Consider the following 144,179-nt stretch of genomic DNA (forward strand, 5'->3'; position numbering starts at 1 on the left):
TGCCTTGGGCAGTGGGTGGATGTTACATCATAATGGAGAATCTTTTTTTTTTTACTTTTCAGTACTTTTACAAAGGTTTGGTGAGACATTCTGGCAGGAAAACATTGATCATTTTACAATCAAGGGACATATGGTAAAAGTGCATTTAAAGAGCTGTAGTTCGGGGTGCAATGCATTTTGGCAGATCCAGTAAAGAGGATAACTGGAACATTTATCACATGACCAAAGTCATACACAAACCACAGTTAATGCTTCTGTCCATAGTACCTGGTCTGACATGTTGAATTTATGAGGAATTTGCAAGGACGATTTAGCAGTAACCTCTGTTACAGCAGTACTATTTTCAGACGGAAGCTGAAAATGAAATACATTTTATATGTTTTTTAATAATTGCAGTGACACTGCATTATTTATATACTGTGTTATAGAATTATGAAAAGAATGTTACACTGTGTTCGTGTGTAATAAAACACTTATTTCCAAGGGATAATGAGATAATCCTGAGGCATGGTGAGATAATTCTAATTGCTTACCAACAATTTGAGCCCCTGGCTTTAATCTACACTGTTAAACATCAGTAGTCACACCATGCCACAGATCCACCTCATTTTGTTTGGTCATTTCCTGTGTGGTATGCTGTTCCTGTGTTGTATGATGCTGTATGTGGTATTTTTGTGATAGCACCGTCCTTGGTCTGTGAGAAACAACATTTTGTTCAGCCAGATACATGTCGATAAAATGACAGTAAACTGACTTGTAGTAGAATGGCCAGTCTTAAAAATATCATATATAAAGGGATACTGTTTTGATTGTAAGAGGCAGAATTTGTTTTGGAGCAGTTGGTAATATGCAGTACAAAGGCTAAAAGCTTATGTTTGTTCCAATGTTGTGTCTGTGAATCTCAAATACTGCCAGACTTTGATAAGTAGAAAGATAATATCTTTTCCTGTTTTTTTATTAAGTTTAACCCTGGACTACAGAATTAATTTCAGTAGAAATCTTAATTTCGACAATTTAAATGTAAACTAGGCAATCAATATCTGGTTGGTCATGTAATGATGAACTATTAGTGTAGCAGTGAATTCAGCCTAGGAATCAATATGGTAAAAAGTATTTATTTAACACTATGTGCTTAAATTGCAGCACATATATACACTACATTTTGGCAGGGAAAGTATGCAGAAAGACAGGCATTACAATTAAACACTGATCTCCAAAGCAAAAAGCAGCAAAATAAAAAATATATATACACAGAATCCTAATAGTCATATACTGAGCAATTCAAAATACACAGTATGAAAAAAGAAAAAAAAGAATAGTGGTTCATAAAACTCAAGAGGGAATTAATAAATAAATATGAAGTATTTTAAGATGGGTGACTGGCATATACAGGTAATTAACACATGAAGGAATACACTGTATCTGCCATACCTTATGAGGTAAATCAAACCATGATTCACAGTTAAGACATTTTCCTACTGATTTCAAGTTACATGCATTATGGCAAATTTGAGAGTTCACAGTTGATTCAGCATCAATCATATTAACATAATTTAAAAAATGTCTAAAAGTGCAAACACTTTCAAAACAGTGAATTGAACAACAATTAGGTGTATTATCGTCAATCATGTAAGTAAGGTTAAACACCAATAATGTCCTCGCTTTGGCACACACCAATGGGATTAGAGTGCAACCAGCACACTTTATCTATGGGAAGCTGGGAGATTGCAGCATTGAGGACTCCCCTCTGTGGTCCAACTCATTTTGTAGCCTGGTGAGATTGGACAGCTCTTCAAGCTCCTGGAATTGTCTGTCAGTTTTGTGACTCACCAAGGAGCGATAGAAATGAACTGCAAAGACAATGAAGACCAAACCAAAAGGAACCATGATAGAGGTGGAGGTGATGGCAGCAGCCACGCCAGATGACATGGCAGTACTATTGCCAGCCTTGGGCTTAATAGGCAGGAATTTGACCCAGCAGAGCAACACCACTTCAGCCAGGAAAAGCAGGGTACCAATAACAGTAGAAAAGGCCCAGGCCAGTTCAATATGGCGATGCATTCGCTCGTGTGGAGATTCCTTCACAGAATTGAGGTTGTGCACATTGCTGACAGCCTCAATATTGGGCAAAATGCAGGTACTGACCATAAGAGCAAATAGGTGAACAGCCACAAGCACAGTGGTACAAGCACTGAATGCAATGAGGAGACCAGGTGGGTATGGATAGCTGGTGTCCAGCTGTACTTCCACCATTGCCACCTGGGAAAAGCAAAGACGAAAACAACATTATATTCAGTAACGTAACTTACATGAATCGAAAACTATAGCCTACATCAGAGGTCTTCAACAGAGGTTCGGAACCCCTAGGGGGTCCTCAGAGTTACTACAAGGGGTCCACCAAATCTTGGTGTGATTTTTACATTAACCACTTCAACCAAACATCCCTATTCTGAGGAGAACTTTGGCCATTAAAGCAGATCTACAAGCACACAACACCTCACGTCTTTACTTACTATTGACGGTTTAAGTGCTTAAATGTCTGAAAATCCACATTAACGTGAATCCAACATACACTGATGACAGTGCTGTCAAAAACAAGTGTATGAAGCTGCCTATGAAATCTATGGGGAAAACAATATTTTATACAATATATAATGGGGGTCCCTGCTTTATATCTCTCTCAGCCAAAGGGTCCTTGGCCTGAAAAACGTTGGAACATGGTAATCGTGTCATATGCCCCCCTGATCCAATCTGTAGCCAGGCTGAGGAAGCAAACGGCTGAGAGAACGGCATACGTTACCATGGCAAACCCAGAAAGTAGAGCAGATGTCCGACTAGAAGCCTTCAGCTTGGCTCGACTCAAGTAGAGCTTCCTCCAGGAGAGAGCCTGCAATGAATGCTCGTTCAGACTCATTGCGCTGGTATCGTTCAAACAGGACTGCTGGTCTTATTCCCTTCTTATTCTGTCTCGGCACTCGGCAAAGAAAACAGGTGTTCACATGTCAGTCGTTCAACAAAAATGTTTTTTTCCTTTATCGCAAGCTGCAGTTATTCAGACGCATACAAGTTATTCCTCATCGCCAGACTCGAGCGTGCGGCGTGCCTCCTGCTTGTCTGCACCTTAAAAGCTTGATACATCGTCGTACGACGACGTCGAGTGCAGAACATAGCCGATCTACAAGCTCACAAGCCCGTCGCTGCACGAAGCGTTGTGAGGCTTGTGAGCAGCGTTGCCAGGTCTTGCGAGATAAACAAGCATCCAGGTCTATGAAAACAAGCCAAAAAGAAGCGACAAGCCTATGACAAATTAATTTTGGGGGTCCTTGACATGAAAATGTTTGAGAACCACTGGTTTAAACAACATTACCCAGCAAGCCCAAAATAATCAACTACACTTAAAATAAGCCCAAACGCAACCCGCAATTAACTACCGATATTTTCAAGCAAAATGACAGAAAAACAAGCCCAAAATCGCTTAAAATGAGCGAACATGGCAACCCTGCTTGTGAGCTTGTAGATCGGCGAGCACGTATTACCCACAAGCCTGTGCGGCTTAGACGAGAACATCCGCTGGAATAATTGTTGATTTCACGTACAAAGTGGTAACTGGTAACACTTGCTTAATACTTGTGTAGTAAAACCACAATCACTCCACAGCTGGAGTCCTTTAACTTTATTCTTTCATATCCTACGTTATGGTCAAAGTCACATAATTGTTTTTATTACTATATTATAACGATCAGAATGAATGAACAACAAATTAACAAATTAAAGATTTTATTAATACCGACACATTCACAGCTCAAATGATCTTTATCATTAAATGTTGAAATCATTAAATAATAAAATTACATATTATTTATGTATGATGCAATTATATATTTTTTAATCAATGCTATGCGCGACATTGTCCCTGAAAAATAAAATAAATTAAGATTTTTTATTTCTTTTAATTACTGAAAATATATGTTTTTATTGACAAAATATCAATTTTACAATCACAAGAACAGGACAAATGCAGTTACAATACTGGAAAAATAAAAAATAAAGAAAACATAAAAGTGAAACCATGATGACATGCACATGTGACGTTGTCCACCAACAATGTTTTGGTTCTTGTTGGCGGTGATGACGTAATACAACACAAACATGGTTCCCCTTGTTTTGAACCAGAAAGCTACAACAGCTAAGTGATTATTCCTCTAAAAAACTATAAAATATCATGTTTTCCCCCGGAAAGTGATCTGTGGCGATCTGGATGCAGTAGTGTGTCGGTACAATGGCGCACAGCACCGCGGATCCGTGCTCTGCCGAGTCTGGACGCAAACTGGTATGATTGTAAAGCTTTCATATTATGGACGTTGGATGCAAAAGCTAGATTAGAAAAACGAGACAGGTAGCCCTGCTAATTAGTTAGCAACGCTATAACGTTAATAATATATCCATGGTTGGTTGATTGATTGATTGAATACTTTATTAGACAGAAATGCAAACAGCACGATATACACTTGCATGGTCTAAAAGGATTTACACCAAAAAGTCCTATAGTGGACTTGTTTCCATTGAGGTCCTATGTATTCAATTAATCGACATATTACATTAAAAAACAACACCAACAATGTATATCATCATCACATTATCATGTTGTATTTGTCAGGCCGGAGTTCCACTCAGATGTGATGTAAAAATGTTTTGCTTTATTGTTATGCTCAGACTTTGCATGCATAGTTATAGTTGTATTATGACCGTTTGTGCGTTATCGATACATAGGCTATGGATCCAAGTCGATGTGTATACACTGAACTCCTGACACATGTGTGAATGTTTATGTCACGTTTAAAGAACATATCATTTTAGCCTTGGATCAAGACTATCATATATGTATTTTAGTCGAGTCTGACTTTTACTTTCGTATCTACGATAGTCTTGGCGACCACCCTCCAGTGCGTCCTGCACTTTCACCAATAAAGCCCGTACTAATCCGTACATGTATAAAATATATATATAAAGGCACTTATTCGGTTCCCCCAAATATTAACTCACCCTTCGGCGTCTTTGTGTTATGTATTAGTCCGTATATTTTCAATAGATATGTGTTTTAATCCCGTTGGTGGCCGAACGCGATTTCCCCCCTCGTTTACTTCCTGTTTACATTGAGTAATTCCGGTTTTCACCGAATGCGCCCCGTCACTACCGCCCATTGAGGAAACCAGGGAACTTCCGACAGAATCCGACACAGACGGGATTAAAACACTCATCTATTAAAAAATATGGACTAATACAGTGAACAAAGACTCCGAAGGGCGAGATAACATTTGGGGCAACCGGGCAAGCACCATATATATATTCGGAGAATAGTACGGAGAAGTACGGGCTTTAGTGGTGAAAGTGCAGAACGCACTGGGGGGTGCAGGCCAAGACTATCGTAGATACGAAAGTAAAAGTCAGACTCGATAAAATACATGTATGACTATGATAGTCTTGATCCAAAGCTATGTGAATGTTATGTCACGTTTAAAGAACATATCATTTGTTTATTGCCCCTAACTTAACGTAAACACCAATGTTACAGCTAAACTAGAGTAGCTACCCTGTACCTAGGTATTTAGAGCCTAATTTGACCCCTCTACACCTATCATACGCTTTTTCATTAAGCGCAGATCTACAATTAAGCTCACGACATCAGCATCGTCTCTTGTCGACACAGTGGATTATAAATCATGCTTTAGTCATGATGATAATCTTAAAAGTCATGATGGTAGTAGGTACTATACTCCCCTGCCAGGCTGCCACACGTGTTCCTACGGTGTTGTTGTCATGTGTTGTTGCTGTTCATGGACGTCTTCTCGTTTTCACTGGTAGCGCTCCATCTGTCGGAAAATGTACGACGAAAATGAAGACATGTCAGACGTGGAGGAAACGATTGCAAACGTGCGAGGATTCAGCGTGGAGGAGAAACTCGCCAGTGATAGTTACAACGCAAACTTCGTTCACGTGATGGAGGGTAAAGGTAATGTAGGCCTACATCTGATATTTTCAGTGTTGGAAAAAGTACTCCATTTTTTTTTTTACTTAAGTAAAATTATCAATTAAAAATGTACATGAGTAAAAGTACAAAGTATTGGTATCAAAATGTACTTAAGTCTTAAAGTACCAAAAGTAAAAGTACTCATTATGCAGAATGGCCCGTTTCACAAGTTATGATATGTCTAAAATGTGTACAAAAAATATTTAGAAAATCGCCAAAGTTTAAATAGGACTGCAGTGGTTAATCTATGTTTTGTAATAATAATCAAAATTATACAAAAAAATATACTACAAAGGAACTAAACTACATTTTTCAAATAATTGTAGTGGAGTAAAAGTACAATATTTGGCTCCGACATGTAATGGAGTAGAATTAAAAGTACTGGAAATTGGAAATACTCCAATAAAGTACAGTACTTGAGTACATGTACTTAGTATACTTTCCACCAGTGGATATTTTTTCATTTGATTTACTGCTTCATATGACCTGGCCAATTCACAATCATTCACTTTTGCTTACAGAATTCACTTATGAATATGTTCAGAGAGAAGCTCTCAGGATACCACTGGTTTTTATACAGAAAGATGGACTAGGGATCAGGTAAGAGAAGACATGACATTACAATTCTCCAGTATGATGATGATGCTTGTGAACACATATTTCTGTGATTACTTACTACAACCCGTTTTAGAGTTACTAGAATATTGTGTGTGCATGTGCGTGCGTCTGTGTTTGTCTAACTTTTTTCAATTTCTCTAGAATGCCTGATCCAGAATTCACTGTTAGTGAAATTAAAGGCCTAGTTGGTAAGTTAATTTTGTTGCAATGGTTCTTATAGTCTATATTTTTCTCGTTGATTTTTAACTATGACATAAAATGACCATATAATTCTCAAATATAATTATTTTATAAAATATATACCATTGGAGGGATATAACAGGCTGAATAAGATTGTATATTTGCTAGCTCCATCTAGTGACGATACTGGTGAAGGACATCTGACAGGGCATATCTACTCTCATGAATATAATAAAACTGTTCATGAATAGTAGTCTTTGCAGTCTCTGTATAATGTTTTCGCAAATAAGATGTTTAAATACGTTTACAAACAGTGCTTATAATTCTATGAATTTAGAAGCCCAATCCTAATTTGTCATGCTTCTTTTTTCAAGGCAGTCGTCGTACTGTTGACGTTATGGACGTGAGCACTCAGAAAGGTTCTGAAATGAGCATGGCTCAGTTTGTTCGCTATTATGAGACTCCTGAGGAAGAGCGGGACAAACTTTTCAATGTCATCAGCTTAGAGTTCAGCCACACCAAGCTGGAGAACCTCATCAAACGTCCCACTGTGGTAAGATGACACCCCTGCACAGCAAAACATGGAGTGTTGGATACAAGAACGCTCCCCCTTAAAACACGTTCGCCCCGCAGTAAAACTATGCCTAAACCTAACCTTATTTCTTCCTTATTCCTAAACGTAACCTCAGTAAAACTATTCCTAAACCTAACCTTATTCCTAAACGTAACCTCAGTAAAACTATACCTAAACCTAATCTTATTCCTAAACTTAACCTCAGTAAAACTATGCCTAACCCTAAACTTATTCCTAACCTTAACCACAGTAAAACAAATACAAGAATACAAGAACCGCTGGGGGCGAGCGGTCCGTGAAAGAAATTGGGGTGACTGTTTTTTTGGGACGAGCGCTCCGGTTACCATTAATTTAGCTCAGAGTGAAAGACTTTTTTTTTACTCTCCAGATTTTGCTGAGTGCTTATGAAAAAGGCACAATAGATGAATGGACTCTGTAGAGCAGATGTATTTATAGTGCAACTCAGGGTTCGATTTGCCTGGGGGGTTGGGGGGATCCATGCCTATGCTTTTGATATCCCACCTCTGATCAATCATTTTGATTTCAGGTGGGGATATGTTTTATCCCTGCTTCTGGTCACACTGAATTAAATGCATGCATTTCCTTTTGGGAAATGTAGACGGATATATTTCATATTTATGTTTGATAATATCACAATTGAACAATTTATTTTTTTAAAAGTTAACCGCATTATCCCTGCCATCCATAATGTGCGCAAATATTTTCATAAAAAAATAAAATAAAATAAAAAGAATAGCAAAACTAGCCTATCTACAACCTTTATCTGTTGTACAACAAAGTATAAATGGCATGAGTGGTTAAGAAAATTGTTTTTACAAATCTATCCCTGGTCCCTGTGTCCCACAAGGTTTATGGTGCAGTTTTCCATGTGCTTTCTCACAGGTAGATCTAGTGGATTGGGTGGACAACATGTGGCCACCTGATCTGAAAGAAAGCCAAACAGACTCTACCAATGCCATCTCAGAAATGAAGTACCCAAAAGTGCAGAGGTATGTCCCTTTTGGAAGAATTTCCATTTATTCCTGTGTGCACATTCCAGTCATGTCCAAGAATGCTCTCTTTGGACATTGATGACGATTTTTTTTCATTGAATTGTAAGGAAATTAATTTGGTCAAATACAAGACTGTGAAAAAGTAAATACACACCACGAAAACTTTGTTAACACAGTTTCCGGTAGCTGTATGGCAATCTGGGAACCCATTCGGCGGTGCCTCTGGGGGCACCACCTCCTTTTTTGTGTAGAAACAGGAACTCGGTTTGGCTCCTCCCCTTTCTTAGTCCACTTTCTCTCGGGGGCTTCTGTGTTTTTTCCTATTAACAACAACACTACATGTTTAAGGCAGTAGTGCTGACAGATTCGAGAGATTAGCTGCATGGAAACCTAATCCTCGATTCAACACAATTGGCTTTTAAGGCAACCTTTCAACTCTACAATGAGCTAAAACATACAAGAAACTCCCTGATATAATGGATGAAAAAGAAAGCCCAAGTAATGTTAATCTTGTACTGAACGATGTAGAGATTGATACAAGGATACAAGACATTTCGACAACATCTACAGTTCTGTCTGCCAAAGGAAGCAACACCAGCGATTGAACCTTGGGAACGTACTTCTTTCTCCACTCTGTTTCTCTTTATTTTTGCTGAATAAATTATTGCAAAATATGCTTTTCCTCGTCATTTGTTTAATTAGATAATCTTAAACAGCTGATAGTGCTGGAGTAACATTTAGGATTCCATAAATGTTGTAAATGTTGTAATGGGGTGTACTTTTTCACAGCACTGTAAACAGGCCACTAGGTAAACACTGCTTAATTCTTTTTTTAGCGGTGCCAACCGCTCTACACTTGGCTTTGACACCGTGTCTGTGTGTCTGTGTGTCTGTCTGTGTGTCCGTATGAGCCTGGGATGAGCACGGCAAAGAAGCAACACATACAAACACACGCACACACACACACACACACACGGACTTGGAGATTGCCTATGCCATCTCTCCTCTCATTGGCCACACGTGCCACCGGTTATCAAAGAGGGGTCCAGGGACCCCCAGGGACGTCCGCCCGTATGAGCACGGGATGAGCACGGGATTTTAAACAGCTATAACTCCAGTTTGCAGCATGCCACCAAGTCCAAATTTGGTATGTGGACTTAGACCACCAATACGGGACCAGCATGAATTGCTCAAGCCCCGCCCCCTCTGTCTTCCCATTGGCTGGCCATAACTCCATAACTCAAGTTCGCAGCATGCTACGGAGTACAAATTTTGTACATGGACTAAAACCACCAATAGGGACGAACTGTAATTACTTAAGCCCCACCCCCTCTGTCTGCCCATTGGCTGGCCTTTAAACAGCCATCATTCCAGTTTGCAGCATGCTACCAAGTACAAATTTGGTAAGTGGACTCAGACCACCAATAGGGACGAACTGAAATGAGTTACGCCCCGCCCCAAAGGCACCGCTTCCTTCACACAGGGTGTGATTTTTTAGTACAATTATGAATCTACTTCCTGATGAAGGAATTCTCTATCATCTTAATGCAGTGGTTCCCAAAGGTGCCATGAGACCAGGTCCAGGTGTGCATTTGAATTTTGTGTTACCCACACATTATTATTATTGCAATACATAGGCCTACTATATACATACTACTATGTATTATATTTTTAGCGGCGCTAGCCGCTCTATACCTTTAGGTATAGAGCGGATATTAGCCCTCTATACCTGGCTTTTGCGTCAACGTTCTGATTGGTCAGGCTCGCCAACGTTCTGATTGGTCAGGCTCGCCAAGGTTCTGATTGGTCAGGTCCGTCAACGTTCTGATTGGTCAGGCTCGCCAAGGTTCTGATTGGTCAGGTCCGTCAACGTTCTGATTGGTCAGGTCCGTCAACGTTCTGATTGGTCACTATTCATGACATCACTATGTTACTATTCATGACATCACTATGATGTCATGAATATAGAATTAGATGTCTATATAAACAGAAATATTTAATAATTTCATTTTATTATTCATTTGGCTAAAGTCCCCTTCTAGGTAAGTTATTTAAAGTTAGATACTCAATTTAACTTTATCTTGGGAATCTTGGGATCTGTCCAAGATTCTTCCCAATATGACGAATAGAAAGAGAAAGATACAAGATTTATACACACGCACACAGAAAGTAAATTTTTTAGGTACCCACTCTATCAGCTATGACAGATCAGTTTTTGCCACTTACCTTGGAATGCATTTGGTGATTCGCTTCCAATGGCACTATTTAGTGCCACTGGAAGCCTTGAAATAAATGTACAGAGATTTAAAATTGTTTCTCTAGTAGAAACACATATCTATGACAAAATATATCAAAGGCGCCGCTACCTTCACACAGGTGTGATTTTTATATAATAAAAATAACATTTTCAAATATAGTGAAAATAGCTGATCTACAAGCTCATATGTTGTGTTGTGGTGACACATGAGCTATAGATCAGCTATTTTCAGTATGAAAAGACTTTGACTGACCCATTGGTGTGTGCCTTAACACAAAAAGTTTAAAAAACACTGCCTTATTGCACAGCACACATCCACTTCCTTTGATGCTGGGCAGAAGGGTTCTCCAGATTAGAAGGATTGTTTTATAACAGCTGTTGCTTGACTGCATGAACACCTTGGAGCTAAATCACCAGACAGCATTCAGAAGTAATTAGAAATCTGGAACCAATTGCAGAAGTTTTACTCTGTCTGCAGACAGTTTTCACCATTACTTCAGTCAATGTAATTTTCTGTACTTCCTGCTGTTAACTTTGTCCTCAGGTCTATCAGTATGAGGAAGCAGACCTTACATCTGATGTTAGACCAATATAGGCTTCCCATGTGTCCTGGTAAACCTGACATTTTTTAATGCAGTTTCCAGTCATGGAAAAGTCATGAAATATAAAATAATTATTCCAAATGCCCTAAGGTTATCGTAAGGTGGCAGGAGGTTTTGTACATAATATATACAAATATACATAAAATGTATGAGAATTTCTATGGTCACATATAAAGTGAGTGACAGGTCAGTATACCGATATAGTAAAATGAGTGAATGTAAGACTGACATAGCCATCTAGTGGCCACATTCAATAACCACATGAACCTCAAGCTCAAAACGCATTGTAGATCTTGTAAATCTGTTATTTTCGGCTAAGAGATTTCGAGTAGAGGGGAAAAAGGGAGCCGACCAAGTATAGAGCTCTGGGGGATCCTGGTCAACTAAGTAGTTTTAAATGGATAAGGTTATGGATAGTAATAGATGAAAAAGTGCAGAACATATAAGTAATGCTATCAGTGATAATGGCAATGATCTCATTCTGTCTCCTCCACTTCTGCCCTAGAGTTGGTGACTATAGCTCTGTTTCTATAAATACAGTTGTTCCTCTCTTTCTTCCCCGAGTTACTGAACAATTTATATCCAATGGATACCTAATCATTCCTCAATTAATCCCCCTGAGGAGAGATAACCTGAAAAATGTATAAATGTATGGCTGCATGCATGTTTTGCTGTATCTGTAATGTCAGAGAAGTGCAGTTTTATTGGTAACATTTATAATCACAAGAGGCTGCATTCATGCCATCAGCATGATGTATGTTGTTTTATTGTTTCATTTTGTTTCTTTCTCTGTAGGTACTGTTTGATGAGCGTGAAGGGCTGCTTCACAGACTTCCACATTGATTTTGGGGGGACTTCAGTGTGGTATCACGTGTTCAAGGGGCAAAAGGTAAGTATCTCTTGTTATGTTACGGGTATTATGAGCCACAGAGCTTCATTTTGTTAGGAATTAAGAGTATTTAACTACTTGAACCCTAGCATCCATATTCTGGGGGGACGTCTACTAGATTACAACACGTCACCACAGTTGTATGCTTGTAGATCTGCTATTTTCAAAGCAAAGCGATTTGGTGTTGAAGGGGAAAAAAATGAACCAAGTACAGAGCTGACTGGTTAAATTGGATGAATGAAACTTATCGCCATAGATGGGGTTCGTCATCAATTAGTATGATTGCTCTACCTTCTTTTAAGCCTGATAGATAAAAGGCTGCACTAACACTTGGTATAAAAGAGCCTCTTCCCTGTTTGTCTTTGTGCTGGCTGCAGTGTCAGCAAAACTCAGCTTTACTGCTGCTGTGGTGTGTGCTTGTACACCATAGAGGGATCACATTATACAGACCTGCAGAGGTCAATCAAGAGATAGAAGAGAAGAGAGAATGAGAAACATCAACTGATAGGACACAGGGTCTGACTGTATTTCTAATAACTTTGAGTGTTTTTAGCAGTCAAAATGGATGTATAATTTACGTTCAGCCTGAAATGCTTCATGATATCTAAAGGAAAATCCCTACCTCTCTCCCCAGGTGTTTTGGTTGGTGCCTCCAACCCCTCATAACCTTGCCCTATATGAAGACTGGGTTCTGTCTGGCAAGCAGAGTGACATCTTCCTGGGAGACCGAGCTGATGGGTGTCAGAGAGTGGAACTTAAACAGGGCTACACCTTTTTCATCCCCTCAGGTGAAATTGCATGATTGTTTCAGCATTGATCGGGGTTAATTGGGTAACTTCTGTCAATTATGCAAACAGTAATACAAACTAGCCACGTGAACTGGCTTGTCTAAAATATGTGTGTTTGATAATGCAGTGCTTTGAATGCATTTTGTGCTGTTGTTTTCATGTGTATAAGGGTGGATCCATGCTGTCTACACCCCTGAGGACACGCTGGTCTTTGGAGGCAACATTTTGCACAGCTTTAACATTCCCATGCAGCTTACTATCTATGAGATAGAGAACAGGACTAAGGTAGGAGTCAATCTATATTTCCTTGACATCCAGCTCTCGAATGATCTAGGGCTGGACAATATATCGATATTATATTGATAAAATGATATGAAACTAGCGTCTGGGATTTTGGATTGTTGAATCACTTAAAGGACAACTTCACCCTTAATCTATGCTCATATAATTGGGGGGGGGGGGGGGATTATATGGGGGGATGGAGCAGAGGCGATGATTGACAGGCAAAATCCCTCAACAGCGACACCCGCAGGCAAATAGTTTTTTTTTTCATTGCAGCTGAAAAGGCTTCAAAACACAGAGGGGAAAAAAACTGTTAATTTAAAACCTTTTAATACACGTTCGAAGGACCATGATAAAGACTTTTAATGTTTTGTAAGCCAGTCATGAAACCTTTAAGTAGTCAGATGGGTGGGCCGCGATCAACTTGGATGTTTTCAAGTGGGCCCTGATCCAGTATAAGGTTGGAAACCACTGCTTTATTGTGATAAAGAGCTGATGGTAGGTGTAAGCTTTGCTTACGGAGTGACACCAACTGTTTAACTTTCTCCATGAAAGGAGGGCTCTGGTGAATGTTCTATTTTTCTGTCAAGACAGAAAATGCATCTTCAAAACACAAGATCATCACCCTGAAAGTGTTGATCTATGTGGAATAATCTCAGTGAGATAATTATAGGCCCAGACCGTGTTTCTGTGAGATATATAGTAATTGCATGAGGCTGTAGCTGCCTGTTGAGATGCAAATGTGTTCTCTGAAAATAGTCTGCAAATCATTGTTTTGTGTGTAGGGCTGAAACTATCTTAGCAATTATTCTATAGATTACTTTTTCGATTAATTCAATAATCAAGAAGCTCATGAAAATATTATTTATTTGTTTATCAATTAATCAACGCTGTCAGGGGAAATAAATCAAGCTCTCGGTCTTGACTGAATGTTAAGCTTTATATATATATATATTTAAAAAAAAGACAACACACGAAAAGAAAAGACTATACACTAATGCATTCGGGATTATGCTGATGCACACTGCATAAGAGCAAGACGGAAAGTCAAGAGTACAATAGACACAGCTCGTCTTTAAGCTCATTAGCATCCACCCGCTCCCCAAAAGAGTCTGTTGATGCCTAGCAGAGAATGCTTTAGAATAGATGATTTAATAAGCGCTCTGCAACACATGTTCAAAAGCAAGAGCATTCCATTCTTTAGATAAGGAGTTTCGACTCCCAACACTTCACGCTGCCAGATGAGGGTATATTGACCTCTGTATTTTTCTAAACCTAACAATGCAAAGTTTGCGAGTTCTGACTAACCACTATTCTACATTTTATCGTATTACGGTGTCACGCAGAAATACAGAAAATAGCTGATCTACAAGATCTTGAAGATGTACTATTTTGTCTATTTTTGCTACTGTGTAAAGAATATATATATTTTTATATAAATCGATTAAATCTATTAGTTTGATTAACTATTGCACCCCTATTTGTGTGTATTCCATGTGAGTGTATTCCATAAATACACATACTATCCTGATTCAGCCTGATTCCAGCCTCATAAGGCATGAAACTGCAGTTCAAGACTACTCAAAGTTTTATGACTATACAGTAGCTGTTGATGCTTCTCATTTGCTCAGATTGTGACAAATCTGATCTCTGCTTTCAGGTTCATTCCAAGTTCCGTTACCCATTCTACAATGAGATTAGTTGGTATGTCCTGGAAAAATATGTGCACTGCCTGACCAAACGGTCCTACCTTTCTCAGGAGTTTCGCAGTGAGACCATGCTAATGGGTGAGTGGAAATAAAGCTCCTTCACCACATGGAATCCATAACAGTGCTGGATAAAATATATCCAGAAAAGGCAGTGGCTAGCCATTCACACATTGGCCTCCGTTATGGAGAATCTCCATATCTGTATATGGATGTAGTACGCGTGTGATACTCATGCAAAAGGTGTCTGAAGCACCAGAAATTAGGCAACAAGGCTTGCGACCAACTCACGAAAATTATAGGCATTACATTTAGTTTGACTCCCTTCCACAAATAAATATTGTGAAAATAGCAAAACTACAAGCTCACAACACCTTGCAATTGCTAGGTGTCGTGAGCTTGTAGATCGGCTATTTTCAGTGTTTGCCTCTTTCTTACGTAATATTTGACAATTTGGCCAATTTGGTATTAAAAAGGTCTTAAAACTAACTTTAGAAAGATGCAGATACCCTGTATACACTTACAGTATACTGTATGTTGGTTTGTTTACTGTTGCACATTAAGCTAATCATGTGGGGACCTGTAGAAAATACCCCACCAACAACTATTCAATGGTGACCGCATCCCTTCTCCTTTCCTTCAGATTTTGAGGCAAAGACAAGTACAGAGAGCCCCTTCTCTGACTCACGGAGCCAGGACCTGGATGAGGACTCATGTGACATGCAGGCCAGGGATGAGCAAGATGAAAAAACATACAAAGTCCCTGAGGGCACTCCCTGCTCCCCTGATAACCCAAAGACCAAAAACGGTGACTCGTGTAGTCCACAACATCTCAAAGCGGTTTCATCCAATGACTCAGAAGACACTTGTATCCCGACTTCTAACCACCCTCTGGATGTACCCAGAAACCCATCAGACTCCCTGGAGTCAGAGTCACACAGTAAATGGACTCACTTGACAGAGTTTGAGCTGAAGGGTCTCAAGGCCCTAGTTGAGAAGCTGGAGGCACTCCCTGAAAATAAGAAGTGTGTCCCAGAGGGCATAGAGGATGCACAAGCCCTCCTGGAGGATATGAAGGTAATGCCTGGTTTTATACATGGTTGTGTAATGTGTGTAGTGATGCTCACTGACAATAGCCGATCTGCAAGACCACAATGTGGTGCAAAGCGTTGTGATAAACCAGGCTTAGAATGCACTCCTAGATCACTCAAAACATGTACGTTTTTGTACCAAACAGAGCTGAAACTGTTGCTCCTCATGCGCCGTCTCGTGTCTAACTCACCAGGTGGTCTTAAAAGAACATGCAGACGATGACCCCAAATTGGCGATCAGTGGAGTGCCTGTGGTCTGCCGGCCGAAGAAGATCATAAAGGTGAGTAAATATAAGTTCTAGTATGAGAACTTAATGGAATTATCTGTTTATTAATCTAATTGAGTGGTGTAGGAGTGTGGTGGACCACCTAGTTGACCAGTGGGTCTACCCTATTTTAAGGACTGTTGTTGTTATCTCATGACACCTGCTGCTACTTCTGTTCATGACATGTCACTGTTTATGTGTGTGGTTACAAGCATTTGTGTGATGTTTCAGGCTAGATTTGTCAGTGGATTGTGTTGGGTTATAACTTATTTTTTGATCGAAATCTGATCCAGTGTTTTTGGAGGGCATAGGACTGATATTGATACGTAGACCTGAGAATAGGGTATAGAAAGCAGCTGTTTCTGAAGAAACAATATTAATATTATTACTGAGCTACTGGGCTGAAATCAGTGATCATCATTTTTGGTTGTAGCACAGACACAAATTCCACAAAAGACAATGTTATCTGGTTGCTTTGATTCATTTGGTAACTTCCATGCACCATGTCAGTTGTAAATATTTCCATCCTATATCCAGACCATTTATTGTATCACGATAATGGTTGCGAAAGCCCTTTTAGCTGGTCTTTAAAGACGTGTATAACAACATAGGATGTATGTTATGTCTGTGTATTGTGTGTATATACAGTATCTATTCAATTGAACATTTTCTGTAGATAGTACTCAAGCTTAGAAATATTTACTAATCATCAGCGAAACACAAAAGAAATCCCATTATGTTTAGTATTGGACTGTCCCTACCCCTTGCAAACTGAAAAGTTCTGTTTGGCCAGAAGCACTTGGACGTAGTATGGAAGACAGTCGATGTCATTTGATTAACTAAACAATTATTGTGTTTATAAGCTAACATTTCATATCACACACCATATGTGCTCCTGTTACTATTAAAGAAAGAAAGAAAAATACACCAGAGGCCTAATGGGAGTGACTGGCAGGAGTGATGAAGGGGGTGCAAAGGGTCCTTTTTTATGCATGGTTATAGAGATCTGAGAGATGGGTCTGAGTATTGTGGTTGCCTTGAGTTACACAGATTTTTTTCTTGCTTTTCTCTGTGAAGAAGTTGTACCACGATGCAATGTTGGGACGGCCATAGCTAGTGGCATTTGGTAATCAGAAAGCCACCGGTTTGTCTCCCGGCCCTGGTCTGTGTTGAATTGTCCCTGAGCAAGACTTAACCCCTAACTGCTTTCCCCCAGAGCGCTCATCTGAGCAGCCGTTAGCTGGTAGAAGCTGATAACGGAATTCACGGCCTGGAATCATAATCTTTGGCATGGGGCTTTTTAGGAATGGGAATGAGGGTTGTCTCCTTCCATGGCCCTGGCCACGAAGCTGCTGTTCAGGAACAGCTGGAATAGCTGTGCCACCACACCGCCCAGCTGAGCCGCACACTCTTTCAGCACACTCAGCTGTATCTTGGAGAGGATGGAGAGGACCTTACACTCCTCCATCCTGACTAGTGCCGGGGCAGAGCTGCTGTTGGTCAGTGTCCAGTCCTCCAGGGTGTCAGTCCTTTTAAAACAGGCGTAGTAGAAGGTGTTTATCGACTGCTCTGCAAAGGAGGCAGGATCTGGGCACTGTATCTGGGCTGGTTTCTGAGCTCTGCACGTCCATAGTGTTGAAGTTTACCAAGCCTGTTTTTTTTTTCGTGCGTCAGTTACTTTTTCAGTTAATTAACATGTTTTTGTCTTCCTGTATAAACTGTTTTGTCGTTGTAGTTGAGCCAGTGTTTAAGCTCTCTGGTGACCAATAGCTTGTTGTTGGGATAAAGTCTGATCCGTCTAGTTGGAATGACATTGTAACCCTCACTACTTTGGAAGAACATCTCCCAGTCAGTGATCTGACAATACCCCCTCAGCGTGTCCATAGAGTCATTATTCCAAAATTGAATGGCTTTTGAAAGGATCTTCACATTTTGTTTGTATTTCGGCAGCAGTAGAATTACATTATGGTCTGAGAAACCATGGGGATGGCTGGGTCTGGAGACACAATGTGCTTGGTGTGTGTGTGCTGTCTCAGATCCACTGTCTGGAACCATACTTTGAGGTCAGTCTATGTCAAACTCCATATTTAGGCATACCAACGTCATCAATATGAGATTCTCTAGTATGGAGGACATCGTTAATATGACATCAGAGGTTCTGTACTACGGAGGCATTCATAGCTACAGATAGCACAGGGAAGCCACACTGTTATTAGACTCTGTTCTTTTAGTGGACTGTTTTGATTTAAAAAAAAACGTTGGCTTGCCATACAAATACAAATAAAAATAATAATTTAGTGTGCTCACTATTCTTTTTTTAGTGGGCTCACTGTTTTAGTTTTTTTAGTTCTTAGTTTTAAGCGGGCTATGTTATGTTTTCTTTTCCTGTTGGTAGACATGGCTGTGAGTTCCCACCTGATGTTGTGTGGGAGTCCTGAGCGCTTTAGACCATACTGAATGACTGCTAGCTTGCATAATGCCTTCAGACAAGGACATAAGTCCAAGATGTTCAAGTGAATGATCTGATCGTAATCCATTCTGTATGTACCAAAGAGAATGCTACGATCTCCTACCATGCAACAACAGTATATCATAAGGATCGGGCCTTTCCCCTTGGCCTCAACCTGCTTCCATGAGAAGGTCCCTGGATTGAACTTCCACAACAGATGATTTTGTATGCTGTTTGTGTACCACCTGGATATACCACGATATATGTACAGCTCTCCATTGTAGGCAAAGGCTGAATGACCCCAGTAGCCTCCTGGAAAACGCGGTGCAGAAGTCGTGCTCAGCCAGCTGTTGGTCTCTGTGTCAAACACTCTGATGTTGTTGTAGAATGTGCGATGGTCCTGTTTTCCCCCAAATACAAGCATCTTTGTCCCGATGATGGTGGCAGAGTGAAACGATGAAGCAAGTGCCAGAGTGCCTCTGGTGTTAATTGAAGACCAGACCATTGTGGCGGTGTCCAACTTGTAGATGTCATTAGTGCAAGTCTGCCTGCTTCCTCCGTAGATATACACAACCTTCCCCAATACACAGGCTGAGTGGTAGAACCTCCCCCGTGGCACACTGCCAGAAACCTTGGGCTTGAACCATCTGTGGGTGTCGACGTCAAATGCATAAAGCACGTTGCTGTACTCCCTTGTGTACGTAAACCCACCCCAGATGTAGATGATGTTTTTTATCAGCACAGCTGTGTGGCCCACGCGTTGGGGAACCGCAAGGGGACGCCCCCTTCCAGCTGTCACTATGGGCAACTTCAGCCATTGCAAAGACACTGTATTGAAGAGGTGCACATCAATCTGGCCTTGCACATCAGTCATCGGAACATTGAAATCATTCAACATGGACAGTCCTCCTCCTAATGAGTACACCTTGTCACCCACTGCCACAGCAACATAACCGGCTGTCTTTGGCACTCCCTTCTTATGAACTGTCCAGGACATCATCTCTGTCTTGCTCTGTATCTATATGTTTCTATCGCTCTTTTACGTGTCTGCCTCTCGTCTATGTGTGACTCTCTAGGTGTGTCTCTCTGGGCTCACTGTCTCTCTCCCTCAACATCTAAGTCATCTTCAGCAATTGCAATACCTTATGTAGTCTGGTTTGACATCATACAACATAAACTGTTGCCATGTAGGCGTTATTTTCTGCACATATTTCTCTCACAGTTTCTCACAGTTACTAAGACAACACACGTTTTTTGTTGTGTCGGTCATGAATGACTCGTTCGAACTTAAAAGTTCAGTGCTAATTTTTGATTGGCTAAAGAGGCGGTTCCACCATTCCTCTTTTCTCAATGGACTAAACCCGATCTGCTTTATTTCCTTATTAGACTCTTATCTTCGGTCTTAACACAATCACTGCCAGGTATTAATTAATTAATTAATTCATCCAAAACTGCCAGTGTTTTTTGACGATCCACGGAGCGCCATGTAAGCCACGTTGATCGTCCATTCTGTAATCGGCCGTTAATATGGCTCGTTTTCACCAAAAAAAGAAGAAATCCGAGCTAGATGTGTTTTTCTACATCTCATTACATAGGAGTGGACGGAAGTGAATCTTTTTGATCAGTCATAGGTTGCGGAAGAGCTCCCTCTAGCGTAATTTCTAAAAAAAAAACGTAGATGGCAGTCAACGGTTGGATTTGAAATGACGTAGATCTACGTCAATGGCAGTGAATGTGTTGAAATGAGACAATTACATTCAAACATCCTTATTGTCTGTTCTCTCATATTGAATGAGCCACCCTTAACAACCAATTGAAACGCAGCCAATTTCAAGTACAGTGCAGTTTTAAGCAGCCTTTTACGAAGGCTTGCTGAAAATATTATTATAAAAGGTAGCCTTTGCATCTGGTCCACTACGATTGGGTCTACACCCGTTAGCGTTACATTATTTCAAAGTTATTTTTAAGGGTTCTTTCCCCCATATGCTGGGAACACTATGCCTCAGGCTCTGCGTTTGGTGGACCCTGTTACCAGGTGTCCTGACTGTCCTCTGTGCATGATGTCTGTGTACACTTAATGTAGTGACTGAGGGATGACTATTTTGTGACCTTTCATGATGATGCCTTCCTCAATCGTGAACTCATCTCGGAAAGGAAAGAAGGGACTAATGACTGGTGGAACCCTGTGCTGTTTGGTGCATCATCCATGTTTGATGATGGAGGAGAATGCCTGCAGCAGTTAATCCTCTCCTGTGTGTCTCCTTCGTTCCTCTAGGCGGGTGGATGAGATGCGGCTGACTGATATCACCTCAAAGTCATTCATCTCACTCACATGCTGAAAGAGTGAATGCCCTGGGGCAGTTTGATTGGCTATAATCCAAGGGTTTGAACAGTAATCTTGGGCAGTGGTTCTCAAACGTTTTAATTTCAAGGACCCCCCCCCCATAACTCTGAGAGTGTACAAAGGGTACATTTGGAACCCCTTCAAGGGTCCACCGACCCCTGAGGGTCCCTGGACCCCACTTTGGGAACCAATGACCGTGGGGATTCGTGCCTGAATTTTCAGACTTTCTTGCTGGGTTTGGGAGTTAACTCTCCAAGTTCACTGGCAAGCCTCTCTTGTCTTTCCTCCAGATTTCTCAGCAGAAGCCTGCGGTCAAACAATAACAATGTCCTGTAGATAAACTTGATAGGTCTGTTTGGTCTTTTGCCTTTCCTGTGCCACCTTATTTGCAAGCTCCCTTTTTGCTTTGTTTTCTTCTTGGCTTCTATCTTCTGTTGTTGCTGCTCAATGATTTGTAGTTTCCACCTTTTACTGATCTCGTATATTTTTGATGAGGGATCCAACTTGGCATTTTTGTCCATGTGCATACAGTACCATTGGAGGGTAAATAGATTCTGAAAGGGTTTTGGAAAGACTCAATGATTCGGCTGGCTTTCTGTTGAGCCACAGTGAGGGAAGCTTGGTCTTTATTTGTCTCTGACTCCCCAAACAGTGTGATTTTGGCTTGTGCAATGAGACTAACTGTTTCTTTCATGCTGACCTCCATTCCTTGCTCTTCATCTGCAAATAGCATTCCTTCCTTGGTAGGCAGTTCATGGTGGCGTTTGCCAGACGATTCATCATCTGTGGTTGAATTGTTGGACATGTGACTGAGGAAACAATCCCCTGAGATACATTTCTTCACCCTTTTTGTCTAGAAAGGTGCTCACAGTAGAACACATATCGCCACCAGGGCGAGTGGGACTCCATATTCGAGCAACTCTATGATGTCATTTGTGACTTATCCTTGGCGTATGACTCCATATTTGAGTAGATTATAATTTATTCATATATATATTTTGCTGTTTTTTTTTTAGGTTTCAGCAGATCCGAGATCATCCGACCGCCATTCGCTTCAATTGTAAACTTATTAAAATGAATAAATACAGTATTTCCATAAATATGCACAATATGTGAGACAGGTTGACTGTGGTGCAGATTAGCCACGGACAAACAGGTGTGAAAACCCATCTCGACCGGCTGTCCCTGTTACCACACTTCTCTCCGCAGCCCCTGCAATGCTCTGGCGACTCACCAGGGGGGTGCTTCACACTTTTAAAACGCTTGCACTAGAGACACTAAGCCATGGGGTCACCAAAATCAGTGGGGGGGGACAACACACACCAAATGCCAGATGCCATTACTTACCACAACACCAAGCATAGTAGGACTAGTAGTAACGGCGTCTTTGAGACCCCGTTTATCGTTTTTATCTATTTATTTGACTGCCATGAGAGCAGGTACTAGTCCTGCTCTCATGGCAGTCAAATAAATCGTTTTCACAGTTTTTGATACACTTACTGTACATAATCAAGCAGCATCACAGTGTGTTTCTGATCATCCTGTAATGTTTGTTTTTTGATGGCGAGATCATTTAATGGCTTGATACTCTGATCAAAGTCTCTGAGGACTTGTCTTGACTTTCTTTTTTGGTACTTTTGTAAGTGAGGAATTCTCATTTAAACTACATGATTATGGCAAAATGTAAAATTGAATGCATCTTAAATTCAAAAGTGCAGAAAAATTTAGTTTTTCTTGTATTTAATGGATCAATGAAAATATATTTAAGAGTCACGTTACAGAAAGCATTCTATGTTAGCTTAAAATATAAACATATATTTTGTTAAAGGAATAGTTACTTAAAAAATACTTATTTTCTATCAATTACACACCCCATGAAGCATTGAATTCATGGAGATTTTTTTGTTTTTGTCGCATTCCTGAGCCAATAATTTGATGACCAGGTGTATTTCCAGTAGGAGACTCAAAGAGACTCCTTTGAGTCTCCTACCGGATACATTAGCATCTTTCCACCGGTAATCAAATTACTGGCTTAGGAATGCGACAAAAACAAAAAAAACACCATGAATTCAATGCTTCAGTGGGTGTATAATTGATAGCAAATAAGTCATTTTTTGGGTGAACTACTAGAAGTAATACAGTATAATGGAACTGTTTTATTCTGTAGCTGTCATATTCTTCAACATATGGATTTGATTTCTATTGAATTATGTGCCTCTTAAGGCCAGCTGCTGGTCTTGGGGCCTCTTTGTGTTTGCCTTTTGGAATAAGATGCCATCTGTCCCTGGCTGTACTGGTCCCCCTCTCCTACCCTGTAATACTCATGAATATAATCCCACCAGTTCTGCATTCTCTCCCCTCACCGGAGGAGGACCGACATCCCTAGCGAATTATCAGATGTATCATAATGCATAGGGGCTTCCTATTGGTCCTCTTGCTTCTCTGTACCCCTCCTCTCATAGGAGGGAGTAGTCCATATTCATGAGGAAGGCGCCTCTGCTTTCCACAGTGCTGCGTGTTTTTTCCTCTTCACATCTGCTGGTGGTATTGTGGAGCTGTGGAGTCGGAGGGAGGGCCGTAGGGTAGACATCAGCAGTAGCAGTGGTAGGAGGAGGAGGAGGAGGAGGAGGAGGAGGAGGAGGCTGCAGCCATGTCAGTTTGCTGTGTGCTGGACGCTGTATGAGAGAACCAGCCATGGCAATGTCGCTGAGCGCTGACGATGAAGACTACGACTCTGACACTGAGCAGGTTAGCACACTGAACCCCTTGCAGGCAGACACAGTCAGGCCACCAAGCGATGCTGTCAGACAGAGAGGATTGAACAGCATCTCAGAGGGCTGTGAGGGAATGGAGCCACCTGAAGATAAATGAACTGTTTGTGTTTTCCTCCATGCTAGGTTTTTTTCTTCTCCTTTATGCCCTTTGTTGCGAGGTTTATTGACATTGCTTTATGTGCCAGTGTTTATGTATGTTTGTATGTGGGTGCATGCCTGGGCAGGTAAATGCAGCAAGGAGTTGTTTAAACATCTCTGGTCCTCTGGGCAGTTATTGGTTGTTCCAGAGGAGAGAGGGGAAATGACAGACAAACAAGGAGAATGTGTGAAGATTCAAGTAGATACAGATGAGGGAAGATGAATGATTAATAGTTTTGTCTATTTGGTTGTGTTGTTGAGACAAGTGAAGCTGTTCCTCTGAAAGACTTCTGTTCAACTATTGGTTCATTAGAGAGTCGAAGTCATTGTAAAATTTAATGTAGAAATATTATTCTGTTAAAGCTTTTACGACAGCATAAGCTATTAGTGACTAATGATATAAGATAAGGTTTACACAGAAAAAACATGTTTGGTTAGCTTATGTCTTCCCACATAATGCAACTGTACTACTGTGCCACACCCCCTTAGATGAACACATTGGCTACATAAGTGTTGGGAGAGGAGTAATTAATTATTTTGATCTTTTTACAGATACTGCAATACATTTTCTTGTTCTCTCTTTTTGCTGGTCATGCAAATGCAGCAAATGGTTTAACTTAGTGCCAGTTCAATAAGTCTTAAATTCTAGAATGTGAAGCACTAACATCTGCAGTACCACTATCTCAAGAGCGTGTGCCTAACATTACACATACTGTGATTTATTTTATTTATACTGTAAAACTAGTAAATATAAAAGGTATGCATGACACTATACTATAAAACAAAGTGCAGTTTGATCTTTATTCAGTCTCTTTAGTTTGATCAGTAGGGATTTTATAGGTTGTTTTGCTTCAGTGGAATAGAAAGCAATATAAATGGATTATGTGCATGTTGCTGATAAAAGCTGTGATTTGATAACTTTGTATTTATACATCTGCACCTGGCGCAATTATCACATGCATTTGAAAGTTGTTATTTTAGAATGCCATTGCAGCTTGTGTTCAGTTTGGTATTAAAGTTGAACTCTTTTAGAATTACTGATTTCAGTGTCAACTTATCAGGTGTGTATTTTTTAGACCACACTCTGGATACTATGGATGAAAAGGTTTTTAATAGAACTTCAAAATATTTACAACTGTAGCCTAATGGCATGAAGCTTAACTACTCAGAACACTAATACATAGTGAAAACCTGTTTAGTGATAATGTAGCTGTTCCTCAACCGACAACTAATGACAGGTACATTTAATTTAGTGTAAATTAGCAAATGTTATTAGCATAAATGTATGACTGACACTTCATCCTCCAGCCATCTGAGGCTCTTTGTAAATCTCACAAATATTTCCATTTCCATTCCCCCTGCCTGGGATTTGCATGTTGAATGGGCTACTAACAGGTATAAATGTAAATGTCAAAGTGTACATAAACAATAATCAAGACCCCTGCCATCAAGCAAATAATTACAATCATAATTCTAGTGAAATCAAATTATTGCAGAAGTTAATGTGAACAGAAAACTGCTTCGCAGTTTAAAAAAAAAATGACTGACATCCAGCAATTTAGTGAGAACAATTACAGGAACATGTTTAAAATCCTGAAGGGACCATGGTCTGGATTAAACTATAGAACTTGGACAACACAGACAAATGTTAGGGCCTGTGCTTTGCACTGTTACATAAATATGAATACCACCTTTTAGAATAGGGTAGCTTTCTCCATGCATACGTACACTTTGTACATTGAAAAAACTTGTCAAAGTTTGAGACTAGTTGTACTGATGTTGTGGTGACTTATATTCATAAGTAGTGTTAACTTAATTAATCTTCAGGCTAATACTCCAGTGCTCTGTATTGGTTGTGCCTAAGTAACGTAGACATTTTAGGACATTTAAGTCAGTTACTCACACTATGAGTCCTAAAGGCTAATTTATCTATATACACACAGTATAGAATTTCACATCATCAATATGTTGTTTTTGTTGTACGACAGTCAATTCGACATATGAAGTATGAATTAGCCTGTCCATAACCATATGAACACCAGCTTACCCATTCTGGGACGAACAGAAAACAATTCTGCAAAAATAGCAGATCTACAAGCTCACAGCACGTCACAACACAACGTGTTGTGAGCTAGTAGATCGGCTGCTTTTGGCGAAGAGATTTGATGTAGAGGGGAATAAAGGTAGGGGACTCCAGTCAATGAAGTATATAGGGTTGAAGTGGTTTAAGGCTGCATTCCATAGCATCTGCTACAAGTCACATTCCTGAGCTGAACCATTTCTGATCAGTTATACTCTATTTATTACTTTGATTTACCTTCATAAAAAATTGCTGTATACAGTATAGTAGATAGATAGACATCCCTGCCAGGTTTACAAGAAATTCTTTGAGCTCACTGTAGGGTGAGCCACTTCTACCAATGTCATCATTGTGTCATCACTCATCCGCACACATTTTTCTCCCTAAAGTGATCTCTACCTCCCTCTGGCTTAAACCCTTTCGGGAAAGGCTGAAGCCCTTTACATGTCATGATTGCGACACCTTGTGAGCTTGTAGATCTATTTTGGCTATTTTCGCAAATTTTGATTTTTTTTCTTTCTTTTTTTTCCCGGCAGTCTTGTGTAGCCAGATGATCAGAGCTCTCTGCCCACTGATATGTCTTGTGACATCTACATTTGTAGGGGCTAAACTAGGTGGGAACTATTCAGACATTTTCAAAAATAACTGCACTGCAGAACCAATGCAAAGATTTTAGGATGGTCACTCATATTGAGATGGTATCAGGATTGGTTGTCAAAGGAGTGGGCTGGGCATAGGTTTTTTAGCGCTGGTTTTCTCCGCTGTTCAAGCCCATACATTGAATTTAGATATCATCCCACGTAACAGTGAGCTGAGAGCCATGATCGTCTGTGGTTAAAGCAGGTAGCTGGGCTGAATGATGTGTCACTTATACTGTAGAACCTATCATTCAGGTTCTAAGTCTGCTGATAACAAGAGGCAGTGTACTTCCCCGAACAGAGTTATCATTAACCCATCTTGCTAATGTTTATCCATAGTCCCGTTAGGGTCCATTTGGTTCCATTTGTATACTGTCAGAGTTACAGACTTGTAAGGGTCAATTTGGAACCCTGAGAGTCCCTGGACCCCACTTTGAGAACCACTGCCTTAAAAGATGAACTTGGCAGACATGGCGGATGGGAGGGGATTTAGGGGGACAATGTTGACAGCTGTCTCGAGCCCCCTTGCAAATGTCTGTATAGTCCCAGTCTTGAGGTTTGTTGCCTGTGGCATCTGCTTGAGAGGTACTTAAGACACTGAACATCATGTTGTCACACAACATGATATATAATCTCATGCAATAGGCCATAAGCTATGACAGTGATTTGTCGTTTGAGACTTGATTTTATTCTTTCATTTCTGCTTTATTTTAATAGGCCAAAGCAAGGCAAGTTTATTTGCACAGCACATTTCAACAACAAGGCAATTGAAAGTGCTTCACACAAAACATTAAGCATTGAGACATGAGGACTAAGAAACACATTATAGAAGCACTTTTAAGACAGTGTACAAGGAGACAGGAAAGGCGGGTTGGATTCAAACCAAGGTCAGCTGCAGGACTTATTTATTAGCCTTAATGTATGTGGTATGCGCTCGTACTCGGTGAGCCACTGGGACATCCTGTTGTTTGAGACATTTAGTATATGAAGGAGACCGCTGACAGATCTCATCGCTTTAGCTGCAGTGCTAGTTTTTACCTGGAATAATTTGATCATTGTACTATCTGGTCCCTTTTCGGTTGTCTTCTCACACAGAGCGAGGTCCTGTCATGAATACCAACACATGGCACCATGGTATTCTTAACCACATAACCCGTGTATACTTTGTCGTGCAATGAATAGCGCCACGACACGTTGTTAACTTGAACATTGGCAATTTATGCAATTTGTTTTTAAAACACCCCAAAATAGCGGCGCCGTCACGTCAGGGTTAAAGTGATCAATAGAGATTACACAGGCCCTGCTCCAAATAATGTCTCCCTAATACTGTCTAATACTGTCGATTGAATGTCTGATTTCCCCAGTCATTCTGCTTAATGGCTATCATTACAATGAGTTGATCTAATGTGCTCTGGAGTGTGCTTTCTCTCTTTTTTAGTTTGAGAATCTTAATACTGTTCTTATTGGTTACAAGTCTCTGTGTGTCATAGACTATTCTGGCAGGGAATGGAACGTGGCTGTTGCTATGCTGCTGATGCTAGGAAAATCTGCACTGCTGATGATACCCCACACACACACACACACACACACACACACACACACACACACACACACACACACACACACACACACACACACACACACACACACACACACACACACACACACACACACACACACACACACACACACACACACACACACACACACACACACACACACACAAAATGAGATCTTTATTTCCCAAAGCGATGCTCTCTTACAGTACATTCATTTTTGTACTGTATTTCCTCTAATCTCTGTTCTTCTCTCACTTGTGGTGTCACTGACAATATTGCGATGAAACATTCAATTGAATTCTGAAACCAGGAATCTAATTTGCTATTATAACCAGTTAAATCCTATATACTGTACTTAATTGACCAGGGTCCCCCAGGGCTCTATCCTTAGCCCACTCCGTCACCCCCCCCCCCTCTACACCACGTCCTCTGCGAAAATAGCCAATCAAGCACACAACGTGTCGCAATGAACTTGTAGATGTGCTATTTTCCCTGCATTTTTGCCCGTTATGTCTTTGCATTTGTTAAAAACACTACTGAATGTAGTAGTGATATATCACATGTGGTGCACTGGTTCTCAACGTCGGGGTCCAGGGACCACCAGGACCCCAAATGATTCCATTTGTACACTCTGAGTTAAATTAACACTGAGAATTGTACAATGGAGATTGGGTCCCAAAGTAAATAAATATACAGTAATAAGATTTGTACACTCTCAGGGTTACAGACCCCTGGTGGGCCCCGTACTAGATGTTGAGAAACAGTGCTGTAGTGTGTCTCTTTCTAGTTGGGATCTGAAAGTGAGGAGGACAGGAATGCAAGGAGGAACAGAATGTATAATACAAGGACAATGACTACGAAGATAAAAAAGCTTGTCTTCTTCATTACCCAGTACTATTAAATAGGTCACATCTTATTTCTTCTGTAATAAATCAGTCATGTGATGATGTGCCCTGTATGTCATAGCGATTCATGCTGAGTGAAAAAGATTCCGTTTCTCTTTGAGGCAGAACCTGAATGGATTGTAAAGTGGTCTGCTTGTACTGTCCTATCCTGTTTTCCTTGCTCTTCTTTCTATCTCTATTCTTCTTCCCTTTCCTGAAAACCAATTACAAATGGCGGTGCTCGTATGAAAAAGAATTTCACCCACTTGTTAACGCCTGTAAACCTGTAATGTGGCGATAAACCTGATTCTGAGGTGGACGACCACCTTCAGTGACAGTTTATTTACGGTATCGCTTAGCTCAGGCTGTTGTGCAAATATGAGTTGCTGCACATTGCCATTTTGATTGTGTGTGCACCCCTTATTGTGTGTATATGCAGGTGTGAATGTCTTGAATGTGAATGAATTGAATGTGTCAGGTTTTTTTGTGTTTGGTTGGGGTATTTTACTTTTGAGTCGTTTACTGCCACGAATAGCAAAAAGCCGGGGTTATTTGGCTTTTTGTAAAATCCTGATTGGTAATTTAGCATCGACTGGACTATTCAGTGTTAAATTAAGTCTCAGGATGTTGCTGTGTAGAAGGATGAAATAGACTAGAGTGATTGAGCACTCTCTGTCACTCTAGTCTAAATTACATTTCTCTACAGCTCATTTCAGCCAATGGCATTTTCTTATTATCTGCTGTACCAATGCTGTAGTTATTGTTTGAGGATAACAAAGGAATATGGCTAATAAATCTCAAGACAAGAAAACAGGCTTGAGTTGCTATTCAGTTATTAATGTCCGAAACAAAAATGAAGCAAAATGTCTATTTTATTCAACCTTTCTATTACTATTATTGTACTATTTCCCCCCGTCTTATTCTTATTCTATTATTCGATTTGTATGTGACAATAAACGACTTACAACAATATAGTTTGGGCTTTTGTGCCAAATTTGGACATCTTTCTCAATTTATTTTTCATTTTACGTTTCCTCATCAGATATCTATATAGGTTGTAGAAATCATTTTTGTTTGAGGATGGTTTCAAATGTGCGAAGTGCAATAATGTGATCTAGGCCTGCCACTACATCAACCTGATATGTCTTGTCTGTTAGAGAACTACTACCAATATTTATACCACAAAAACAAAAACAAAAACATTATTTTCCCACAAGATACTTGACTTGACGAGATATTCTTTCTGCTTGTATCCTTTTAGCCTCGGCCACCCAACCGGCCCAAACCTAAGATGGCAGCATCCCCTGCATCAGCTGTCAAGTTGTCAGCTAGTCGGGGAACATCTGGTGCTAGGAGAAGACGCACACGCTGCCGGAAGTGTGAGGCATGCCTGCGTACAGAATGTGGAGAGTGCCACTTCTGCAAAGACATGAAGAAGTTTGGAGGGCCCGGTCGTATGAAACAATCCTGCATCATGAGGCAGTGCATTGCTGTGAGTTCCCTGCTCAGAGTGTTCTCATGCTGCTTTAAACCATTAAGACCTGGAGCCGAGTCTACACATGCCTTCTAAATCAGTAGTTTGCACACTTTCAAGATCTTTAATTTTTTTTCCCAAAATAGCGGATGTACTGTACAAGCTCGCAGCATGGCACAAAGTGACGCACTGTAAGCTTGTACATCTGCTATTTTTGAATAGCGGACGCTCAAATCTTTTTTGAGTTAAACTTTTCTTATGGCTTTTTATTAATCATTGCATTGTTAGTTATTGACAGGCACTTGGGTGACGCAGGGGTAAAGTTCCTGCCCACCACTGTGGAGACTAGGGGTTAGAATTCTATGAGGTGCGGCATCACAACACAGCAATACCCCAGAAGCTCATAGTTTTAATTCATGTTTTGATGCACGACAAATAGACTCTAGAAAATGGAAAGTGGAAGCAGTCAATAGAAAACTATTTATCAGAATTGCTTGTTTTGTTTAGTTCTGCAGTAGCAAGTCAGGCCGGCTGGTGTGACAGCATTTAGTGGCGTAGTGGCGTAAATGGTCTTCCATATTATTACTATCGATAGCTAAAGATTTCTTTTCCCCCCCAGCCTGTGTTGCCCCACACAGCTGTGTGTTTAGTCTGTGGTGAGGCAGGGAAGGAGGATACAGTGGAAGATGAAGAGGAGAAGTTTAACCTCATGCTCATGGAGTGCTCCATCTGCAATGAGATTGTTCATCCTAACTGCCTTAAGGCAAGTTAGTCATCACACATCGTCTTAATTGCTCCATTTCAACTATTCCTGTATGGCAGTTACATCTTTTTGTACTGTCACTGTTGGTTTTCCTTCACACATTTAACCAGTCTCTTTTTTCTGTCTCGCTCAGGTGAAAGATTCAGGGGGAGTTGTAAATGATGAGCTTCCAAATTGCTGGGAATGTCCAAAGTGTAACCATGCAGGAAAAACAGGGAAAGTAAGTATCTGCGTCAATGTTATTCTATATGCTTGATTATATTCTGTATGATGCTTTACTCACACTCCAAAAATAGCAGATCTATAAGCTCACAGCGCATCGCAGTGCGTCACGTTGTGAGCTTGTAGATGGTCTATTTTTACTGCATAACGCCAGTGTGTGACACTGGCACACAAGTAAAGTTTTTATACTTTTTATACTTAGTCTCAGATATTTCATACTCCTTTGTCACTTCGACATTAAAAATATTGTTGAAACAATATAAATATGAGGATTCATGAAAAGATAGATTAAATAAATAAAGTAAATCTTAAAAGCAAAGAGCTAAAGTATAAAGTTGTTTTTCCTGTTTTCTCACCTTTTGGCCGTAAAGCAAAAAAGGGGGCCAGGGTTCAAGTATGCGTCCAATCTTCCGGGCTCGCTATTGAAAGAACCACGGTTAAACCGGGACATCAAAGAGGAGCCTGAGCTTCCCATGATGCCAACAGCGATGGGCACGGCTCTGAGTACCACATCTCTAGTGAAAAGAAAAGCAGAACGCGATGAAACCCCCAAGAGGAAAGACGAGGAACCTCCTAAGAAACGTCCCCCTATGCTGTCTCTAGATACCTTATCTCGGCCCAGGCTTGAAGACAACCCACTTAGGAAGAAGAGGAAACTATTTGATACCAATGATGAACCTGTCATTGTCAAAAAGAAGGTATGACTCTCCGTTATAATCCCAGGCAAGCATGTTATTACTTAAGCAGTTTTACTCCAAGTGGATTCGACTCCAAGCTTGTCAAATCTGCTCCCAGATTATCGTACTAATTCTAAATAAACCAGCGTAAATTTTACATTGAAATGTTAAACCATTTCAAAGAAGCTGCTTGCTCAAAAGGAAAAATTTTTGAAAGTGAAATGTGACAATTGTGTTCCCTCCCCTCACAGAAGAAGCTCTCAAAAATCGAAGATTCCATAACTACCAAATTGCTGCAGCAAATCAAGAAAGAAAACGACGACGGTGACGATGAAGAGGATCGAGAAGATCACGAAGAAGAGGACAGATTTTCACTGGAGAGGCTTCGATTAAAGGGAAAAAAGGAACCCGAGGATGAAGATGAGCAAGAAGAGGATGAAGAGGATGAAGAGGAGGAAGAATCAAAAAAGGAGAGAGGTGGGAGTCTTGAAGAGAAAGCCAAGGTTCTACTTAGTCCACTGCTGAGGACATCAGCTGCTAGAGAAAATGACCAGTGTTCCGCCAACTCTCCCAGAGCTGGCACCAGCAATGAAGCAGGTGAAGCCCAGGAGAAGACCTCTGGCCAGCTAAAGGCTCGGCAGCAGCGCCGGCGACTCCCCAACAAGGAGCTCAGCAAGGAGCTGAGCAAGGAACTTAACCAGGAGATCCAAAAGACAGAGGACTGTGTGGCCAATCAGAACCGCAGGCCATTTAAGACAGAGGACAATTGGCGACCGCTGAAGGGCGAGGAGTCTTTAGCCAGTCAGAACCGCAAATCACTAAAGACAGAGGACTCGACCACTAATCAGAGCCGGAGGAGCCTTAAACTCGAGGAGGGCCTGACCAATCAGAACAGACGGCCGCCGAAAACGGAGGACGGCCTGGCCAATCAGAACCACAGGCCGGCGAAGACCGAGACTCCGAATGAGGGGGAGGAGCCGAAGCCAAGGCTGCCACTCAACAACGGAAGCAGTGACCTGGGTGATTGGTTGCGCCACAGAGGGCGGGAGGTGAACGGGACCCCGCGTGGGTTTTCACCGCTAGGCTGGAACAGAAGCCCCCCAATAACGCCTATATGCCCCCGTCCTCCGCCCTGCCGATCGCCACCAAAGTGTATTCAGATGGAGAGGCATGTGATCCGGCCCCCTCCCATCATCCCCCCACCTGACAGGCTGCCCTTAGATGACGGTGAAACACATGTAATGCGTAGGGAAGTGTGGATGACGGTGTTCAGTCACCTAACTCTGAGGGATCTGTGTGTCTGCATGCGTGTCTGCAGGACCTGGAACAGATGGTGAGTGTTATGCTCGATTCATACAAAAATTGCAGAATTACAAGCTCACAACGCATCGCACTGTGATTTGTTGTGAGATTGTAGATTGGCTATTTTTGGCACGCAACACTTGTGCACAACTTGGACAGTATGAAATCCCACTTTAGACATTCTAAACCTAAAGCTTGATTTATGCATATGGATTTAAACGGAATGGACTGCAACCATCTTTTTTTTTTTTTCAGTCTTTTTTTCCCCGTCAACACTTTGTCACCGAAGCATAAATCTGACTTAAGGGGTCTGTCCATAAACAGCTTTATTATCTCCCCTGTTGACTTTGTTTCACTGAAGGTACTGAAGACCTATAACTGTAAACACTTTGAAGTTCCATGATTTTTTATCTTTTGAGGTGACCTCTGTAGGTTATACAGTCGCTCTAAGTAATAAACAAGTAATAAGCTCCTGTGTGACTCCCCAGGTGCTGTGACAAGCGGCTTTGGAAGCATATTGATTTGAACCGCTGCAAATCCATCACACCCCTCATGCTGAGTGGAATCATCCGGCGGCAGCCAGTAGCATTGGACCTCAGCTGGACCAATATCTCCAAGAAACAACTTAGCTGGATTATCAACAGACTGCCAGGTAAACAAAAAAAGCCTGCCAGTCAGTGTTAGCTGAAAAAAACACTTGGTTTTAACCCATTCAATCCAGGAATGCATCTCTGTCATTTTACATTTCTTTGGCTATTCAAAAATAGCAGATCTACAAGCTCATAATGAGCTTGTGGAAATTAGTGCAAATCTTTGAATATATATTTTTAAAAGCGAACATTAAAAAAAAAATGTCCCAGGGACCTCCAGAAGCAAAGATTTGAGTTACAATTGTTCGCTTTAAAAATATGTATATTCAAAGATTTGCAAAAATGTTCACGATTGTTCAAAAATAGCAGATCTACAAGCTCGTAGCTTGTATATCTGCTATTTTTTCAAGTATAAAATAATGGTTATAGCTCAAATCTAAAATGACACAGATGGATTGAATGGGTTAGAATTATGCAGGAAGAATTATATAGCAAGCGGAGTCGGGGTAGATCAAGATGTCAATGCTAAATGTTGCATTTATATAGCGCCGTTCTCCAAAGCATATTACATTCACACACACAGCGACGGCGAAGGAAAACCTGCTCATTGGGAGCATTTAGGGGTTAAGTGTCTTGCTCAAGGACACTTAAGACCGGGAAAGCATCTGTCATTTCAGATTTTAACCACTTCAACCATTATCTTTTTCTTTGGCTATTCAAAAATAGCAGATATACAAGCTCATATGAGCTTGTAGATGAAAAATCATGAACATTTGTGCAAATCTTTGAATACATATTTTTAAAGCGAACAATTGTAACTCAAATCTTTACTTCTGGGAATTCTACAAATGTCTTCTAAATCCTAACAGTGTTTTTGAAAAAACACATGTTGCTATGATCAGTGGTTCGCAAACCTTTTAATATCAAGAACCCCCAAAATGATATGTATTTGGCTGCGGACCCCCATCTCAAAATGCGTTGTCCAGGGACCCCCCAGAAGCAAAGATTTGAGTTAAAAATGTTCGCTTTAAAAATATATATATTGAAAGATTTGCACTAATTTTAAAGATTTTTCTGAGCTTGTATATCTGCTATTTTTGAATAGCCAAAGTATAAAATAATGGTTAAAGTGGTTACACAGACGCGTTCCCGGTTTTAAGTGTGTTAAGCCAGGAACCTTCAGATTCCAAGACGGCCCTCTACCACCTGAGTCACTGCCACTGTGAATGTGGTCTCGAGTATCTCCGTGGTAATGGAGCTTACTTCGTCCTCCCAACCAATCACAGTACAGTAGATGACATTTATGAAGCGTCCGCCAAGTCCTGCATTCCAAATTTTACTTCAGTAAATGTACAAAAGTATTGGCATAAAAATATACTTAATGTAGCAAAAGTACTCATTATGCAGAATGTCCATTGCAGAATCATAATATATTGATCATTAACCACTTAAACCCTATTTTTATAAAGCTATTCGAAAATAGCCGATCTACAATCTCACAACGCTTTGTGAGTTGATTGATTGAATACTTTATTAACAGTTTGCAAAAAGTACAGTGCTACAGTTATACAATAAGGCTAAAAGGATAATGCAAAAAGCCCTGGGGCTTGTTTCCGTTGTGGCTGTGAGGTTGTAGATTTGCTATTTAAAAAAAGGGAATAATTATTTGATTAATTATTAATAATCTAAATCTGCAAAGTAACTAAATCTGTCAAATAAATGTGGTGTAAAAAGTACAACATTTATTTTGAAATGTAGTGGAGTAGAAGCATAAAGTATCAATAAATGGAAATAATCAAGTAAAGTAAAAGTACCTTGAAATTGTACTGAAATACAGTAGTTGCGTAAATGTACTTAGTTACTGCACTGGAGGTCTAATTGATACTGCCTAAACAGAGAATGGATTCTAGGTGTACAATGGATGAAACTAGCTGTAGAATGACCTTGCAAAAAGACCAACCTTAATTTGTGTATTTATGTCATGGATGTTGATGGAGCAATATATAGTATGGAATGATAGTGTTTGTTGCTAAAATTGGAATTCAGCTATTGGTTGTCTTTGAAGAGCTTTTTTTTTTATTGTGAACAAGGAGTTTTAGTGAATGCTTTGGTATGTTTCCCCTACATGGATAATTGTTTCCCGAGGGACTCCAGAGTCCTTTGGAAGCTTTTCTTTGTTATTTTTTTCCCATTTCTTCTCTGGATTATTCACTGACTGTAATTACATTAGCATAGATATTATATTTGTTTATTTGTTGCCCTCAGGTTAACTAAAACTCTAGAAACAGGGAAATGAAAAATAGGGCACATCTTCTGTTGGAACCCTGAAGGGAAATTCTAAGATTCTTTTGCAGAATATTTAGCTTTCCTTGGACTTAAGTTCAGGTCATTGTAAATGTATCGTATTCATGAGCAACAACAAATACAAACACAAAGATAAATAAAAAGTATCCAATTAATGTGACGTGATATGCAATATGTTGTATGAACTTGCCATTGCTGCAGGTCTGAGGATGCTGCTGCTATCAGGGTGCTCTTGGGTGGCAGTCTCCGCTCTCTGCACTTCTAGCTGTCCTCTGCTACGCACTCTGGATGTTCAGTGGGTGGAGGGACTGAAAGATGCACAGATGAGGGATCTGCTGTCGCCCCCCACAGACAACCGGCCAGGTACCAGCCTGTGATGTGTCCTGTAGCCAAAATGAACAAGTGTGATTATTATGTCCCCAAAATAGCTCTAGGGTAGGGGTTCCTAAACCTTTACAGCGGGAACCCAAAAGATGTATCTGGTTCTCCCTAGCATCCAAACCTACAAAAATAAATTAACCATTATTTATTCAAATTTATGGAATATGTTTCTTTTTTTTTTAAATCTTAAATTCTTTAGAACAGTTTCAGAATTGAATTTTCCTTCTTTTTTTAAAAAATCCTTAAAAAGATTTAGCAAACATATTTGCTTTTAAAATATATTCTCGAGACCCATAGATATGGGTCCGCGACCCAAACATGGATCCCAAACCAGTGTTTGGAAGCAATGCTCTCTAGGGCATGTGGAGACTCTGGGTTTGATTTGCTGACCAGATATGTACCCCCCCAACCCCCCTCTTTTTTGGTACAAATCAAACAGTATGGAGAATGAGATCGACGCTAATAATGAACTGGGGAAAAGGAACAATGACAATGAAAATGTACAAACTAAATAAGAATGTATATACAAACCTAGCAAGGTAACAGTAACACAATCATCTAATGCTTAGTGTATGTTCTGAAACCAAACAGTAATCTACTTAAGAATAATAACAAACTGGCTTGCCTAGACACATGGACAAACACACACAACACAACATTAAAACACATTCCCTTCCCAAGGGAGAGGCCCCCAACCAAACACTGTTGCACACACAACTCAACACTTGGGATTTACCTCAGTTGTGCAAAAGAAACACAGCCTATAAACAGCCTCTCTTAAAAAAAGAGTAACCACTGAATACAGGTGCACCCACAACCACAACTAGCTGTGTCATTAGGACAGCGCCTTCTTCCCCAGGTTCTTAACAGCCAAGCCCTGATGAGGTGAGTGAACACTGGTGTGTGTTCTATCAGTCACTACCTGCAGCTAATAAGGTGGGGGGTTTGTTACCTGCAGAGAGACAGATGAGAACAGGCAACAGTAAAACATGCACCACTATAGCCGTAACAGTGATAAAACAAACATTTCATGATAGTTACCTCACACACATATGAGGTCATGTCTATTTGCATTACAGTCTGGCAAGAGTGGCAAGAGTCACTACTGTACCAAACTTGCAAACTTGTAAAGTATTGCTTTAACCACTTAAACTATATATGTCACACTCACAGTATGATTGGAAAACCAGTCAGATTGAAAAAGTTTTCTCCGACGGAGGCGCGCCGCCTGAAGGTGAGCGAGTCGCTGTGCCGAGCATTGCAAAGTCATCTTCAGCCGACTCAGCGTCGTCCAAGTTATGTCCCGATAGGGACAGAATCGTAAATCATCGCCCCCCAGTCTCGGTATCTCCGAGACGTCTTTTTTTTTTTGCTCAATGTTTTTTTATAAAATGTTTCAAAAAGGACAATAAAGACACAGATTAAGACAGATGTCAAAAGGAAAATAAAAACAAATAGTAAGACAAAATTACATAATACACTATCGATATAAAGTAAAGTCAAAATTAAACTTAATTACAAAAGGACACATACAAGTCAGGTTCATCACAGCACAAGACATCCTACAACATATGGGCAAGTTTACAATGCAATATCTGGAATTTAAACATTAAGAGGCATTGTCAGCTGATCATTTTGAAAGAAAAGGCAGCCACACTCTAGTAAACTTATCAATAGATCCCCTCAGTATTCCCCTCTAATTTCGTAGATGCACCTACCAAAGAAAGTGGGACAACTACTTTTCCAATTTAAGACAATCAGACACCTTGCCAGCAAGGCAGAGTAGGCTATGCTTTCCAAGTGTATCCCACGCAAGCCAAGATTCTCTGATGGCACACCGAAAAGACCATAAGCATAGGGCAAGGTTCAACTGTTAGAGCTTTGATATATGAATACCTCAAATATGGAGGACCAAAATGTTAACAGACTTGGGCAAGACCAGAACATGTGGAAAAGACTCGCAGGGGCTTGCTTACATCTGTCACAAATAGAATCAACTGCGGAAAATATCCTGGACAGCCTAACCTTAGACATATGCAGACGATGAACAATCTTTAACTGAATGAGGCCGTGCCTCGTGCAAATAGATGTCATTTCTTTTTTTGACGGGGGGTCCCCGCCCTGCAGCGGGGGTACGGGAGGTGAACTCGAAGAAAACAAGCACTCCTTTTTCAATCTGGTTGGTTTTTCAATCTGACTGTAACATCAAATATATTCTTTGTGACCGGGGTCCCCTCCTTTTTACACCAAATCGGCGAAAATAGACGATCTGATGTGCAAGCTCACTACGTGTCGTGTTGTAAGTTAACGTGCCACTTTGTGAGCTTGTAAATCTGTTTTTTTTCGTCAAATGTTCGCCTGTTTACGGCGAATGTTAAACGATTATCATTACATGCCAAGAATCAATACACTAGTGTTCATGTGGTTAAAGAAAAGGCTTGATAGAGGATTGAAATGAATAGCCTTATTTATCTCTTCTTCTTGGCCCCTCTGTCTTTGCAGGTCAGCTGGACAATAGGAGTAAACTGCGTAATGTTGTGGAGCTGCGGCTGGCCGGGCTGGACATTACAGACACCTCTCTACGTCTCATCATTCGTTACATGCCCTTACTGAGCAAGCTGGACCTAAGCTACTGCAACCATGTCACTGACCAGTCTGTGAACATCCTGACCGCTGCAGGGACCACCACCAGAGACTCCCTTACTGACATCAACCTATCAGGTACTGTAAGAGTTTCTAATTGATTTGAAAATGTTGCACTTCTTGACAATAATATTGTACTGAAATCACAGATGTTTTGACCCATATATTATATCCCTGCAGTGTGCAACAGGGTGACAGACCAGTCGTTGACCTACTTCAAGCGCTGTGGAAGTGTCTGCCACATAGACCTGCGCTACTGTAAGCAGGTGACGAAGGAGGGCTGTGAACAGTTCATTGCAGAGATGTCAGTGAGTGTGCAGTTTGAACTGATAGAAGACAAACTCCTGCAAAAGCTCAGTTAGTTGGCAGAGAAACAATGAAGACTGTACGACATACACTGGTGGTAATACATATATTGTCCACACCGGGGCAGCAGGTGACTGTATTTATATAGAGAAAGATGTTGTATTTCATATGCCACAGTAGGCCACTGAACAGGGAATTTCTCTGTTGCTGTAAAACTTAATAAGGGAACTCATGCTGCTTAGCCAGAATGTTTGTTTTTGTTTGTTTTTGTTTTCTTCCGCCAAAATTGGGAATTTTAATCCATGCGGCGGCCAAAATACCAGTCTAAATTAATAATTGCAAGCATGTTTTTATGGATGTTGTTTTTGGGGAAACTTTCCAAAAGTTTTTAAAACAAAAACGTTTTTTTCTTCCTGGACATTTATGTGTCATATTTTGTTGTTCACTGTCTTTTTTTCTTGTGTTCCAATGCAAAGTTAATGCATTTTATAATAATATTTTTGTATCAGAAAGTGTTTCATACTTTTATGTGCAGTATTGAATGCACTGATGTACTGTATAGTACTGTTCAAATTGATAATCAATCTGCATCACTGTAGAGCTTTTTACTGTTAAAAGGCACATGTGTCTGAATAATTCATGCCAATTCATTAGGATGGTAGCCTGTGTTTCTGTGTTTTTTATATTTTATTTTTAAGTGGCAGTGTTCTATTTCTATTTTTGACAAAGGTACTATACATATTCCTTTCCATCAGGCGACGTACTGTATTGCTATGTACACTTTGATTTTTGTATTATTTAGAGAACCAACTATTTGCACTGTTATACTGTATAGTATACTATATATTATATGTATATAAAAAGCTGTTTTCTCCCCACAAGGGTTTTCATGCATATTCATATTGTTATATTTTAAGTGCTGGACAGCTACATTCTATGTTATGTCTATGTTATGCCTAATCTTTGCTCTGGCGCATGACGGCGTCACAAGCCAAATTAGCAGACCTACAAGCTCACAACGCATTGTAGGTCAGCTATTTTTGCCGCACGCCGCTATCGTGCGCCGAAGTATGAATCGTACTTGTATAAATCCTATCGTACCTTAGCACTATTAGACAGTTCTGTGTGATAGCAATTGTCCCTGCTGCAAAAAAGTCTCATTTGTAGTGCAAGCAATAGGTTTTACATATGAATGTACAGTAGAAATGATCGAACAAACCACTCGCCTGGTTGCTATTCTCTGGTCTTAACATTTTTTATACTGTTCAGAATTAATTCTAGCAGGACTGACCTTTGTTTTGTTTTTTATAAAAGAGGAATTGTTTTCACATTTTAAATATTTTCTTTCTTTAATATTTGAGTTGTGGGTTCTCAAAATAAAGTAAAGTTCAGTAGATTGTATCCCCTGAAATTGGTAAAGAAAATGTTGTAAGTCTGTCATGTCCCCATGCATGTATTATTCATCTTAATGCAGGTTATGGGCTCATGCAGTTAATGTAATATACTGTACTTTCTAAAACAATTGGAAATGGCAAAAACAATATATGGCAGCTCTCTATTTTCATGCTTATAGAGTAAACATATGTTTGTTTAAACTTAGATATAAAAAATGATCACTGAAGTAACAAAGAAAATGGCCATGACAATATTTTTGGCACACTTATTGGATATACTGTAGTTACTGTCAAATGAACATCCTGCAGCTTTTAGCTGACAGGTAAATAAAATAGAACATTCTAGTTTTACTCTTCAACCATTTCTAGTGGCTTTTGAATGAATGTTTTCAGTCATTGTCGTGGTGTGTGTGTGTGTGTGTGTGTGTGTGTGTGTGTGTGTGTGTGTGTGTGTGTGTGTGTGTGTGCGTGCGTGCGTGCGTGCGTGCGTGCGTGCGTGCGTGCGTGCGTGTCTTACTTGGTTATACCCTATTTTATCATTTAAATTAATATAAATAAAGAATAAATTAGGTTTCATAAGATTTGATAACCTCACTAGAAATAGAAATGCCAAGGTCTATGGAGCTTTGGCTTGAAACTCTTTCCAATAATCTAATAGCTTTGAATTGCATGCCATTAATGGTGCCATGGTCAGAAAACTTGTCTTTGGTTATGTTTTATTTATATTTGGTTATTGGTTTGGTTTGGTATTTTTTTTGTATAAAATATGATCATGAAATTGATTACATTTTAATTCAATAAATATTTCAGAAGGTTGCTCATTATCTACATACAATACAAGGGTGCCAGTAATCTTGGTTAAATGTGTCACTTAAAAATGTATTATCTTTTAGACATACTGTAGATGAGTATGGTTCCCTACTCATGGTTAAGAATATATTTATCATATAAATAGCTCCATACCTTGATAAAATGTACACAGCGAATGTGATACACTATGTATCCCAGGAAATGGTTATTATTCACTTAAAACTCATTTTATACAAAAAATATCCGGTCTCCCTTTTCACAAGGCGTTGCATTGCGACGTGTTGTGACCTTGTAGATCTCCTATTTTCTTTTTTTTTTCTAAAAAGTTGACTGTGGCCACCAGTAACTTTGAATGGGTTTAGAAAATAGGAGACACATCTCATCACATGGGGGGAGGGGGGCCTGGGGGGGGGGGAGACCTGGGGGCCAACGTAGTGGCTCCAGCAAAAAGGTAGCAGTGGGATCCCTGATTTAATATGCAATGTAAAAATGTTTAACCACTTGAACTCCAGCATCCATATTCTGGGGGGAACATTCACCAAAATTCTAAGATCTAGAAGACGTTGTGACGTGTTGTGAGCATGTAGCTACTTTTGGGAAAGAGATTTGGTGGAAAAAGTGGTCAAAGTAGAGTTATAACTCAAGTCTGTTTCTCTCCAACAAGAGGGTTTAAGTGGTTAAGCATGGGAACATAACTGTACGTAAAATGTTCTCCATCTCAAAAAATGCAATTCAATAATGTCGGGGGACCACATATTCCTTGGCTCTTCTGAGATTTTGTACATCAAAAGTAGTATGACAACAACAAAAAAATATTGGACATTTTCAGAAATATAAAATTCTATTTCAGCAGAAGTCTCCTTTAATGGATGTATCAAGGTTATATGAAAAAAAATATGTTTTTATGACAAAATGTCACCATGTCTGCCAGGTGTGGTTTGAAATATTTTAGTACAAGTATGTGAATGAATGGTCAATAATGTAAATACTGTACAAGTAAAGCCTCTAGGAAGAATTCATGTGAACATTGAGATATTAAAACTCATTTTAAATCTGAAGTGTATATGTTGGGTTCTTTCCTGCTACAGCTAAAGCAAAGCAAAGTTTGTTGTTTACCCAGGGTGTCGGACTAAGTACGAAACTTGTTTCCAGCCGGACCCTGCATGGAAGCCTTGCTCAAGGGCTATTCAGCGATGATTCATGATCGATGTGATGAATTGGGGAATCGAACTAGGGACCTTCCGGTATCAAGGCCGCCCCTCTAACCACTAGGCCACCGCTGCTACTTACAGCATAGTGTAGTTTGTATCTGTAATTGGGTGTTTTGTTTTAGGCCAGTGGTTCTTACACATTTTCATGTCCAAAATTAATTTGTATTTCGCCACGGACCCATCTGAAAATGTTTTGTGCCAAGGACCCCCATACCATACAATGTTGTTAAATGTTTCAATGTATGGGGTTAATGTGGTCAAACTGATTTTGATGCTATATTAACCCTTCAAGGACCCCTGGGGATCCTCGGACCCCACTTTGAGAAACACTGCTCTAAAATATGTGAAATATGATTGGAATATTATGTACGTTTTTCTTTTTTTTTTCTTGCTTCAAATGTTTTTATTATAATATGGATAATTTCCCATCAGTGTCAGTTTAGTTGATAGTTGATAGTCATGTCAGATCAAACCAATATTAAAGAGGCATGAAAAGCTAGACTGTATTAAGTCAAGGCACCGTTCATTTGAGTTATGAAGGAAGAGCAGAATGTTTCTATTTACTGGTTTAGATACTGTATTTTATTTAATCTAATAAATAATCGTCTCTTCTTTACCAAAATAATAGGTTCAACATTCCAAAATATAAAGATCCAGAATGATGAGTGTTCATGAAATCATCTACAGTAACTTTGATAATAGCTGCCCACAAGTGACATCTTTGAGAAACAGCAGCATGATAACAGGCTTAAACCTTATAGTTACAATATACTTAGTTGTGTGTGTGCGGGTGTCGCACACTGACAATAACAGATCATTCAAGCTCACAACGCATGCAGCGTGACCGCTACCCGCTATTTTCCGTGCATGACACTGACACCGGCACATAACGAAGTATCCAGTAAATCAGGCTTTACACAGTGAGTATGTTACTGTGCATGATGCATCAATGTCCATGGAAGTTCTAAATATGTAGCAGACTACAACAAAAAAGTTGGGGTGGGGGGGGTCACGATGGAACTTAATTGTTGAGATGCCACATGGTCAGAGGACTCTCGCTTGAGAGATTAATCTGACCAAATTCAGGAAACTTACATTCTGAAAAATTGAAGCTCTGTACTAATAAGAATTTCAAACAAATCAAAATCAAACAAATCAGTCTTCCAAAGAAAATGGAAAAATATACATTTATCAACAACTTATCAGTAAACAACAATATAAGCTACCTATATGCAAGTCACTGAATAGTGATCAACTTTTTTTGTCTATGTTAACATACCACAGGCATAAATAGATATTTTTAGCCAGACATTTGAATGAGCTGGATCTTATGACAGGAAAACAAATGTCCCACTTGCATAAACAGGTTAATGTAAACCAGACTTGGGAATCTGCTTCCTTTCCTTGTGGAATATTAGATATTTCAAAGGTCACATCGACAACATACAGTAACAAAAGGTATGTTGATAATAAGCTTGGAACAGAGGAAATACTGTAGCACCTGATACCTACTGTATACGTTTCAACTCACTGAAAGACAAGACGCCTGGGGGAAGGAACAGAATGATATTGCATGGTGTATTTCAGTAAAATCAACAAAGGTGAGACGTTCTGTTAACCACTTCAACCCTACTTTATTCTTCAAGCCAATCTACAAGCTCACAATGCATCGCATTGCGACACGTGAGCTTGTACTGTAGATCTGCTATTTTGGAAGGATTTTGAAAAAGAATTGAAGAACATCTGTACAGCAGTAATTCTGGATCCATTTTTAATTTCAAGAACCCCCAGTTTGATATGCATTTTAGGCCATGGAGCCCAATTTGATACGATTTCTTTTCTCTAGGACCCCAATCTACAAGTAAAATCCTCAGTGTTCATTTAACTCTGAGAGTGTACAAATGGAAACAAATAAGAGTCCATTTGGCTCCATTTGTACACTCTCAGAGTTACAGACCCGTAAGGATCGATTTGGTTCATATCCTAAGACAAATATCCCTGTGGGGACAATAAGGACTATTATTAACTTTCAGTCATACAGCTTGGGACCTCCTGGAAGCCCCTCAAGGACCCCTGGGGGTCCCTGGACCCCACTTTGAGAACCAGTGTGTGCACAGTATGGTGAGCAAGGGACAGACATACTGTAAGCTTTTATCGAAGTTAAGCAAGTGCTGTTTGCGTTTGAAGCACAAGGAGATGGTAATTAATGCAACAATAATTAAATCAGGCTAATTAAAAACGATGTGGATGTTCAAATGGTTTTTAATAACAAAGAAAGAAAGAAAAATTCCTACTGTTAATTTCGGAGGAAACGAAAAGAACAGTCTGTATCAATTAAACCACACTTGCTGGTTGTGAGATATATTGGAAGCCTTACCAAATGTAATTGATTGAAGGCATTAAGTTTGGCACCTTACCGCCTCCCCTACCATATGTGTATTTGTAAGACATGATGATGATGACACAATAAAATCCTCAGAGTTCATTTAACTCTGAGAGTGTAAAATTGGTAGTTAACCACTTAAGTCCTATTTTGTCGTACGACAGTGTTGCATGGCGAAAAAAGCAGACCTACAAGATGTGGTGTGATCTTGTAGATCTCTATTTTGAAATCTTTTCCCCATATCGGCATGCCCAAAATAGGGACGTCAGGTTGAAAGTGGTTAAATTAACACTGAGGATTCTACTATGTAATCTGGTGGTGCTATTCAGATGGCTGCATGGATCGACACTAAGAGACACAAACAGACAAGACAATTAGTGACTCAGTCACAAATAGAAGTCTCTTCTTATTTTCTGATATTGCACATACTAAAGAACACTGAGAGGGAGACACAGCCTGGTGTGGTATGAATGTGTAAACCATATCAACTCTAAAACCTGGGATAACAAGGTCTCTTTAGTCATCGCCCTATGACAGCTTCTCGCCGCTGCTGCGTAGAACAACCAATCCACTTCAAGTATCCATGGGACCGCCTCCTCTCCGTTGGTTTGTAAATCATAAAACACAATCTGAAACGAATCAGTGTAAAGGAACAGAGACAGAAGAGAGAAAGGGGCGGGGCAGTGTCCCAGTGCATTTGATGACAGTCCAACAGCACTGAAGGCTTGATTATACTTCGTTGCGCACAGTGTCGCATTCCGAAACTAGCCGATCTACAAGCTCACGACACATTGCAAGCTAACTAGCCCATCTACAAGCTCACAACACATTGTGAGCTTGTAGACCGCCTGTTTTTGGTGCACGACACCGGCACGCAACTAAGTATAAATCAGGCTTGAGAAGAGAGAGAGCCCACAGGGGAGGAGTAGAGTTGGACCTAGCAGGGGGAAACAAACTGTAGTGGGCTATAGGCAACAGTCTGGTCTTCAAGGCCCAAACTGGGCACAAGGTTTGGGGGGAATGTGCATGCCTTCTGCAGCATTTAAACCTGGGGGGGACATGCACAGCCCGTTCACCCGTTCCCCAACTCTCTCTCTTTCTCCCTCTCTCTCTCTCGGCTTACACTCAGTTTATTTCTTTTTCCTTAATCCTTTTAAGACTTGAAGACGTGCACAGCCCGCACAACGTATTGCCTGCAGATGGGGCACTCGCTCATCCTCTTCCCACATTTGGTACAGGTGACCATGTGACCGCACTCTAGCAACACACAGTCAATGACAGCGTCCATGCAGATGCGGCACAGGTTCTCGTCAGAGGCCAGTTGAGCTCTCACACCATCTGTGGGCAGAGGTCAAACCTTTGCCTTCATGTCTTATTATGGGCTGCTAATTACAATAATACAATACAAGCAGAGAATACAACCTAACAAAGAATGAGTCAATAATTTAATATGAATAATGAAGGTAAGACAAATTCTGATGATCTGAAGAGAAATGTTTTGAGTGCACAAACAGTAATGGTTGATTATGGTTGTTTTTGATCAACTCAATTGATCACCTTAATAGCTCAATCTACTCACCTGGTAGATAAAGAAGAGGTGGTAGCCCACCCCTGGTTTATAGCCTACTGTACTTTTTGCTTCGTCACATGATGGTGTTACTCATTTGCTTGAAAATCAATTATTTTCAGAGCGGGCAAAGCATAAATTATGCTTTATACTAGTATGTGAAACATTCCCTCTGCATTAGTGGCATTTGCTCCCCTGGCTCAATTCCCATACAGTAGCGTAAGTTCAAGAAGCCAATGAAGTAGTAATTAATAAGTCAGTGCTGCAGCATAGCATGTCTGGTATGCCTCCAGATCAGCACTTAACATTTTAAGTAGCGTAATATCACTGTAAAGCCCTTTCAATTGACAAGGGTGTCTAGACACAAGGATTGTAAATGCAGTCCCACCTGATAAGGGACAAGCCACTACTAACATAAAATGATGGCTCATGAAGACATAAAAAGCTCTTAGGAACACCATTAATGACAGCGTGAGAGAGACAGTCCTTCCGGACAAAGAGAGCGGATGCAAACTGAGGGCGCGGAAATGTCAGTGACAATTATGTCGAAAAAGAAACAGCAGGAGAATGGTGGTCAAAATGATAATATATAGAATGATATAAAAGATAAAGGGAGTAATTTGGTTATAGCATGCTATTTCTACTACTGTAGAAAGTCCTGTTTCAGCCAAATATGATGTGCAAGTACTGTATTTCTGTGCAGATGGGAAAAGGTGGCGTATTTGTCATGAGAAAGGGGGCAGACTTTGGTTATTAAAATATCTTACCTCCAACTCCACTGTTGCAGATACGTGTAGGTGGGGGGTATGCTACCACTTCATATATGAAAAGGGGCAGTAATAAAAATAAGCTATTAGTAGTCTAAGATACAGTGCAAGGAAGATAAGCCCGAGCAAAACAATTGTGCAACTTAACATATATAACGAAAGATAAATAAATAACTCAAACTAAAACTTCTTTTCCAATTAAATTACAAAGACATAACCCTCAGCAAGGTCATGTTCTACCTGAACAATAACATAATTGCATAACTATATTTACCTGCTGTTATGCTGCTAACATTTTCCACTGGAAGAAAGAGAACAAATGACACTTTTACTTGCACTGAACGTACACAGCAGTGACCATATTCACATTCCCAAATATGAAGTAAAAGCAAAATGGACGCTATTCTGAATATGCTATATGATATGGTCAATTTAGGATCTACAGTAGCTATATATAATAAGGTGAGGAATCAAATTGTGTTGCTGACTTTAGCATAGTCTGGAAAGTACAGTATACAATAATCTTACTGGACTTCCTGTTCTGCTCATTTTCTCTGTAGAGGCGATGCACTCGCTCCAACAGCTCCCACTTCTCACAACATCCAGAGTAGTTGACAAAGTTCCTGGCTAGTATCTCTTTGAGCTGGCGGACAGAGAGGTTTTCTATAGCTTCCTCGTTGTCCAGATCCGAGAGCGAGGCCCTGATCCTCCTCTGTGTTGCTGGGCTGATCTACAATAAAACAATTAACAGCACAAACACACAGTAAACAGTACAAACAAACACTGAAAGGAATTGTACAGCTCAACAGCAAGGTTGGCTTTTTATACAGAATCTTGGTAAACGGTGTGCCATATTCTCATGAGTAATAATACTGTTCATAAACTACTAAAAATCCTATGTACTTCGTTGACTGATGTGCAGTGTCCCTCGGGGGTTTACTAAGGTCAGGTCCCTGAGTCCCTCACCTTTTTTCCCCCTATACCAAATATCTACGCTGAAAATAGCCGCTCTACAAGCTCGTTGTGAACTTACAGATCCGCTATTTTCACTGAATGTTCGCCCCCAGAATAGGCATGCTAAGTTTGGCGGTTAAGCCCTATTTTATACTACATAATACAAGGATGTCACATGGCAAAAATATCTCTGAATGCATCGCAACTCAAAGCGTTGGGAGCTTGTAGAAGATCATCTATTTTCTGTCTTTCTGAACATCTTTGAAGTTTTCCACCTATAATGACATGCCCAAAAATAGGGACGCCAGGGTTAATGTGGTTTAATGACATTAAGAGGTTAACCTTACGTCTATGATAGTTTCAGTGTGCTCCAGGTTTAAAAGGGACACAATTGGAGTATCCCCCTGCTCCTGAAACACAACAGAGAACAACACATACAGAAAATCTGTCAGTTGGACATTTCAAAGAAAGTAGCATAGATCAATAAGATTGCAGCTTAAGGCCAATGCATGCTCCTTCCGACGAACAAACTTTACAAGGTTCGGACAGGCCTTCCGAACAAATTAGGAGAGTCAGGACATCTGGGGGTGCACAAGTTCTGAGAAAAAAGTTCAGAGACGAAGTTCGGAATTCAATTTGTTGTTATATCACCCGAAGAAACGTTTTAGTCACTGCAAATGAGTTTGATTTATGATTTCAGCGAATTGGATTAATTTAAAACAGGAGCGTGCCAATGATTGATAAATTGATAAAATTAAATAAAAAGTGATAATCATTCCATTTACCAATGTGAGTGACATTAGCTAATTACAAAGCCAAATTATTTCATTCAGTGCAATACCACATCTCCACATTGACGAATCCAAGTTGTCAGTTACTCCTAATAAAACTGTACTCATTAGTAATGGTCTGGAGAGCCATTACAATATAAATCAATGGGTAATGTTCTTTCCTTTAGACCTCTTAACCTACATTCTATATCAGTGTTTCCAAAACACTGGGTCAGGATCGAGGTTGAACCCTCATTTGTTTGGGTCGCAAGTAAGTATCCCTTTTTCCGTTTCCTACATTTTGGTTTTAATTATTATTTTTAAAAGATTTCCCACAAAAAATCTAATTAAAAAATCTAAATTTCTTTAAATTAAAATGTTTGGGAGCCACTGTTCTATACAACTGGTACACCAGCTTGCAATTTGTAATATTGCTGTCGTTTTCTAGCTGTAGCCTTCAACCATCAATAAGATGATTAAAAACATGGATACAATGATTAAAGATATCCTAAATCAGCTATTATGGTGTTAAAAATTAAATAAATGTTATGCTTTGTTCCAAGGCTGCAGCTGTGTTTAAGCAGCCTTGGTTAGGCAGTCCAAATACTACATTTAATTTATATCAACCATTAACTCAACAAGTAATGATTCTTTTGGAAGGAGGAGGTTAAGGATGTGCCTGTTGGAAGGTGAATAAATGGAAATAAAGTATGGAGTAAAAAGGTTATTTGTTATAAACATATATTGTTTGCATTAACTCAGCCCTTTAGTGCACTGTAGAGAAAATGTAATACACATAATCATGAGCATATCTCCCCCCTCTATAGCTCTTTGTATCTGTCATGCAAAAAGCAATTAGCTAATGGCTGCAAGAAGCCTTTCCTGGGTGTGACATTACACTGGGGACCCTTTATGTACCCTTTATGTTTATGAGACTAAAGATTATCTCCCTCTATCTACCCCCCCCCCCCCCCCCATACATCACATTCCAGCAGACATGGAAAACTCCCAGCATGCACCTGTGTTAATAATGCATCTGTCAGCTTGTTGGAGCTAGACGACTCCCTCTGCCAGATCACGGCTACAACTACCAATCAATTACTTTTTTGATTAATTGAATAATCGAGAAGCGTGTTTTTATACCATATATATATATATATATATAGTATATATATATATAAGTAGGTAGGGCGTTCATTACCAAAAAACCTACAAAAAGTCAGAATATGGAGATAAGAGGTTTCTGCCCAACAACGATCGATCGATAGATCGATAGATCGATAGATATAGATATATACTAGAGGTGCAGGACGCTGCGCGGCCCTTCCGTCTACCCGCTGCGCGGGGCTCTCGGTGCGTGGAGGCGAAAACGAAAGCGAAGCGTAGCGTTGTATTGACGGAGGGAGCATGGTCGAGTGACCATCAGTTTGTATTGAGAGAGAGAACTGAGAGAGCATGGTCGAGTGACCATCAGTTTGTATTGAGAGAGAGAGCATGAGGACCCGTATGAACCCCGCAGAGACACAAACAGCCACGCATGCACGCCACTCTCAGTATATTAGGATATATATTTAACATTAAAAAAAAAATCTAATCGATTTTTTAAAAAACAATCTATGGGCATGGTGGCGCAGTCGGTAGCGCTGTCGCCTCACAGCTTGAAGGTCCTGGGTTCGATTTCCGCCGGGGATGCTGGGGGCATGTCTTCTCCTCCACGTCATCAGCGCCCATACCCTAGGTGGGGTTGGCGAAAGGGCCTACTCTGTGTGGAGTTTGCATGTTCTCCCCGTGTCTCTCAGGGTAGTTCATACCCTCACAAAAACATGTAGTAATCCTGGTCACTATAACGCCTCCCCCATGACAGCCGGGGCGCCTGATGGAGGGGAAGGGAACTGTTTGGAATAACGTGTTCCTTCCACGCGCTACGTCCAACCAGGGAAACTCCCCCCTGTCAGGTGACAAGAAGGTCAGTTGGCTCTCATGCATTGAAGGAGGCATGAGCTCGGCCCTGGCCTCCCTAGGCTGGTGAGGGGAGTGTAGTGCCCAGGATCACTTAGAAAATTGAAACCGGGTGAAAAATAAGGGTTACAAAATCGTGGGATAAATAAAATGATATAAAAATAAAAAAAAACAATCTATATTATAATCAATCAAATTGATTAGCTACTGTACATTAACCGTTGCGCTGCTAGTTTATGCGATTAAAGATTTTCTCCCTCTATGGTAAATGGTAAAATGGTGCATTTATATAGCGCTTTTATCCAAAGCGCTTTACATTGATTGTGCCATTCACCCATTCACACACACATTCATACACCGATGGCGGAGGAAACCATGCAAGGCACCAACCTGCTCATCGGGAGCAATTAGGGGTTCAGCGTCTTGCTCAAGGACACTTCAACACTAACTGGGGAGCGCCCCAGCCCGGGATCGAACTGGGAACCTTGCGGTCTCCAATTCACTCTACCCGGCCACTCTACCCCTGAGCCACTGCCACCCCCTTAGCCTCTGCCAGTGGTCCCCCGATTGTGAAATGGCTTAAAAAATTATAATAATAAAAACAATGAAATGCCCCAAATAGGAATGCCAACAATCGTATGATTCTTTCTTAATTGTTGTATTTGTTTATTTAACTTATTTAAAATTTCCTCTCCTTTCCAAGCCCCTGGGGGCCCACAGCCCCCACTTTATAACACACTTAAAATTTAAAATGAAGCAATGAGGGAGTGAGAGAGATGAGTGCAAGAACATAGTCTTTCATTCAGCTGTTCGGCTGCAGCAGTGATGCTGGGGGGATGGGGGGGGGGGGCAGTTTTAAACCTGTGTGAGTGTTACATAACTGAGCCTAACTGACCTAAAAATGGCAAAGGACTTAAGGCCTGCTGCTGGCTGGTCTGAGGGCTGCGCACACACAGCAAACTCAGATGTTTCCAGCTGTCACATGGACATTAGAACAACACTGTATGCTTTTGCCACGTGGACAGGGATATAAGAGTGATTTAGTTATGCATTGGGGGCCATGTGTAAAATGTTTCATGTCAGTGTTTCATACCAGGGACTTCAGCAACAAAGAAGCAACATCAACAAAAGCAACACTGTTCTGTGTCACAGAAAGGAATGAATTTACCATTGAAAGGAATTATCTTGGATAAAGGAAGGGCAGATCTTGAAATGATAAAGCATAAGAAAACAAAAGGTGGACCAAATGTAAACACGGTGATGTAACTTAAGTGTTGTGATACATCATGTGATACACATGAGGCCACTTGTTTGCTTCTTTTCACCTGACAATGAGTTGTTTCACCGGAAGGAGGAACACATGTGGAGGAACACTATTCTTCTCAGTTCAGCCTCACACTGAACCAGCCAACCTGTACGAGTTGGACGTGCAGTGACAGAGACCACCCCCCCAGCTTACCACCGTCGAACATGGCCATTTGCGTTTGTTGGAACGTACAGCCAAGCCAGAAGCATCACGGAGGATTCAAACCCCTAGACTCTGCAGTGGTGGGCAGGAATTTTACCCCTGTGCCACCCGATTTCCCCCTTTGTGTGTGTTTGAGAGAGAGAGAGAGAGAGAGAGAGAGAGAGAGAGAGAGAGAGAGAGAGAGAGAGAGAGAGAGAGAGAGAGAGAGAGATCTAATCTGCAAGGAACAATGAGATACAATTCTCTGCATTTCCTTGTGTGTGTGTGTGTGTGCACGTGCGTGGTGTGCGTGTGTGCGTGCGGCCACAGAATGTACAATAAATCAAGTGTTGAATGGTTTTATGCATTATCTGCGTGCGTGAGTGTGTGTTTGTTGTACTGTATTATGCATACAAGCAGTCAGTCATAAGCCCGATTTGTTCTTCGTCATACGCCGGTGTTCCACGCCCCAAAATAGCCGATGTACATGCTTTTAGGTCAGCTATTTTTGGAGCATGACACCATCGTACGACAAAGTATAAGTGGGACTATACCTGGCTGGTGGTCCCTGAGCTGTCACTCCGGCTGAGCACGTCTCCCTGAGAGGCGGACAGGACTGACTGTTCAGAGGTGGAACGATGGGCGGAGGGCGGGGAGGCGTGCAGTGAGTGGGGGAGGGAATGCAGACTGTCCGTATCTGCTCCTCCCTCTTCTTCTTCTTGCTCCTCCTCCACTACCACCACCACCACCCCCCCCTGCTGCTCCTCCTCCTCGACCTCCTCACGTGGCTCCTCGTCATTCCCGTCCTCTTCTTCGTCCTCGTCTTCCTCCTCCACCGGCATCGGAGTGTCCCCCGCGCCCTGATGGCAAAGCACTAGGTCCACCAGGTCCTCCTTCTCCCTGCAAGTGTCCGTGGGAATGTTGCGCAGGAGAAGGTACTGGCGCAGGTCCTTGACCCGCAGCTGCATGAGCCGAGGCCTCTGGAAGGCCGTGCCGCGGAGCAGGTGACAGGTGGTGCAGCAGCGCAGGTTCTCCTGCAGCACCGAGCACAGGGCACAGAAGCTCTTCTTACAGTCACAGCAGATGTGCTGTTGGAGGGTGGGGAGAGAGACAGACAGACAGACAGACAGACAGACATGGGGCAGAGAGAGGTGGAGGGCAGTGAGAGAACGAAAATGACATGATCATAGGCTACTCTGTTTCTTGCCACTGTGGCTACATTGTATAGTGTTGAGTATAGTGTCGATTTCTAGTGATGTGTTTTCTACTGTCAAGCGCCATAGTATTCCACACAGCTTTTGTGTAACTGACCCAATGCCCTGCAAGGATCACGTCCAAAAACAGCCAATGAATTGGACTAAATGAAGACCGTCCTAAATCATATTATCAGGGATACCGCTAGCGAGAACCGTTATCACAAATACACCCATATTCTCCATGTGACATCTTTAGCATCTCAACACTTCATTGCGGCTTCGCTGGAGTCATGTTTAATCTCACTGACACAGAACTGAGCTGAACTGTCTGTGTAAATGAACAGAATGGAAGCACAATATGGCAGGAATTATTTTCATATCACTGGCGTGCAAATGTGCTCATTATCATTACGCGCTATCGTGTGTGTGTGTGAGTGTGCGTATGCGTATGCGTGTGCGTGTGCGTGTGCGTGTGCGTGTGCGTGTGTGTGTGTGTGTGAATGTGCTCTGGTTCACTAAAAAGACAATTCCACAGCTACACATGCTTTCTTCATTCCTTTGTATTATTTCCCTAGGACCTCCTCTTTCAGTGTGATAAATTTCACACAAACGGTTGCGTCCAGGGGATTCAACCTACATGCCATTGGCATGGCAACAGGTGTGAGGAGAACGATAGAGCTACTGGACTCTGGCTACTCCCGAGCTTTCATCCCTGGCACAGCATGACTTAATGCCACATGGAGCCATAGTCTCTGCAATTAAAGCTGCAATCCATAAGATTGATGCCCTAACCGGTATTTGAACCTGGGTTTGCCACGCAAGCACCAAAGTTTTACTGCTGAACTAAGACGGAAAGCCTGATTTTTAACGTCATTTTAACGTCTACTTGGGCTTTTGTGTGCACCACAGACAAAGTTGCTTGATTCAGTATTATATAATATATTCATTTGATCAGACACGCCCCCTTCCTATATAAACCCACTTTAACTATGTTAGACTCATTTAAAAAACACGTCCCTGGTTCTGGTGACTGCTATTGTCCTTCTAATGCGTCTAAAACATTTTTGGAAAATGAGAAAAATGTAATAAAAACGATGAATTCATTAATAAAGTAAGGAACTACTATTCTCAAAGTAAGAGTAGGGAGACCACCTCCAACCACTGCAGTTGTGTTAGTTAGATTCTGTTAATATACTCTATCATTCAGACTGGTTAAAATAATGTTTTATTCACTAAAAAAGTTATAGATTGCAGCGTCTAACTGTGTCGAGTGACTCAGTTCAGAAGAAACCTTGGCCCTGCAATTAATATTTCATGCCTCCGTGCTGCAAAATCTATAATCTGTCTCAATTGTTGGCATCAAAACCACCACCACTGGCACCATCAAGACTGTTTGCAGTTATCTGTTGCTTTCTCATTTGACTAAACTCTTTTTATTTATTAATTGATTGAATACTTTATTAAAAGTACAGAGGTACGGTTATACAATAATGCTAAAAGGATAACACAGATTGTCTGTCCTGATAAAGGTCTAACGACCGAAACGTCGATCGAGAATAAAGAGCAAATTTTTTTGCAAGATCCAGACGGTGTGCGGGTCCTATTCTTTGCTTTAACCATCAGAGATCTCCTCCATAAAAGGATAACAAAAAAAATGCCCTGAGGGCTTGTTTCCATTGTGGTTCTGTGTATTCAATTCATCAACGAGGAAGGTAGTGGACGCACATCCGTGGCCCAGGTGCAAGACAAGCAAAAGTATCATAAAAAATAATAGAGTCTGCACACTGGTGATGCTGAAAAAGGCTCCGCTGTATTTTATTGTGTCGTCAACGTTTCGATCTATTCAGATCTTCATCAAGACATATACTATACAAGAGATCATCAATACTAGGAGCAGTAAAAGTATATTTACAGAAAAACAGTGGGGGGTAACTTTTTTTTGGCAAGCTAGAAGACTTGTCTAGGTCCAGTTGCAAATTGCAGACAGGTGCTCTTTTATGGAGGTTTTGACGGAGGGTAGGGAGCATAGTTATAATATATCTAGAGGCCGGACTGCCCCGCCCCCATCTATTAATTTAAATGAAGGTTACTCACTGGCGTTTGAAGCACCCGGAAGAACGCTCTACTTCTGGGTGCCCAAATACGGAAGTCATGAGCACCGAGCCGTCGCACTAGGGTTTCAAACGGTAGAAGCATGCGCAGTGGCGTTTTCAAATGCGGAAGTATTGCAATCGCAGATTTGACCACCAGGCGACGGCTGTGCTTCACTGTTCTACCGTGGCTCTGGGGGCTTGGTAGGGAGTCACACTTTTTGATGGCTGTTGGTAGGGCATTCCACATTTTGGTGGCATAATAGTAGAGTTAATTCATCCTCATGTTTGTGCCGAATCTGGGGGGAATGAGATCAGTGGAGCTCCCTCTGGTGTTTCATCATTAACATCTACACTTCTCATCATCATCATCATCATCATCACCACCACTACTGATATATATTACTGGCTGATTTATATTTGGTTGCGTGCCTAAATCTAAATTAGCTGATCTACAAGCTCACAAAGAGTCACAGCGTGAGCGTTGTGTGAGCTTGTAGATCAGCTATTGTACTGTAAGGTGTGTGCGACTAAACATAACACGCGGCTTTATACGTCTCGTCTTACCTTGCGTCTGAAGACGGAGAAGGCGAGTCCACAGGCCTTACATAACTGCCCGGCGCTTCCTGAGCTGGTGGGGGGATAGGTGGAGTACCCAGCGCTGGGGGCGAAGCGGAAGGGCCCGGCCCCTGCTCCAAACCCCGGCTGCTGCGCCCGCACCGTGCCCGTGCCCATCACCTCGTTCAGCAGCCCACAGCATGACGCCCACATGGACGATGCACCCGCCTGTGGTGAACACACACACACACACACACACACACACACACACACACACACACACACACACACACACACAGGTTTGTATTACTGAACTTGTGAGGACATCAATATTTTAGGACAGCAATTTTATGCATGCAATTTTTAATTTGGGGCATTTTTAACCGCAAGCCTAAAACCGAAAAATAGCAGATCTGCAAGCGCACAGCGCGTGTGTGCTTGTCGATCAGCAATTTTTCGGTGCACGACACTGGCGCGCAACTTAGAATAAATCAGGCATAAATATAAGCAAATGTCCCCACAAGTACAGTAGAATTTGAGAAATAGACATTGTGAGGACCGTTTTCCCGGTCCTTACAAGAAAAAAAAACACTAACCCAGGTTTTGGTTGGTGTTAGGATCAGGCATTTAGAGGTTTGTTTTAGGGGAAATAATCCTAACACTAACCCAAACTTTTTTTTAAAATTGTAAACATATCTCTAAATATATGATCTGCTTTCTTTTACCATTTTTCTTGTGAAGACCAGGAAAACGGTCTAATGTCTATTTCTCAAATTCTACTATACTTGTGGGGACATTTGGTCCTCACAACTATAGTACACAAGCACACACACACGTTTGTATTACTATACTTGTGAGGATAATGACATTTTAGGACAGTGATATTATGAATGGCGCTTTTAAAATGTTTTTAAAACCTAAAGCATAAAATAGCTGATCTGCAAGCTCACAACGTGTCATGCTGCGATGCGTTGTGAGCTTGTATCTGCTATTTTCGGGGCATGACACTGAAGCACAACTAAGTATAAATCAAGCATAACCCCCATTGTGGTGCTCACAATTTGTCAAATTCCACTGTACTTGTGGGGACACTTGGCCCTCACAAGTATAGTACACACACACACACACACACACACACACACACACACACACACACACACACACACACACACACACACACACACACACACACACACACACACACACACACACACACACACAAATTTAGCAAATGTCTAACACAGGAGTACAGAATCATCCCTTACCATAAGCTAATTAAGCTTCTCCCCTTGGCTTGATACATAATTGATGGGAAAGGTAACTCAACCCTCTCTTCGTTAAGCACTCACACAGAAATCTCAACGTTCCACAGCTTTTTAGCTGCTTCCCATGCACCCACACAGTCGTTTTTATTTAAAATGCTCTATGAAAGAGAATGTGGGATCTGAGTTCATTCAGGCATATTTTGCAGGATGAGAGAGATTAGAGAGAGAGAGAGAGAGAGAGAGAGAGAGAGAGAGAGAGAGAGAGAGAGAGAGACGCACTACATTGTGGGTGCCTTTCAGGTAAGGAATGGTTCACAGAAATTGCTATTGAAAGCTCTCGTTAACCATTAAAGGAGTAGTTCACCCAGAAAAATAACTTATTTTCTATCAATTAGACACCCCATGAAGCCTTGAATTCATGGATATATATTTTTTTTTTTGCATTTGATTTGATGACCGGCAGAGTTTCCGGTAGGACACTCAATGAAGACTCCGCCGGTCATCAAATTATTGGCTTAGGAATGCGACAAAAACAAAAAAATCATGGAGTGTGTAATTGATAGAAAACAAGTACGTTTTTGGATGAACTACTCCTTTAAACCCTATATACTTTGGAGACTTGTGTGTCTGTCCACACATGGTCTATCCTTGGCCCACTCCTTTTTTCACTCTAAACCAAATCTCTTTCCCGAAAACTGCCAATGTACAAGCTCACAACGCGGCACGTTGTAAGTTTGTAGATCTGCAATTTTCACTGAATGTTTGCCTATTATGACATCCCTATAGAAAAAGGACATGAGTTGTTAATGAACTTGTCCAAATGGGATGCAGAGTTAAGTTTCCCATGTTACACAATGGGGTCAACAACAAGCAACTCAATAACAAAACACAGGCTTTGTAATTAGTCAAATGTAAGGCATGCTTGGGTGACATTATGCACATAATTACCTATGGATAATCTATGAAGCGTGTGCAAAGACACAAGTCAAAGCAGTGAACCAGTACAATGAACGAGCACACAGCAGATCTGTTGCGTCAGTTCACTGACCACAAGACTGGACAGAGACAGGGAAGTCAAGATGGCGTGATCTGATCTGAGCTTCAGCTCCTTGGAGAATACTGATGAGAGAGGGGAGGGGGGGCAGGGAGGAGAATATGTCTTCTGTTCCAGGGTCTGGGGAATCAATAGCTGACATGAGCAAACTGTATACTCTCTGTGGTTCCCGGCACACAACAGAACACAATGGATTTCCACAAAGGCCAGACTACATCTCTTCACAAGGCAATGTTCAGCTCTGACCAGCTACACCAGTGGTTCCCAAACGGTGTGCCTGAGATTTTGTGACAATCACAACATTATTAGTGCAATATATACAACTATACAAAACGTTATGCATGATTTTTTAATTGACTATATCGGTACTTTGTGCACACTAATTTTCCAATAGAAAACAATATATATATATATATATATTCTTAAATAGGGCTTAGGATTTTTCTATTTGGCATTAGTAAATACAATTTTTGCTAACACATGTTATGGAGGCTATTTTGTACAGATATGAATATGACAGGTGTGCCTTGAGATTTTGCCCTTTGGTGTTGGTGTGACTTACTCCGGGCACAAAAGATTGAAACCCCCTGTTTCTAAACCACTGTGATCTCACCTCACCATCATCTTTTTGTTATAGAATCGAGGAAATAAGTACTAAATGTGGAACCACAATGAAAGTGAAAGGTTTAGCTCCCACATTGTTGACATGCTCACTGGAATACACACCGAGCAGATCCCTTACATCATCAGATAAAGGACTCATTAAACCTAGAATAATGCCTTCAGTCATTATGGTCCGACTCTATGGAATTCTGTTCCACTTGAATGAAGGTCTGCTATAACAGTGTCTTCTTTTAAAAGCAGACTGAAAACATATGGTATCTCTTTTCACAAGCTTTTAGTTAGATTCAAAGTGTGTGGAAATCTTATCCTTTTGTTTTATTATGTTCTCATCCTACGTAATTTATTTTTAAATGTCAGTTCATGTTTTATACAGTATGTAATAAATAACGTCCTGTCTTACATGTTTTATGTTTGCCTATTTTTGTTTTTATTTTGAAGCACATTTCATATATATATATATATATATATATATATATATATATATATATATATATATATATATACACACACACACACACACACACACACACACACACACACACACACACACACACACACACACACACACACGTATGTAAATATAAATACACATACATATATATACATGTATATAAATATATATACACATATTTTACTGTCCACAAGAATATATAGTGCATCCAGTGCTCTGCTGGTAGAGCAGGATAAGCTACTACAGCAGTGTGACCATGATGAAATCAGTTCTATTTGGCTCCATGCCAGGGGCAAAGCTTTCCTCTGTCACCTCAATTAGCACCCTATAATCCCTGACGGAATGTCAAAACATACAAGTGACAACTGCAAACAAGGTCTACATGATCCACATGATTCTCTACAGCTACTTGTATCTTATATTAAAATTGGCATATTATATTAAAATTGGCATGTGGGTGGGTGGGCATCACAAAACGTAACACTTGGGTTTGACTGGCCAACAAATGTCACGGAAAATGACACAAACTTGACATTCGGATTTGATTGGCCAAGCTTCGCAGGCTCTTATCAGCTGCACTCGATGTTCAGCCCGCAAAGCGGCCTGAACATACTGTACATTTGTATATTTGCATTTTTTCCACAGCCCAAACTATAAACCAGTGATTCTCAACTTTTTACATTTCCAGGACCCCTAGTTGTATATGCATTAGGCCACGACCTTCCTTTGATACACTCTTTTTTCTACACTTTAAAATCCTCAGTGTTCATTTTAACTTTAAGATGGTACACACTTGGCTCCATTTGTACACTCTCAGGTCCATTTGTACACTCTCAGGTCCATTTGTACACCCATTTGTACACTCTCAGGTCCATTTGTACACTCTCAGGTCCATTTGTACACTCTCAAGTGCATTTGTACACTCTCAGGGTTACAGACCCGTAAGGGTCCATTTTGTTCCTAACAATCAAACATTTAGCTGGGGACCCCCTGGAACCCCTTGAAGGAACCTTGGGGGTTCCCGGACCCCACATTGAAAACCAGTGCTTTAAACAATGGGAACAAATTACTTAAAATTACCACTTCACCTATTTTCAACATATGTTCATATAATTGGTCCTCACTAATGCTCATTATGGGCGCTCGGGTGGCGCAGTGGTAAAGTACCTGCCCACCACCACAGAGTCTAGGGGTTCGAATACACCATAGTGCATCCGGCTTTGTCGAGCATCTATACGAACACAATTGGCCCGTGTTTGGGGGAGGGAAGGGAGGGCAATATTTGTCACTGCACGTACTCCTAAATTATAAACACAACTAATGCTCATTATAAGATGGTACCATTTCTGTCTACTTGCTCTGTGTCTAAGAGGAGGGCTGTGGACAGTTCAGATTTGGTAATTTCACACAAGATGTACATTTTTCTTTTAATAAATACAGGAACCATGGCTTCTATTTCAGCATGCTAACTTTCCAGGAAGAGAAAGGCTGTAGTTTCTATTAGCTTGGAATCCCCATTGATAATGCCATAATCAATGGGGAACTGTCCTTAGCCCACCAATGAGACACAGAGTGAGTAGACGGAAATTGTGCCATCTTATAATTAGCATTAGTGATGACCAGAAGATAAGGTTGAAATGCATGAAGTGCTCCTTTAAGTAATGTATCTATCAATATATGATAATAGGGAAAGTTCACATTCTACTGCTCTGCCACCAAAATGTGGAATTCCCCAACACGTGTTACAGTGGTTTCTTTCAAAATTGGCCTGAAAAAACAGCTATCAGAAGAACAAAAGGGGAGGTAGGAATGTAATTTTGCCATCTCTTTTGTATAGTGTTTGTATTTGTTGATGACATGTATTATTGTGTTATTTTTTTGTATGCTATGTTGATGAATTGAATACATAGGACCACAATGGAAACAAGTCCCCAGGACTTTTTTGTGTCTTACTGTACCACATGCTGTTTACATTTCGGACTAATAATATTCAATCAATCAAAGAAATATGACTTTCATGAGTAACAAAGTAATATAATGCATTACTACAAATTGGGTAGTAGTTACAGTTAAGGAACACATTACTTTCTTTACTCTTTATTTGTTTTTTAAAGAATCTAACAAATGCACACCAATGACAATGCAGTTTGTCTACCATTCACTATCAAAATACAGCCTGCACTTATAAGAGTGCTGCTAAGTTGTTTCAGCATGACACTGAAATCTAGGCAGCTAAAATACAAATTTAATATCAATTATTACTATTATTGTGGCATACTTTAATACATTTGTACCTATTCTATTCCATTTAATATGGATGCAAATCAAATTACTTGGCACAGAAACATCATTACTTTTGATTGAATATACTAATAAGTAGTGTATTACATTTTGAAAGTAACTTTACCAAAACTGGTCACTAACCACGTGACAAAAGTAGAACCTCTATTGGGCTTTGTTCTCAACAAGACTACACCTCTCACTTGGCTCCCATGTTAAAACTGTTTTCAGCACTGTTCCACAAATGAGTCATGAAGTCATGGGTATTCCGTCTCCTTAGCAATGACTTTTTCAGGGTACTTTTTCTAACACTATCACACAATCAAGTATGTTATTAGCTGGCAGACTGTTCAAGACTTCCTCCCGACAGAGATTGGGAAGTAACATTTTCAGTACAACTAAATGTGATCAACCTGCCTCATTCCTCATAATCTTATTTAAAAATGCATGAACTTGTTCTTTACATAGATAGTACACTATTTAACATCGACAATATCTTATTAGATGGTCTTCTAAGAGCAGTGACGTGCAACCATACTAGTTTTGGTTACCAAACTAACTTTTACTTCAGCACAGATCATTCTATAATTCTAAAATGTGGCTGTCCTATTTCATAACGAGTGCCTGACATATACCGTGCTATTCTCCTGGCTCTGTATCACATTTCATAACAATCTCAGATTTCTTAATCCATTTTAGAATAGAAAACTGGATCATGTCAGTCCTAAGTGACTTCTCTTTAAACTGGTTCTTGTGTTACAATCGGTGCTGTGTGACAAAGCTTTATGACTGGCAATTTAAAGTAACAATAATATAGGCTTGGCAGCACAGTCCAGCAACTTATCAAAACACTGGAAAACTGAACTGAAGAATAACTAGTTACATCGGTCTGCATTGCTTCAGCCAGCATTATTTATTCTGTGTTATTAAATCATTACAGCCTGAAATTTGCATTACTTACTGTAAAAGTTAGGGGACTTTTTGCGTGGTTAGTCTAATTAAATCATTAACTTGAAACCAACGCAAAAGCAAGCATGCATTTTCGAAGCATTTTCAAAGTAGTAGTAGTTTGGTGTTTTATGTTCAGTCTATCCCTCATGGGCAGAAAAGCTTATTTTCAAATTGAACCAAATTAGTCAATACAATGTCACAGACATTACGTGGATCATATGGTTGTTGTTGCAGTAAGCATGAACTTTCATTGCGCAAAGTACTACAACACATATCTTATAAAACAGTCAGTGATTCTCAAACATTTTCATGTCAAAGACCTCCCAAATTGATGTATTTGGCTGCGCACACCCCTTTCTGAAAAGATTTTGTACCATAATTACATTTTGTGAAAGAAATGTTAATAAAAAATAGCAGATCTATAAGCTCACAACATCTCAATGTGACACTTTGAGACCTTAGATCTGTTCTTTTTGAATAACCAAAGTAGCCTATAAAGTAGGGTAAAGTGGTTAAACTGATTTTGATGCTATTGACTAATTTTGCTGGGGACCTCCTGGAACCCCCTCAAGGACCCCTGTGGGCCCCCGGGACCCCACTTTGAGAACCACTGTTCTCAAACACTGAATTTACAGCTGGAAGTTACAGCTGGTTATCATTTCAACGAGTTCACTTGTGGAAAAGCACATGTATTTTTTTTTTAATAAGTAAAATAAATCTAATCCCAACCTATAACATATAACAATGTTATTATGCTGTTTTAATATGGTGATGATTTTGTTGACAATTATAACTTGCTTATTACTACGTTTACCATATTACCACCGATCATCATATCATCATATCATCACTATCACCCATGGGCTTATTTATCTTATCTCTGACTGCAGCACAGAGAGATTAATTCAAATGACAAACTATACCTGCAGCTGTGAGTGATCTAGTCCAGTGGTTCTCAACCTGTGGTCGGGACCCCCAGGGGGGTCCCCACATGATTTGGGAGGGGGGTCCCCAGATGCAGTGAAGTGACAATTCAAGGACTTTTAAGACCTTTTTAATACCTCAACAAAAAAAAGAAAGAAAAGTAAAAAGACCATTACTGCATCAACAGTAATCAACAAACTATTCTATAAAAAATGGTCACAGGTCACACATTGGCCAAATTGTCAAATAATATAAGAGGCAAGAATTGTGTAAATAGCCAATCTACAAGCTCACAAGGCGTTGTGAGCTTGTAGATCTGCTATTTTCACAATTTTTATCAGTGGAACCGAGTCGAACAAAATGTAATGCCTCAACTCCTACATTCCAAGTGCTTGTCAGGGTGGGGGGTCCCCAGTTCAAATATGATTATTTTGGGGGTCACAGCCTGAGGTTGAGATTCCCACTGATCTAGTAGAGACATGATGATGATGTGATGATGACATTCCCTCACTGACTGACTGCAGTTCATTAATAGATAGACAGCATCACGATTAAGAAGACATTGCATCTGCGGTCCAGTGGACTTTGGTTTGGGGACGAACTGGGAAGTGCCACTGTCACTGAGTTCAGAGAATAAAGCTCATTTACAACCAGCTACAATGTGCCTGGGATGTAGCCTACAGAATATGCAGTGCAGAAAATAGAACGCTCGTCTGGTACATAACGTCTGAAAATAGCCGATCTATAAGCTATAGATGATTAGATTTATAGATATACGCGTTGTGAGCTTGAAATAGATCTGTATCAATCTGTGTAGCCTATAAATCAGTGCATACAAATCCCATCACATTGGCACGTATAACAGGAGACAACCGCAATGACATTATAGCGGTGCAAAAATGACAATACAACATCAATGAACATTCAGATGAACATGCATTGACATCGACATGATTCCATGGTAATTTCATTACAGGCAATAATAGGCTACAATGAAGAATAATAGTTTAATGGACACAACACAAAACTATAACATCGTCTCGACATTATTACATTATTAAGTTAAAAAATAGGAATATAGTATTTACCTTCATTGCAATTCCCGGGTAAGGAATTTACCGAGTAACAATTTGATCAGAGCGACCATTGCAAGGGCACAGACAGGGAGATCTCAAACCATTACCTATTCCCTCTCTCTTCAGCTCCCAGTGTATGTGGAATAAACATAACGTAATGGCCCAGTGTTGCCAGATTCTGTGAGAGAGATAAGCAACCAGGTCTACGAAGCCCAAAAGGAGCGACCACATGAGCGCTTTAAAACTATTATGTATCTGCTATTTTCTAAAGGAGAAAAAGAAAATAATGAAATATGGAATATTTTGTACGCAAAATATATGGGGCATGGGGGGTCCCTCACACAACATGTTTTAGATGGGGTCGGGATGTGTGGACATATTAATCTGGGGGTCCTGGCCGCTGGCCGGACCTTGACATGAAAATGTTTGAGAACCACTTGATTAAACAACAATAGGAAACAAGCACAAATAAGCAACTACACTTTAAAAACAAGCCCAAAAACAACGCAACTGCCAATAAAGCGACTTTACAGAAAAACAAGCCCAAAGTCGCTTATAATAACCGGACATGGCAACGCTGTAATGGATGGGAAAGAACTGACCAATGACCGACTGGGAAAGAGGGAAACGCTGTGATGCTTCGTCGCGCGTACGGTGTCGCGCGTCGAGAATAGAGGATCTCCAAGCTCGCCCGCGACGCGCTGTGAGCATAGAGTTAAAAGGCTGTGAGCTTGGAGATCCGCTGTTCTCGGGCCGTTCTCGGCGCGCAACACCATATAGTGCGACGACGGAGCATACATTTAGGGCTTTAATCACGGTTATCTTTAGAAGCCAATCATCTTTCAGATAGCCGCGTAGTGGGCGTTCCAGGCCGTCCCGTGCGTAAACACGCATGTCTGATTTAGCCTGATTTGTTATAGTAGTGTCGCTCGCCGAAAATAGCCGACCGAAATATGTCAAGTTTCATTCAACACAGTAACTAAGTGCACAGGAAAATATATAATTAAATATACTTTTCATGTTCTCTTTTGGTCACAAATTTTAAACTGCCATATTTTCCATGCTATTGCAATTAATGTGGCAGACTCAATCTTATAGCCACTGCACTGTACATAAATAGTAGCAAGTAAATTAGATGTTATTGCTGTTTCCTCAATTTGAGTCCAATGGGGCCTAAAATAGCTGGCTGTGTGTGTGTGTGTGTGTGTGTGTGTGTGTGTGTGTGTGTGTGTGTGTGTGTGTGTGTGTGTGTGTGTGTGCGTACACGCAGGAAAAAAGGAAAACCTGCAGTCTGCAGTAGGGAGATTACAGGAGCTTACAGTACTTTCATTACATCATCAATACCTACTGTAAGCCCCCAGGGGGCACTAGATTGCCACACTGTTGTGTTCATCTGCACTATGCTACCACTGGTAGGGGGGCGGGTACACTCCTGTTCCCATTAAGCAAAGCCATAGGACATGGACCATTCAGCTGCACACTGCTCCAGCATTTAGTATGTCAATAGAACCAAGCTGAGGCATACTGTGTGCACTGCATGTGTTCAAAAGGCTCTTTACGGCTTACAGCAGTGATCCTCAAACATTTTCATGGACCCCATGAAAATGTTCATTTCCCGGTTTGAAAAGATTTTGTGCCAAAGCCCCCCATAAGAGAAATTAGATGTACTGTCTATACTGAAGGTGGGGAGAGAGAAACCTAGATCTGAATAGTCATTCTTATACAGTATATTTTCTGTCGCTCTGGTGAAATTACAGTGAAACTATTTTGTGCACATCATAGGCAAACATTTTTTTAAATAGGTAAATTAGCTGATCTACAATGCATTGCAAGCTTGTAAATCGGGTATGTTAACAGTTAACATTTTGCTGGAACCCTCTCAAAGACCCCTGACCCCACTTTGAGAACCACTGGCTTGCAGTGTATGGCTGATCAGAATTGTATAAAACAATATGACACTTTATTTGTCTTAAGCCCAAGAGCTCCCCAAGTGCATACTAGTGTGTTTTATAGCAGTGGTCCTTAGTGTCCAGGGACCACCATGGGTTCTTGAGGGGATTTAAGTCCCCAGCTAAATTAGAAACTAATTAGTTATTATTATTTCACCAGCTAGAAGTTACCCCAATGAAAAATGTAATGCACTGTATGTAAATTATATAAATGACTATTCAGATATCACTATCTTCACTGTTATTTCCCCACCTGAGACAGTTTTGTACTAAATCTAATAACAAAAATCTTCTATTATCAGGGTCACTGGCACAAAATCTTTTCAAATGGGAGTCTGTGGCGTAATCTTGTTGCTCAAAATTACTCCAATCTGTTTCTTGTCACTGATCATAAATAACCTTTATGCATGAGATGTGTAAGTACTGTAGATGATAATGGTCAATGTCATTGTGGTGACATGTGACATTCTTCCTGTGTCCCTTCCAGTGCCCCTTTATGCCCATATATGGGCATAAAAGGGACAGAGGCAGACTAACAGATACAGAGATCTCCATCTCCGAAGGGCACCGCCCTGTGGAGCCACACCGTGTCCACATGTATGTTGATCCAGAGTGCATATTATCCACATTCTATTGGAGATGCACTGTGACTTAAAGAGAGCAGAGGGTGTGTGATGATGTCACTTCCCTCGGAAGGGTTTTAGTTGTGAAGCAAGTGAGTCTGTGTTTGTTTTGTAACATGAACACACAATAGTAGCCAAAGCACATAAACACAGCTAAAAGCCAAGGAAAACCTCTTTCTTGTTTTGTACCAAATCAACTTAATATAGCCTAAACAAGGGAACCAGGAGACCTGGTACTGCCAGACCCCTAGTGGTTGAAATCTGAATGGCCGGGCTTCGCATGACGTGTGTCCCTTCTATGTCCCTTCTATGACGAAAGGGGGACAGACTTTCTTGGCTGGCGCCGGGGGACAAAGTGACCATGCCCATGTATGGAGAAAACAGATACAAAGCCTCATGTAAGCCCAACCCCTTGGGTCTGGCAACAGACAGTGGTACTGTTGAGATTAGTTGACAGTGATTTCTGAAGGATTCTGTAGTTTCCCTATGACATGGCACAAATGTGAAACGTTGACGGGACTTCCAAATTACACATATCATAAGGTTGTAGACATCTTCTCATGCAGAAGAATTTGGCAATTTTATATATATATATATATATATATATATATATATATATATATATATATATATATATATATATATATATATATCAAGTTTTACAGAAAACTCTTAGGATTTAGAACAGTTATTAAATGCTATTTTTGAAAAATATCGATTCTTCTGGGGGTCCCTGGCACAAACATTTTCAGATGGGTGGTCCGTGGCCATATATATATATCAATTTGGGGGTCCTTGACACGAAAACGTTTGAGAACTACTGATTTAGAAGGCATTTGTAGAATCGGTCTCAGGTCTTAATGGGTTATGTGGTATTCTTCTGTTGTCTCCATTCTATGAAAACAGCTGATGGTGTCTGCCAACATACCTTCCACAAACTTTTTTTTTGTTCTTCTGTTCCTGCAAGGTGTGCTGCAGCTCTCTCAGGTTTTCCAAAAGCAGCTCCACCTCATCCAGACGATCGTTGCGCTTGGCATCAAAGATGTAGGCCCTAATGTTATCAATCTGCTGCAGAAGCAGCTCTTCCTTGATCACATAGATGTCTTGCAGAACCTCCTCCTTGTCCGTTCCGTCGAAGGGGTTGGTTGAGATCCAGGCCTCAGTGAAGGGGCAGCTGACATTGCTTTTCTCCTCAAAAGGGTTGTCCTTTTCCTCAAAGGGATTGTACTCTTTACCAGCCCGATGCTCCTTCTGGATGTGTTCCTTTATGCGAGTGGAGTCCTCATCAAAGGAATTGAAATTCTGTTCTTCACCTCCAGGAGGAGTCACATGTCCACCTAAGCTTCTTAGCCTCGGGGGCATCTCCTGTGCCGTGAAAGTTGGGGACGCCCTTAAATAAAGTGGTCTCTTTTCATCTTTAGGGGTTAGTTTTTCTGCTGGCTCTTCATATTCTTCCTGCTGTTCCCTGCTGTACCCTGCATGACCAAAGTCCAGAGAGTTCTCCCAGAAGATGGAGAGAGTTGGGGCCATGTGCTCCATCTCCTCCCTCTCCTGAACCTCAAAGTGCTTGATCTCATCCAGCTGCAAGCTCTCCTCCTTGTCCAGCTTCTGGAAGAGAGTAATGGCCAGGCTGGTTTGTTGCTGGTCGTACTCGTCCTGTAGCTGTTGCAAGTTATTATCTAACATGACCACCTCGTCCTTCCGATTGGCCTCCTGCGCCTGACGCAGAAATGACTGGACGTTTTCTATCTGCTGCAGCAGAGGGTCTTTAAACTCGCTCCGCGTGTGGAAGGCGTCTGAGGAGGTCATGCACAGGGCTGCAGGGGCCTGGGGAAGCTCTCTGCAGGTGTTGCCAGCACTACGGTTCTTCTCTGACTCCTGCCTCCTCTTCTCTTGTTCTCGTTTCCTCTTTTCTTTCAGATTCTCATACTTCTCCTTAGTGGGTAAAGACATCAAGCCAAACAGCTTCTCCTTGACAAACAGTGTAGCAGTATAGTGGACCATTTTCTGCAACTGGAGGGTCTTGGGATGTGGTGGTAGGTCATCATTCACTCCGAGCGTTAAGATCCTCTTACTCAGTCCATCAATTAATTCATAGTATTTCATTACTTCCATTCTCAGTCCACCAGCAGTGTCCAGATCGTATGCCGTCTCTCCAGCATTGAGAGATTCGGCCATTCGGATGTACTCCGGAGCCCTCTCGTCCACTTTGTCCATACACAACCTCAGCCTCTCATACAGTGTGACTATGTCAGGCATGTGGTCCTTCTCCAACTTCTGCTGTCTCTTCAGCAGGGTGTCCATGCAGTGCCGACAGCAGCGAATCCTCTCATCATCCTTTTCCTCCAGCATGGAGGTGACACTGCTCAGGCTGCTGATGCTACTTCTCCTAGAGCCCATGCCACCGCCGACGCCTGACGGGGGCACCTGGGATTGACCAGGGCTTCCGGGGACACACAGGGCCTCCGGTGTCCCGCTAATCATCTCATAAGCCAACGGGGAAACAAACTCCATGCACTTCCAGCACATGATGGATCCACAGAGACGGCAGTGGTGTCGTCTGCTAAGGATTCTGAACTTGTGCCCACAGTCAGGACAGAAGGGCACATCTGAGTCACTCACCCATGGCACTACAGATTTCTCCATTGCTCTGATTTTGGCAGCGTCTAAGTTGGTACGGTCAATAGATGTCAGCGTCTTCAGATTCATGATGAGCTTATTGACCTCTATGATGTTATGCTCTGCCCGAACTGCCCTGTGTTTTTTGAAGAAGTCCAAATGATTTCTGGTGGCTCCCAGTTCCTGAGGGTCCCACATGTATGGGTCCACTCCACCACAGTAGTAGCTGTGGGTATCAGGCCTGTCTTCACCGTTCCACTTCAGTAATTTATCTTTGGCTTTCTTAGCCTTCTGAACCAGATTTCTGAGCACATGGCGGTCCTCCCCTGAGTGCTCCTCTCCATAGTGGTCCTGGAGTTGGTAGAATGACTGCAGGTCTTTCAGGCACAGTGGGCAGAGGAAGCCCTCCTTTACCTCTGCATGCTCCTGCCCCTTCAAAGGGGGGTGGGTAGCCGCAGGCCATGACAAGACTGGGCTGGTGTGCAAGACTGGAGAGGAAATATCCAATATGACCATTTTGACACCTCAAAATCACCTGCTACACCATAACAGCCCTGGGGTTTATATGGGTATGACAATAAGTGGGAATTTTAAGAGAGCAGAGCGTGACATATGTGATGATGTCACTTCACTCAGGTTAGTTAACCACTTAAACCCTACAGTATATGGTACCCTCAGGGCTCTATACTAGTGTATTTTTGTCTCCGCCAGGCCAAAGGCATGGTTTGTCCGTCCGTGTGTCCGTCCAGTTCCATACATGGGCACATGGTCTGTGAATACCTACCATTGGTCAAGCTTCACGTGACATCACAATATGTAATATAAATAGGTAAGACAGAATTAACCAGGAACAGTTTTACCACCTCGCCTGGCGGAGACCTGTGCTCCGAGGAGCACATTTTCTAGTCTGTTTCTGTTATTGATTGGCTATTTTTAGCTTTTGCTAAAAATGTCCGATCGACAAGCTCATAGACGCTATAGACGCTCAACAAAGCTGGATGCACAGCGGTGGATTCAAACCACTAGAGTCTGCGGTGGTGGGCAGGTACTTTACGACTGTGCCACACAAGCGCACAATATGGTCCTTTTTAATCCACTACAATTGTTTGACAGCTTTAACTAGTTATTTTACTGATTTAGATGATTTCAAAACATTCTTTTACACTTTAGTTATATGATAATAGCCGATCCAAATGCTATTTGCGATGTGCGTTGTGGATCAATGTTGTGAGCATGTAGACCTGCTAATTTTGAAAGAGTTTGAGAAAAAACGTGAAATGGTACATTCTGCTGGAGTACTGTAAATATATTTTATGACAATACATCTACAATTGAGGTACTGCTACTTTGCTCCACTGGTGCATAGTGTGTGTGTGTGGTGTACGAATACAAGAAAGCTCTCCCCAAAACACACTCAACCTGGGTCCAAGGTTTAAAAATAAAAAACAAAAAATATGTACCGTAAACAGTTCGAGGGGGGGGGGGGGGGGGGGCTAGGCTTTGACTTTTACAGAGGCCAGTTCCGAATTGCAGCCAGAGTAGGAGAGTAGGGTTTTACACTCCTTCACGGCTTTTGGTAGGGCATTCCACATTTTTTCACTCTATTTTTCAATCAAAATAGAGTGATTAACAGTGTCAAGAGTGTGTTATGGGGCGCGCGTTCCGGTTACCTTGTGTACATGTACGTGTGCATGTGCATGTATACGTTTCCTTCTGTGCTTTGTGCTCTTTTGCTGTATGCCAGCATGCATCGGTCCATCAGCCCCCAATGACTACGGGCCAGTCGCTCTGGCGTCACAGGTCATGAAGACATGATTGAAGATATGATGAAGTAGGGCATTAAAAATTAAAAATGGAGATACAAGGTTTCTGCCCGACTGCGACGATGTGTACTTTGTTATGATGGAAGCCATCATAAGTGTGTTATTAGGTCTTATGTGGGCGCTGTGATCGGTTTGCACATGCGCAGTGTAATCTACCTCAGACACGGGTTGGCACACAAAACGGCAAGAATCCCTCAAACCAGGAGAAGTCCAGGAGAAATGACAAACCAGGAGATGTCCAGGAGAAATGGTCTCAAACCAGGAGCCTCCTGGAGAAACAAGGAGGGTTGGCAGGCGGGTATGGTGTGACACACACACACACACACACACACACACACACACACACACACACACACACACACACACACACACACACACACACACACACACACACACACACACACACACACACACACACACACACACACACACAGATGACCAGTAGTTCTGTTAAGGGTAATTTTGGTTAGAGGGTTAAAGCTCTATATATTCTGATAGTAATCATTGCTATAGTGTTGTTCAGTAACGAGCAACCCCTGTTACTGAACAAACACTATATAAAACTATAGCTTCAGCTCTTTAATAAACAGAAAATACATGTTCAGTTAAGAAACTTTAGAGGTTAGTTGTTTAGTTAGGGAGGGGGGCTAGCTTCAACCAGTCTATGGCTTCAACAGCCCAGGGTTGGCCTAGTTCCCTCTACTTTATTTTCAGTTTGGCTGGCATCTCCAGGCCATTTTGGTTCTTTGATTTATACATCCATATCCTACTACAAAATGAGGAAACCTCTTCCATTCTGTCTGTCCTCATCAATTTCTGTTTTTTTCTGGCTCAGTGGTGCAAACTTGTAATGGACTTGATTTAATGTAAACGACCACACCCAGCAAAGCTGAGCATACATAGCCTATATAGACTTGGTGCACCAAAATGTAGCCTATGTGCGTGATTTTCAAGATGCACTTATTATTACCAGTGTCCCGGCGTTGACAATCAATGCATTTGGCGCCATCGTGTGGTGGTCAACCCTCCAGGTGCTCCTCCTCTTCTCCTGTGGTGAACTGCCCTGCCACCTGGGATGGGATACATCCTTCTTGACCTTGAAACAAATAGTTTCAGTCATTTGTTTAAAGCTAATAATAATAATAATGTACAATATAATTGTTCTGTAGTGTTAGTCTAATTGAGGGTACACCGCCCCAGCCCCCAGGTGGTTCAGTATCGTTCATTCACTGTTGACTTTACTGATGACTTGCAAGTTTGTTACTTACTGTACATGTGTGGGTGTGGTCTTCTAGAACACTATACACATAACAAATAACATAAATGTAAGGCTATGAATGCTAAGAATTGTGTATAACCCAACATTACATGACAAATCACAAAGTATCATAAACATGCAAATAGCCTACATAGCTACTAAACAAATATCAAACATAGGCCTACTACCTGTAGCACCTGCCTAAATAACATGCAACAAAAAAAACAGCCTGCTTCAAAAACACTCGTATAAAACCTAAATGTCTCAGTTCAGATTAAAAAACAAAACAATAAAACAAAAAGACGCACACTTGGTGAGGTCTGTACAGAAGAACATATTAATAGGCCTACAGCAGGTGTAACGAGCTGTTATTAAGCTGACTGTTAGCCTTGGACCAAGAAAGACTATGGTAGTCCTGTGGACTGCACCTCCAATTGTCACGGAACATCCGCGCGGAAAGCCCGTACTTCTCCGTACATGTTTTTTTTTTTTAAACATAAAGTTCTAATCCTGTAGCCCCAGATGTTAACTCAACATTAGGAACCCGTGTGCACTGAATTAGCCCGTATTTTCAATAGATAGGTGTCTTAAAGCCGTCTGTGTCGGATTCTGTCGGAAATTCCTGTATTCCTTAAGGAGCGGTTGTGACCGGGCGCATCCGGTGAAAGCCGGTATTACACTCAATGTAAACAGGAAGTAAAGGGGGGGGGGGAATGGCGTTCAGGCACAGACGGAATTAAAACACATACCTATTGAAAAATATGGACTAATACATTGCACAAAGATTCCGAATGCCGAGTTAACATCATGGCTACCAGATATGCACCTTATATTTTGCATTTGAACATACGGACTTTACGGGCGGATGTCCAGTGACAATTGGAGGCTGAAGCCCAGTACGATCATAGATATGAAAATGTCAAACTCGATAAAATATACTGATAATACTTGATCCACTGTCTAAAACACAGCTGAGCTGATTGGCCTCACTCAACTGACAATCTAGTTATTTGAAACTGTGATAATCAACTGGCTTCACAATAATATTTAATAACTCACTCAGGATTACGTTGGTCCTGGGCTGATTTCCACAACATTAAAGTGTCCTGCAGGCACCAGCCAGTGGTAATGAATGAAAAGCATCTGATTTCTGGTTTTGTATGGGAGATGCTAAACAACAGCCCTGCGCATCCACAACACGCCACTAGATGGAGTATTCTATCTAACAAATAAAAAGACAGCTGCAACTCTAGACATTTTTTTTAAAATATCTTGTTTATTTATTATTAAATGGTTAAACAATATTTTTTAGTTTACTGACATTTCAAAACACCATAAAAATATATAAAAATTAAATAGGACAGAATCGTGATCTCTTCATATGCTTTCTACTGCAGATCATTTCAGTATGTTGTGAACTAAAATTCATGGAAAGCCTTCTCAAGGAGGTATCTTTACCTTTTACTGCCCTTGTAATTTTTTTGTCTCGTGCATCATTCCTGAACTGAAATGCTGCAGTGTGCTATTGCCTGTCCACACACGCAAGCATGATCAGAACTTATCTTTGATTGATACCTTTATAATAGGCTATCCTAATGTGAATTTGCTTTGATGAAAACCATTTAAAGCCAAAATAACATTTGTATTTTGTTATGTATCCATTTGTACTCTCCACTTGTACACTCTCAGATTTAAATCAACACTTTTTTCTTTTTTTTCTTTTTTACTGTGCACACCAACCTTTGTTTTATTACCGCAGAGATCCCATGATGAGCAACAACTAGCCTGCGAGTTTCAGCTTGGATTCATGTTCATAAGCTTTGCAGGGCATGTGCTCATTATATTTGGAGTCTAATGTAGAAAGATGAAACATCCTGACTGGATTGTGGGGTGTTGAAAACTACTGTATTGAACACTGTAGGCCTAGGCCTTACATACCCCTTGATCATTCTCACCACAGCTGTCTGCAGAGACATGCTGAGGAATTCTTCATTTGTGCAGCACAGAACTGTTAAATGGCTTGGATGTGTATCAGTGTCAGCTGCAAATTGGCACAGGATTTTCAATAGGAATTGAAGATGGATGACTCCAAACGCTCCCACTGTGAACATATAGCAAATGCCTCGCTCGCAGAGCAGCTCCTATAGTCAGCAGGATAGTGATATTACTCTACTTCTGGCAGGTCCAAACAGGGGCACTATTCAGTCACACACACAACACAAACCGCAGATAATCCATGAGATGGAGTCAGGGGTCATCAATATGTACGTACACGGACAAATGTGTCCGTGGCAAGACTTGGCCTCGTGGCAAATTTTAGATTTAGCTTTTACAAACCATTATAATATTCTTATTTTGATCATAAGACCCAATTACTGAATGTCAGTCTCCAGATTTTCTTCAGAATATGCATGACACTGATTTACTATGACACTATGTATGGCACATTAGGAGTCCACTAGGACAGTGGTTCTCAAACGTTTTATTTTCAAGGACCGCCATAACTCTGAGAGTGTAGAAATGGAACCAAATGAACCCTCTCAGAGTTACAGGTCTGTAATTGTAATTTAGGGCTAGTTCTGTATATATTATGTCTTGTATTATATATTATATTCTCATTTTGTACATCCATGGCAAAAATGTAATTTTTACAAAAATGTCCACCACAAACCAACATGGCAATGACCCCTGGATGGAGTCTACTGAAAAAGTATACAGTATGCGGACGTCCTTTCAGTGTTTACAAACTGAGTAGCTATTCAAACTTTATATATGTTTACACTTTACAAAATATGTGCTTTGTGAAGTCATTCTTATGAGCTGACATTTAAAGTTTTCAATTAAAATAATGATGTGCGATTGGGATTCCACACAACCACAATAAAAAGGAAGACAATTTTTTTTGAACACATTTATTTTGTAAAGCTAGAGCACTCGAACATTTCTGTTTCAGTTCCAAAGAGAGCTGTAATTCCTACTAAAGTAAAAGAAAAGAAAAGAAAAGAAAGTGTATCTGGTAGTTTTGTGGTCATGGTGATTTGAATGAAGGTTGATCTGTCTGGTTGAGTCTAACCACTTGAACCCTAGCATCTATTCAGGGGGAACATTCACAGAAAATAGCAAATCTACAAGCTTGATTTTCACCAAACTGATTTGGTGTACAGGTGGAAAAAGAGTGGACCAAGTACAGAGCACACCCGGTCAACTATTAGTTTACTAGGTATGGAGGGTTAAAGTGGTTGATTATGGCAAAAACATGATTTAGATTTTCGTAAACTGAACCGACACCAATGCTTGCATGTACAGGGACTGAATTGTATCTAAAGTGCACCAGTCCATTTACAAGACCAAAGGGTACAGTAGTAGTATGTGCACATCACACTATCACACTTTCATGCACACAATCATACACTCATGGTCATGCTCTTACTCTCACACACACAACACTTTGATTCAAATATGCACATTTTAGCATATATACAATATTCTGGAAATGTGTATACTACATAATTTGTTCATATGGGTATTCATATCCATTACAATATCCTGTACATATGAATACACAGATTATCCTGTTTATTATCATAGAAATTAAGCTTAGCACAGACTGCAAATGACTGTACATGGTGTTTACGTAGCCCACTATCCTGACTAATATAGGGATGTTGTGGGCCATTGTAAACATTGGCATCTGGATGTGACAACTTATAAATAGAATATATTAGTATTCTGAAAATTACTAGAATATAAATGTGTATATAAACACACGCCTTACCCCTGGACACTTAAGTTGAGCTGCTGTAAACAGTTATGCCAGGTTTAAAATAATAACAAATAATTACTTCACACAACAAATAAAAATCCCTTTATGATGAATGTGTACATTGTATTGTAGCACACTAGAGGAAAATGTAAAAGCAAAGGTCTTTTGTAAAATGTGTTGGCTTTCCGTTTGAAAAGAGTGGGTAGCTTTCTTTTTGGTTATGATCAAATTCATACTGTAAAATAAAGATCATTCATAAACCATCAGTAGAAGATGTGATCGGGGGCTAATGTCACTTGCAATCAATGAGAAAACGGTTCCTCTCTTCACCATCTGTGTCTGGTCAGGGTTAACATGACCTGGCAGAGGCAGCAATCAGTTCATCAGCAGCCAACACTGTGTGTGTGTGTGTGTGTGTGTGTGTGTGCGCGCGCGCATGCACACGCTGTGTATATTTTGTTTTGTCTGTATGTATGTATATCTGTCTTTATCTATGTATGTGGCCAAGTGCTGTGTACTGTATTCTGCATTCAAAGGCAGTTTCTTTTTGGAGCTCATTGACATGGAATTAAAAATAGAATTTGGTATATTTTTAAATAAACTCTCAGTTGGAAAATGTGTCCTTAATAAATGCTTTCGCAGCACAATGAGATATAACCGTGAGACATTTTATTCAAACACACTAGGAAATGCAGTTGCTCCTATGCAGATGTTATTCTACAGAGATGGAATTGTAAACATATTTAATATAGTAAAAACTTCAGGCCCACTTGGGAGATTCAGTTCATTTAAAGTTGAACTTATCCAAATGCTTCACTGAAGTAATTAGTTCATTATTGTCAGTAGTAACACATTGAGACATCTGGTTTTAAGTGGCCGAGTTGAAGTCTCTCTGCTGTCTGAACATACAAAGAACAAAGAACAAAGAACGCATATATATATATATATATATATATATATATATAGATCGGGGTATATAGTTACCCTAAGCAACTTCTGGCAAGATGACACATGCTAATGCACCGAACCCACCAAAAAAGCGTCCGCACCCGCGCTTTAATGCGTGCGCAGCTTTATGCGTGACTGTTCTCGCCAAACTTTGCCACAACGGGACGTCTGGTCATTCTATATACAATGTACTATGAGAACGTGCCTGGACCACAAGCTGTTTTTTTCCCCGCCCAGAGCGCTTTGACAAGCTTTTTTTCCCGCCCAGAGCAGTGTCTTTGCGTTGCCAGTGAGAACGGCTGCATTTATTAACATGAAGCGGAAGTAAAGCAGCGTCCGTGTGCTTATGCTTGCGCCCCTGGTGGGTTTCGTGCTTAACACAGGGGGCTAGACTCAGGATTTCAGGTGAGTAAACAGACAGAGCACTAGAAAGTGTTGGCACACTATGACAAACGACAAACGACCATGGACAATCACCTGTTGCAACAGCGAAGTGTCACATTTTTGGACACACTTCCCGGCTCAAAGCCCAATGTCCCTAGCCCCAGACCCAAGCTCACAACACATCGCGTGGCGACGTGTTGTGAGCTTGTAGATCTGCTATTTTCAGCGCGCGACACCGGCACACGACTAAGTATAAATCACCCTGTATCTTCCTCCTCTTCCTCATCGCGTTCTTCATCTCGCTCTCCATCCTCACACAGGCTGGCCTCCTCAACGGAGGTCTCCAGGTTAGGGTTGTAGCTTGTCACAGTCCGCACCTCACTGTACTCATAGATGGTGGGAAGGCTGCTACGCAAGCCAAAGCGACGGCGCAAGGCTACCAGCAACGGCTGGGGTACAGTGAAGATATCGACATTGTTGCCCAGGTCCACCCAGGCTAGGCTCGGAAACTTCCTGTGATCCTTCACCATCTCGGTCAGGTCCTTCAGGATGGCCACTGTCAGACGGTTCCCATTCACTGCTAATCTTGTCAGCTTGGGCAGACAGCTGAGGATCGGCAGCAACAGGCGTAGGCCCTCGTCCTGCAGCTCGGTGAAGCTCAAGTCCACGGCAGACACTGCATCGCTGCCGCCCTGGATGTAGTACACCACATGGTGGAGGTCTCGGCCGCACAGGGGTATGCCTGATAGGTTGACCACATCACTGGCCAGCTTTTTCTTCAGAGTGGATTTTAGGCTGTTGGGGAGACCAAACAGAAAAACAGATGAATGGATGTTTGTCACCTTCTCTGAAGAACAACATAGCTATTGTAGTCAATGAATACATAAAATAAAATAAAATAAAGGCTGGCCTAAGTGTATTGGTAGTTAGCTTTCCATCTGACCTAATAATGTGGCTGTGTTTATTGATCTATTGATCCTATAAAGACGGACTATTGATGTTACTCAGTGTCACCCCACCATACACAGAAATGCGATTGATAAAAAAAGAACACAAAATGGAGTACAGTCTACCGGTCAGTGGTATAATATACACAGCGTAACAGTCACAAACCTACAGTATTTGTATCTAAATGTGTACTGGTCTCATTCTCTGAAGCACCAAATTCTGTATCTTAGGCCAAATTTCAGCATGGCCACATGGACTTCATGTGGACAGCCTGTGACATCTGTCATCTATGACGTCAGTTATTTATGACATATATATGACGGATGATTCCATATTTGGGTTAAATTGACTAACATTTTAACTAACAACATGAAATTCTAAAACATAATGTACAAAAAGCGATTTGCAAGATTAACAGACAGACAGACAGACAGACAGACAGACATACATACAGACAGACAGACAGACAGACAGACAGACAGATAACAGGAAAATGTTAAAGCAAAGCACTCCCTCCAAAAATCTTCACATCCTCAACATAACAAGAAAAAGAAAAAAAAGAAGCTTCTAAATTGGCTATTTCATCGTAAGCCAAAGCCTGGTGATGCGAGGTTAGGGCTTAACTAGTTAAGACCAAGACCACTTGCCTTTGGCATGTTGGACTTTACACCTCAAATATTCCACAGGTTGGCAGTCCGGCAAACCAATCATAATGAAGTGGACAGGTGGAGACCATTGTTCAAAAATCTTTAGCTATATGTTTGTTTACCTACAGCTTCTTTGCTTAAGCCTAATTTATCCAGCTGGTGTTGCACACTGAAATTGGCCGTCACGATGCGCCATGTTGTGAGCTTGCAGATCTGCTTGTAGTTCACGTTTGTAGATCTCAGTTGTACAACGGTGCATACATTAAGCATAAGTCACAATCCTTTTTGCCTGATGTCCCTCAGCCAGCCTCCTCAGTAATATAAATGGTTAGTCTCTCTGTGTTTCTCCCCCCCCCCCTCTCTCTCTCCCCCTTTCTCTTCTAGTCTGTGTGGGAGCCTCATAAATCGGCAGGCTCATGGTCTTCACATCTGTCACCCTCTATGCTCTGAAGCATCCAGGAAAAGACCTGCAGCTAACTGGAGCAGAGATTTGCGAGGGTATTGATTCCTTGAGTAGGCTATAATTCAGCTGTGTCCCTCCTTTAGAGTCTCATACTTCTCCACATGTCTCTTTCTTGGTCTCTTTTCTCCCTCCATTATTACATTTCTCTCACACACTCTTTGCTCCTTTGCTTTGGATTTTTGATTTTCATTTGAAACCCACATCTTACCAATTTGCACAGTAAATTGGGAAGATGTGGGCTTTGAATGTGGTTCTTAAATGTTTAAGGGCAATCTTTTACTAGATGTTCAGCGCATTGCATTGAGATGCATTGTGAGCTTGTAGATCTGCTATTTTTGATATTTGTAAACTTAGAAAATGGTTTGCCATTTCGCCTTTTTTCCTATTTGAATATAACTAAAACCTTTTATATATATATTTTTTTTTAAACCCCCCCCCCCCCCCCCCCCCTTTTTTACTCTCCTTTCCAATTTCCCCACCTTGAAAACCAGTGGTGTGGGGAAGGGTCTATACTGTAATGAGACCTCGATCCATATTCACTGCCTGCCAGTTTGGTTGGTGGACCAAATACCGCCCACGGGTCTCTAATCTGGGCACGGACCCAGGGGCAGAGCTACAGTAGCTGTTCTAATGTCACACTGTATGCTACAGTCCATTACCATCAAATAATAACAACATAAACAAGAAAACATCCTGGCTCCCTTCTGGTATGCCTGCCATGCTCGTAAGACAGTGGTGCAAATCGTCTTGGCTCCACTCTGACACAAAAGACTTGAAAGGATTCCATATTCTGCTGCCTTAATCATTTCAGAGCCTTCCTGTATCAAACGGCGCTGAAAAGCAAGCAACTGAGGTAAATCCCTCTATTGGCTTTACCAGGAGCAATTATACAACAACAGTGGTGGAAGCGGTACACAGATTTAAGTAAAAGTAGCAATACCACGATTGAAGTATACTATGTTACAAAAGAACGTCACTCTGTTAAGTAAAAGGCCTGTATTCAAAATTTGACTTGAATAAAAGTACAAAGGTATTGTCATCAAAATATTATTTAAGTACCAAAGTAAAAGTATGTCAATCTAAATCTGCAAAGTAACTAGTAAGTAAAGCTGTCAAATAATTGTAGTGGAGTAAAAAGTAAAATATTTGCATCTGAGATGTGGAGTAGAAGTAAAGCATTGAAAAATGTAAATACTCAAGTAAAGTAAAAGTAACTCAAAATGTTACTTAAGTACAGTACTTGAGAAAATGTAAATAGTTGTTTTCCACCATTGCAACTGAGGTAAATCCATCTATTGACTACAACAGTAATGCAATGGTGCAGGAACGTAATGAGGACTGACTCCCCTGTGTCAAACTGCTGGACCTGTTAATGTGGGGTTAGCATGGGCTGTCTAATTGCTTTTCATACCCTGCCTTTCCTACGGGAAGTTATTAACTGTTACATATTGAATGATACCCTGGACTCTCACAGTTAAAATATTGTCATGTAAATCCCAAAGGTATGAAATGAAATATTATTATTGGTGTGTGATGGTGAAATTCAATGCACTGTAAGGCAAATGGAAAAGGTTAAATGTTTGCTAGTTGTGTAGAAAAAAAAACGCCTGTTAGTGAGTGTGCCTAATAAAACACCACAGAGACAATTGTTGTTGTTTTTCTGTTTCTGTGAAATACATGGCAGGAAAATGTGGTGCACGTTTAAATTGCGCTGATTTGATTTGATCTGGCTAATGAAGCTACAGCAATATCCATGTGCCAACAGATATCTCTGCCAGAGATTTACAAGGCTAGAGAACCTCAGTTGTTCCGTGTAAATTCACTGATGTCGCAGAAACACCATGCATGCTCACTTCTCAGCGATCTCAACAACCATAACAAAAATGTATTTATTTCTGCTCACAGCTATAGCATGGTTCTCAAACTTGTTGAGGACCCCCACATTGATCTGTATTTGGCCGCAGAACCCCATCTGAAAAGAGCTTTTGTCAGGACCCCCCAAACAAGATTTTTGGAAAATAGTACATCTACTGTACAAGCTCACAACGCGCCGTGGTGCGACCCGTTGTGAGCTTATAGATCAGCTATAATTCAAATAGCTGATTTTGATGTTATATTAACAAATTTGTCTGGGGACCCCCTAGAACACCCACAAGGACCCCTGAGGGTCCCCAGACCCCACGTTGAGAACCGCTGCCGTATAGCAATCTCTCTAGTCTGCTCATCAATCTCCACTCCAGCACCTTACCTCAGCACTCTGAGCTACAGTATACCGTATACAGGCCCTACAGTATACTGTAGGGCCTGAAAAAGTGATGAGATGGTAAGTGTTATATAGAGATTTTCTAAAACAGCATTTTATCTTTGCGGTGCGGCTCTGTAAGAGGCTAGCCGTCTATAAGAGGGGTCTGTGTGTGCGATTTTCACAGAAACAGGGTGTAAGTGGTTAATGTATGTTTTGTCATAATCACAATCTACGAAGTAACTAAAGTTGTCAAATAATTGTAGTAGAGTAGAAAGTGCAATATTAGGCTGTGAGATGTAGTGGAGTAAAAGTATAAAGTATAAAAAAAATGAAACCCTCAAGTAAAGTAAAAGTACCTCAAAATTGTACTTAAGTACAGTATTTGAGTAAATGTACTTTCGACTACTGGCCTTCAGGTTATTTTATTTTCTAACGGGGGTGAAAGTGGAAAAGCAAATGGCAGAAGAAAGTTGTAATGTGTCCACCCACACAGAATACATGTTCCCCTTCATTTACTCTCATGAATCAGTAATACGCTGGAAAGCTGGAGGAGACACGGCAGTGTTAGCATGCATATTCTTTTTTTATGTCCATTTATTATGGGCATTAACCACTTTCACTTTAACTTCCAAATCCTTTTCAAAAATAGCCGATCTGGCTTGTAGATTCATTGGCTATTTTTGCTACTTTTGCGTGACAACAAAGTAGGGCATTCATTTACAGTACAACAAAAAAAAAGAACATACAAAGTTAAAATATGATGAAGGAGGTTTCTGCCTGACAGCAACAATATTATTTCTGGTTGAGGACTTCACTCAAATGCTTCACTGAAGCGTCCTGTTACTAAATGGGGCCTGTTAGATTGTCCACCCATCTTCCATCATTATACAGCAGCATATTGCGCCTAAGGTTGGCAGTTTGAAACTTCACAATGTAACTCTGAATGTGGAACAGGGATAAGTGTACTTTTCTGCAGAGATCAACTCAGTAGCCATCTGTAAAGGACTGTGGGTTATACCAGGCAGCTGTGCGACTGTAAAAATGTGAGTGTGTTTATGTGTGTGTTTTAACGAACGCAATATATTTATGGGGTGCAGCAGTTAATCGAACTAATCAATTTATATTGAAAAAATATAATAATACAATGAGCTTGTAGATCAGCTATTTTCACATGACACCGTTGTATAACGAAGTATAATGTAGGGCTTAAGTGGTTAAGTGTGTCTGTGGGTTTTATAAATATTTCAGATATGCCTAAATAATAACTACATTGGATCCATTGGAACACAGGTTAAAAAACAGCTTTGGACATACAAGTTTTCTGCTTGACAGTGACGATATGCTATATGTAAAGTCTCTCGGCTGGGTGGACAGGCCTTGGTAATACAAATTCAAATTTTCTCCAGCTGACTACACTAACAGCCGAGCATGCATTGACTGATTTCAGTTGGATGAAATAAAGGCACTTGAGAAGCTTTGGATGTGGGGGTCATTCCTCAGACCCAGGGGATTGGTCAGATCAATGTCTGCTTCATCAACGCTTTGGTCTTCACTTGTTTATTCATTGTATTGATCTGAGCTGTTCTGCCTCCAGGCATCTATGCATGCTAGGTAGACTGGTTTATCCTAGCACAATCCAATGTTGGACTACAGTACTAAATTATATTTGAAGAGAAAGCATGTAATACATTCATCCTCACTCGGGTGGCGCAGTGGTAAAGTCCCTGCCTACCACCACGGAGGTTCGTTCGAACCCACAGTGGTGCATCCAACTTTGTCGGGTGTCTACACACAATTGGCCCGTGTTTGGGGGAGGGAAGCCGGGCAAGGAGGGTGATAATTGTCACTGCATGTAATCCTATGGGCTGGGGTGGCACCTGTCAGCAAGGAGTGTTGGGCGGGAATAGTAGAACGAAGTCCTCCTGGGGCCCCCATACTGGCAGGTGAGTCAGCAACAGCAGTGGCAACACAGAAATGTGTGTTCGGAGGAATTAATTGGCATAATGACTAAATTGGGGAGAAAAAGGGGGCAATTTACTACTCTAAATTAATTTTAAATATATATATAATCTCATCCTAGAAACAAGATATAAACTCACAATAGCTCATTTAGCTGGATTTAAATGTTGAGACAATACATACAAAACTCCACTGGTTCAACCAAGTCCTTCAATTCTCTTTGAATGAAGAAGCTCCAGGCTATACGATATATTGTTACTGTATGACATAACAGATTAGATGGCACAGCTAGTTTCTAGATTTAGAGAAAAGTGGTTCATGAATCCCAAAATCACCGTAACCAGACATACCATATAGGCTATGTATGGACCTATTACTGTCAATAAACTATTTTCACAGCAGCCATATTGACTTAAATAGTTGTGTAATGCTATTTCCTTCACAGATGTTATTTTCATGTCTTTATTTAACATTTATTTAACCAAGCAAGACAAATTAAGAACAGATTCTTATTTACAAACTAGTTCGTAAAGCCTGTCCAAACCAGACGTTCTTTCCGATATGTGGAGCATATTTTGGGGATGAGGTAAATGTATGTGTGGACATAGCCTAGGAACAGAGCCTTAATTAGTGTCATCAGTAACGCTGTTACTGATGACATCTTTGATGGCTGGCATCAAAAAGATCTATTCAAAATTGGCCTGTTCAAAATTGTTGTTCAAAATGAAATATACTTGTTGATGCGTCATTGCGTCAAAGCCTTACAAATGGGCCCGGAAAGCAATCACAAGCAAGCAAAGCAATTCACAAAATCCCCAAAGCCCTCCCACTCACTAACAGCTAACCTTGCCTTGATGATCCAGCACATTAGTGCTCATCAGTTCTTTCTACAGGTGTGTGGGGTGGTGCTTTAATTAGCACAGTGAAGGCCAGGAGGGACTCTGGGGGTGTGAGGAGTGCAGCAAGCTGAATCGCTGCCAACAACCTTACCCAGTTAGTAGCTACGCTACCCCATCACACCGTTCTCCTGGGCTCTCCTGACACCAGTGCACCGCAGGGTTCCCAAAACACAGGCAGGAGTGGCATTTTAGCTTGGTGCAGAACAACACCACATGCTAAAAAAGAAGCACAATATGAAGGAACACACGATCACAAGAGCTATATGGAAAGAAGGGGGAAGAACTTGTGTTAGAGCACTGCAGTGAACTGAGATATGGTGGTCTTTAATTACGTTTTATACAGTACTTTGGCTATTCGAAAATAGCTGATCTACAACCTCATAAGACATGTGAGCTTGTAGAAGTGATGTTTTGGGGGAGGAAAAAAATAAAGAAAAAGTGGAAAACATTCAACTTGTTAGTTATTTATTTAATTGTTTGTTTTGTTTGTTTATTTATGTATGTATTTATTATTAATAAACTATAATGACATGTCCAAAACAGGGACACCAGCATTAAAGTGGTTAAAAAAAGAAAATTCTCTGTGTCTCAGCTTCTTTGTTCTAGTTCTCTCTTGCAGTCAGCACTCTAATATTCTCAGTGTAAACCAAAAATAACAAACTAATAAAATCTAATAAAACAGGACTTACAAAGGAAGAAACAAAGCATAATATTTGTGCCAGTGAATATGAAATGTCTTGATAGACTATGACTCAAAATGCCAGTGTGTGTATGCATCGATGTACTCTATGGCTGAGCTATATTTCAATGACCTGATTCGATGTGACAAACTGGATCCTTAGGAGAAAAGAATACTGCGACAGAATACACCGAAAACAGTTTGCGTTACATAACTGTGTAACATGGAGGAGTGCGTCGCTGTCTGCTATGCTATGTCAAGGCACAGTTATGAAACCAACATTAAAATGCAGCTCCAAAAGGAGACACTGGTGAGTGATCCCTCGCTATGAAGAAGAGGGACACAGCAATCCCCCCCCCCACCCACAAAAAAAGGAATGTGTCTGTCTGTCCACGCAGTTCTCTTTCACAAATACACCCACATCAGCTCTCAAATCTAATCCTCTATGCCCTATATAAAAAAAACAGCAACAATAAAAGCAAATGAGGACTCAATCCCAAGTCTTCAAATGAGGATTCAATCACAAGTCTTCAAATGAGGACTCAAACCAATAACCTGTCTTTTAAACCACAATGGACTGAGTTTTTCCATTTATACAAAAAAAGAAAAGATTACTGAAACTCACATGTAATCAAAAAGAAGCAATAACATTTGTGAGATTACCACAGTATTTTGTTTGCCAACAAATGCAATTAGTCATGGTTCCGTGCCCTCAATTTCAGAGTGCTGGATGCTGAACACTAACCTCGCACTGTGTACTCTAGGAAGGAAGTGTTTCATTAATTATGGATAAGGATGGTTGTTGGCACCTTAAGTCTCTATTAAAGGTAGAGGTCAGACAGGAGGGAGATTGACTTTATTTACTGAAGTGCACAGGAAATAAATGAACTACTTGATCTAAAGGTAGAGGTCAGACAGGAAGGAGATTGACTTTATTTACTGAAGTGCAAAGGAACTGCTTGATCTGTTGGTGGTGAAAGTGACAATTACCTGTGTCAGTCAGAAGACGGAAGGACGAAAACAGACATTCTTTAACTGTTATCGTTACTGTCGGTCAGAAACCGTGTATCTCCATATTTCAAACTATCCATGTTTTTTGTAAATTATTGCCCTTCTTCGACACATGACGTGCTTCGCAATGCGATGTGAGGTTGTAGATCTACAAATTGTTTTGCCTTTTTTTAACTTTTAAAGTGAAAGTGAATGTGGTTCAGTCTGTGTGGGTTGTATACATATTTAACCTACGAAAAGCATTAATAAGAGCTTGTGGCTAACTACATTCGATCCAATGGAAAACATTTTTTTTTTCTTTTTTTGAAAAGTAGCGGTTTTCCACCCGACAGCCACGTTGTGAGCGTTGTTGTCTTTTGCCCTTGAAGGTTAGTCATGGGTCATGTGTGCTGAGTCAGAACGGCCTTCCCCAATAACTGTTACCATGCACACTTCAGGGCATAGCGTGGCTCTAGAACTAGGCCATATATGTCCAAATGGCAGATGACACATGGCACGGCAAAGCACACAAATAGCAGTCATGCAGTAGCAAGAGGAATTAGCCAGTTTCCACCGAACTGATCAGTAAAGGACCACTTCACTCATTTTCAACCTATCTTCATATAATTGGTCCTCACTAATGCTCATTATCAGATGGCATGATTTCTGTCTACTTGGGAGGGCAGAAACCTGCCTCCCAGTGACATCATCGGTATAGGTAGGTTCGGTATTTGTATTTATGTATTTATGTAAGAACATTGGCTTCTGTTTCAACATGCTAATTTTCCAGGAAGAGAAAGGATGTAGTTTCTAAAAGCTTGGAATCCCCATCGATGTGACTACTGCATTGTATATAATTATGTTGTTTGTAAATATCTGTGTGTGTGTGTGTGTGTGTGTGTGTGTGTGTGTGTGTGTGTGTGTGTGTGTGTGTGTGTGTGTGTGTGTGTGTGTGTGTGTGTGTGTGTGTGTGTGTGTGTGTACGTGTGAGTGAAAGGGAGAGCGACAAAGTGAAAGGACAAAAGGAAGAAACAGAGAGATAGAAGGAGAGAGAGACTGTGTGTCCATGCAGGAATCTGTGTGTGTGTGTGTGTGTGTGTGTGTGTGTGTGTGTGTGTGTGTGTGTGCGTGCGTGCGTGCGTGCGTGCGTGCGTGCGTGCGTGCGTGCGTGCGTGCGTGCGTGCGTGCGTGCGTGTGTGCGTGTGTGTGTGTGTGTGTGTGTGTTTGTGTTTGGTATAAACCTTAGTTTCAACATGACCATACCATTTGGCCTGACAGTATCAATACCTACTGTGTGTAAGTTAATGGTTTGAGCTGGCAGCGTGAAGCCTGGCTCAAAGCCTATAGACTAGTGGATTTCACATCCACCACTAATAATGCCGGCTATTACAGTATACTCACTACACAGCAAAATCCTGTCTGGTCCAGACTACGAGCTTGTAAATTGGCTATTTTCACAAAAAAATAATTAGGGGGCCAATTACAGACCCCTGGGGGACCCAGGCAATGAAGTATATAGGGTTTAAGTGGTTAACTCTGAGAGTGTAATAATGGTCCATGTTCATTTAATTTTGAGTGTCAAAATGGACCCAAATGAACCCTTACACTTATTTTACCATGTCCCCAGACAACTGGACATGATAAAGCAGTCTGTCAGATCACATAACAGCACTTATCTCCCCTTTATCTAAGGGGACACACTCATTTCTGATAAACTCAGTAGTAGTCTAGTACAGCGTCTTCTCAACCTGTGGGCCGGGCCCACTGGTAGGCCGTGAGGATATTGCAAGTGGGCCCCAAATAATTGGCAAAACCTGAGGCTGATTCTACAAATGCCTTCTACAGTAAATCAGTAGTTCTCAAACTTTTTCGTGTCAAGGACCCCCAAATTGATATATGGCCGCGGACCCCCCATCTGAAGTATTTTGTGCCAGGGACCCCCAGAAGAGAAGACTTGTGTTAAAAGGATCCCTGGCTAGGAAGTATTAAGTTGTTTTTTATTTTAACATGCATTCCATTTGTGAAGGAGGCCGTGCACACCTCAAAGGTTGGCGACAGGTGCGTAAGTCCAAAATGCACAAATTAGGAGATCACTGATGGTTAAATCAAAGAATAGGACCCGCACACTGTCAGAAACTTGGGGCAAAAATGTAGCACGTTTCGGTCGTTAGGCCTTCATCAGGACAGACAATCTCATGAATTCCATAAATTCCATAGGGCTAGACCACACATGGACAAATGACATCATCAACTTGCGTTGGGCATTGCCCCATTGAATGAAAGATGAACTATTTCTAAAATAAATAAAATATTTAAGATATTTTTCAAAAATGTTCAGCAGATGTACAAGCTCGCAACGTGGCACGAAGTGACGTGCTGTGAGCTTGTATATTTGCTATTTTCGAGAACCACTGTTCTAAACCAATGTTCTAAATCCTAAGAGTTTTCTGAAAAATGTATTGATTGGTTTATTATAAGAAATAACATGCTCTGGAAATGCACGCGGTCCATCAAAGAGTGTGTTTACATTCCTTGTTTAGTTTAATGTAGAAAAGTTGAATGTAGAAAACTGGAGCTGATAGGGGGCGCTGCAGAGTATGTCCAGTCACTTCCAAAACACACACATGGGTGGCTGTAATAGCCTAGAATTCTGATGATTGCTGACAAAAAAAAAATCTTTCATGTGTATAGTCGTTCCTGTTCTGTGGCTTAATGTATAACTTAAAATACTTTAAAATCCTTATCACATAGGTCTGAACACCATACACCATAAATGACTGACAATGGTAAACCCCCACACCAAACGTAGGGTTCTCACAGACATTCCTCATTTACCCTTAGAAAATAAAAGATTATAAATGCGAAATAAAAAAAAAATCACGTATAAAAAGATACCAAAACATGTGATGTTGTAAGTCTGACAATAACGACTAGCTTTTGGGTAAGGGCGCGCTCCCACAGCACTTTTATTTTACCTCTGGGGCGGAATCTGCCAATGCTTTGTCAATGCGGATTTTTTCCAAGAATCCACGCATTTGCATTGACAAAGCATTGGCAGATTCCGCCCCAGAGGTCAAATAAAAGTGCGGTGGGAGCGCGCCCTTAGGGCAAGTAAAGGAATAACATCTGCTGCTCAATATTTTCAAAATGTGCTGTATGGGCAATTTTAAGCTAATAAAAATGTGGGTTTGATTAATCTGAAATTCAATACCAATCATAAAAACATTACAAACTTCTCAGGAGACTCAGCAATTCTGTACTTCTCACAATTCTGAAAACATGCAGCTGCATACCAGAATCAGATTGAGGTCATGATCTATTAACCACTTAAGCCCTACAGTATATTATACTTAGGCTATTCAAAAGTTACTGAACCACAAGCTCACAACGCTTTGCATCATTCCATATGGTCCTTTAGGTTCCATTTGAACTCTGACACAGCACTAAACTAAGGACAAAATATCTCTGTCTCTCACAGTGCTTCCAAAGAAAGTGCAGGATGGTGTCATGAAGGCTCAGTAATGGTTTATGCATGTAACAGTGTGAACCATTTGCAATGAATCATATATAATTGGTGAAAAGTATTTATAACAAGCTACTGCTGTTTTCATGAGATCACATCACAAGGAATTTAATATATCTCATAATATGATCATTTTTAAATTTCATTTTTAAATATGGAGCGTCCACAATACAATTCCGATACATTTTAGCCAATTAAGACCGGGAAAGCCTATACGTTGTTATACCTTTAAAACCGGGAAAGCATCTCAACATGATTTAGTTTTTAGTAAAAAAAAAAAAAAAAAACTTAGGTTAGGATTTAGAAGGTGTTTTTAAAATCGGCCTCAGGTCTAAATGGGTTAAGCGAGGGAACAAGAATGAGGAGAATACTGTACATGAGCACTAATGAGCAGCCTTGCAGTGGACCCCCAGCCCCCCAGTCTGTCTATAACTGCTGTCTGTTTGTCTGCCCGCCCTCTCTCTCTTTGACAGTGTTTCCCCAGAGCCTGAGCCCAAACCGCAGAACCACTCGGTACTGACAGTGTCTGTGAGGCAACTGTTGAACAAAATGGACTCTTAGAAAAAGGGGGAAATAATCCCTTGGGAGAACAAGTGGAAGAAATCAATGCGAGAAAGGAGATGTTAAAATAGGAGAAATCTAGGATATAAAAAAAAAAAGAGATAGATAGAGAAGGAGAGAGAGAGAGAGAGAGAGAGAGAGAGAGAGAGAGAGAGAGAGAGAGAGAGAGAGAGAGAGAGAGAGAGAGATGGGGGGAGGAGGGAGAGAGGGAGAGAGAGAGAGAGAGAGAAGGATCTAATCTGAAAGGAACAATGAGATACAATTCTCTGCATTTCCTTTCATGTACAGCACCCATCATTCTGCCACGCACAGAGATAACCAAGCTTAAAGGAAACACTGTTAATTGTGCCCCAATACAAAACTTGATCCATGGACATGGATTCCTTCACATTTTTCAGTAAGCCTTCCATTCTATTTATGGCTCCAGCGCGGTGTGCCATCGCCTAGCTGCCTGTGTAGTTTGGTGGAAGCTGTGTGAGAGACGCTTAGCGCTGAGCTGACTGCCTCGACTGAGCTTGCTAATGAACAGGAAGGGAAGGTCTGCCTTGTTATCGTTGTCTTATTTTGAGCCATTGCAACGACGACTGTGGTGGCAAAAGTTAAACAGTCTGAAAATCTTATTATAACTAGGTTAATTGCTCTGGGAAAGGAAACTGAATTACTAGTGGGATTGTTTTTTGTTTATTTGTTTGTTAGTTGTTGTTTTTTGTTCCTTCCAACTTCTGTATGAATTCAAGTGTTTAGTAATTAGTGTTAGAATCCATTCTCTGTGTATTGTTCAGAGAGAATTTCCTGTTATTAATTGCCACCCAGCGTCTTCATGATGTTTAAAAAAAAAAAAATTATGACAAGATGAGGAACCAATTAACAGTATAACAAACAGGATTTGTCAGCTGCGGTTTGTACAAATGTTAAAGTTGGCCACTCCTCCTCAGCTCAACAACACCAATAGCCCGCACCTACTGCCCAAAGGTTAACGCACATAAATCAAAGTAAAGTAAAATAAGAAAATGCAGGCAATTCTAGACGGTCATAGTGATGATTGAGAAGGATTATCACTTTTTTATTTTATTACATTCATACCTTCTAAAGAGAGGGAGTCCATTTTACTCACCAGTGCAAGTAAGCAATTTAGGAACTAACACCACATGGCCTAAATCAATACAAAACAACAGAACATGTTGGTGGCTGGTGATAATTAGCTGAGTGACTCAAAAGCTTGTGTGCGTTGTATAGTACAGTACACTGGTTCCCAATGTGGGAATCCTTAAGGGCCTGTAACTCAGAGAGTGGACAAATGGAACCCCATTTGTACACTCCCAGAGTTAAATTAACAGGATTTTACAGTGCAGAATGGAGTACCAGAGATAAAATTGTATAAAATGGGAGTCCGTGTGGCTGGTGGATTGTCCAAATGAGGGCTAATGCCGGGCAACAACAGAGGGCAGACAGACACACTCACCAGGCCTGTGCTTTCCTCCTGGGCACGTTCTGTCTAGTCCACTTGGAGTGAGGGGTCAGGTGGTAAATCAGCTGTTTGCAGATCTTGTTGGCTGACTTCAGGTTGTCTGTCTCCTACAACACACACACACACACACACACACACACACACACACACACACACACACACACACACACACACACACACACACACACACACACACACACACACACACACACACACACACACACACACACACACACACACACACACACACACACACACACATTACTAAAGGTGTAATCTTCACCCCAACTCATACACCTACATGACGTTGCTGTCAGGCGGAAACCTTGTATTTCCAAAAACCATTACTTTTCAGGAAATGGAAAAAAAGAACCAGTAATCCAATGAATCCATTGTAGTTATTATTTAGTCACAAGCTCTTTTTATGTCATTGGTTAAATATGTATAAACCCCACATATAGACTTAACTACTTATTTTCTTTCTAAGTTAGGGTTTAGGGTTAGGGTTAGGGTTAGGGTTAGGGTTAGGGTTAGGGTTAGGGTTAGGTTAGCAAAGGGTTAGGGTTAACCCTTTAACAATATTGTTTTTTTAACAATATTTATTGTTAGGGTTAACCCTAACAATAGCAAAAATCTACATCTAATTTTTATAGATTACAGATCTACATTTAAAGCAGGCAGTGAACTGGATCCTAACAACTACAGACCAATTTCAATCATTTGTTCTATAGCTAAAATCTTTGAAAAAATAATTTATAAACAATTATCTACTTATCTCTGCAAACACAATATTCTATCACCTTTAACAAAATATTCTATCACATTCTAGAAAACTAGATGGTGCTTTTTACTAACTTTTACTAACACTAATTTTACAAAGATGTACAGAAAATCGGGACAAACCACCTCACCACGTCAGGTGCCAGTAGGCTAGTTTATGGCTGCTCTGCTTACGTCAACAGACGGACAGAACCGCAGCAGCAGCTGACTGACACCGCAGCAATGGTGGCGCCACCTACAGTGTAGCGCTCTGTGGATTTGTGTATTGAGAGAGAGACAGAGCTATGACACTCCCATTACATCCATTGTAAACAAAGAATATTCATATACTATTAAATATTCAAATATGTTGCCAAACCAACTTACAATTGATTTAGGATTTGTTTAGGTGTGCTCAGAGATAACTACAGTAACAAGAACTGCTACCAACATCTATGCGTTCTATCGCTCGCTCAGCATTGGATTGATGCCATCAAGATAATTTTGTTGTACACTTGTGTTCAATGACAAAATAAAATCATCCATCCATCCAAGAAGAATGTAGAAGTAACGCTTGCCGTTGGGGGACCAATATTTCAAAACACTACTGTATGGCTGTTGATGAAGCACGCGTGACACATGAACCATGTGATTGCATCACGGTGAAATTAACTCTCTCTTTCAGTGTGTCACAAACACAAATCCAATGTGTATTCATGTCTTTCTGTAACCTACAAGCTGTAATCCCCTAACTACTGTACCAGCTTTTGCAAACATCTTATGGCTACCAAATAAAAACTAGAACATCAATACCCAACCTGAAAGATTCCAGTCACGAGAAGATAGTAGCAGCATATTTAGAAAGTCTTCTAATAGGCTATTAGAAGAACAAACTGGTTTCTCTGGTTTCCATTTACACCCTAACAGCTACTACAATTGGACTGCAGTAAGGTGCCTGATGGTTGCTATTCCCGGACACTTTGAACATATTAGGCTTGACAGACAACATTTTCTCACAAGAGTGTACATGATCCAATTATGTCCTTTGCTACTGTGACAGCTCAACAATTCTGTCACGGCACGTTATGTGCAATCATGGGTCCTGTGCAGGAGCAGGGAGTCTAGAGCTAGCTATCCGACAGGTTTTTGTTTATTAAAAGGATCCCCATTAGCTGCTGCCTGAACGGATGCTATAGTCTTCCTGGGGTACTAAGACAAAGATATTAATTAACAATAAGAATAATCATTACGAAGATTACGCACATATTCATGAAATGACAAATCCTCATGCTGGAGTAGACCTACTCCACACTCCCTGCCTCAGAACACGGAGAGAAAAAAACCTGCCATGGCTCACTGGGGTGGATTTTTCAGTTAAAACCTTTTAATACCCGTTTGAAGGACCATGATGAAGACATCTTGTAAACCAGCATGTCATGAAACAAGTGGTTATACTTAAGTTTTGCCATGGGCTCTATTCTAGGCCCCTCCTGTTTTCACTCTACACTAAATATCTTCGCCAAAAATAGCCGCTGCGGGCCTAGACCGTGGCGTCGCGGTCTAGGCACCCTGGTTGCAAATCCTTAATAGCAGTGTGCCGCGGGTTCGCGTCCCGTTCCCGTCGGCCTTTCCTGCATGTCTTCCCCCCATCTCTCTCCCCATTCTTCCTGTCAGACTACTTTCCCTGTCCCTCTCCAATAAAAAAACAATAAAAAAATACCAAAAACAAATCTTTAAAAAAAAAAAAAAATAGCCGCTGCGACGCGTTGTTTGTGAGCTTGCAGATCTGCTATTTTTGTCAGATGTTATAATAGGCATGCTAGGTTAACCACTGTATAATGGAACACATAGGATGTCTTGGATAAAGGAGCTTCTGTACAGTATATAGTATATTTACAATGCATTCATAGCTCGCCTACTAACCACTTCAGTCCCTATTTTATACTTTCAAAATGTTTTTGAAATATGTCGCGATGCCCAAAATGGGGACACAAGGTTGAACGTGGTTATAATTGTCTGCTTGGTTGGACAAGATGTCAGCAGCTGTTAGCCATGGAAGAAGTAGAACTCTGGCTTGTATGCATTGTATTAATACTTTCTAGATGGTAGCAAGCAGGGATATCATTTCTCCATGTTGAATGATCATTAGGTATATTCTGTATTTGGGTTTCAGAACATACTACGTTCCTTTCCATAAATCTGGCACTCTTCTATGTTCAAGTTAGATCATTAGTTGTTAAAATATCCAATTACTCCACCCACTCCTCCTTCCTCACCAAATCACCCAACCAAACCTATATGCCAGGCACCATGCACACACTACTACACCAATTTACAAGATGCATCGATTCTATAAATAATCTTTCATTCGTCTAAAATGTGATCGCAAAGCTCCTTTTCTGACGATTGAATAGAGTTGCCTCCAGCATTTTCTGGATCAAAATATGCTTTAGCATCTTTGTCAGTTTCCCTCTCGCCTCCATCATCCCCTTTCTCCTTTCTCTTCTCCATCCTTTCCTCTGTCAGAGACTTTAAACGGATTGGGTTGAGCAGAGCAGAGTAAATCTAATTAATGGCACAACACAACAACAAGAAAGAGGCAATGCAGCGAAAGAGAAAAAAAGACAGGGGCAATTTGCCTTTGGGCGATTAACCATTCCCAGTCTCACTCCTACTCGTCTGCGACACACAAAAACATGCCTCATACTTCAAAACATTCAGCATTCTCGTTTAGGCCACTGGGATCACTATGAGAACAGCCTTTGCTGTGATTTGTTCTTGAGTAAAAGGAAAATGAAAGTATTCTCATGAAATTGACTTTTTGGGTAAAAAAACGGTTTCTTGTTAAATGGGATTCTTCTCCTAAATGCTTCCATAAAGAAACTCAATCAAATCAAATAAGTAAATACAATTCTGAATAATCAGTTTTTTGTGTACATCTGTCCATTCAAAAGTTGATAATCACTATGCATAATTATGACAGATCAGACAGGAGGACCACACCATCATTATTAGACTCTATGGACACTATCTTTCACCCAGCGAAGACAGTGCTAAGGCGAAGCGCAATTATCATTGCTATTTTCCAATTTACGCACCTTTTTGAAAATGTACAATGTGCATTAAATTCACCAATTCACACACCGATGGCAGAGGCAACCATACACTTTGACATGCAGCCAGGAAGAGCCAAGAATCGAACCGGGAATCTTCCTATCCCAAGATGGATGTTCGATCTCCTGAGCCACTGTTGCCCCCAGATGTTGTCCAAACAACACAAGATGCTGTACTCTCATTTGCTCTCCAACATATAATCTGATAAGCTACACAAAACACCCATTAAATGGATAATGTACTGTAAACTGAATGAAATTGAGTTTCAAAATACACACTTAGCCCAGAGCTAACAGATCATTTAGCATAGAATATGTACGTGAATATCCAATCTAAACAAAGCTCAGTTTGATGCAGGGAAAACACTAGCAATGTCTTGGGTCTATGGGACCTAAGAGCATTCCTTGTGCACACCAAATCTCTAATCGTTGCCCCCCCCCCCCTTCACACTATAAAAAAAAGTGTTAATTTAACTGAAAGTGTAAAAATTACCTACAGTATAACAATTTTGATGTGCACTACAATGAAATATGCAATAGTTATACAGTTTATCAACAGTATATTAAATGAGTGAGTCTGCGGCTGAATGTGCTCCTCATCCCCACTATCTATATATATATCGAGGGGTTTACCAGATTAGTCCGCATCCTCCCCTCGGCAACCACCTTATTCAGTGTGTTGGCATCCTTTTGTTGATGTTACCCCCCAACAGACCACAGCAAAGAAAAAGACACTGGCTGCTATACAGACCAGTAGAATATCTGCAGCAGCCTGTTGCAGACATCAAAGGACCTGAGCCTCCTCAGAAGAACAGCTTGCTCTGCTCTTGCTCTATGTAGAGGGCCTCAGTGTTGTCAGTCCAATCCAGATTATTGTTTGTGTGTACTCCCAGGAACTTGTAGGACCCGCCGTCTCCACCTCCTCCCCTCGGATGGTGATGGAAGTCTCTTCTTGCTCTTCCGGTAGTCCATTACATTATTACATAATCACATGATCACAATATTTTAGATAATATAATTTCGCAATTATTTTGCATTATTGTTAGAATTGTTTTTTAAGTATACAATTATTAAATGTTCCTTTAAGTCATTTTTTAAATATTTAAGTTATTTACCATATCTGCCCTGTGCATTTTTTGTTTAAAACATGAATGTAATTTTGATTTATACATGCTAAAAACACAATTAACTTAAGCCCTAACCACCAGTCTTTCCCATGTTGAGCTGTAGGTGATTGTTTTCACATCACGCTGTGAGGCTCTCCTCCACGGCTCTGGGCTCCTCGTTGTCATCCGTGATGCTGCTGACAGTGGAGGAGTCATTGGAGAACTTCTGTAAGTAGCACACACTCGAGTTGTTGCGGAAGTTGGAGGTGTAACGGGTGAAAAGGAAATGTGACAGCACGGTTCCTTGGGGAGCACCGGTGTTGCTCATTAGCACATCTGACAAGCTTACAATACTGACTGATGATTCTGTGCTGTTCCCTTATGAACTACTTTACATGAGTGCAGTTCACCCCCTTCAAGCTGCCTTTGATATTCAGTACATATGCAGTCTTTCGGTCCTACATAAATGTATCTAATGCAGGACTCAAACTGCACACCCATGCAGTGACGAAAATACAATAATGAGATTGCAGGGAAAGCAATGTTCTTTCTTATTTAAACCGGGAAAGCATCTGTGTCATTTTAGATTTTTGTGTTGGCTATTCAAAAATAGCATATATACAAAGCTCACAGCGCGTCACTTAGTGTAGCGCTGTGAGCTTGTACTGCTATTTGTGATTTTTTTAAAACAACTTGAAAGTGTGAGAACTACTGATTTAGAAGTCATTTGTAGAATCGCCCTCAGGTCTTAATCGGTTAACAGCTCTTACAGTATGTATGGCATTCTATATTCTATGGCATTAGACCACCTTATTGTGTTCTACTAATATGTCTTATGCTTTAATAGATTTTCTCGTACTACACCATTACATAATACTATAATAGTAGTAATAGCCTTACATACCCCCCTAGTCGCAGCATTCTGACTTGACTTTCAGACACAATAAGAACAGCTATATGTGTTGTCAGCCGACTGCTGACTCTAACGGAGAACCATTAAAATAAAGAATGTCTGAATTTGAACGTCTGAATCACTCTTTCGCTCTGTCCTCTGGCTCCCAGATGCTGCCATGCTTCAAAGCGTCAAAGCCTCTGAACCCAAGGTCACGATTCTGCCAAACATCCCAGTTTAAGCCCTGTCCACAGCCATTACTGAGGGCTAAATAGAAACCTGCTAGTTGTTGCTTGGTCAATCTCTTTTTTCTTGGCTCACATGACACTGTCGGACAATTTATTGATACAGTCAGAATGGTTGAATCACAAACTTATCACTGGCTCGTTGTCCTCTCCGCTCTCCTCCCAAACATGTTTTCATCACTTCATTATGTAAATATACTAAGTATAATACTAAGTTACAACTTAAAGGGGGTGTAAGTGATATGTTCAGTGTTACATAGCTCTACAGTATATTCCGTAATCATTGCTATAGTGTTGTTCAGTAACAGGGGTCTGTCTTTCCAGCTCTTTATTTGTGGGATAAACAAGTGCAATTGGAAGTTACTGCACCCCTAAGAGCAGACAAAATTGGAACTGGGATACTATATAAAATTGAAGCTGATAAATGAGTTCTCTCTATTGGCTGGATGAAATTGGTGCCCCCCTGAAAATGTACTCTTTGTTTACTAAAGAGCCGGAGAGATGGAAAGACCCCTGTTACTGAACAAACACTCTATCAGAATATAGAGTTTTGGATGAAACAAAAAACATTTTTGTTTCATCCAAACTAATATAACTTACAGTACAGCACTTTTAATGTACTGTATAAATCAACAATAAAATAATTACCCACCCACACACAGGCCAACCTGCACAGTCCAGGAGAAACTTTATTGAAGAAGCAACGTTTCAGTCAGTGAAGACCATCCTCAGGCATCTGAGGTTGCCTGAGTTGTCTGAGGAAGGTTGTCACTGAGCGAAACGTTGCGTCTTCAATAAAGTTTCTCCTGTACTGTGCCGGTTGGGCTGTGTGCAGTAATTGTATTATTTTTAGGGTTTTCTAACAGAGAATGCAGACTAAAACCGTAAAAACTTAAATCCAGATGTGCTAATATAATGCAATGTTTAATATTTCACATTAATAATAACTGCCAGTAGCCACTCTGAGGGTAAAAATGTACCTATACTGGCCCATCTTTTCACTGTCAGTGTCTTTTTTTCTAGCGATTAGTCACCCCATGGAGACTTCATGGATATTATTTTGTTTTTGTCGCATTCCTAAGCCAATAATTTCATGACCATCGGACCAGTGAGCTGCGGTTCCGGTAGGAGAGACAAAGGAGACTCTTTGTGTCTCCTATTGGAACCGCTGCCGGTCATCTAATTATTGGCTTAGGAATGCGACAAAAAAAAATAATGTTCATGAATTGAAGTCTCCATGGAGTGACTAATTGATAGAAAGTCATTTTGGGGGTGAACTATACCTTAATTAACAGGTTTAACAGATTGTGCTGTTCTTTTTTAACCAATTAAGACCTGAGGTCGGTTCTACAAATGCCTTCTAAATCAGTAGTTCTTACAATTTATTTTTTCAAAAATGATCAAAAATAGCAGATGTACAAGCTCGCAGCACGCTGTGAGCTTGTATATCTGCTATTTTTTATCAATCTAAAATGACACAGATGCTTTCCCGGTTTGAATGGGTTAAGTTTTGTTTATGAAATGCACATCTGTGTATTTGTAATCTTTTTCATACTTTCACCTCTGCTTAGTTAACCAATTAAATGTTCAGAAAAGTGGACAAAGTGGGCTACTGTATGACCCATAACCTTTCTGCTTCTATGATAACTCTAAAAGACAGGTGAAATCTAAAAGTCACCAAATTATTTTAAGACATATTTGAGACCGCTTGTCATAAGTGGAGGTCAGGTGTTCTATATGTTGAGAGTTAAATGGTTAAAATGTCATGCTCATACGTTTCCATACACTGATTTCTTGAAGACAAAGGAAGGCCTCAATAGGTAATGATTACAAAGTTCCTGACAGAACAGGATGAATCCAGTTATTTGTTTAACAAGTGACACAAGCACTTTCATTGGATTTGAATACTACTGACCAGATACTGACCATCTTGTGAGAGGAAAAAAAATACTTTTACAACATTTACTGCAGACATCGCACAACGACAAATAGCGAAAACAAATTATCTACAGCTCATGACTTACAGTATCACAATGCAATGCGTCTTGAGCTTGTAGATCAGCTATTTTTGTTATTTTGAAAAAAAGTTTTGAAAAAGTTTTGGGGGGAAAAAGAAAATAAATGTTTTGAAAGTTTTGTCATGCCCATAATAGGGACTCCAGGTTGAAAGTGGTTAAGAAAAACATACTATATTACCCTAGCACATAATGTACGCTTACCTTTTTTGGACACTGAATGTCTTGGGCTAGGCTGAGTAGCAGCTCATGAGAGATTGGATCCACAAGGTTGAGAAAAGCTGGGTTCTTGTACAAGATGTCATTGAGAGATGTTCCCTGGAGTCCTAAGTCCTTTAAGAAAGAAAGGGTAATTAGGACTAGGATTACATATTTCATTTACTGAGTCAAAATATTCAATTCAGCCCAACAAAAACAAAAACATTCATAAATGAATACTCAAGTGACATTTCATGGATCATTTAATGGTAATACACTGTCAGTGTTTACATAATCCTTTCATCATTCCCTTTCATCATGCCCGCTTATCAAGTGTGCAGAGCAATACTCAGTGAGAAGATGAGGCGTTTATATTTCTCCACAGGGAAACAGATGGATAAAACTCATGTCTACGATTTAAAAATGGTTTGTTCATCACAGCTATTAAAATTATTACAAGTAGTGCAGTACCCGTCATCAGAGTATATGTACTGTACATATACAGTACTGTTAACAATTGTGTTAATAAAGCATTCTCAGTCTCTCAGTTGTATCACCCACAGCTTCACAAAACATACAGTACACTATGAACATAACCATATCTGAGAGAGACCTTGCATCATCACACTCTAAGACTGTGTATTAATGTATTGATTCATTCAAGTTCAATTCCCCTCCACCTCCACCCTGTTCCTCAGTATTCATGAGCGTGTGATGTGCAGAGCAGTTTAATGAAACTAGGAACGAGGACACATCCCATGGGGTCGATGTTATTTGTATCTTCTGCAGGCTGTTTCTATATACTGTGACAATGTACAATAAATAATATTGAGGCCAAGAAAGCTGCATCTTCAGGTGATTCTCTGAGGGCTGCAGCGTCAGGCCTGATCTATACTTAGCTGCGCACGGGTGCCGCATACCAAAAATAGCCGATCTACAAGCTCACAATATGTTGCAGCGTGGCATCATCATCAGGCAGCATTTGAGACATATGTTTTCAGACACATCAACTAGCCCCACTAAAAGCACACAGCATCCACCTCCCTTTCAAATACACACACATAATTAAGATTGTTCTCCACTTCTAATCCACACATTTATTTTACTGCTGATCTCCTAATCATACACATTACACAATGTACTGTAAACAGTGTCCTCCATTAAATGAGACATGCTACGTTATACCCTCCACCTTTCTCAACACGTGGTGTGTCAGTGAAGGTCACGAATGGGATTCTGTTCACTGGGCAGCTATCTCATCATCATTATTGTTCATGGCGAGGACAGCCAGGACAGCGAGTCACTTAATACATAAAACTGTAAAAGGCTGTCAAGGAGACCATCCGACGAGATGGGGTTTTCCCACCCCTCAGAGTATGACATAAGAACAAAATGGCCACGGTGGGAACAGTCAACTGCTTGGTGAATGAAAACAGTATTATATTCTATGTACAGACATTTCCTTTCTTTATTGAGTTTTTTGTATCAAGAATTGTGGGGATGTGTGCATATCCCACATATTTTCAATAGTCAACTGCACCACAATAAAAAAGCTAAAATCTCTATATAAACTAAAAAGCCACTGTAGTTTGTAAGACAAGGTTGGTGTTTGAAGCTACGTAAAACATGCACTATATTCTGACAGTCCTTATGGGTACTGCATGGAAGCAGAGAGAAAAACTCCCATCAGCAGTTTTCCCCTCCTCCAGATTTCAGGTTGATTTATTACAGCCGAGCTCTGTGGGATTCCCTGTTGTTGGGTTATCCTCCAGTTCAGCCCTCCCCATTTTGTGTAGGCTGCATAATGTCGCTGTCAGGCAGAAACCCTGTATCTCCTTGTTTAATCTTTTATGTTTTTTCATAAATGAATGCCATATTATAAACTTTGTCATATTACAGTCTCACGCAAAAGTAGGTCTTGCCTACAAAGACATGCCCAAAATAGGGATGTCAGGTTGACTAAATAAAAACTATATTGAATTCACTGGGACACTTATATTTTCTGGAAGGTAACGGTTTTATAAAAAGGTTTCTGCCCAAAAGCAACGATAAGACACTGTCATAGAATTTAACATACTGTAGCGACATTTGATGACAGTTTTCAGTTTCGAGGATGAACATGTGGTAAAACAACTCAGTCAGTCACATCTTTTTTGTATATGTTTGAACAGCTAAATCATTTAACTTAGCCTGACTTAGCCTGACATTCAGCCTCTATTTATGATTTTATGTTTTATTGTTTAATTTGTTGTGTGATGTTGATGATTTCTATGTACTCTATGGACCCCCTGTGTGTCTGGAATAAAGTTTGAATTGAATTAACTCTGAACTTTCATTTTTTTCCCAAGATATTTTTTTAATGGGCGTGGCTAGCGATTCAGGGGCTGGAGCCAGGCTACATTTAACTAGCTATTTATGCAATCTATCCACTCATTTCATTCCAAGAAATGATTAGTGATTACATAGATTTGCATAAGATTTTCAATGTTACATAGAATGTTGGCATAGAATGTTTTTTTTAATCTCAGCGCTGATGGCATGCCTATAAGATACTTGCTTCACTTGTGTCATCAGATACCTCAGAAAAGAGCTTGCAAAAGATGCGTATCTCCTCTGATGGCTGCGTTATCACAAGAGTTAAAGCAGAGAGGTTCTGAGATCATTTTCCCACATCCATAGCTCATTAGGATCAATTAATGTTGTGCTTAGATATAAGGAATATCACAAGGTAAACAAATCTATTCATCTTATGACCTTTTTGAATTAGAGAACCCATCTAATAATGTCACAACTGTGATGTATATGTTTTCTTTTCTTTTTTAACCAAACAGCAGTAAAGCTTTGACAGGGACACGAAAAAGCAGCGCAAAGCAAGTAATTATTCATTTAGACTTATTTAATGTACATGACATAAGAAACAATAACTCTCAGAAATACCCTGATAGTGACAATATATACTGTAAATGGGTACAATTTAAATGTTATGTTGTGAAACAAATGTTTGTTGGGCAATGAATTTGTCAAGAAACATGATTATATCTGTTATTATCTAAAATGGGCAATTATAGCTTTCAAATCATTCAATTGTTTTTCAGATTTTTCATTATTCCATCCTGATTGGCTAAGATTGGCTTCCAAAGATTGCGGTGAAACTTTGCACGCACATTCACACTACGTTGAGAAACAAATGCCACCCTTTTAACATTGCCCAATTATAGCTCCACCAGGAGGCTGATTTTTGCCAAATATATATATATATATATACTGTATTACTCCTACAAATGTATTCCAAACATCACGCAAATCGGTACACATTATCTATATAGTCAAGTGATCAAGACGGATCCGTCCAATTTTTCATATTCCATCCTGATTGGCAAATTCCGAATATTGCTGGCCCACAATAAACGACCTGACCTGGCGGGAGACCTGTGCTCCGAGGAGCACTTTGTCTAGTTGATTTACAGATTAAGTTGAAAAGTATGTCATCTTTATGTTTAGTATTATTACTATTTAGTATTATGTTATAGAGACATGTTAAGCCTGTAAATAAAGTGAAAAGGGTAAACCAGTTGTACAGTAACTAGACACAGTGGGCACTTTAATAGTCATTTTCTGCATCGTTGCACGTGTACTATTAGTGGGCATGCTTTAGAGCTTAATGGATATGAGTGCTGATTCCTTGTTTACTAATGAATATCAAGAAGACCCCAAACTGATTAACTTAATGGTCCAGAAGGCATATCTTGAGATTACAGTCCAGTATTATTGCTTCCTTTGTGTAATGACTTCCTGTGTGTGAAAGAGGCATGCTCCCAACATCCACCATCTCAAGGCGATTACCTCAAAATTCAACCTTCCCTGAGAGAAAAATAGCTGCTTTGCTGCTCACTGAGCACAAACAGGATATCAACTGCCAGTGTTTTCGATGTGAAGTATTATTAATCAGACATTTTGCCTCAGCCGCCCCATGTAGCCTTATGCTCAATTTACACTCTGTCGTACAGTTTTGCTCAACGAAAATAGCAAGTCTACAAGCTCACCAAGCTCACAAACACTACGAGCTTGCATTGTGAGTTGTGTATCTGCCATTTTTTGTGTCACGCACCGTGAAGTGCAGAGAGAAAAACATTGTTCTCTCTGCACTCTACATGTGTGCCTATGTTGTTTGATGAGTAGAATTCATGCTTACTCTGGTTATTGCGATCTCGCACTTGTAATGTACAGAGTGCTAAATGCCTAAATTATACATTTTAACTATAAATCCGGATTAACTGTAGCTACGGGTGCTGTAGGTGCATCTCTAACAAATGGAGAGAGTAATCTGTGTTTAATGTGCATTCTAATTGACTGGAAATGTTGGAATACTGACTCTGGTCAAAACAATCAGTTCTCCATGTTGAACTTTGACCACTTTCAACCTGGTGTCACTATTTTGGGCCTGTCATTAGAGACGAAAATGTCCCAATAAATAAATAAACAAACAAATGAATAACTATTTCATCTAAGCTTGTAGCTCGACTATTTTCATCTTCAAGCTTGTAATTCGGTATTCGTCGTACAAAAAAGTATATAGGACTTAAAAGGTTAAAGCATGAAAACAAATTATAGCATTAGTCTTTGCGTTACTGTGTCTAATATACACTTATTAGGTGATACTTTGGGACATACTGTACACACACTGACACACAAACATAGCACACGGGTAATTTTTTCCCAATATAGTTACACCAGTTCCCCTTGAACAATGAACTATTCTACGCAATTCCACCAGGTTTCTTACATCTGACAGTGAGGAGTTTCACCGCTTTCGCTCCCCGCTGAACATGCAAAGAAAACAATTCCCTGTCGGCTTCCCACCCGCGAACTCTGCCAATTGTGTTCGCTGGAGCGCTCGACAAAGCCGGAGGCATCGTGGAGAAATTGAACCCCAGTCTCCACAGTGGTGGGCGTCTAGGCGAGCACTTTCACCCTGTGCCACCCAGACACCCACACACAGGTAATATTGACAGGCCATAATGAAAGGCTGTTAACTATCTCAACCAACGGAGCACAGCACTACTCAGAGCAGCCCAAAGTTCTTATAAAAGAGTTTCTGTCTAACGATGAGGTCTTTAAAAGGTCTTTCATTATATGAATGTGAGCAGTTCCAAAGTCTCTGTGTGTGTGTGTGTGTGTGTGTGTGTGTGTGTGTGTGTGTGTGTGTGTGAGAGAGAGAGAGAGAGAGAGAGAGAGAGAGAGAGAGAGAGAGAGAGAGAGAGAGAGAGAGAGAGAGAGAGAGAGAGAGAGAGAGAGAGAGAGAGAGAGAGAGAGAGAGAGAGAGAAATGTGTTAGAGATTGAGTGATGGTTATGGTATCCATCTTATCCACTATACTGCATGAAAAGTTTGTCTGAGATGTGATCACATTGTTACGATTTTATCTACAAAGCTTTGCTTAATAAGCCTCCTTATTTATTGTTCCAGTTGGACTGGAACATTGGCACCCACCACACACACTTCCAGGACTGCCGTTCTCGTTTTGTACCACGCATACAGTATACTGTACCTTGAACGAACTGCAAGTTCAGGACTTGGTCTTTATTGTTTACTGTTCTGTTTTTATGTAAATAGATCATGAGGAGCTGTCCCTCAATGTGATCCCAAGGTTTCAATAAAGGATACTTAAATGAAATCCTACCACAGATTTGACTGCTATGCCCGTATATGGTCATGCGCATATATGGGACCGACCAACTTCAAACTCAGCGCATGCATCGGCAAGGACTCAAGGGAGTGCGGTGCCCGCCGTCTAGTTGTTCAGACATGCAGTTGTCCAGAATGCCGAGCCGACCAATATGTCCATATATAGGCATATGGATACCGAGTTGTACATCAGGGATCTCCATATATGGGCATAAAAGGGACAAAGACTGACAGATACAGAGATCTCCATGATATTGGCATAAAAGGGACACAGGTAGACTGACAGATACAGAGATCTCCATATATGGGCACAAAAGGGACACAGACAGATGGGTACAAAGCCCCTGACCCTATGACTCAGATATGACATCTTATAGAATATACAGGTTATATAGGTTGCATATGAGCAAATAAGTGACATGCAGGGTGTGTTGGGCGGCAGGAGTAGGACGAAGGCTCTACGGCTCCTCACTGGCAGGTGAGTCAGTAGTATACAAAATCAGTGACAACACACAAATGTGTGTGGGGAGGAATCAGTTGATATAACGACTAAATGGAGAAAAAGGGGTAAAAAGCAACAACAAAAAAAGCAACAAAAAAAGCACTTTAACTCAATTAATTAATTAAAGTCTCAATAATAACCCCCAAGGTCAAGCCTAATGTGTCTGTAAGCGGTCTATGCACAATCTATTACCACTGGACTACCCACAACTACTGCTGTTGTTGTTCATAAAATACCTGTGGATAGTTCTAAAAAAGGTCAGTGGATCTTTCTGGTCTCAGCTTTATTGAGTTTATCAAAAGGGGATCTGCATTTTCTTCTGAATATGACTTTTGATTGAAAAACTGATTTCTAGCCTATTGTGAGGTGTACTTCAGGGTTTACAAACAAAACAAAGTGTTCACAGCCTCTCTCTCTCTCTCTCTCTCTCTCTCTCTCTCTCTCTCTCTCTGTCTGTCTGTCTGTCTGTCTGTCTGTCTGTCTGTCTGTCTGTCTGTCTGTCTGTCTGTCTGTCTGTCTGTCTGTCTGTCTGTCTGTCTGTCTGTCTGTCTGTCTGTCTGTCTGTCTGTCTGTCTGTCTGTCTGTCTGTCTGTCTGTGTGTGTGTGTGTGTGTGTGTGTGTGTGTGTGTGTGTGTGTGTGTGTGTGTGCGTGCGTGCTTGCGTGCGTGTGTGTGTGTGAGAGAGAGAGAGAGGGGAGGGGCTACACACACACACACACACACACACACGCACGCACGCACGCACGCACACGCACGCACACACACACACACACACACACACACACACACACACACACACACACACACACAGCGTTTTCTCGAATTGTTTTTGAGTTGGGCAAAACGTTAGGTTGATTCACGGACTTAACACACTTTAATAAGAGGAAAAAGTTGTACAAATAGCCAGGCTACAGTATATGAAGCCAAAAGCCCAACAACAGCTATGCCTGTTAATAACTCCTTACCTTTCTCAACATTTTCAGCACTTCACTTGCTTGCTCTCCTCTCTGCTCTCGAAGAAGGCTCTGTACTTGTCGGATCCAAGCCACTCGTCTCAGATACGGGCTGTCGCTGGTTTTCCGCAGCATCCCTGGGATCTTGTCGGACTTCTTCAGCATCAGGGACGTCAACAAGAAGTCCCCCCCGCACCTGCCTGCACTTCTCTCGGCTTCTCCTCCGGGGCTATGGTCGTGCCTTTGACGGCTCCTCTTGGACAATTTAGATTCAGCATCGAGACTCCTCTGTCTGGTCAACTTAGAACCCATCACTTCATGGAAGATGTACCGGTGTGTTTCTCAATAAGAGCGATGTGACAATGAATATGCTCCCACAACATTATAGTAAACTTGTAGACTGAGCAACGCACTGCATTCTGTTCTATGTTTAATTTTCGACCAAATATGTTGATATGCTGAAAAGGAAAAAGAACGTCCAGCATCAATTAAATCAAGTTTGTTTTTGTTCTAAAGTTTCTGCCTCCCTTTAAGTCTTTATAATGTTCAGTCTCTCCCCTGTCCCCGGAGCAGCATCTGATCCATCCATGCACTGTCTCATCAGCACTCGTGCAGCCCTTGGTGTACACGAGGCTGGTGCTCTCCTTGTCCAATCAGATTGCGTGTTGCCGTAACTCTGGTCCATAGCGTTAGACGGAGTTCTCCTTAACGCTACGTGACTTTCGAGCCGTTGCCCGCACACCCCCGGTAGCGCAGGCTGCGCAGCCTCTCGTCTGTAGTCAAAAATAAAAAATATACTTTAGCTACTCACCAAAACAAAGACGGTTTTTCAGAAAGCCTATTTTCCTTAGTGGTAACACTCGGAGCCCCCCACTTCACGTCTAACATACACTTTGTGTCCAGAAAAAAAAAAACATTTCACCAGATGGAGAAAAAAAGGTCCTCCCACTGCGCCCCCTACAGATCATGTCAATAGAAAAAAAATATTAACCAGATCTGTAGGAGGCGCAGTCGATTAACTAAAATATTTTAGCATTCGGTGAAATAGGTGAAATAGTAGTTTTTTTCTGGCCAAAAAGTGTATTTTAGACGTGAGGTGGGGGGCTCAGAGTGTTCCCACCAAGGAAAGTAGGCTTTCAAAATCTTAAAAAACGTCAGACGAGAGGATGCGCAGCCTGCACTAGGAGTACCGGGGGTGTTCGGGCAACGGCTGAGAGTAATATAGCATTAAGGAGAAGTCCTTCTAACGCTATGGACCAAAGCTAGTGTTGCCGTACAACCAGGAATCAGGAGGAAAACTAGTCCCAAGTCAGCCTTTCTTTTTCTCTCCAGGGAAGCATTATGCCCTGTCAGTCCAGGTAGCGAAGTTGCAACATCTACACCCACAAGTGCCAAAAGCACCACTCCACACTGATGAGGCCTACTTGCTGTTTAAAACGCAGCAGTCACACCCAACCCAGAGCCTAACTAGCTTAACTTGGGCCAGGTGTGACTGCTAAAATCAAATTGATTGATTGATTGATGTACTTTATTTAGTAAGACATGAGAACAAAAAGTACATATTCACAATATAAGGTCTACTAAACTGGAAGACTCATTAAGCACTTAGCTTTTTTAAGATGAGATCCCCATGCACACAAATCATGATGACATAAGAGACAGAATGTCATACAATCATCAGCCAACATACATGCACCCAATCCTACTACCCCCCGCCCCCCCACGCCCCCTCTGACACAACGTTGCCCAACACAAAAAATGATGAATACAAATTACAGTAAATTTGTGTGTGTGTGTGCCTTTTACAGCTGCAGCATGGGTGAAAGAGCCCAAGCCTGTCGGTCAATCAAGTTAATCTTCAGTCTTTAAAGTTAATCTTGAATCTCCAGAGTGACCAGCCAACTCCACCCTCCCCCTTCCTTGTGGTCAATGGAGGTCTGTGCTGATCTCATGACCAGCTGAGGCCTCTCAGAGTGACCAGCCAACTCCATCCTCTCCCTCTCTTTCGAAGACTGGATGGCAAAGGCGTTTCTGGCTCACGGTGTAAACATAGGGGACATGCATGCCTATGTTCCCTCAATTTAGGGCTTGGGTTAGGGTTTGGCGGTTAATGGTAGTTTTGAGGGAACATAGGTACGCTCCCGTATGCATATAGTTAGTGCCTTTCTCCAAAGTGCTTTACAATGTGCATTACATTGACCCATTCAATCACTGATGGCAGAGGAAACCATGCAAGGCAATAACATGCTCATTGAGAGCAGTAAGGGGTTCAGTGTCTTCCTCAAGCCATACTACTGGGGCTGTTAGCTGGATTGATAGCCAAAATACTGCTCCTTTCCAGGGCTGCTTTAGCTCTGTCAAAGTTCCCAGCCAATACACAGACGTAGCAGGGCTCCGTAAGGGGGAACAAACGACAGCACAGTTTCAATTCAAACTCACTTTATTTTTTATATATCAAAAATACACACTCAGCTGCTTGCCATGCTTCAGGTTACAGGTTAAACTCACGGTAGAACTATCATCACATGTAAATAAGATGGTACTCTTCTCTGAGTGCATGTAGGGATGGCTGATTGCTGAATGCTGATGCATTGATTAGATCAATGCAGCTGTGTCATCACACCCAACTTAGAGTCTAAATATTTTTGATTCAGGCCAGGTGTGACAGCTGAAATCAGCCAGCCACAAATGTTTATTAGACAAGGCAACTATGCACACAAACATACCATATAAGTCTTATTGTTATAATCTTGCTCTTGCTGCACAAAAGACTCACTGGAGCACATTGCTCTCCTGCATGCGCACAATATTAAGACAGAATTTTATATTCGACATATTTACAATATATTTAGCACAGCATAAGATCAGTGTACAGCAGTGGTAGGCAACAGGCGGCCTGTGGGACAGAACTGGCCCACCAGCGATTATATCTGGACCGACAAATTATTTGTTAATAATTTACAATAGCTGACTGACAGTCCAGGTATATATGGACAGCAGTAGCTTTGCATTGATGAAACCGGGTAGGATGAACAAATAGTTCTATTTTCTATTCTTGTAATGTTTTCTGTCTCACGTTTAAAACACAAACCAAAGCTGTGTTTCACATGCCTTAAAATGTCTCTCTGTTTCAAGAGACCTTGAACCATGAAAGAGCTCTTGTTCAAAAAGGAGTATGACTCTGTCTCCAGATAAAATGTTCTTTTGAAACTTTTTGATGAACTAAATATCATCTAAGGGTGCAGTCACACTGAACTTTGGCAAGCATGCTTTTCAATGGGAACGGACCGCTCCATTCCCATTGAAAAGCATTGGCACCCTAAGTGCCACATTCAAGGATGAGGCATAAACTATCATGCTTTTTTGTGTTTTATCCTTTTAACCGATATGTACAAATATATGTTCAGGCATATGCATTTTTGTCAATCCAAAATTTAAACAATAAATCAAAGGTGATCTACGTGAAACTATCTAAACTACTGCATGGGCTATTTATAGTTAATCTTTGCCATGTATTGTCTGTCACTGCAGTTAAATAATAATTTATCTGGAACAGATCCTTCACCTGTGTGGATTGTTATTCTCTCACATGTCAGGGTCATGAAATTGCTGCATGGCATTTTTGGTGGTTATGTGAGGATTGAATACAGATGACTGAGATGAGCAATAATTTCACCTATGAAAGTGATGACTTGAACATCCTCAAGTGTTCCTATACATCTGTTCCACAATAACACCACTGAGGTGCTTTATGGAGGGTTAGGTTAAAGTTTAATGGCCCTGTGATAGTTACATAGTTACACATTGAAAGCCACAGGAGGCTTATTGCCTGTGTAGGCTGCGTGCATGATTGTAGGACGGTGGAAAAAGTACACACAGCTAGCAGTCTGCTGCAGAGGCCCAGAGAGACATCAAGCCAAGGTAAGAGGGATTTAAGCTCTTCTGTTCCAACCCTACTTAACATCTGTGCCTTCAGACTTGAGCATGGCGAACAATTGAGTGTGATTAGTTGGAGAAAGCAATGGCCACCAATGCACATGCTGCAGCAATGGAATATACCTGTGTCCATCTTGACTGAATTATGTTTTTTCTTTAGTAGGGATATGTTAAACTGTATGGCAGTATTGGGAATGGGAAAAGGTGGTATTATTGGGCAAAGAATCCAAGCAAAGAATACAGGCTTTTGTGTTGCTGGTTTAATTATGGTGGCCGCAGGCAGCACGGCTATACAGAGGGATGTAGCTACTGCATCACAGTTCGCTTGTGTAATCCATAGAGAAGCTTCAGTTCTGCAGTGAGGTTGATGCAAGCAGGGCCTTTCAACAGATACACGTTTATGTGAATTGGATGGTTAAGCCCTGTTTTATATTTTGTTGTAGGGCAAAAATAGCCAATCTAACCAACACGTTGCGATGCCATGCATTTGGGAGCTTATAGATCTACAGTTTTTTTTTAATAATTTCCCCCAATACAGGGCCAAAATAGGCATGCCAAGTTGAAAGTGAGATTTCGAAATCAATTTCGAAATCTTTGAAAATATATTCTATATTCTACATCAATACTTGTATTTATTTGAAATAATTTAATAATTGTGTAGTGAGAAGTTGGTGCTCCTGAATTAATTCAGGATTTATTTATACAAGGGGGACATACTGTACTGACAGAAAACACATTTTCAGATGTGCACAGACCACTCTGAGAAGTAAATTTACATTTGACTGTTTTTCTGTTTTTGAGCGGTGCAACCGCTCCTATAAGAGGGTTTAGGACCCATCCGTGGTGAAAGTTTTTCTTTCCGTCGTGAAAATTTGTCTTTCGCTGTGACGCCATGCTGTGGAAAACACGCCCATAGGCTAAGCTTTGCAGGACGTGCTGTGATTGGCTAGCGAGACACATGATGAAATTAACTTCAAACTTCACATACGCGCTGTGATTGGCTAGCGAGACGCATGATGAAATTAATAATAATGTAAAAAATGTAAGCACGTCACTTCGCAGGACGTGCTGTGATTGGCTACCGAGATGCATGATGAAATTAATAACTCATAAATATCACCGCTCACTTCACACTGGGTGTGATTTTTTTACCCACTGATCTGGGTGCATGAGCTGCCATTACTTCAAGAACCAGAAAACATTTAATCATACTGTACTAACTCAATATGTGCTGGTTTGACAAAATGTTCTATACTGCAAAATGCAAAAAAAGAGAAAGAAAGAACAGTCAGTGAGTGTGGTCCAAATTGTTTGGCTACACTTGAGTTGGGCAGGTTGTTTTATGTGACTTTGTTCTTGCAAGTCTCTAATTTGGCAGAAGAATGATCTGTTGTGAAAGCAAAACAAGATCATGGTTTTAGTCACTCATGTTGCATATGCTGTACTTGATTGTACAATTCAATCTACACAGTTTGGCATTACATTAAATACAATCATTTTGGCACATTTCACTTGTTTGATTTCAAGGTATACCGTACAACACATATCCCTATATTTTATGTTCCACTGTCACTATCAAATAAAGGCTTGAAAATGCCTAAAAATAGCTTTAAAAATACATTATAAGGTGTTGTACTTATGGGTGCTTATAACTGTAATCATACAGTGTTATCAAATTACAATGCATTTATATATTACCTTATAAGTAATTAAAAATGCTTTTTATGTGTTTAGATTATTAGCATAAGCATTATGATTATTTTAAGAAGATTACATAGGAAGTGTTACGAAAAAAACAAAAAAACAAAATACATTTTAATTTCTTTTAAAAAGTTTTTTTTAAATGTTTTTGCTTATTATGCCATGCCCAAAATAGGGACGCCAGGTTGAAAGTGGTTAAATAATTTGTTGTGACTTCCAGAATAGAGCGCCACATCTCTGCTGTCCGGCAGAAACCATCTAACTTTAAAATGTTCATTTTTCAGGAAATGACAAAAAAAAAAAAAAAAGTGGAGTTAGGAGGTTTTGTTCATCATTGATAAGAACAGCTGAATGGACCTCCAAGCTCACAATGGTTGGAGGTCAAAAGGGGGTGGAGCCTGGAGTCCGAAAAAACAGCTAACTCCACCCCCTTTGGTGGAGTTAGCTGGTTAAGCAGAAAGTTTGAGGATCCAAAGGAGTTAGCTGGTTTTGTCCGAAGCACTTTTTAATACTTTTCATTGGTTCAATATTTTTTTAATCAACACACAGAAAAAAAGGGTGTTCAATAGCACTGATTTATGGGGAAAAAAATATATATAACATATTTCTGTATGGGACAATTTCTACAGGTGGGTGTAGCATAGAAAGGCTGACATTATATAATCACAGGCATTGCAATTAAACTGTGTCCATAGTATAGTATAGGCTATTTGCACCAGCAAAACAAGGACAGGAAACCTGCAGTAAAGCATAATCATTACACATTTCACTACCTTGTCAACAAAGGGAGCATAGGAAGTGTCATAACTTTATAGTTTCTTTCACAGCATACGTTGAGGATTAACTGTTTAGCACCATTGTATGCACCTACATCTACTGGACATGATCACCTACAATTCAATTCAAATGTACACATTTGTCACACCCAAATTGACCCACTGCATATAGGATCTGATCAATCAGTACATACTTAATACTTCTGGTGATTAGTAGTTTCGTTCCCTAACTATGTTGAATGCACTTATTGTAAGTCGCTTTGGATAAAAGCGTCTGCTAAATGACTATAATGTAATGTAATGTACTTATTGTCTAGGCATTAGCGTATCATTTATTTAAAATTCTCGGAGAGATCATTGAGGGACCGATTACACATATGAATAACATAGGAACAACAAAGAAAGACAATATCAGTATCAGATATACCGTAGTTGTAGGAGCAAAATGAGGATTGTATTTGTGCACTGGATTGGATTATTGATGGAGGCACCTCATTGGCACCTTGTTGGTGGGTGTGCCTTTGTGGGTGGCCTCTGGTGACTATAAATTTGGCTCTCACCTGCTCACCTAGATTAGTTGGTTTGCCCATGGAGGTAGGGTGAGCTGGGAGAGCTGTATTTTTGTTGACCGCTTTTGTGTTATTGCTCACTGTTTAAATTATTTGATTTCTTGGCACATATTTATTACATTATTTATTCATTGTAAATTGTAATAATTGGTGCACTGAACTTGAAAGTAAAGCATTTTAAACTTGAGCATTCGTTCGGAATTTAATTTTTAATGCGCGTCATACAGTTTTAATTCTCCCAGGCTTAGCCTGCCGGCTGATCATTTATTGGGAAAGTTATCAGCCGCAACAGTAGTCATTACATAATTATATGGGCAAATACCTGTTTCTCACAACATTGCTTGTACCCACACTCCATGGGGTGGTCTGATGGGGCAGCCATAGCTGAATGGTTAGAGAGCCGCAGCTTCAATTCCAGGCCAGGCCAGGCCAGCAGTGTGTCAAAGTGTCCCTGAGCAAGACACTTATCCCTAACTGTTCCCCCCGCCATGCTCCTACAGTGTGTGGGCAGCGATCAGCTGGGTGAATTTAGTTTATTGGTGAACAGTTGACGTGGCTACAAATTCAAAACAAACATGTATCCATGATCCATGAAACAGGGGAAAGGGTTTATAAACCTGTTTTCACTAGTAAGAGACCACACCTTCTGCTCAAGTTAAACAGCATTTATTGGCCCTAGGGCTCCTGGAGGATGGAGAAAAACAAAGTTACAGTAGATGAGCAAAATTGGTGAGAAAGGAGGTGGTTGGGGAGGTGGAGGGATGTGGATTTTACGAGCAGCAAAATCAAACCGGTAGGTGATACAATCACGGCTTAGCTTTATACTGTGGTGATTGCAACGTGGATTGGCTGAGAGATAAGCAACGCGGGTGAACTTGATAAGGTGATAGAGAACGAGAGTGGCCAGGTTGAGCAGAGGGAGGTCTCTACTCCTGAACATGCGTTGAATACAACTACATTTGTCACGGCTGCAGGCCCAAACAAATCCTGCAGTCTCCTTCCACGCTAAACTCAACTGTGTCATTGTGCTCTGCCAATCATCTTGACCGTTTGGATCCAATTCCTTATGCCTGATTTATATACAGTAGCCTATATAAGTATAGTGAGGCTTTACATCAGTCTATCTCGACGCCACTCAGGTGCTATCGTATTTTGATCGTCACAATATCAAATAGTATTGCTCACAACCTACAAGGCCCTCTATGACCTGGTTCCCCCTACCTTTCTGGCCTCCACCACCATCATGCCCAGTCCTGGTCCCGCAGGTCCAGTGATGCCAACCTCCAGGTGGTTCCCAGGACAAAGCGTCAAAACTGGGGTGACAGGGACGTCTCAGTTGCTGCCCCCTCACTGCCAACTCACTTCTAACTCACATCAAACCCGCCCTCAAAACCCATCTCTTCAGACTTACCTTCCCCACCTAATTCCCCTTTCATTAACAATATTATCATCATTATCAAGTAAAACACCTTTGAGTACTTTGAGAAGCACTATATAAATCTGATGTATCGTTATAAATCATAATGTTATACTTCTGAGCACAACTTGTTGTACACCTATAGTCTACTCTGAAACACAAAATATATGTAAGATTTCTACATTCTGCTACATTGAGATATATTTACCAACCTCGTGTTAATGTATTATGTTATATTATATTAAGGTGTATAGTATTGTAGTATAGTATTGACAATCTTGATACAGTGAAGCATTTTGTGTGTGTGTTCACAGGTTAAAAATAAAGAAATGGGTGATATGAGTGACATAATATTCTCCGATATTTCTTTCCCCAGAGACATGTTCAATAAGACTGTGCTCCTGGCATTAGTGGTACTGCTGGTGGCAGCAGTCAGCACATTTGTGGGCGTCTTCTATGGCGTAGGGAAAAGGAAACCCCCAATTGAACACTCCTACCCTAGGGCAGCTGTGGCAGCAGACGCAGGACGGTGCTCAGAGATTGGCAGGTTAGTAAGTGAGTCATCAATCATCACATCTACATACTGTACAGGCTGGTATAACCTGCATCGTAGACATAGTCCATCCACCACACACCAACGTGTACATAACCAAATCTGTTTTAATGGAACTAACTGACGCACGCACGCACGCACGCACGCACACACACACACACACACACACACACACACACACACACACACACACACACACACACACACACACACACACACACACACACACACACACACACACACACACACACACACACACACTGTACGAATTAAAGATGCAAGAGATATCCAAGGGAGATCTAAGACTATTACTGCTTCGGCACGAAGTCCATACAAATACATTTGAACCATTAATCATTTAGCTTTTATAACTCACTGTAAGACACTATCAGCATGGTGTAGGCCTATCAAGTTCTGATTGAACATTGGATCAGAGATGCTAAACCCCCCCCCCCCCCCCCCCTTTCTCTTTCTCTCTCCTTGTGTGTACATGTCAATAACGTCAGTGAAACCCTGCAGAAAGGAGGATCTGCAGTCGATGCTTCTATAGCTGCATTACTGTGTGTTGGAATCATGAATGCTCACAGCATGGGTATCGGAGGGGGGCTCTTCATCACAATCTACGATGCAAAAACCGGTATAACTGTCAATAAACTACACAATTCTACACAATTAAATCATGATTGTTTATTGAAATCTGGAGGGTACACTTTGTTTTCTTTTTAATTTCTATTCACAGGACTAATCCATTCATGGCGTTATTAAGTGCATAATTACACAGAATATACTATGACAGTCTGATCATTGTTACTGTTACATCTGAATGGTAATTGTTACTGTTACGTCTGAAGCTTAACTGTGGATGCCATTGCCTTCTTTCCAGGAAAGGTAGAAACCATTGATGCTCGGGAGACGGCACCCCAACATGCAACACAAAACATGTTTGGGAACAGCACTGATAAAGCCCAGAAAGGTAATATATAACCAACTACGTAACTCACGGAAACACTTTGGTAAAAGTTGTTACATTTACGATTTAACCTTGTGCTGATATAGAGTCACTTACAGCTCATAAAACAAAGATAAGTGGGGTGCAAATTATCTACTAAGAGCAATTAATCAGTAAAGATAAAAGAATATCTTGGACCAAGCACTTCGTATCTTCTAAGAAAAGGAAGGAAGTTTCCCTCTCTTTATTCCTATATCCTCTGTATTTGTAGGACCGTTGTCCATTGCTGTACCAGGGGAGATTCGAGGATATGAGATGGCACACAAACGTCATGGCAAACTACCATGGAAAGAATTGTTCCAGCCAAGCATCACACTTGCACAAGAGGGCTTTCCTTTAGGCCGGGCACTGGCCAAAGCTATATCTAGTTACAGGAAAACCATCATCAACGATACAGCTTTATGGTTAGTACCATTATTATTATTAAATGGGATGTAACTGATATTGTTTTTCTTTTTGAACAATAGGGGGAAAAATATGTTTTTTTGTTATTCTGAACCATGTTTATTCAGTAACAGTGGTCTCTCTCCAGCTGTTTAGTAAACAGAAAATATATTTTCAGCTTGAGAGAGAGAATTACGAGATATAACCCCACAAAGATCATTTATCAGCTTCAATTTTATAGTGTTCCAGTTCAGTTCTCTCCGGACTGGACCAAATTGTTATCCTGACCTGAAAATGTATTTTCTGTTTATTAAAGAGAGAAGCTGAAGAGACGGGGAAACTCTATAGCAGTGATTGCAATTAGAATATAGAGCTATTTAACACTAAATTTAATGTACAAATGTCACTTGCAACCGCTGTAACTAATGATAAAAAGCACTCATTGACTTAAGGTTTAGACTTACAATATATTTGATCATTATTGAAAGGACATTCAGAGCATCTTATAAATGCATGTGAGCATGCAGTGAAATCAGTGTTCTGCTTATTTCAGCGAGGTGTTTTGTGGGGAAAATGGCGATATCTTAAGAGAAAATGACACCATCACATTTACAAAGCTGGCAGAGACCTATAGGAGAATAGCTGAGGAGGGCCCTGAGGTGTTCTACACAGGACAAGTAGCCCAGGACCTTGTGAGGGATATTCAGGCATCAGGTACTGTAGTATTCCTTCTCAACCTTTTGTTCACGTGAGGAACTAGATAATGTAACTCTTTCACATGATAATAAAGTTCTTGCTATTCAGAACATGAAGAAAATAAATACACACAACATTCACCTTTAGTAGCAGATGAGAAATATGACGATCTTGAATAATGCTTCGAACAGTACAGTATGATTAAATGATGAGTTAATTTGTAGTTAATCTGTAGTCTTTTTAAAAAAAGACTACAGATTCTATGATCCTGGAGACTGTCTCACACGGTATTATATTGTGCCAAGATATTGATGAGTGTGCATTTGATGAAGGAATTTTAACAACCTAATATTAATCCTCATTAAGACGGGAAAAAAAACAGAATGAGGAATGACAAAAATGTATATTTTTAATGGATTTGACAAGCAAGCAAATACAGCTGTGCAGTAATTATATAACAATTATCAAGAGTAATGCATTTCTTGAGGGTTGTTGAACTGATGAGTTGGCTTGCAAACTAGTAGGTGTGTGTGTGTGTGTGTGTGTGTGTGTGTGTGTGTGTGTGTGTGTGTGTGTGTGTGTGTGTGTGTGTGTGTGTGTGTGTGTGTGTGTGTGTGTGTGTGTGTGTGTGTGTGTGTGTGTGTGTGTGTGTGTGTGCGCGTGTGCACGCGTGCACATGTTTTCCATTACTTACTATTATTAAAAGTATAGATAATAATAAGTTTGATAACCATGACCAAGTATGTGTTTTTCAGGTGGTATTGTCACGAAGGAAGATCTGAGGGATTACAAACCTGTCTTGGATGAAAGCCCCTTACGGGTGAATGTGGGAGAGTACACCATCGCTGCCCCCAATGCCCCAGCTAGTGGTCCAGTGCTTTCCCTGATCATGCACATCCTGGCGGGTAAGGCTTTGAGTTGAGACAATTACTCTCACAGTGTGGAAATAAGGCAATTAAGACCCACACAAGATCGTGTTATCGGTCATTGCACTTTTTCTCACATTTGGGTCACTAGGCTATACATAATCCTCCTGGATCTGGGCCCTCTAATAATATTACAGACAAATAAACATTCCAGGGGTGCACCAATACCGCTTTTCAATGACTGAGTAGTGTACAAGTACTTTATTTTTGAGTACTCGTCGCCAGTACAAAATATTAGTACAAAGATTTTCAATAATATCAAATGCCCTCACCGAGGTAAGTATGAGTGTTTTGGCCTGGTATATGTGTTCCAGAGCTCCTGTCCAGCTCTGGGTCCCCTTTAATTTTGTATCCTACTGACTCAACTGCCAATGAGGAGCCCCCACCGGGAGGACATAGAGCCCTCGTTCTACTCCTCCCGCTCATCACATATTAGTTCAGGAGTGGGAAGCCGGTAGGGGAATGAGTTGCTGAACTAGCGACTCCTACAGGTTGGACGGCTGTGAGAGGAACCGGGAGGGATAGCGTTCCTCTGTGAGCATTACGCCCTCCTGGTGAAACTCCTCACTCTCAGGTCAAAAGAAGCGGCTGGGGACTCCATGTGTATTCAAGGAGACATTGTGACGTAACAGAAATAAAATCTTTTTATGGGGGGAAATGTAGTTACACAACATTGTTTATTTTGTTCTTGTACAGTAGGTGAGGTACTGTATGTACTGTAAATAGATCTCTTTCCATTTGGCCAAAGGAGGCATCACCACACTAATTAATGCATCCATCCACATTGTGATTTATGTGGCTTCATTCACACACTGCTGTCATACAGTGGTATCTTGCTATTTACTCTACTATCGATAGTCAAAGACTGGACGGGGAGGCCATGTTTTGCTTTTATTGATTTAGTCCCAAGACTATTGCGTAATCAATCAATTTAAGAGAATGACAGGTGGCATGCTATACAATACAGAAACATATTTGTTTCATTATTCCTGTTTTGACATTGATCAATTACATCAATTACATCCACATGTGGAAAAACACACCGGCAGTATAGGGTTCAAAGAGTCTTAAGCATATTCATGTGAAGAAAATTATGGTTGCATTTAATTTAATTTTATATTGTCTGTCATGGCAACAGATTCTGCTCCAATCCCTGTCATGTGCTTGAACTACACGCATGGGTAAAGATTCCTGGGAAACAAGACATTGCATGTACTTGCTCCAGTGCAGTGGCAGTGTCTGTCTCAGAGGATTAGATAAGAAACCTAAAGTAATTAATGTCCCTGAACATTCCCTCTCTCTGACAGGGGACCCACTCACTGTGCCCCCTCTCTGTCTAACACACAAACACTAATCTGACCAATTTACCTCTAATTGGACACAGTTGAGCGGTGGTGGTATCATACACACGTCAGTGGTTGCCCGGGGCTTTCATACAGGTGATTCTCTGTGACGTCAGTTTCTTTCTAACAGCTATACAATTCATAAAAATACACACTCTCTGTTACCCTCCCATCGTTTGCCTGGGGTGATGGGGGGGGGGACATTTTTTATCGCTGTGGGGATATGTTTTACCCCATGCTTCTGGTCAGACTGAATTAAATACATGCATTTCCTTTTGGGAAATGTAGACTCTTTGATATTTTTGATAGTTTTATTGAAGGTAAATTTGTCAAAATGTGTCAAACATTTTCCAAAAACTTCCATTTGTCTTTTTTACATTGCATCGTAGCAGGTTGTGAGCTTGTAGAGCTGATAAGTGCATAAGAAAATGTGTAATTTTCTTTTCTTTTAACAAATCGAACCCTGCCCTCCACCACCTTCTTCTTTCCCTTTGTGACTGTTGGTTCAGGCAGATGCCAGATCTCATAGCTGTGGTCAGGGAGTGCAAAATAAAATGGCAGGAATGTGCTGAGCCATGTCAATCTTATCTGTGATCGAGTGGTTGAAGCAGATAAAGGGAACGTGAAAAACAAAGCACACAAAAGGAGCATGATTAAAATCATTCGCTATCACCAATGATGCCATTGTATTTCACAGGGTACAACTTTACCTCAGACAGTATGTCAACCCACGATAAAAAGGTGTTAACATACCATCGTATTGTTGAGGCCTTCCGGTTTGGTTACGCAAAGAGGACCTTGCTCGGAGATCCGAAGTTCCTCAACATCACAGAGGTCTGTTTCCAGTCTCACTCAGAACTGAATGGTTGATTCATATTTCAACTCAAATATATCAGCCTCAGCCTGTAAATATAATTAGACTGCTCTGAATATTTGAATAGTTGTGTTCTGTGTGGGCTTGTTTCTTCTCCACAGCTCATCCAGAATATGACCTCCGTTTCCTATGCCAATCAACTCCGAGAAAAGATTACAGATGACACCACCCATCACATGAACTACTATGAGCCAGAGTTCTACATGCCCGACAACCATGGGACTGCTCATCTTTCAGTTGTAGCAGAGGATGGCAGTGCTGTGGCAGCCACCAGCACCATCAACCACTAGTATGACCTTGGCAATAAACACTTAATTGGCTGTTATTAGAAAAATACTTATGTTGTTTTTATTAGAAAGATATAAGGTCAAATTTATAGTTTATGGTACGATTGCAGCTGCCAAAAGTACAGCAAAACATTTTTTTGACAAACATAACTGAATCAAAAACTTTGACACTTTGCATCACATTTTCACTTGAAAATCTAATTGCTTGAAAATGAAGCTCCTTGAGACGTTATATCTCTTTTTCAAAGGGATCCAAGGGGTAGAAATTAGAATTCATAAGCAGTGTTCACTGTAGTGAAGATTCTAGGGCTGTTTTACATTTTCACAGTTAAAGCTTACAATCTTAGTTACTTTAACTAAACTAACCAATCTGGATGGTAGAGTATGTTAATACAATATACAGTACACACAATATAACTCTCACATCCGGCACATCGGATTGGACGCCATAAGCAAGCACCACCATCTTTATTGCGGGACATTGATTGTTGCTGACATAAAATATACTGTATGGATTTAAATTGACTAAACTGAGCATTTTTTATTTTTCAGTTTTGGCTCCAACGTAATGTCCATATCTACAGGAATTATCCTTAATAATGAGATGGATGACTTCAGCTCTCCTTTCATCACCAATGGCTTTGGAGTGCCCCCTTCACCAAATAACTTCATCATACCAGGTTTGAAACACCTAAAAGTGTACACCCATGGAAGCCACCCTATTATTAGATGCCATCTTGTTAAGTCAGCAATGAATTATTTGTTTAATTTGGGGTTTTACATTTCATTCTCTCAATGAAATCATTCTTGAGATCTAGACTTGATCTATTAGTCTCCACATGTCAACTACAGGATCCTGTCAGCAGAGTAGGGATTATCCACATGAACCCTAAGCATCCCTATCCTGGGATGAACATTCAGCAAAAATGGCTGAATCTACAAGCTTCACAACATGTCACATTGCAATGTGTTGTGAGCTTGTAGAGCTAGCTTAAAGGTGGCCATCATCTCTGACCCATTGTTTAAGTGGAGGCTTTATTGTTTTCCAGATGAGAAGAATAAGACTGCGGGCCAAAAGAGATGCAAATGCAATAGCATTATTTTGGTGAACAGATAAGCTCTCCTCTGACTTTACTACTCCAAAAATGTCTGTGATAGGATTAGGATCAAGTGTTTCCCACACTTGCAAGGAGGATTCAGATTTTTTTTCATGCCTGACATCTCCAAAATATGTGGCTCAAAGTGGCAAGGCTTTTGTGATATCTGGGACATTTGGGATTTACTGTAGGCAATATTTTAGCTAATCTGGCAATTTAAAAAATGCATTCATTTAAAAACTGAACTGTAGTCTTAGTCTATGTCTACAGAGAAATGAGGTGTAGATGCACGCTATATTGTTTCCCCAAATCTGTTCAGGTGTTTCTTCCTCAATGTCCTCTTCGGCTGCTTTGTTATTAGCCCAAGGGGCATAATGTGCTTTGGATATTATGAACTTGTCATACAGGTTGAGTTCTAGATCAACAATTAATTACTTTTTATTTTTTACTTTGGGATAATGGGATTTGTGACTACTTGGATTTAGAGGTAACGGAGAGGTCAGAAGCTAAATTGGGGAAATTGTTTTCCAGATATAGTTCTGCTTGAACGTTTGAACCCTTTAGAAATTTCTGCACACCTAAAACATAATCAGATTTTGACACAAGTCCTTAAAGTAGTTAAATTAACCTAATAAAAAAAAAAGGTTATTTATCTATCTATTGCGTAAAGTGGTCCAATAGTATATTTGTGAATGGCAAAAGTATGTGAACCAATAGCATTAGCATTTAATTTGAGGGTGAGATTAGAGTCAGGTGTTTTCAATCACACATTTTGATGTTGTGACTTGTTGTGAACCTACCCTACTTCTGGTATGAGATATCAGCACACAAAAAACGTGGGAATGGACAGACTTGTACATTCTTTTTAGCACATTTTTCTTGGATCTCCAATAGCATCCATTAACCTGGCCATCATGTTGGGGACTCCTGTTGTTTTATCAGGCATGGCCAGTGCACATTTCTGTTCAATGATAATGCAGCAGAAAGTATGCTGTACTGGAAAACTCTGTATAGTTTCAAGGTTCAGGCAGAACTCAGATTTTGTGAGGTAACTACAGGTAATGTCAAGTTCAGACACAGCAGGAAGAGACTTGGAGGCAGACAAAACTATGCTTGCTGGCACATACGGCATTGTACAGTACCTGAGTGTTACTCAAACAGCAGAGTTCAGTAAGGCTGATTTATACTTCACCATATGATGCTGTTGTGTGCTGAAAATACCAGGTCTACAAGCTCAGAACGTGTCGACGGAGTGTATAACTAAATAGAAACAATAATGATTGTCTGAATTCTATTATCTTCAGTAGTTCTGAAGACATTGACACATTCATATAATCTATGATTTGATTCTGTGTCTTAGGGCAAAGTAATTGTAACTGAATTCCTTTTTTGCCATTCCCAGGAAAGAGACCCATGTCTTCCATGTGTCCAACCATCCTCTTTGACCAAGATAATAGAGTTAAGATGGTGGTAGGAGGCTCAGGGGGGACAAAGATTACCACCTCTGTTATTCAGGTGAGTCGATAAACAAGCTGTTCAATGAGCTTGATAGATTGATACACTCACAGTTACATAGTTTCACTGAGTTTGCCTACAGGTCATCCTCAGCTGAACTGTTTGTTGTGCTGTAGGTGATTCTAAACGCCCTGTTCTTCGGCTATGACGTGAAGAAGGCAGTGTCAGATCCAAGGATCCACAACCAGCTGAGTCCTAACGCCACGTTAGGAGAGCCTGACTTTGACAAAGTATGTTCATAGACGACACCACAAAATGTACTGTAAGAGTTTCCATACAAAATATACCACTGCAGAGTCCTGACACACATTATATCTCTGAAAGCAGTGCCCAATCTCAATTTACTGTAATTGGTTCAAAGATCATTATTTTATATATTGAGTGTGTGTGTGTGTGTGTGTGTGTGTGTGTGTGTGTGTGTGTGTGTGTGTGTGTGTGTGTGTGTGTGTGTGTGTGTGTGTGTGTGTGTGTGTGTGTGTGTCGCGCACACGTGCATAAATATATTTATTATTTCAATATATTTTCTATATGATGAATACTTACTTTATATATGCTTAATATATTACAAGGTATTATTTAAATTGATGTTTACTTGGGTGTGATGTATGGTTTTACTTACAGGAGGTTCTCAAAGGCTTAGCAGAGAAGAACCATGAGATAGAACTGCTGAAGTCTACAGGAGCAGTGGTGCAAGCTATTGTTCGCCATGGTGACCTACTCCATGCATGGTCAGACCCCAGGAAGTGGTCTTACGCTGCTGGGTACTGAGATCAGTGTCATATTATTTATTCATCTACAGCGGTTCTCAAGTGTTTTAACTTAACTCATTAAGACCTGAGACCAATTTTACAAATGTCTTAACAGCTTTCTGTAAAAAATGTTGCTATATGAGTGGTTCTGAAAAATAATTAATGTCAAGGTGACCCCCATCTCAAAATATTGTTTTCCAAGGACCCAGAAGCAAAGATTTGAGTTAAAAATGTTCGCTTTAAAAGAATATAGCCTATACTGTATATTAAAAAATCTACAAGCTCGTAGCACGGTGTGACGTGCTATGAACTTGTATATCTGCTATTTTTGAATAGCCAAAGTATAAAATAATGCTTTTTAGCTCAAAATCACATGTCACAGAACTTGTCGATCTGCTATCTTAAAGGATGACTTCACCCATTTTCAACCTATCTTCATATAATTGGTCCTCACTAATGCTCATGATAAAATGGTACCATTTCTTTCTACTCGGTCTGTGTCTCAGAGGACGGCTGTGGACACTAAAGAAACCTGCATACCAGTGACATCATCGTTAGGCAGGTTTATTTTATTTATATTTTTATTAACGTGAGAACAATGGCTTCCATTAAAGCATGCTAACTTTCCAGGAATAGAAAGCCTGCCGTTTCTATTAACTTGGATTCCCCATCGATGATGTCACTGGTAGACAGGTTTCTGAACTGTCCACAGCCCTCCTCTGAGACACATACTGTAGTGAGGAGACACAAATGGTGCCATATTATAATGAGGATTAGTGAGGACCAATTATATGAGTATGAAAATGGCTGAAGTCGTCCTTTAAAAGAATTACGTTATTTATACATGCCCATAATAGGGATGCCAGTGCGACAGTGGTGATAGTAATTCTTTATGAAACTTTTAGTTTCATAGAACTGTGAAGTGTGGTTAAATTATCTGTACATTGTGGTTTATTTTAATTTTTTACTGTAGATATTAATTGAGCACACATACAAGCATTCATTTGTATGACAAAGGTGACTTGACATACTACAGCTCTACAATTATAAAATATTCTTCATAACTAGAGTTATGTTCTATATTCTACAACAGTATATTTATTCAACCATATTTTTGAGTGGTGCCAGGATGATGAGTATTTTTTTTCTTCTGGATAATGGTTAAAATATGATATTGAACTTCTGTATAGCAAAGAAAGTTTCAGATTTCAGAACATTACACACAAGACGAAATGTTAACTGGGGATTTCAGTCATGGTATCCAGGCTGTTTTCCCCAGCCCAAGTTGTTCCGAACTGTAAACAAGCAACGTTACTTATGGAGATAATGATCTGGCAAAATACTGCTATTAGGCTTATCCACTTTTCCACTACAAAGTAAACTAGTAGTTACGGGTGTTGGAGGTTTCGGGATTTACACTAAATTTTGAGAAAGTTGTGGTTTTAGTTGAAGCACTGCAGACAAAGGTACATGTTCTGCTGAAATGAAGCATAATTTTAAGGCCAGATTAAGCACAATATTGGAAATGTAAAAATGTAGTCATTTGATCTTCCATCTAGGATGATACTGTCTGTACTATGATGTGCTCACGTGTCTTGGTCTACCCTTTATCATTTCAAAAGGCATGCTCAAAGGTCAGCATCTCCATGGGTATAAACTCCTGCAGTGCATGACAGTGCTAATTCAGTCATGTGACTAACTTCTGCTTTTAGTGACACTATGACAGTCAACACAGGACGACAGGTGCACATTAAGCTGTAAGAATCTGACACTATTGGAAAGCTCCTATCTTTAAACTTTTAGATAAGGTTTAGATCTTTCATCTGAAGGTCTCTATTCTGAAAGAAAATACATTTGTAGATGCAGTTTGACCACACTTAAGAGGCTTATGACAAGAAATCAAAAATATGAAGCTATAACCCATCCAGTTGAACACTTTTGTCATGTACTGCAGCAAAGGCAGCGGTGTTTCATACTGTACAGTAGAGCACAATTTGCATGTTTTCATAATTCACATCTTGTGCCTTGGAGGAAAATACTTCAGTATCCACTTCGGAGTTCATTACTAATTCATAAACCACATGACTGGAACTCAGCTGTACTGTTCCCTTTGTCTCAATCAAAGAAATGTTTCTCATGCTCCTTACATTGTGTGATATATGGCATACAAACAGTCATGATGTTAATTATTGCTCATCTCACAAGTGTAAAATGTAATGTGGATACACTTAACCCAGTGGTTCTCAAACGTTTTATTTTTACTTCAAGGACTGCCAGAACTGTGAGACAAATGGAACCAAACAGACCCTTATGGATCCATTTGTACAATCCCAGAGTTACAGTCCTGTAAAGGTCCATTTGGAACCCCCTCAAGGAACGCTGAGGGTCCACAGACCCCACTTTGAGAACCACTGAACTAAACTATTTCACAAGTTGTCGACTGCAACCTGTACTGAAGTTTGCAACAGACATGAAATTAACCATGACCTGGGAAAAATGAAAGGCATGTTTTTGTTTGTTTGCTTTGTTTTGTTTTGTGATTCATAACCAATAAAATCGGATTTTACTCTTAATTCCAATTCTTCATAACAGACCTATTCTGAAAATGAATCTGTGAAAACTGTAGAATTACCTAAATTTTTTACATTTGACATTATGAAAAGTTGAAAACATAATTAAATGTGTTATGCATGTTTGTAAGGGTTTACTGTTGGATTTAAAACAAAATAAAACAAAGCATTCACATTTCATTGACAGCAATTGAAAGTCATGCTACAGTGCTGTAGTCTGTCAGTATATCTATCGGCTCTGAAATAATATCACAGCTCTATCTTAATGAAACCAAACATTTATTGCATTGTTTTTCCCTGCTAAAAAAAACTTCCCCTGTGTAAAAAGTGTTAGAGATGTCGGCCCGTCCATCTGTCCACCTATTATACTCCCAAACAACAATACACAACATGTCACAAATTACTGGCTAGATTGCTATTAAACTTGCTGTAGTGTGGACCTTCATGCTCCCTGGAGGATAAACCCCATCATTAAGCCAAAATGTCCACTTACATATAAGATATCAAAAAAACTAAAGGGTGGATTGCAGGATGAACCCAACTCATTTTGTTACCCCGTGGCCTTTCCTTACTTCCCCTTTTAGCTAATATAGCTAAGCTCATGATACAGTACATGTTGTCATTGCTGGTGAGGCACATTGTTAACCACTTGCTCCCTATTTTAAACTTCAATTTTGACAAATCTTGAAAAAGGTAGATTTTTTTTTATTTATTCTGAAAAGTTTAGTTAAAAATAGGTATGCCAGTGTTGATGTGGTTAACACAGTCTAGGCTGCAGGGTTCAGTATAAAGATGATGGCCTCTTCAGTCCTACAAAACCCAGCTGCTTGAATGTGATGCAGCCACCATTCTTCGCCACTATTGACCACGTTACCACACACACGCACGCACGCACGCACGCACGCACGCACGCACGCACGCACGCACGCACGCACGCACGCACGCACGCACGCACGCACGCACGCACACACACACACACACACACACACACACACACACACACACACACACACACACACACACACACACACACACACACACACACGTAAGTAATTGTTTCAATCATGGCTGGTTCTAAAATCAAGCAGAATGTTTTCATTATTACCAACAAGTTCCTGGGAGTAGTACACATGAACTAGAAAAGGGCTGTCAGTCTCAGCCATTGAAGCCAAATACAGGCAAACTGTCATTGTCAGATGACTCACAAGAACATTTGTACTTGATGGTGCAACAAACAGTGACATATGTTGTTCTTATTACTCTCACGTTACCTTTTCCTGTGTTTCACTCTTAATTCTGCTGCTGCTATGACACCTGACACCTGGACAACATTGTCATGGTTGGTGCTTAATGCAATAATGACATGAACTGTAAGCATGAGATAGCCTCCAGCCAATTTAGGCCTTCTGCAGGCATTCTGTGGTCTTCTGTTCTGCATTAGATTTCATTTGTAGGTTGTTTAATATGTGTTTAATATCATCTAACTTTCATTAGCATCGTGAATTGAATATTTTTTGGTCAATCAATTACCAATCAACCTGACTACTCAATCAACAGACTACATACAGACTTTTTTTTCTCGGAATAAACCATTGACATACATGTTCTGCCTGCCCATCTGTCTGTCCTAACGTCTGTCTGACTGCCCTAAACCTCTGTCTGATCGAGGTTCTGCGTTTGGGTCTACCTGCCAGATACTTAACATCCATGTTAGTCATGTACTATTGCTAGACAGTGAAAATAAAAACCCAGATAGGTTACCTTATCAAAGCCAACCTCAAACTTCAAGTTGTTTTTGGCATCAACAAATACTGGGGCAGTGCTGGATTTAAAACTAAATAAAACAAAGCATTCACATTTCATTGACAGACATTGAAAGTCTGTAGTCATAAAATAATAATTCACGTTATACCAGTGGTCTGGCATGTTAATCTCATTCACCATGACTCACAGACACAGTATATAATACTTAACATTAGCCATTTTACAAAAGAGACCTTTCATTATCTTAAGAACAAAGGCGAGCAAGGCACCCCCAGGAGATGGAGGCATGTGCATCAGGGTATTTTCCCAAGGAATTGTCCATGCATCCTCTACTCGTACCTAGAAAAAGCTAAGAACCTTCAATGTCACACTCCCACCTACTGTAGCAGAAATCAGGAGGAATAGAGGTAACATGCAAACTGTTATCTGTCCTCTCATAGGAGATGACTAGTTCAACATACCTGGAAATAACTGTTCCCATTCTGTCATATTTTTACCCACACATCGATCCCCCCCAAAGAATCAGTAGTGCCATGTTGACATCTCACCCACCTGGTCGTGCCGGTTTAATGTCTTGGATCAAGTGAAGTCCTATCTTCCCAGTGTAGAAGACATCTGCCCCTTGTTCTGCTATGGTTTCCATGGTTTCTGCTAGCTAACTAGGGAACTTCAAAATGTCCCCTTTGCTCAGCACTGTCTAGTAAGTTGTTCTTGTTACAGAACAACTCACTGGAAAAGAACATCGACACATAACACAACTGAGCAGAAATAACAATGCACAACACAAGGAAATAATGCTCACTGGGATATTGTCACCTGTCTGGTACTGTATTTGCAGGGAGGTAGATGGGTCGTTTGGGTACCATGGTTCCCGGTTCAGTAGGTTTGCCTCTGCCATCCGTGTGTGCGTGTGTGAGAACTGGTGAATGTAAAACACATTGTAAAGCACTTCTGATGAAGGCGTTATAGAAATGCAGACCATTTACTTTATATAAAATTACTCTCAACAACAACCATAATCTCAAAGACCATAACGTCTCTTTAAACAGACAGTGATATGCATTTGAAAACAGATTATAAACAGGTACCTATTTATACCAGGTACCGGTTTATAGTCTGTTTTCAAATGCATTACAGTACATCCATTTCATCTTTCCCAGGCAGCTCATGGAATTACATTAGAATCTCAAAAGATCCCCATGCCAGTCTGTGGGAGTCACGAATGTAAGTCTCCCTCTCCATCTGCTGGGTGTCAAGGGCACTTTTACTCAACTCCTTGCTTAGGCTTTTGTAAAAGGGGGGGGGCAGAACTCAGGGTATTGTGCCCTTTGATGATTCAAGATAGACACTGTAGGTGAATAGATACATGAATGAGAAATTTGCCTGCGGGGCGCACCAATGGCCAAGTGGTTAGGCTTTGATGCCTGACCAGTGTGCCCCGGGTTTGAGGTTTGAGGAGGTGCGTCAAAAAGGGTGGCAGAGGGAATCCCTCCCTGGCCAGCCTAATGGTGGGTTCAAACAACTGGGACCAGCGCAGCTTCCCATTACGTTTGTAAATTTCCTCATATACCCCCAGAGTTTGCCAGGAACACCAATCCACTGGCTGCCTATAATGCATGTCATAATAGTTAAGAAATTATATACTAGAATTAGAACGAGAAGAAAATGATAGTCAGCCTCTTAAAATATACTTTTTTTTTCTTGAGTTTTTAAAAATAAAATATATATAGATAGAGATAGACTTCTATTTGGGGGCCCACTTGCAATATCCGCACGGCCCACCAGTGGGCCAGGCTCCACAGTTGAGAATGGCTGCTTTATACTCGAGTTTGTTGCGACAGCACCAGGACACCAGCTGTTCTGCCATCTGTTTTTATGTTGACTCAGTGCTGTTGCAGATGAGTCCCACACATTTGGGTCACACCATGTCCTTAGAGGTACAGTACAGTCAGTCTTTCAGAGCAGGGGTTCCCAAACCCCTTTCCCAAACCTCTTGTTGTGGTCCCCTATTGCAAAATCGCTTAAAAAAATGAAAAAGAAAATAGCAAAAATAGCCAATCTACAAGCTCACAACATATTGAAAATGTTTGATTTCTTGTAAGAGATTGACAGTAATGACATGCTCAAAAATTCGGACACCAAGTTGAAAGCGGTTAAACTGATTAAATCAATTTTAATAGATTTTTTTTTCTCATTATATATATATTTTTTATATATTTATCCACTTGGCCCCCCTGGTGCCTACAACTCCCACTTTGAAAACCTGTGTTGTAGAGAGGAAAGAACAGAGAGGAGAGCACACATGTGATGGTCCAGTGGCAGTGCTGACTGACAGACGTGTGCTCACTCAAATGCTGCTTCCTGCCTGTCAGAGTAAATCTGAGGCAAACTATGATATGAGATTGGATCAGGCTGGCACACGGTCATCTTTGATGGCCAGTTAATGGTGCTGCAGAGTTTAAGTCCACAAACCGCTCCCAGAGCAGTCAAGCCAATGGATGAAAAAGTACCGTCCCATCTTGACTGCATCATCCACGGACCAGCTGGCCCCTTCGACAAACTGCAGGGATTTGAGCAAATGTGATACCTTTGAGATCGACCAGCTGAGGACTATCAGAGGTCTTCATCAGTGCAGAGGTCAGGGCAACAGGCCTGGTTTCATTAAGGTCAGTGAGCCATGGCTTTCTAGGGCCCAGCACCTGCACATCATATACCTACTGTAACGTACATTTGTTAGTATAGTTAGGCAACCGCAGTAGTCATTGCACCCATTTATTATATAGGATCCACAAATGTCTGATTCACTACTCCTCCCAATTTTTGCAGCATGGCTGGTAAAATATGTCAAATTGACCAGCTTAGCAATATATTTTAGTTTAATTTATATGAATTTATTAGTACATTAACCTCAGGTATACTGAACTTAACTCTATACTTGGTCCCCTTCCTTTTTTCCTTTTTCATCAAATCTCTTTGCTAAAATGGCTAATAATCTACAAGCTCACACGTTGTGGGCTCTTATCTGATATCTTTGCAGAAAGTTTGCCTATTTTAGAGGTGTGATTGATGTCCCATCCTCTACTGTCCAAAAGAAAATGACTCCAAATAACTTTTGTCCAATACGTTTTGAAGCATACAGTATAGGTCACAGAATCAAATTTCTTTCCCCCTAAATTCCTTGGATGATGACCATATACACAAGGACCATTCTGCATACCTTTCCTGACATTTTTAAAGTTCAGGGCTGTGACTTTCTGCATTTTGACCACAATTAGTTTTAATTATTATTATTGAATAGATTATCTATTCAATAATACTTTTAAAAGAAACGTAGGTAAGTTTAGGTAAGAACAAATACGATTACAAAGTATACAAACACGGTGCAAAACGAATGAAGACGTTTGTGTGTGTGTGTGTGTGTGTGTGTGTGTGTGTGTGTGTGTGTGTGTGTGTGTGTGTCTGTGTGTGTGTGTCTGTGTTTGTGTGTGTGTCACAATTTACCAAAAATAGCAGATATGCAAGCTCATAGCGCGGCATGAAGTGACGCTCTATTATTTTTGAAATATTTGGAAAAACTTTGCTTTGAATATATATATATATTTCTTTTAAGCAAACAGTTTTTACTCAAATCTTTGCTTCTCGGGATCCCTGGAACAAAACATTTTGAGATGGGGTGACCAAATATATATTATTTGACATGAAAAACCTTTGAGCACCACTGATATAGCATTGATTGATTGAATACTTTATTAACAGTTTGCAAAGACAAGCACAGGGAAGTACAGTTCAATACTGTCTGTTAAGAGGATTTTAAACCCAAGAAAGCACTATGGCTTGTTTCCATTGGGGTCCTTTGTAGGTTACTCAATTAATCGAAACATATGTTTTTTAGAAAACTGTTGAACCAGCCTCAGGTCTTAATGGGTGTTAGTTAAGACCTACCTTCCTACATGTTGTTGTCACGTGGAAACCTTGTATCAAAAAAAACATAACTTTTCAGGAAATTGGAAAATAGAACCTGTGGTCCTGTGGTTATTATTTACTCTCAAACTCTTGTTGATACTTTTAATTGATTAAACATTTATAAAGCCCACAGACACACTTAACCACTTTCAATCTGGCATATACATTTTTGGACATGTTGTTAAAGGAGAACATTTTCAAAGATCTTGTAGAGTGCCTGTTGTACTACTTTTGCGCGACACTATCATACAACAATATATAAAATAGGGCATTCATTTATTCAGGTGGAGTCATAGATGGTCACAGAAAGCAAGTGAGAAAGGTTCTGTGTAGTTTGTACATCTATGTATCTGACTACATTTCATCAGCAGTATCATATAATGTAACTGGATCATTTGCTATGCAAAAAAATATATAATTAGGATTCTAATGATTTTCACATTATGGACTGCATTATACTGGCGGTGCATTAAGCTACTATAAATGTAAGTCAATTGTCTATATGGAGCCAGTTATGTTACCTGGTGTGCATCTAGCTCCCTCTGCTGGACTCTCTGTGCCATGTGATTTGCAGCCTCCACTGTGTGAGCAAATTAACAACCAGACATAAATAATTACATAAGACAAGACAGGTTTTACTCCCAGTCAAAATATCTTTACAAGAGCCAAGTTTGGGTGAATCACATTCCTTCCATGCTACAAAGCAATTCAATGCCAGAGAACTCTAAAATGGCTAAAGGGCAATAAGTAAAACATTTTTTTAAACAGCATATTATTCAATATTCGATCAATATATCAATGTCATTGAATGATGTCATTGCATTTCTCTCTCTCTCTCTTTTTCCTCAGTCTTAAACTGACTTGTTGGTATAATGGAATTGTAGTTATTCCAAAGAACTACACCTACATCTGACATTGTTTTAACTGTCTAAGTAGACAAACAAGACAAGCCCCTAGTGCAGGGGTCTTCAACGTTTTCAGGCCAAGGACCCCCTAGCTGAGAGAGAGATGAAGCAGGGAGCCCCTACTCTATATTGTATAAAATTGTGTTTTTTTTAACATAGTCTGCTCTTTTTTCCCTCTACACCTATAGCCTCTTTGCCAAAAATAGCCGATCTGCAAGCTCTCAACGCCTTGTAGATCTGCTATTTTCGGCTAATGTTCCCCTCAGAAAAGGGATTCTAGGGTTCAAGTGGTTAATGTAAAAAAACTAAATCCTATCACACAAAGATTTGGCGGACCCCCTATAGTAGCTCTGAGGACCCCCTATGGGTCCCGGACCCCCTGTTGAAGACCCCTGCCCTAGTGAGAGCGAGGGTGGGCGGGGACTTACAGCGTGTTATGACATCACACAAGTGCTCCTGCATGGCGTCCGTATATTTGGGCAGTGCATTTTCATTTGTTTCCACCACCATCTTCTGGAGGTTCTCCAGAAGTCTGCTCTCCCCTGTGGCCTCCTCTTGTCCTTTAGAACAACCAAAGGGACATGATCTGTTCATTCTCTCATGTACATTTTAAACTGATGTTTTTGTTGGGATGGTACTGCTGATTTAGGTCAATTATATTCACTTATTATTATTATTGACGATCTATAAAAACACACGGTAAGAAATGTATGAACTTGTACCACACAAACCTATTTTTACAGTTCTGCTAAGTCAGGGGTCTTCAACAGGGGGTCCGGGACCCCTAGGGGGTCCTCAGAGCTACTATAGGGGGTCCGCCAAATCTTTGTGTGATAGTATTTAGTTTTTTTACATTAACCACTTGAACCCTAGAATTCCTTTTCTGAGGGGAACATTAGCCGAAAATATCAGATCTTCGGCTAATGAGAGCTTGTAGATTGGCTATTTTTGGCAAAGAGGCTATAGGTGTAGAGGGAAAAAATAGCAGACTAAGTAAAAAAAAAAAAAAGTAATCTGAAACACAATTTTATACAATATAGAGTAGGGGGTCCCTGCTTCATCTCTCTCTCAGCTAGGGGATCCTTGGCCTGAAAACGTTGAAGACCCCTGTGCTAAGTCATATAAAAAATATCACATGTAGGCCATCATGTGACAGTTAGGCTGGAGCTAGATCGGCCACTTGGGAATCGGAAGGTTCCCTGTTTGATCCCCCGGGTTACTGTCAAAGTGTCCCTAAGAACCTCCTACTGCTCCTCATGAGCAGATTGGTGCCTTGCATGGTTTCCGCTGCCGTCTGTGTGTCAATGTGTGTGTGAATGGGGGAAATGTAAATACACATTATTTTTTAAGCGCTTTGGAGAAAGGCACTATATAAATCTTAATCTATATAATCTATATCTTGCTATGATAGAAGTTAATAGCTCACACCACTGTTATTTTTTCCCCTTCATTACAGGAAACAGCGTTTCTTCTTTCTGTTCTTAAAAAAATAAAAATAAACATTTGATTTGTTTCTTTATGCTTTCCTCTTTATGTACTTGTTTATTACTTATTTTTTTATGATCTTCCTTTTTTGTGTAAAGCACTTTGAGCTGCATTCCATGTATGAAAGGTACTATATAAATTAAGATCATTATCATTATCATTACGAACACAGATTAGACTAGCTTTCATCAGATACACTGTGGCTTCCCAAGGATGTGTGAAAACCTATTTAACATCTCAATAACAGAGCATGTGTCAGTGTTGTGGGTGTTCTCCATCTCCAACAGTGCATCTGTGACTTGCTCAACGTGGTTTACCTCAAACTCCCTCACAAAGTAGCGAATCTCTCCTTGGGTGATGGGCCTGTGGTCCAGGAGTCTTGACTGAACTGTCTCCTACATCTATGGGAGGAATGACGGTGAAAACAAGAAGATTAAAGGAAAGACCACGACCGTTGAGGTAATAACTTGTGGGCACTAAATTGTTTGATTATCATAGTGGACTGTCTTGACATTGCCTGGCATCCCCATTCTGGCCATCGACATTGTGAGGCGCTGTGAACTTGTAGTTGGGCTTTTTGAAACAGGGCTTAGATGTGTCTTTATCCAAACAGTCAAGAAGCCAAATGCACTTTCTCACACACACACACACACACACGCGCACGCACGCACGCACACACACACACACACACACACACACACACACACACACACACACACACACACACACACACACACACACACACACACACACACACACACACACACACACACACACACACACACACACACACACACACACGTATCAATTTGTAGTGGTGTTTCGTTGCCTTCAATCGACCTTGCAAATCATTAAAAAGGCACTGATGCACAACTGAGGTTGACAATATAACTTATGCTATTGGGGTGGTTGTTTTTGGTTTGGTATTCTAGAGATCTCTCCAGTATAAAGTATGGATCTGTATTTGAGTTGCATTTCAGGTAACTCAAGACATTTAACTGGTCAAACTGAAAATGAGAAATTAAATGATAAAGGAGTCAGAACGTTGTGTTACACCTTGAGTAAGGAGTTTTCCCTGAGCCTTTGAGCTGGAGTTCCCATATTTCTCCCTTCCTAGAGAAATGGAACGTTTAAAACAGAAATATGAGTGAGTCAAGACTTTTGCAAATATTAAGCTGTATAACTCAAAAACCTGCTTGCCTGTGTGCTGACCAAGGAGATGTGCCCGACCATCTCCCAGCTGCCCAGACCAATAGCCAAACTACTAGTGTAACAGAGAGATACGAGTTCTTTAAATAAGTTGAAGTAGCAATTCCAATAAATTGATGCAACATCAATACTAGCCCTAGAATGGCTGTGACATCGCATACATTTCATGTATTCCAAATACACAGCCATAGATCACCCCTAGGCCCGCCCAGGTAGCAGACTCTTCGTGGTGGCATTTAAACTCGACAGGTGCTTTGCGAAAGGTGCGGGGTAATTAATCGTCACCTGTCAATTCTGTGCCCCATACGTGTGTGCTCCCCATAGACGTTTTCATATGTTCAGTCCAGCAATCATTTTGGGCCCTGCTGCGGGCAGAGAATGTTGTCTGTGTGAAGCTTGTGGAAAAGTGAAGATATTTCACTAATCACACGTTTTCCTTCAGAACTTTCAAATGGATATGAATTAAAGTACTAGAGGACAATATCTGACTCCAAATAAGTCACAGAAAGGAATTATTGGGTGAGTACACACGGGGCGCCACAACGTTTTATGCCGCCACAATGAGTCTGCTACCCGCGAGGGCATGGGGGTGATCTATGGCTGTGTATCTATCACAATCACAATATCACAGCCATTCTAGGCCAGGGCAACATCAATACCTAAACACAGTGTACCTGATGGCCCCCATATATCTGTGTGCCAGTGGGTCTGATCCACGCAGCAGTCCGCCACCACTGGCGTAATGCAGAAAATCATCAGACTGTGTTGAAGACACCTCCAAATCTAAGATGTGCTCAATGACATCCTATGGAGACACAAGGAGCCATCTGACAGTGAGCTTGGACAGCACAGATAATTCTCATTCTACTGCTCTGCCACCAAAAGGTGGACTGCCCTGACACCATCCATTAAAGGATGTGTAACACTGGTTTCTTTCAAAATTGTCCTGAAAAAACATCTATCAGGAGACCACAAGGGGAGGTAAATCGAAAGGAGGTGTCATTCACTGCCACCGTTTTCCCTTTTTGTAGTGTAGTGTAGTGTTTTGTACTGTATTTGTTGATGACATGTATTGTCCAGTGTTGTGTTCTAGTTTTTTTCGGAAGGTATACGCTTCGATACGATGCGCGTGGTCGTGGGTATACGCTCTCGCGTTTTCAATGGATGAAACAGTTTTTGAAGGTATACGGTAGCGACGAAAAAAAATCTCAAGGTATACGCCGTACACAGCATCTGACGGTAGAACACACCACTGGTATTGTCATTGTCACAGTATTATTGTGTTAATTTGTTATGCTACAGTATGTTGATGAATTGACTACATAGGACCACAATGGAAACAAGTCAGTCCCCAGGACTTTTTTGTGTTCTTTTAGCCTTAATGTCTTACTGTACCACTAACTGTTTACATTTCTGACTAATAAAGTATTCAATCAAATCAATCAATCAATCAATCAATCAATCAAAGCTTTGACAGCACCGTTGCTTAAACCTGCTTATAATATCACAGGCAGGCTGTGGTTAAAATGCTCTTTACACCCGTGATGTACCAAAGAAATATGTATTAATATACTTTAGCTTTTTTATGTTACTTCACAACATTATTACATAAAGGTTGCCTTATAGTCACAACATGTGACAATGTTATAAACTTCACCTTAGAAACTGCTGCCAGTCTCAGCGGGCCTTTCAGAGAGGTTGGAATGGATCTGGAGAAAATGCCGTTTTTCACAGAGCGGACAAAGTTACCGGGAACCTCATCAAGACGGAAGGCTTCTGCAGAGGAATGAAAGTAGACAACCGTATTATACACCACACTTTGTATATCAGAATGGTAACAGGAAAAGTGGGCACCTCGATGTAAAATTGTCTACTTGGTCGAAAATGGAGAGAGAGAGAGAGAGAGAGAGAGAGAGAGAGAGAGAAATTTGGAAAAGGGTCTTAAGCAATGTAAGCTATAAATGATTAGAGAACATGAATGAACATTTGACCATTAAGGTCTAATATTTCTACAATTGCTAAATTGCTACAAAACCTGTATTTCCAATCATTTTGGGCATAAACAAGAAGTTGAAGGGTACAGTTAAGTGTGATTGTGATGTACCGTGCATGTTCAAATATGTACACTTTACTTATTTTTTTACATTTTGGACAAAATAGCAAATTTGAGGTGCCCACTTCATTAGTGCCTACTCTTTCTTAGTGCACACTCTTCTTATATCTATCAAAATAACATTACTGTGCTCTAAATATTGTATTTTTTTTAACTGTAAACCAGAGGTCTTCAACAGGGGGTCCGGGACCCCTAGGGGGTCCTCAGAGTTACTACAGGGGGTCCGCCAAATCTTTGTGTGATTTTTACATTAACCACTTCAACCAAGCATCCCTATTCTGAGGAGAACTTTAGCCAAAAATAGCAGATCTACAAGTTGTAGATCTGCTATTTTTGGCAAAGTGGTTTAGGGGGGAAAAGAGCAGGCTACAGAGTGAAAGGTCGGGTTTACTAAGTATTGTTTAAGTGCATGGTTAAATGTCTGGAAATACACATCAACATGAATCCAACATGATAGTGCTGTGAAACAAGTCTATGAAGCTGCCTATGAAATCCCTGCTTTATCTCGCTCTCAGCCAAGGGGTCCTTGGCCTGAAAACGTTGAAGACCCCTACTGTAAACCCATAACATTGAAACATATTTTACCTATGAGCTTCTTCACTTCAAAGTCATGTATGTGTGTGTCTGAACTCCTGTTCACATAGAGTGGAGATGTCTGTCTGTCTGTCTGTCTGTCTGTCTGTCTGGATGATCAAAGCTGTCACCATCATAGCTGAGACAACCAGGGTTCTTCACACTTTGACAGAACTTCTCCTCCTCAAAGAAAACAGCAGGCTTCACCATGTTAATGCTGGTCAGTACAGCTCCCATGACACAGATTACACCAAACAGTAATTCAAATCGTATATAGCTTGAGAACCTGCAGGTGGAAAGACTGGTGATGCGAGGTTAGTGATGATGTAATAAATAATCACTTATCAAAGTGATTCGAACTCTGAGCTCTGAGATGTCAATATTTACTACTGCTTCCGGGTGTGACACAGCGGGCGTTGCCATGTTTTGTGAGAGAAACAAGCAACCAGGTTTATGAAAACAAGCCCATTTCCAAACAAATCTTGGAAGACATTTTTAAAAATTAGGAATATTTTAGAAACCAGTACTTTTACTTCTACTCCACTACATCTCGTATACAAATATTGTACTTTTACTCCACTACATTTATTTGAAAACTTTAGTTACTATATAAACTATGATATAATGAAACATACATGAACCACTTTAGCCCTATTTTATACCTAGGCTATTTTCAAATATTTAGTACTTTTACTTTTGGTACTTTAAGTACATTTTGATGCCAATACTTTTGTACTTTTACTGAAGTCAATTTTTTATTCTGGACTTTTACTTAACAGAGTATTTTTATATTGCAGTATTGGTACTTTTATTTAAGTAGAAAATGTGAGTACTTTTTCCACCACTGCTTTTTTGACTGAACACTAAATGTTTTTGCTGGTGCAAAAAATATATATAAGTAAGGTAAAATAAAATATACACGTTTTTTATTTTTTATTTTAAAGCCCCCCGCCCCCTGCTACTGAGACCCGGGATAGAAACGCCCACATCGGACCGCGCGCTTTTCGGTAAGATCAAAGGGTGACGTCACTCTCTCTCTCTACGCACTTCGCACGAGCGACCGGCAGCAGGGGGAAAAGCGTGACGAATTGTTTGTTAAAGTTTGTAAAAAGACTATTATAGTGAATTAAACAACTCATACTGTAATATTATATATGATAATGGTTATCAGTGTTATTGAAGGTGAAGCAAGCTACGAAAACAAGAGAATTGTCTCCAAAAAGGTGAGTTTTCTACAGGTGTTTGTTGTTAGTTTAGCTAATAAGTGCTTATACATTAAAGGAATTGATGACGTAGCGTGTAATTTTCACGTTTATGTTACTTGGTAAAAAGCAACAACTATTCAGTATGAAGCATTGTTTGATGTGAAGTGAATATATGTGTTTTATTTTATTGAGGCCTATAGTCAGTACTGTAAAAAATAACCGAGTACATGTACTCAAGTACTGTACTTTAAGTACAATTTTGAGTTGTTTTTTTTTACTTTACTGGAGTGACCCATAAGGGTCCATTTGGTTCCATTTGTACACTCTCAGAGTTACAGAACCATAAGGGTCCATTTGGTTCCTAACTGTCCCCGGACCCCACTTTGAGAACCAATGCTATAGACCAGTGGGTTTATAACCTTTAAAAAAAAAAACTTTACTACCTTTACAAGACATATATTCATTTAATCCAGCTTCTCTATTTTAAAAAATATACTAAAGGGACCAAATTTAGGCTGTTATGCTTACCTTGATAAATGTGGTAATGTAGTCCCAGGATGTTCTGACAATTTATTTACATTATGTTTGTTATCTTTCTGGATATTTTAAATAGCTTTGAGTGTAACACTAATGTCATAATTATTTATACTGTACAACAGGATATAAATAAATGTATTTTTGTTAAAATTGATCTACTTTGAACAGAACTATCCCTCAACTATATTTCAATCACAATACATGTTTCAACAATTATTCAAAATTTAACTTTTTTTATTCCTTAACTTATTTTTCACCTCATATTGAGTGAAACAATGGAGAGGTGCAGGTAAGAGTCAAGAACCAAACCAAGATATAACAATTTGTTGAACTCTACTATACTTGTGGGTACACTTTGCTATAGACAAGCACAGACACATGTATATTTGACTATCATACACATTCTGATCCCTCCCCACACACACACTCAGTTTACTGTGTACGCCACACGTACACAGTACACACACACACACACACACACACACGCACTCAGTTTATTATACACACGCCACACGTACACAGTACACACACACACACACACACACACACACACACACACACACACACACACACACACACACACACACACACACACACACACACACACACAAATATGCAGGATTATGGTGGTCTGGACGGGAACCACAAGGATTAGTACTAAAAGACAGTTACACACCCAGAACAGAGGTACAGCAGGCAGGTAGAAAGAGCGCGCACGCACACCTTGTTCCACCTCAGACATAGAGCTGCTGTCACAGGACAATGATAATATAGCATACTTCTCCTTATGTTTCTGTACAGCCTTTCTTTCCCTTTTTGTTCTATTCCTCTTTTGATGAGAGGAGATTAGGTCAGTCCACATCATGCGTTTTTTTGTCACCTTGTCAAAGAAAAACTAAGATGCTGTGTAGAAACCATGAGAGTGCTGTCAGCACAGATTGTACATTTGCCAAGTCAAACTCTTGGAAACATGTCCAACATGGATTCTTGGCCACAACAGACTTATTCAGCACTTCTCATCATGTACTGTAGTTGTAACAGTGTACATTTGTGTGTGTGTTTGTGCATTGCAGGCGGGGAAGGGGGAGCCTCACGTCTTCAAGGAGAAGACGTTCAAGAAGAAACGTCAGTGCAGCGTGTGTCGCCAGAGCGTGGACAACGTGGGCTCCTTCTGCCGAGGTGAGGCTCTGTCTCTGTGTATTTACATACAAATCAGGTAGATAGAGTGACTGATACATAATATTAATAATGGTAA

General features: G+C 40.5%; 5 protein-coding genes and 1 pseudogene across 7 annotated transcripts; 2 read left to right on the plus strand and 4 right to left on the minus strand.

Annotated features, from left to right (window-relative positions):
- Window positions 1-1,099: 1,099 nt before the first annotated feature.
- orai1b (ORAI calcium release-activated calcium modulator 1b) lies at window positions 1,100-3,125 on the minus strand. The gene is made up of 2 exons (XM_084046839.1): window positions 2,801-3,125; window positions 1,100-2,259 (listed from the first exon to the last, which is right to left on the minus strand). The coding sequence occupies exons 1-2, from the start codon at window positions 2,912-2,914 to the stop codon at window positions 1,708-1,710; spliced, it is 666 nt and encodes a 221-aa protein (XP_083902965.1). The 5' UTR covers window positions 2,915-3,125; the 3' UTR covers window positions 1,100-1,707.
- A 1,022-nt stretch (window positions 3,126-4,147) lies between these two features.
- Window positions 4,148-42,363, plus strand: kdm2bb (lysine (K)-specific demethylase 2Bb). 2 transcript variants are annotated; one of them, XM_084047820.1, is made up of 21 exons: window positions 4,148-4,330; window positions 5,863-6,010; window positions 6,550-6,628; window positions 6,788-6,834; window positions 7,201-7,379; window positions 8,304-8,410; window positions 12,068-12,161; window positions 12,796-12,949; window positions 13,119-13,234; window positions 14,892-15,018; window positions 15,581-16,014; window positions 16,223-16,309; window positions 30,422-30,652; window positions 31,254-31,397; window positions 31,531-31,617; window positions 31,982-32,317; window positions 32,548-33,629; window positions 34,087-34,250; window positions 36,694-36,855; window positions 39,376-39,594; window positions 39,697-42,363. In XM_084047820.1, the coding sequence occupies exons 1-21, from the start codon at window positions 4,280-4,282 to the stop codon at window positions 39,876-39,878; spliced, it is 4,230 nt and encodes a 1,409-aa protein (XP_083903946.1). In that variant the 5' UTR covers window positions 4,148-4,279; the 3' UTR covers window positions 39,879-42,363. The 2 variants fall into 2 exon arrangements, with proteins under 2 accessions (XP_083903946.1, XP_083903947.1); XM_084047821.1 differs by having other exon boundaries at window positions 31,991-32,317.
- Window positions 42,364-45,800: 3,437 nt separating this feature from the next.
- Window positions 45,801-65,667, minus strand: rnf34b (ring finger protein 34b). The gene is made up of 8 exons (XM_084047829.1): window positions 65,566-65,667; window positions 56,938-57,156; window positions 53,639-54,172; window positions 49,256-49,318; window positions 48,483-48,684; window positions 48,229-48,255; window positions 47,955-48,002; window positions 45,801-46,958 (listed from the first exon to the last, which is right to left on the minus strand). Exons 1-8 carry the CDS (start codon window positions 65,569-65,571, stop codon window positions 46,774-46,776), a joined length of 1,284 nt encoding a protein of 427 aa, XP_083903955.1. The 5' UTR covers window positions 65,572-65,667; the 3' UTR covers window positions 45,801-46,773.
- A 2,367-nt stretch (window positions 65,668-68,034) lies between these two features.
- On the minus strand, window positions 68,035-71,207 carry LOC311037871 (rabenosyn-5-like; annotated as a pseudogene). Its single transcript has 2 exons — window positions 69,054-71,207; window positions 68,035-68,074 (listed from the first exon to the last, which is right to left on the minus strand). The product of its transcript is annotated as a rabenosyn-5-like (transcript).
- Window positions 71,208-78,952: 7,745 nt separating this feature from the next.
- lrrc75bb (leucine rich repeat containing 75Bb) lies at window positions 78,953-109,080 on the minus strand (the record flags this gene model as incomplete). The annotated part of the gene is made up of 4 exons (XM_084047830.1): window positions 78,953-79,715; window positions 93,297-93,409; window positions 101,637-101,765; window positions 108,781-109,080. The coding sequence occupies 4 exons, from the start codon at window positions 109,078-109,080 to the stop codon at window positions 79,178-79,180; spliced, it is 1,080 nt and encodes a 359-aa protein (XP_083903956.1). The 3' UTR covers window positions 78,953-79,177.
- Window positions 109,081-117,547: 8,467 nt separating this feature from the next.
- LOC311038350 (glutathione hydrolase 1 proenzyme-like) lies at window positions 117,548-126,619 on the plus strand (the record flags this gene model as incomplete). Its single annotated transcript, XM_084047827.1, has 12 exons — window positions 117,548-117,714; window positions 118,227-118,357; window positions 118,604-118,693; window positions 118,941-119,133; window positions 119,667-119,827; window positions 120,565-120,714; window positions 122,776-122,912; window positions 123,054-123,241; window positions 123,792-123,919; window positions 125,739-125,851; window positions 125,968-126,081; window positions 126,473-126,619. 12 exons carry the CDS (start codon window positions 117,548-117,550, stop codon window positions 126,617-126,619), a joined length of 1,719 nt encoding a protein of 572 aa, XP_083903953.1.
- Between the last annotated feature and the right edge of the window lie 17,560 nt (window positions 126,620-144,179).

This window comes from Gymnoscopelus microlampas, assembly GCF_963454915.1.
Source record: "Gymnoscopelus microlampas genome assembly, chromosome: 21".
Lineage (NCBI taxonomy): Eukaryota > Metazoa > Chordata > Actinopteri > Myctophiformes > Myctophidae > Gymnoscopelus > Gymnoscopelus microlampas.

Excerpts from the sequence above, each read along its gene's own strand:
- kdm2bb (XM_084047820.1), top strand. The coding sequence starts at position 4,280 with ATGGCGCACAGCACCGCGGATCCGTGCTCTGCCGAGTCTGGACGCAAA. Across the intron at positions 4,331-5,862 it reads CCGAGTCTGGACGCAAACTG|CGCTCCATCTGTCGGAAAAT; the intron begins GTATGATTGTAA and ends TTTCACTGGTAG. Across the intron at positions 16,015-16,222 it reads CCCTCCTGGAGGATATGAAG|GTGGTCTTAAAAGAACATGC; the intron begins GTAATGCCTGGT and ends CTAACTCACCAG.
- orai1b (XM_084046839.1), bottom strand. The coding sequence starts at position 2,914 with ATGAGTCTGAACGAGCATTCATTGCAGGCTCTCTCCTGGAGGAAGCTC. Across the intron at positions 2,260-2,800 it reads TACTTTCTGGGTTTGCCATG|GTGGCAATGGTGGAAGTACA; the intron begins GTAACGTATGCC and ends TGCTTTTCCCAG.
- rnf34b (XM_084047829.1), bottom strand. Across the intron at positions 54,173-56,937 it reads TCTCCGTCTTCAGACGCAAG|CACATCTGCTGTGACTGTAA; the intron begins GTAAGACGAGAC and ends ACCCTCCAACAG. Across the intron at positions 48,003-48,228 it reads TGTTAGCAGCATAACAGCAG|TGGTAGCATACCCCCCACCT; the intron begins GTAAATATAGTT and ends TCATATATGAAG.